Consider the following 144,179-nt stretch of genomic DNA (forward strand, 5'->3'; position numbering starts at 1 on the left):
TCTGTCTGAGGTTGATCCAGCCTCTGCCTAAAAGCAAGATGCTGTGCTCTCAGGATCCCTGAGAGGGGCACCATAGTTCAGACTTTTGGTCACACTGTTTAAACCTTGGCTCGTTTTTGCCAGGTGGGTTCCACAGGGTTTGTCTGGCAGGGTGTGGGCAACATCACAGAGAAAAATGGGAAGCTGGGTGACTCTGTGCTCTGATTTGGAGGCAGATGGCCAGGTGTCCCATTGTCCCACATTTTTGTGTCAGCCAAGTCAGCAACAATTGGATAAATGGCTTCTACATAGACTCAGTCTGCTTTTTCTTCTAAGGATACCCCACAGGTGATGGGGAGTGCCCAGGTGGCTCTGAAGATGAGGTTCCCATGCATCAGTAGGGAAGGTATACTTTATAGTTATGTTCTTGACTATTGTTTCAGCTGGCTGTCATTGGGTTAGATGCCAGGAAGGGTTTAGGTGCATGTATTATGATATTCTATCCATTCTTTTCTTATTCTTTCCCATCCCATCCCATCCCATCCTATTCTATTCTATTCTATTCTATTCTATTCTATTCTATTCTATTCTATTCTATTCTATTCTATTCTTTCTTATACTTGTTTTAATTCTATCTCCTTCTTATCTTTTGGTTTTTTAATGTCTAAAAAAATCTTCAACCAAGGGCAGCTCCTGGTTGTCCCTGCACAAATCCCTGAATGTGAAGGGCTACGGAAACAGCAGCACAGTTTTGGGGACACCTCACTTTTCTGTGCTTTTGGACACTTGCTTAGATTCACAGGTGATGCAGTGTGTCTCTCCAGCAGTGTCCTACAGTTAAGGGTCATTTGATAGTTTTTCCAGTTCAAGATGTTGAGAACTTTTGAGTGTACAACACCCACAAGTCCCTGATATTTCACAACCACTTTTCTGGTACCTTTTTCTTCAGAATAGTTTCTATACCTAGTGTGTAAGAGAGAGGCAAGGTGCTTAATAAAAATGACAACATCAATAAACAACAAATTATCTTAACTACTGGTATGATTGTTTCACTTAATAAAAGAAATAGACCTTTTGGGACACATTTGACCACTGGACAAGTTTTGGATAAAGTTGGACACAAGCAAAGAGAAAGTACAGACCATTAGAGTTAAAATGAAAAGTGTGGCTCACCCAGGAACTTTCCCATGCATTTTGTAGTCCCATTCATCAATTTTACAAGCGATTTCAAGAAAGAGAGAATGGTGTGTTTCTTATTCTAATGTTCAGACTGAGAAGTGGAAAAAAGTTGTTCATATTGTGATTGAAATTATGCCCTTAAGTATTTTTAAATGAATGCTAAGATCAAACTCAAATATTAAAAGGATGACAGAACATGCCAAGTTTTGAATGAATGTCCTATGAAATAGAACATCTAGGATAAGTGTCTATGCTCAACAATTGTCCAGCAGTGTTTAAAATCTATGTTTCCTCCAAAGATTGTAATCCCTTTGCAGCCAGGGCTCCTCTGGCTTTTGTTCCCCTGGTACCTGGAGAAAAATACCTTCTGAATGTTTATTAAATGAGTGGCTGAAAAAAATGAAGGGAAAAATGAAGAGAGAGCCCCTACCACATCTCTCTAAAAAAGGTGGGTTCATGGTGACCTGGCTTTAGAGTTTCATGTGATATGTTTTTGCAGGTTTTTATTACAGATCATTTAACATTTCTCACCAGTCAAAACCTGTTCACATTTTTCTAGTGGTTATGAGCAGATTGGTTAAAGCTAAATATATTTTAAAAGATCTGCAAACCTATGCATTTTTGCACCTTTGAATTAACTCTCTAGAGAGAGAAAGACAAAAAATGTCCCATATATCCCATTTCTTATCAGAAACTAGTAACATCCTGCCAACTCCAATACTAAACTCAGGCTTGTTTCATTCACAAAAGCCACTGAAAACCTCCTCAGGAAATAATACCCACAGAAGCCTCCTTGAACAGTGAGAGAGGGAAACAGCTCTGGGTTCTTATAAACAGAGAGTCCTCCAGTGTTTCTGGAGACATGAATGAAGATGGGCTCAGGATCAAACCAGCAGAGGAAAAGAAGCTGTAGCGTCATTGCTTACCTGAAGCCCATCTGGACAGCCTTCCTTTAGAAACTAGCAAATTTGACAAACTGCCTGATAGAACCAGGTCACCTAGGCTGTCTGTGTCTACACTGCGGACTCCAGCAGTGATGCCCAGCGGGGTTGTGAATGTCACGCCCTTGCAGAGAATAATAGAACCTCACCTCTTACAGGGCTTTAGAAGCACCTATGGGCTTGAATCAAGATTGTGTTTCTAATCAGCCCTCAGCCTCTCTTTCTGAGCTCTTGGTTCACTTGAGGACCCTGTGTAAAGGCAGGGTGGGGCCTCTTGAATTTCAATTCCCTGTTTGATTTCGTCAGGCTCAGTAGAGTCGCAGTGATGGAGGGATGCAGCCTGGCTGGGTTGCCAAGATATATGCTTGGATGAAGCCACTAGGTTTGCTCTGAACCTGTCAGATTCACACCCTGTCGGCAATGACCTAGACAGTGCGTCATTCTCAGTTTAAGCATCAGAGTGATCTAAGGTTGCCTGCAGGCTAGAAGCACCAGGGACAGGAGCAGCACCCACCTATCAGCAGACTCAGTGTGTGCAGGGTGTGTGCAGGGGTGGCCACACGTTCTGGCATTCATGTGTCCAGAGCAAGCAGCATCTGATGCTTTTGTGGATGATTCTCATGAGAGAGAATGCTCTGGAGTAACTTCTATGAAGCTGCCACCCTGGGATTCAACACGGGAAAGGACAACGACGAACCTGGGATTTTCACAGTTGATGGTGTTTAAAGTGATGGCGTGCATGAGCAAGCCCTGCGTGTCGCTTTCAGAAATCACCACAACCTCCCTCACTGTTAACACACAGCCACCTCAGACAAATTGGATGTGATCAAATGCCCACTGTAATCCTGATAAAACATCAGGGAGAGAACTCCAGGCAAGATCTGGATAGATTTGTATTTTTAATTTTTTTCAGAAAGCCAAATTATTCAAAATTATGGCAATCAGACACTGGCGAAGAAGAAAAATGGTGATACGCTTAAGAGAAACCACTTAAATGCCACACATCTCGATAATGTAGTATCTTCACAACTGTTTCTGTTTAAAGCTAATAAAAGTAAACATAAGACATCCCCGTTCTTTTCTATCAAATTTATTACTTTGAACGACAAAATGACAAAATGATTAGCAGTTAATAAGGCCTTGGCTTAAAAGATTGACTGACATTGCATTACTCATTTAATTTCCGCTTCTCTGAGCTTTTTTCCCTCTTCCTTCCAGCATGGAGGGAATTAATATTATCACATCAAAGGCTTTCCTTAAATGGGGAGAAAAATCATTTAAAAGGACACAGGCTGTGATTATTCAAACTAGGTTATTTGCACCTTGTATATATAACAATATCATGATACAACTTCATTTCACTCAAAGTGCCGTCAGTCACTAATAGAAGAAATTTGCTTCCCTTTTATCAGCAGCATTGTGTGGTGTCCATGGGGGAGGGGTATGCAATGCAAGATCTGATAAGAAGCATATGAACAGAAAGCAAGGGCTGGGCCACGTGATGGAAGACCAATTTCCAGACTAATGCTCAGTATGTAAATTCTACTTCTCCCACCTCTTCCTTTTTCTTCTTTCTATTCTTTGTTTCTCTTCCATTCCCCAGTTTTTCTTAAAGAACTGTATACCCAGAGAGATAAGTGCAACCTCCATGGAATCCAGGAGGAATTATATGACACAGCTTAAGTATTTTACTTCCTTTCATTCTGAGCTTTGGCAGACAAATTCTACCAGGGCTGATTTAGTTCCTAAAGATGTGTGCCCTACTCCAAGAGGACAGTGGTGTCTGTGGCTTGGCCTAAGTAGCAGCCAATGACTTATTAACATTTGGGCCTTGACAGATAGAATTACTGTCCTTTCTGACTGCAGTTGTGTTACACCTTGAACAACAAAGGATTCCCTTGTCAAATGTTTGTTCTATCTTCCAAAAGTGAGGGGCGGGGGTGTGTACTGACCATTGGGTGAAGGGGCGTGATACTGACACTCATATGAAAGATGAAACATCCATTTCAAAGGTCAGGTGGCAGAACCTGGTCACCGAAGCTGCAGGTGGATTAGATCCTGGCATCCTGGGGAGGTGTAGAAGCCAACCATCAAGTAAGAATGGAACAGAGGGCCTCCATGTCGGAAGGTTGGAAGACAAGCCCTGCTAATTTGGGAAACTGCAGAGTGAAATTAGTCCAGGTCCTGGTGGAGAGCAATGCTGCGCATTGTGCCAGTGAGATAAATTTCCCCTGGCTGGCTCCCACACACCAGCCACTGACAGGACACTGCTGTGCCTGGTTCATTAAAATGTCCAACTCATAGGAAATTTTAAAAATTTATAATGCTTCCTATGGATGGTGGGGTCAAGTTCAATGGGCAGGAAAAACCAGTAAAGTAGCTAGGGAATTATTCACATATTACTCTTTCAACAAGTTAGCATTTTTCACAAAATTAAGACTGTGTTAGTGTCTTCGGAAATATAATTCTCAATCTCAGACACAGACCAAAATCATCCTCTTTCTGTGCTTGATATACAGTCCATTGAGAAGATGATGTGTATTGTGCCAACAGTATTTTTAAAGTTATACTTTATTGAAATACTACCTGAGAATATATTGTAATGTCTGTTCATTACTAAGACAGCAGAATGAGTCTCAAACTAAAAGTAGAGACAATTGTGGTTTGATTATATTTTTATGTTCTGACAGAATTTTCCTAGTTTCTTCTGATTTACTGACACTGCCCTTGAGTTGAAAAATTCTGACTTCTCCTGGAACACGCACTTTCCTCAGTAGCTTTGCCTTCTTTAGATGTGTAGATACTTTTCCTTAGATGTGTAAACTCAAAGCAGGTATGCTTGTTTAAGTAGCACAACATTTTGTCTAAATATTCAACTAGCATGCCCATGACTTGATTTAATGTCTTCTAGTCATTGTTGAACAGAGGTAATTAACAAACCTTTATGAGCCAATCCAGTTTGAGACCATGACACAGCCATCAGGACTCCAGGAGTCATACTAGAAAGGGACGTCTCACCTTATGAACACCCTGTGCTTAAAGACTTGCCTTGGGTTAATATCCAAGATAAAAAGCATGGGGCAAACATAGGTTTACAGTTGTGAGTATGCAAATCTCAGTTTACTCTTATTATTATTTATTAATTACTGTATTATTTTCCATAAGAAGAACTACAAACCTACATTTGTCCCACCTTGTATAAGAAATACCTATGACTAAAAAAGTAAGTCAATTAAAAACTTGGAAGAAGACTTGAATAGACATTTCTCTAAATACATACAATCCAAATGGCCAAAGGTATATAGAAAAATGCTCAACATTAGTAATAATTCAGGAAATACATGTCAAAACTCAATGAGATATCATTTTATTCCCATTGGAATGGTTATTATTGCAAAAACAAAAAAAGAAAACAAGTTGGCATGGATGTGGAGAAAAGGGATCTGTTGTGCACAGTTGGTGGGGATGTAAAATAGTGCAGTCACTTTGGAAAACAGTATTGAGGTTACAAAATTAACAGTAGAATTACTATATGATCCAGCATATCGGTGGGATATAAACACCATGCCCCACTTTCGGATATTTACCCAAAATAATTAAATCAGGTTCTTAAAGAGATTATTGCACTTCAATGTTCATTGAAGCACTATTCGCAATGCTCCATAGCATCAAAGCAACGAAAATGTCCATCAGTGAATAAATTGATGATGAAAATGTGCTATGTATACACAATGAAATATCATTCAACCTTAGATAAGAAGGAAGGCCTGTAACAACACGGATGAGCCTAGAGGACATTACGCTAAGTGAGATAAACCAATCACAGGAGAAAAATTTCTGCATAATTCCATGTACATGAGGTATCCAAAACAGTCAAACTCAGAAGCCCTTATTCATTGCTAAGGGCTGGGTGTGAGGGAAATGGGAGATGCTCTTCACTGGGTACAAAGTTTCAGTTACATAGAAGTGATAAGTTCCACTAGAAATCTACTCCAAGCATAATATCAACAGGTAACACTATTATATACTTAAAATTTGTTCAGATGACTAATCTCATGTTAAGTCTGTTGTTATCCAAATTTTTTGAATTAGTTCTGTGTTATTCAATCAGAAGCCAAGACTAAATGAAAACTTGTACCCGATCATGATGATGCCTTTGAAACTGAACCTCTGTGAGCCCTCAGAAAGAAAAGAGGTGTCTGTTATAGTCAGTACACTGCCATCTAAATTTAGCTTTATCTACAAATTTTTGTAAAATACAAGACAATTAAACATCAAGTTTCTTTGAATAAAAAATAAAATAAAATAGCATTAACCTTTTGAATAAAGGGTTGTGATACCTCCCCAAACAGTAGTGTCCCAAAGGCACAAGGAAAGACTAACCACTTATCAGTCCAGCCACCTGTCTGGGCGTGTGCATCCTTCCTCCCTCCCCTACTGCGGTGCACTGAACGAATGGGGCCATAGAGAGATTCCTGTTTGGGTTCCGTCAGGATCAGAACTGCCACACAAGTGCCACAAATAGCTCTCTAGAGAGAGTGGCAAGAGGGTGATTTTATGAAGATGCCCTGGAATCAGGTTGTAAAGGAAGAAAGTGAAGTGAGGCAGGCCATGAAGGAGGAGGGGGTAGGTCCAGAAGAATAGAGATCTTTCAGCAGTCAGCTTGACCTTGGGCACCCTTACTGGTCTGCTGGGAGGGCAAAACATTGTGGTCCATGGAGGGAGAATCTGACGGGGCAGTTTATCATTAAGTAATAGACTACCAAGAGTGATTAATAACATACTAATAATCTATTTAGTGTTCAAAATATTGATAAGATAAATTATATTTGTAGTTGTCATGTCAAATCTTTTTCAAGAAATAGGTGGCAGCAAATTTGATGAACAAAAACAAATGCATGGACAAAGGTAGATAATGAGAGAGGAAATTCATATATGGAATAATGGTCATCTCATGTTTTCTATAAACTCCGTGTCCTAGAAACTCATACCTACTGACCTTAAAAGCTACCATGACCTTACTAGCTTTAGTCATGATAAAGGCTCTAGACACTAGGCAACAGTTGCTGAACCAGTGAAAAATACCTAAAGAAATGCTTTGTGGCCAATTAAACACACCCCGTATTTTAAGTATCACCAGAAATGGGGGTGAACACTGTGGAAGGTTCTGGTGGCCTAGATATGTTCCCTGGGAGTTTCACAAAAGTGTTGATCCAGGATCTTTTTTGCTTTAGTCAATTCCACAAGATTTGCTTTCCCCTGTTTCATTAGCTAATTTGTTCTTGCCTGCCTTCCCAGGAATGCAAATCACCTTCCCCGAGCCAGGAAGGGCAGGCTGATTTCTCCTGCAGACTCGTTTTCCCACTGGACAGCCAGGCATTTCTCAGTCTTTTAAGCTGTCATGTGCAGTCCCTGGGTATCCAATCTGTTAAATGAATTAGCCCTCTATTGTTTTACTTAGAGCTGCATGACCAGCCGGCCTGGCTTGGCATTTTCTACGCTGGGTCCCCTTCCTTTACCGGGTGCACAGCCCCAGCCCTTGTGCTGTAAATCACCCAGGGACGTGGGTTGCCCTTTCTCCCTTCCATGGAGCTGGGCGCCCTGCTCACTGTGCATTTGCTGTATTCATGTCAATTCAGCCACAGAGAGCCTTGTTTGACGGTCCATGTGGTGTTTTGCTCTAACTGAATTAAGCATCCATTTCCTTTTCTCTGAGTCCACCACAGACCTAGAGGCAGCTGCAAGTTCCAAATATTGGATATTTCAAATAAAAGTGCAAACCCATAAATGCCCAATTATGACATTTCAGATCAGTCAGAATACATTTATTCTCATTACATGTGAGCAATGTGGACCAAAGATAGATATGAAAAGCAGGAAAAAAAGGGAAAAAGCATTGATATTAAGATGCCCCTTGCAATGTGCCACACTTGGCCTTCCTCTTGATCCCTCCTACAGTCTCTACAGTTGATTTCATCCAGGATATTGTCATTTTCACTTCTACTTGTGCCTTTCCATGGCTGTGCTTCTCATGGCCTCCCATAGGCAGAGGTTGAAAGGTCTCATAAGTATAAGCTCCTTTGTGAGTGCTCATCTGGGCCAGTCTCTGCTTCAAGAATCTGATAGACTCTCTTAAGCTGACAGCTCGTAGCTCCCTATGAGGCAGGTCCTAGGGTAGTGTAGATTTTACAGACGGTGACACTGAGGCTGGGAGAGAACGGGCACTAAGGGTTGGTGAAGCTCCTTTGGCAGAGACTCCAGAAGCTCTGCTCTGAACCACAGATCACATAGATTCACTTCCAGAAGAGAAGCCAGAGGAGGCACACCTTGAGACATCAGCAACTCTGGTCCTTCTGGACATCAACACAGCAAGTCAGTTGATGCATTGGTATTACTTATCTCTTCATCGCTTGTAACTTAATTCATGCCCCAACATTGTGATTTTAATCAGAGCAGTTCACATCAAAATGCCTTTTCATTTGGTATTGATTCATCCAATTACCATGTCTTAATTGACAATGGTGTATCAATTGAGAATACAGAATGGAAAAAAAAAACTATGTCATTACAATTGTATACTACCCAACCAATCTGTGGCATGATATGGTATGAAGTAATGCAATGTGCATTGTTGCCGGACGGTCTGTAGGGAAGGTGTGTCCCCTGCATGGCTTAAGAAAGCTCACTCAGAGTATCAGGTGAAAGCACATCTCTAGAGCAGTGAGCGGTTCAAGAACAGGAGAAAGAACAGGGCGGAGTTGTAAATAAAGCAATTGACTGAGGCTGGGTTCTGGATGCAGACTTTGTGACACACAATGCTCATAGAATCTTTAAAACAAACATGTATTTTGACCTAAAAAGCCTATGGGAGGGGCTATGAAGCTTACATGTTTTTACCTTCCAGCTCCACTGGCTTTGAGCTGCCGTGTGTGTTAGCAGTGGTGACGGCTGCTGATAAAGGGTGAGGAGGGCTGAAAGGTGATGTTTGCCAGGACAGTGAGTGTGGACTCAGGCTGGTTGTGACAGGGGACCCCTGAAGATGTTCAAATTGTACTTACCATGTTTGCTTTCTAGAAAGACTTCTCTGTGAGCTCTGTAGAGGAGCACAGTTAGATTAGAGCTAGGGGTCTCACACACATAGCACACACGCACACACTTGTGTGCACACATAGCTTCACATGTGTGTATACACATACACACCGGCACGTGCATGCATGCACAGCTACACACAGTGATTCACTTGTGTGCACACACTATTCGTGTGCACATAGTACATGCATGTGCGCACACATGCACGTGTGGGCTGGTCATAGTAATGCAGAAAGAAAATTATCACAGTCAACCCAAAATGATCAGAGTTGCTGTGTTTTTCAAGTAGAGGAGGTTTCAGAATGCATTTCCTGGAAGATGTGCAAAGAAAGTATTTTAAGGAATAGAGGAAAGGAGAAGGGCAGTGCACACTGTCCTAACTGGGCTGCTCCTGGGCGCTCCTTAGTGCTTGTTTTGCTTCATTCTGGGAGCAGAAGCTTATTTTTGTGGATGATTCACCAACCTGAGAAACATCAAGTCTCTGCTTCAAAACAACTGCAATTGATTTCTTTTTTTGTCATTTTTGTCCACATGAAATTATCATCCAGCTTAAAGTATTCAGAACATATAAGGTCTAAAGTAATTTTTTTTGCCAAAGTAATAAATTCACGAGAATCAAAAGAAGGGATGCCATCTCAAGCTCTCTTCTAGAATTGCTTCTGTAATGCTGTGGGTCCATAATTGTACCTTGTTTTAAATTCATATGTATTCATTTCATAAAAATAGTCTATACTTTATACTGATAAATTTATCAATAGAAAAAAGATACCACACAAAGATATAAAAAATTACCTGCCAAAATAATGATTTATGCTGGTTTTGAAGCTTCCTCTCTATTATTCATGTGCATAAAAGTTTTTTCATTTTGACATTTACTTCACATTATAAAAATGTGTTCCTCCATGTAATGTCTTCATTTGAATAGCAGGTGTGGAGGAACGGACCAGACGCGGTCTTGTCAGATTCCATGCTCACCAATATGAATAGATCAGAGAGGTCAGGCAGGTCTGCTGCCGCCCAATGAGGCTACAGGTCAAAGCTCAGCCTGTGAGAAAGATCAGTATGTGAATGCCTTCCTTTCCCAATGAGTGATGGTAAACATAGTTGGGTTTCATTGACTTGTGTCATACTTATTTGAAAGATCAAAGGCAACATGTTGTCATTAATATTAAATTGGAAGAATCAATGATTTTGGCATTGACACATGAGTTAGGAGGAGGGTAGCAGGCAAAACAGACCTGGAGGAGACAGTATCTGTTCCTCACTTCTGTTTTCCTAGATGATGCTCCAATGGCAGCTCTAAATTAAGGAGGTAGGAAGTACATAGAGTGCTGGGAATGCTGAGCTGGGGCGGCAGTGTGGTGATAAAGTCAGCAGGTCCTTCTGGGGGCAGGAGAGGCATAGGAAGGAAAGGGTGGAGGTAGGGGAGTCACTGGTGATAAGAAGTCTGGGTCTTTAACCCAGATGAGTGCCTGTGTGTTCCAGGTCCAGAGTGAGGCTCAGGTTGGAAGAGCTGATGAAGCTTTGCTGGGGATCATATAGCCCCTCCATCCCTCCATCTGTTCAAAGTCATAACATCTGTCTTTCTTACCAAAACTCCATCACCTGCCTTCTTCTTACCCCCGGTCACAGATGAAATCTCCCACACTATCTTGCATGCCTTTGTATGCAGAGTGAGGATAAATCTCAATTCATGGACTCAGGCATGAAGGAAACAGAACTTTTGCCACAAATCACCCTAATCTCTGTCTTGAATATTTTTTCCTGGTGTGGTAGAAACAGAAATGGCATCACCCCAGCTTTGTGTATTTTTAGGATGTAGGGTTACATATACCAAGGGATCAGAGTTAATCTTGTTCTTAGTCATCTGTCTTCCTAGGATGGTGTTTAGGAGAAACACCTGGGTCTGTAAAGGTTGTTATCATGTGCCCCCTCCTGCCAGTCTCCTCTCCAGGAGACTTTCCGTGGCTGGGTCCTGGTGGGGACACTCCATGCAACCCAGGTCTTTAAGAACCTCCCATCTCTTGGTCACGAAGCACCACCAGGAAAGTGCCTGTCTCCACTCAGAGCACTATGATGTCTCCCGCTCTTCAACATACATGCCATGGACTCCCAGGTAATGTCTGGGTGGCTGTCCTGCTCTGTTCCTCAGTTTCCTCATCCTAAAAGGGGGGAGTTATAGTGCTTACCTCAAAGGGATGGATGAGGATTTAAAAGGTGGTATCTGGCACTGCCTGGCACTGGAAACTCCCTGCAGAAGAGTGGGCACTGCAAACGTCAGGCAAGGAGAGGTGCATCCATTTCATTAACATGCATGCTCCCTCCTCCAGCTCTATTTCCTTTGTCCACACTCACTTGCCAACAGCATCCAAACTCTGGCCACAGACAACAGGATGATTACTTAATGGTCATTGAATCTTAAAATAGCCCTTTCATTTTCAACTAATTGATATTTACAGGACTTAGGTATCAGAGTGGACTAACATCTTGGTAAGTGTTCATTGTTTACCCCACAGCAGTGACTGAATTCCCTATTCTTGACTGGAAAACATTTCCTGATTTCAGCTTTCCCATCTCCAATCCCAGACTGCATCTCGGTCTTGAAGAGAAGTGTCTGTTTGTTTTCATCACTTAGTGAAGTGCAATGTATAGTTTGATGTAAGTCAATTAATGAATATACAAATAATTAGTTCGGTCTGTAAATGACAAATGAATGAACATATAAACAGGAAGATAGAGAAATAGATGCATAGATCAGAGGAAGATAGATAATAGATTCATAACAAGTCAACTACAGACCCAAAATCAATCTCCAGTACTTGCTGAATTTTGTGTCACTATGGAGATCTCCACTCTAATATGCATTTAGAATCATTTTTACTCTGTTTTAAATTACAAGATATACTTCTTTGAAAAAGTAATTTGATAGGGTGATGCACATTTAAGTTGATTACAAAATCATCATGGCCTTCAGTGTTAGAGATGTCTGAAGCCAGGACCAGCCCTCCCACCTACTTCCACCCCCAGCTCCAAGCTGTCAAGGAAGAATCAGCTTTACACTGTACATTTTTTAAACCTTTGAACAAAGACACACAAATGCATAATGCTATAATATTCAAATACTTTTTCAGCACAAGCTTGCAAATCTATTTTCAGTGTGATCTGATATTTGACTTCTTGAAAGAAATATATAAATAACAAATTGACTAGGCATAGATATTTATCATTTGTCTTGACATATGCAAAGCAATATTTTTTAAAGTAATAAAAGGCCAGACTGAAAGTTAAACTATAAAGATGTGACATTTGAGAAAAGTTGCCAAAATAGTGGGTGACTATAAAAAAAAAATAAACTGTGTTTTCCAAACACTAGGAGGGCTTACTTTGAGAGACCACCAGGCATTTTTTTTTTGTGAAATGCTGCCCAAGGTCCAGTGGTTTATGTTCATTTAGCAATCATGTCCATCCAACTTGTATAAAAGATGAAAAGTCTAAACTGGGGCTCGAACGCTCTCAAATTGCCAATCTGTCCTATCAAGCAGGGGTGTTTCTCTGCGTGCACAAAGCTGTATTCCACCTCAGTGTCTCCCAGGGGAGATGGAGTCCTTCTGTTTTAGCCACAGGAAAAAAAGAAGGAAGCACTCTTGCCAAGATAACTGAGAAACAGGCTATACAGATAAAATTTGAGCCCCACACCTGAGAGAGTGAGTGGTCCTTCATTCACTGAGGTGCTGACAGCATTCCCACAGGCTGGGATTTGAACCCCACAGGACCAGGCTATGGGGACACCCCCAGAGTAGACACCCTAAACAATTAAGTGGCTTCCCCTGCCAGAGGCCAATGGACCTCTCATTCAATGGGGAAGCCAAGGGAACATGTCTGTGTGCAGCCCTACCCAGATGTCACCAGGTTGAAATTCTTTAATTGTACCACCCTTTGGTCCATGGATGACTTTCCCTCAGCCTGCATGGCAATTGAAGAGAGACTGGGACCTGGCAGGACTCTGTGTGGTCATCCTACACCCTCTCCATTCCCTCATTGGCAGAGGCTGGAGGTCATGCCAGTGCAGGGCGGGGGGGAGAGAGACAGACAGACAGACAGAGACAGAGAGACAGAAACAGAGAGAGACAGAGAGAGAGAGAAAGAACCCCCAGGTGTATAGAACTGGTTGAGGCTTGGGTGCCAGCAGGGTTCAGTGGGGTGTGTTCTGGCAAAAATAATTCTTTTTTTATTCTATTAAGACTTTAGTCATCAAAGTCCTTTATATCCCTTACTGTTAACTTGCTTGAGTGCAGCATCTCCTGAGTTTTATCATCTGAATTTCAAAGCCCAGGGACACTAGACAGGCAAAGCAAGGAATGGTCATCCAACAGGACTCCACAAGGGTTGCTCAGCCAGCTGCCACCATCTGTATGCTGATTCCCAGCAGCATCTTCACACCAGATATGGCTTCTCATGCCAAATTCATCTCTGCATTGACAGCCTTGAGGAGGCTATGCTGATTTTAAATATCTTGGTAAAGACAAGATATCAAAGCAATTATTTTTAGTGTTTTCCGTGGTTCTGCCAATGAACTGCTTCTCATGGTCTTTTTATTTATTTATTTTTTGAACTTATACAGCAATTCTAATTTAGCGATTAGATCACAGGCAGAAGTATCTGTAAAAACTTTGCAAAAATTTTAAGATCAAATGTCATCCCTAATGTCTTATTGGAAAATATTAATTACTGGTACAATGGTCCCTCTTATATTGAGTTGGCCAAAATGTTCATTTGGTTTTTCTTGTAAGATGGTTCTAGTATCACTTAGTTGTCTTTAACTTCATTTGAAACAATTTTGTTGGATTGTATTGTGACAGCTATCATATCATCACGCATTTAAAAACACCAAAATTGGTGAATTTTTGTGTAGCCATTTAATATTGAAGATGAAAGAAAATATGCAACATTTATGGAATATTATGCTTTATTATATCAAGAAAGGTAAGAATATAATGGAAACACAAAGAAAGATTTGTGCAGTGTATGGAGAAGATGCTGTGACAGATCCAATGTATCAAAAGTGGTTTGGGAAGTTTTGTGCTAGAGATTGGGTAGACCAGTTGAAATTGATAGTGATGAAATTGAGACATTGAGAATAATCAACATTATATCACGTGGGAGATAGCTGACATACTCAAAATATCCAAATCAATAAAGTTATTGATGAAAATAAAAATGTGTCTTTTATTTTCCAAAAAATATTGAATGGATTTATTGGCCAATCCAATACATTTTGGTGCTTTTACTTCCCTGTATAGTTTGATTTACTGCTGTAACTGCATGAACAAGTGTCCTTTTGAGTACTTGCACACTGCTTTACATTCCCTAATAACTGGATGTTTGGCTCACAAAGGAAGGAATTAGGACCCTGAGCTCTGTCTCCTGGGTGCGTTCTATTGTTGCTGAAAGCCCAGTGATTCTGTCGGGGTGGTTTGTTCCTCCATTCAGAACTGTCGAAGGCTGCAGTTTGGTGTGATCTCTAGTCACAGGCTCTGGCTAATACCCAGGCTGAGAGCTAGGACATAAGGACCTTCATTCATAGCCTGTTTGGTGTAACCGTGACTGCTGGAGACATCAGTCACCTAGAGGAAAGAACAGACACATCCACACAGGGTCTGGGTGAGAACCACAGGGCTACATAAGCATGCCCAGTACAGCAAGGAGGAGCAAGACTGCAGGAGGCTGGGGGCAGAAAGGTGGACTCTATAGAGTCCAGGTGGAAATACACTTACCTGTAGGAGGTTCTGAGCTGGGCCCTGCACACATTTTGGCTCCATTTTGTATACTTCTAGATGGTGGCATTAAGGAGATTTTCAGCTATTAACAAATAAAAAACAGCAAAGGATACTTGGGCAGGAGAAAAGATCCCTAGGAAATTCAACGCAATCCCATCTGGGTTTTACCCTATCATGGAGTTACACAGGCAATTTTCAGATGATAAATCAAAGCTATCAGGCAAGCTTAAATTAAATTTCAAATCCAAGCAGCACATATATTTTTTAAACAAACATTGTTGTTTGTGTACTAGATGCTTAGCCATGGACGACCCAGAATGACCCACCCACTCTGTTCTCCAGAATTGATTGTCGGGAGGGAAGCACATGAAATATTTTAGGCAGATTTCTATCCAAATGCCTAGCAGTTAAAAAAAAAAAGTTACATAATGAAGATAAACTTCTATTGAAACTAAATGATCTATTTCCAAATTATGACACACTGAGGGGATGTTTCTGCGAAACTCTTACAAATATCTCCACTCTCACATTTTCCTGGGAACTGCTTCTTGCTTTTATTCAGAATGCCTTTCCTTTATTCTTAAAATTTAGAAGGGAGAGGAGAGTACTTTCTAATGAATCAAAACATGATTTCACTATTGATTCATACCTAAAGTTGAGTGCTGCCTACTTAAACAGAGGAGCAAAAATAAAGAAAGAAAAGCAAGAAGGCACTTTATGACAGTCACACATTTTTCAGTGGCTTTTTTTGGTGAGAGGACACAGGCGAGGAACCCAGTATCCTTTCCTCCTCTTCCTCTCTCCCACCTGAAGGTCATTGCTGTGTGACACAGACAAAAAGAGTAACCCCCCTCCTGCAAAGTCCCCTGTCCCCTCAGCCCTGCAGCAGCACCACTCCTAAGGTCCCCACAGGTCATCCTATCACTTCCCACTACCAAAGGGGCCACCTCAATGCCTGGCTGCATCCTCAGCCCTACTGTTCAGGATGAAGAAGAAATTCATAGCTGTTGAATGATGATAGGGTCAGTGAATTAAAAAATAATAATAATAAGTGCCAGAGACAACAACAAAATAAAAAGGAGGGGACTGGTGGGGGAGAAAATGGTTCCTGAAAAATGTGAGAAAGATAAATAGGGCTCCTACTTTGTTTCATTGTCAGGATCACTCTGGGGTTATTTGAAGCTCTTATTTATGCTCTGTAAGCAGAACAATACGGGAGAAGAAATGATTAAATACCAGCTCTGTGAGCAGCAGACATCTCATTGTGGCGTTGGGCTCACCACTGGGTGGTTTTGATAAAGGCAATATGAGTTGATAACTGATACAGTTTGCCAGGGAGTCATCTGGGGCTGCTGACAGCTCCAGTGCTTTAATAAAATCATTAGAATGTAAATGTTTTTATTGCGGAATAAAGAGCCTCCAGCGAAGTTGACACTGCTCTCTCTCTGCTGAATGGGGGTGCCGATTAGCATTCAAATGATATCATGATAGGCTGGTTATCTTTATTAAAATTTTTCAAATCGAGTCTTCATTTTGCATGATTGAGTTTTAAACAAATGCAATATCCAGTCGACTGGCGAGCTGGCCTGAACACTCCTGAAATAATTAAAGTGTTCCTTTTATTTTTTTTAAACATGTGTTTCATAAGAAATGAATTGGATTTGCTATTTTAATATGACAATATCTAGTTAGCTTTGCATAAAAACAGGGATGTTATAGCATAATTATTGAAAGTGTACAGCTTTTAAACATATGTTTCATAAAACTGAATTCAATTTTCTGAAATATGACAATACCAGTCACTTGGTGAAATGTAAAATCAAGAGATGGCTTGATAATTGATTGAGATCAATCCTGCAAGTCTTCATAATTGATGGTTGCTCATGGTACTCATTCCTGTTATTTCCAAAGGGGAGAAGTCTCTTTTCCCTGAGTATTTCACACTCTTTGCGACTCTCCTGATGGAAAGGGCTCAGTACATGCTTTCCTTGCGGGCACTTGTCCACAGAGGCATTGGTTACCCAAGGCAAACTAAACTAAATCATCTTAAAAGCCAAGAGTCTTGGGTGGATTTGAACAAATCCGCACTGTCTTCTGGGGGAATCAGTTAATAAATGGCAGACTGGTGGTAGGGTGCATTTCATCTCACATCTCTAGCCATTCCTTTCTCTGGGTCTGAGCATCCTTTCTCCACACTGACCATTCTTAAAAATCACATTGTGTTATAGACTCAACAATTTTTTGCAAGACTACCGTGGGTGGTTCTTGGTTTTAAGGAGTTGAGAAAGTCCATAGAATAAAGGTTGCTTTAAAAATGTGCCCCTGGAATAATGTGCATATTGATTCCAAAAGGCAGACAGCTGCAGCGCTGATTTGCTTTAAGGGATGAAATTGGAGACTTGGCAAAGCCTGGCCCATTGCCTTTGTAGAGAGGGGAAGGGGTTGGACTCTTCTCCTTGGATCTGAGTTTCTTTTGCCTTTTTTTTTTTTGCTGAGATAAAGAAAATTTTGATAAAATTGACAATGTATTTTGTTAACTTGCATTAGCAGACCCTGATTTTGTAATGATATACTTCTATGGATGAGAAGGGTATAAATTAGACTCAGATGGGTTTAATTGATAGACAAACTCATATTGCTTAGTATGATTAACAGAGCCAAGGTCCATGTGAATATGATATGTTTAGAGTTTAGAAAATTTGACAGTAGATTGTGAACTGGCATAGATAACACACCTTAATGTTTCTAAGTCATAATTGTAGAGTAAAGTACATTAAGGTAGAATGTTGAGCTTTCAGGGCAAATTGAATCAAGCATTTTTCTCAAGTCACTGTAACAGAGATGTAATGGTGGTCAACAGGAAAATAATAAGTTAGCATTTTGAAACTGTAGTGATTATAGAACAATTATACTCAAAAATGATAAGTTATCATTTTGAAACTGTAGTGATTATAGAACAATTCTCACTGTCATTGTAGAGGACAGAACCATGAAAGGACAGAACCATGTACTCAAAGGAACAATTCATAATCCTGCCTGAAGAGCAGCCAGCGTGGTCAGTTTCATGTGTCGCCCTTAAACAGGAAACAAGGGCTGGGGAGTGATGGAGTCACAGGAGAGTCTGGATTTAGGAAGGCTTTTGTGGCAGCCCTTCGGAGAGGGTACTCCAGCATATGAGCAACTCAAATTTAGGCTGAGAAACAAAACTCTAATGTGAAAAAGTGAAAAATGACCTTACTCCCAAAAGTTTGTCATGAAGGAACTGGAAACTGAAACAGAAACCACAACTTTCCCAAATAGGCTGAGTGTGAGTTTTAAAGCAGATAATCTCTAGCAAAACAATATAACACCCATCACAGATCATTTGAGCTGAAGTTCCTAACACCAGTGTGTTAACCCCTGTGTTCTAGGATGAGATTGAAATTTGGTCTACAGCTCACTCTGTGTGCACGTATGTTTTCTATAGTAAGACCAGTGATTTTGCCAGCAACACCTGGGTGTCATGCCGACATACCCTATGAGTGACTCCACTTCTTTAAACCTTATAAGGTTTTTATGTAGCTTTTCCTTAAATACTCCATACAATACACTCCAAGTGTCCTATGGTATACAGTGTCCTCTGCTGCAGCAAGTAACATACCTAACTAACTTAATTCAGTACAGGTGACCTTTGACTGATGGCCACTGGTACAAATCCTATTTTGGTAATCTTAATCCTTCCCACTTCTTAGCTTTTCAGGGGAAAGAAGATACACAAATGAACTGAAATTTGAAAGGTATCCTCTGACACATAGGAAAGAGAATTGCCCTGTGGCATGCCGGGACATTGTGATCAAATTGTCCCCTGATTACGAGTGGCACCAAACACTGTTACACTCCAAGTAGGTGGATAACTGGTAAGCTGTCGCCATTATCTGTTGGTGGGAGTTATTTCTCCACAAGTGTTCTTCACCCCTGACAGAACACTGTGGGTTCTTGGTGGAGCCCCTTCAGAGAGCTGAGTACTGAGCTATGTGTTGTAGAAGATGCCCAATATGTGAACAAGTCCCCACCTTCAAGGCCAATAAGGAAATAATTAGAGGCCAGTTCTTGGTATACATACTTCCTGTAGGCGCAGTATGGATGAGAAGACCAGGTAGCCTAGAGGCATCAAATCAACTCAAAGCCCCAATAAATGAATACAGAGGGAGAAAGGAAAGATACCTCATGTTGTGCAATGGATTGACTTAACTATTGGTAATTTTTTTTTACTAGACTGTGTACCCAGGTATAACATTTCATAGGTGTCTACCTGATTTGTGTTGTGCTGACCCCATCACCTGCTTTAGCCAATCAGACTCTAATATATTTAGCTATAGTTCTTAGTTATTCTAGTAGCCGTGTCTTTTCTTAAAAAAAAAAAAAAAAAACACAGTTGAATTTTATCCGGCCAATTTTTGAGAGCTGAGTTTTGTGACCCTTTTTATTAATGTTGACCACCTACTGAGATAAAATAGTTCATATATAAATTAGGAGGTTTTATCACAAATGTTTTGGGGTGATTTACTTTAAGAACAATGGCTATTTTATACTTTTGCAATCTTTATATCAGATTTTAAGTAAAACAAAGTAGTGAATGAAAACATCAGAAAACATTCCCTGTGTCTCTTATCTGAATCAGTTTTGTGTTTTCTATGTTTGAAATTTCCCAGTGTGGAATTTTATGGTAACTGTGTGGTCTTTACCAAGTCAATTATTTTTTTTCCAGTTTTCTTAAATTGTGCTACCTTAAAGTGTTCACTTTTAGAATAAAACTAAACCTTGGATTAAAGCATTTTATTGCTGAATAATAAACTAAACTAAACTAAAATAGGCATCATGTGGTCTGCTGCAGATCATACCCTTAACCCAAAAAGCATAAGGAACTTCTTCACTCTTGTACCTCTGGGGTAAAGAGAAAGGGAAAATGAGAGACAGAGACAGAGAAAAAGGAAGACTCCCTGTGTCAAGAAACCTGACTATTCCTTTCAGACTATTTTATTCACACAAAGGCCAAGTTATCTCAAAAAAATTCACTATATTTAACTTGACAACAAAGATTTGAACTCTCAGCATCATCCACTGATATGAGCTGATGTAATATCTTTCTCATATAAGCACATGGCTATGGGGTACGCTAATAGGATAACAAGGCCATGCCAGAGCTCCCTCATCCAGAGGAGCCAGAGGAATTGGTCCATAGGTGGGTGAGTTGGGCTAGAAAGACCACTAATGTTCTGTCAACTCTTAGAATCCATAATGATATTGAATTCATAGTGATATTAAATATGGACTCCCAATGTTGCTCATCTCATGGTTTAGCTAATGTTGGAGATCTGGTACTGCTCTTTTAGCCTGAGGTTAGAAGAGGTTAGAAGCCACACAGCTGTACACCTGGCCTTGGAAGGTGAATATTGAAGGCAAAGGAACTTTATGTGCTTCCCTATCTTCAGGAAAGAACATCCATAACACATTGCGATGTTTATTTTATTTATTCATTTTTCTGTTAACACACATGATCACCATGCATTTGAACTTAAAGTCAGAAAGTATAGCCATGTGCACATTGTACATGTCCTGTCCCATTTCCAGGTCTTGCAAGAAAGACTCTAACAATCTAAACCCAGGCCTTTTACCTGAGCCCTGTGCCCACTACAAACAAGTATCAGATTTTTCCATATTGATATTATCCAACATCGTCAGTCTCAGCAGTGACAGCACTATACAAATTGTCAAGGGAAGGAGGAAGTTTTTCTTTTTCCCTCTCTAGCAGCTGGACTTAGAAAAGAAGACAGGCATGAAATTTGCGGGTAGATCTGTTTCAACAATAGCAAGAACTACCGATTGTGTAATCCGATTTCAACAGGGGATTTCTCTTTATCTTAATAACTAGTGAAATGGGTGGACCTCAAATTTCATTTCAGTTTGGAAACATGCCCAACATTTTGGAGATGTTTATTCCAAACTCAGCCAACTATATAAACCTCTCCAGGCTCTAAAATCTTTCTGGGAATTGCACTAAAGGGGATTTTTTTTTTTGGTAAGATTCCTAATACTTCCGGCTTCTGGAACAGCCTCCATCTAAATCCTTCAGTAATTGAGCATCTAATCCAGACCACAAGAATGAGCATAGGCAATTCTGGAAAAGAAAAATAATGAACCTGTAGGAACGTATGTCTAAATTCCTGATAAATGTTTCAAGAAAGGTCTAACTGTATTCAAATTAGGCATCCCTTTTTAACAAATTTAGTGAGGCTCTTTTCCTGGGGTTTGTGTACTTTAATCTCAAAGCATTAAAAAAGAATACGTCCCTACACGGCCAGGTTCTTCACAATAAAGAAGGTCATGAATAGATAGAAATTTTAACATTCAGATTGTTGTTTTTGCAAAGTGTTTCTTCATCTTCTGCAGTCTTTTCCAATTCCAGAGATAAGCAATTCTATCGAGCTTTCCCCACTCCCCTGGGAAGCTCACTTTGTCATGTGGGAAGGAATATTAAAGAAGTACCCTGCATGTCAGTCACTTCTCATGACAGCCAAGTTCGTGCTTATTTGCCATTGCTGTGCTTAATTTTGAAGTGTTTTCAAGTCTTTGTTGACTTAATTGTGTCCAAAGACGTAAGAATGTCGAAATTGTGAAGTTGTACAAGAACCAATGAAGATAGAATTTGCCTCATTGGAAGTAGCAAGAAAACAAACAAATTGCACAAGGCAGCAATAAATCACTGGAACACACACTGAAAAGACTAGGCTTGGTCCTGCAGCATGTGAAGAATGTGGGGCTGTGCAATCCATGGGAATAAGCAAGAGAGGAAAACTCTGTATGAACTAAGCGTGTGGGAGAGAGGCAGGCGACACTGAGGGCCACCCGTCAGTTGCAAGGGAGACTGGCCTCCTGGGGATCTCAGAGCTGAGGGACTGAAGAGGATTTGTCGAACACTGGTGCTTCTACAAGCTCAAGGACTGATGGGGTTTGCCCAGCAGCAGAGTGGGTGGAGAGTAGGGATTCACAAGCTCATCCTGGGAGTTGTCTATGACCCTGGGGAAATCAACAGGATGCCTCAATGTAGATGAAGCAGGAGCACTTTAGGAAGAGACACCCAAGGAATGCACATGTACAAGGAAAAGAGAAGGCTTTGCCTCAGTATTCCCTGAACCAACTAACACTGTGATGATAATGCATCCAGGAAGTAGTTTAATATCTTCCTAGACATTTTGGACTTGAAAAAAAATACAATGAACACACAAAAACGTGGACTCAGAAAAGCCTCTGACTCGTTTGTCTGTGTTTAAGAAGGGGTGTCTATAAATTTGGGGAGTGTGAAATTTTAGTTTAGGTAACACAAATAAAATTGTTTATTTATATATTTCTTCAGTGAGTCAGAAACATTCATGAAAGCTTCTTCCACCTTCAGGTCACCAGGCTAGGGCAATAACAGGAAATTGAGGATAATAATTAACACCTTTGTTCCTGGAGAACAAAGAGGAAAGAGACAAGTAAAAGCAAGACAGAGTCACAGGGATCGCCAAAGTCCTGTGAAGATCTCTAGGGTGTGTGGCCCAGATGAGACAAGGGAGGAAGAGAATATGGTTGAAGATTATCCACTAGCCTATTCTATAAGGATACATGATTTTCCCTGTCTTCTAATCACTTGTGAATTCTGTTTATTCTCCCAAACATGCTACGAGGTAGAGAAGATAATATGGCATTTATGGCCATCCAGATACCACAGATGGTAATAGCTTTCCTTATTTGCTTTATATTTCCCTTTGTATTGCAGTCAAATATATACAGCATAAAACTTACCATTTTAATAATTTTTAGTGCAAAATTAGATGGTATTAAGTACTGTTACATTGTTGTGCAAGAATTACCATCATTCCGCCTTCAGAAGTCTTTTCATCTTGCAAAATGAAACTCTGTCTCCATGAAACATAACTCCCAGTGCTCCCTCTCCTTAACCCTGGGCAACCACAATTCTACCTTCTATCTCCATGAGTGTGACTACTCTGGGGATCTCACATGGGTAAGATCATATAGTAGCTGTCCTTTTCTGTCTGGCTTCTTTCAGTTAGTATAATGTGTTCAAGGTGTATTCATGTTGGTGTGTGTTTAAGATTTTAACCCCCTTTTTCAAGGCTAAATAGTATTCTACTGCACAGATATTGCACATTTTTGGACCAATTCATCTGTCAGTGAATGCTTGGGTTGCTTCCACATGTTGGCTATTGTGAATAATGCTGCTGTGACCATAAAGATTTATACCAAAAATAGAGGCAGTACCTGCTTCCTTGTACAGGGTTGCTATTCACCTCTCAAGTGGACACCACCATGCTGAGGTTACTTTTTATAATTGTCAAATAAGTCATTGAAATCATCAACTAATGCATGTATCCATAACTATAGATAATATTTTATATTTTAAAATTAATAAACAATCTACTTGTCTAGATTTGCAAAGATTTAATAAGCACATTTCTATTTTTTTAATGATAGGAAAGAAAACCAAGATTTTAGCAAAACCTAGTGTAGAATTGAGTTACAATTTATGCTAATTATACCAATAATTACTTTAGTTTTTGTTTTATTTCCACTCCAGTACCTTCCTTAGTAGCAGAGATACAATGAACTTAAAATTGATTGTTAATAGAAGTTTTCAAAATATCTTTTCTTTTGTAAGGATCAGGAGCTCCACACTGGGGAAAGGCCCTTTTAAAAGGACAGGTGTAGAGCAGCAGGGTGCACAGACATCCTTTTTAAATTAATGTAATTTTAGCTGCAATCACGGATCTGAGGCTTAATTCTGTAGGGCTTTACTTCTCCCATCTGGTGGCTGGGTGTCAGTAGGGCTCTTGTCCACCTAATCACTGGGGTCAGGCTGGTAGCATTTGCTATTTCCACCATGTGGCTTCCCAAATGACCTTGGCTGTGGGCACCCAGGAGGCACAGGGGAGAGAAAGCTGGAACAATTGTATAGGAGAACTGGGGCTGGCTCTAGAAGGAGCTTGTGCTGTCTTCTGCCACTTGTGGATGGTTAATACCCAGACCCAGGTAACAGACAACCTCTGGGGGTCTGGGTGAATATGGAGGTAGAAAGTGGGTGTCCTGCAGTCTATCTGGTGCCTGGAGGAAACGAAGTAGCGTTTGGGGAGCAGCAAGGTGGGTGCGTGCACATTGACTCCACCTGTCATCATTCTACCCCTCACCCCACTGCCTAGTGCTCTAGGGAAACGACTGGGACATTAATTCCCACCACCACCACAGGAAGAAAACAAACTTTAAAATGGAACTGAGGATGAAAAGTACACAATTAGGAAGCCTTTGTTCCTCAAAATATATTTCTGTTTTGCACAATAACCAAGAAGGTATACTGAATAGCCTTCTCTTTGTAGAGCCTAAAGTTTTCACTCACTTCTTCCTTCCTATTGGATGCCTTGATTTCCATCTTCCTTAATTTTTTTCTTTTTGCTTCCTTTTTCCCATTTTAACTCTCCAGGTTCAGTGTAAGGTCCACAGATAATATATGGACAAAGTAAGCCCCCTGTGGCCTTTTTCTTTGCCTGTTTTAGGTCAAATTCCACAGGAAATGTCACACAAACATAGCTATTACCTCCCTAGATCTCACCCACTGGAGGACACTGAGTGTCTGAGAACCACATGAGCTCTTGGTCCAAAGTTCACAGCAAAGACCAAGCCTACACAGTCACAGTTGTATAAATATGACTGACACCTGGGACCTGTGGTCAGCTATAGACTGAGATTGCTCTGCGGGGTCCCCATGTGAAGAGGCCCTTTTACAACCAAAAAAATTTGATTCCCAGGAGTCTGCTCTGCCACTCAACTCGTCTGGCTGCCAGCATCGACCACAGCAACATATGAGCGAGAAAAGAAAAGTTTTCTGTTTCATGTTAAAAAGTACAAATATTATATTATTGATTCAGAAAGGAAATGTGCTGAGCGGGAACTCAAAGTGCACTGAAGTGAACCCCGGGGATGGCTTATGGGGTGGGATTTAAGAACAGTTTTAGAATGAAAACAGATGTTGTTCTGCACTAAGGAAAAAGGAAAGTTTGCATTTCTAGTTAAAACAGCAGCAGGCTAACACCTGGACAAAGGATTTCAAAATGAAAATGTACAATTGTGTCTATTCTTGAGAACAGTGCAGAGAGAGGGAAAAGGTAGCTCCCATTGTGCAAAGTAACAGAATCCACGTGGAGCCTTGCCCAGCTCCAGGAGAAGGAAAGTGCACATGCAGCTCTCATTTCGTCTGATGATTGGAAGACAAATGGAAATGAGGGAGCCATCGGAGAAGCAGCTGGGACATCCATTTCATTTCTAGGCATGCGGTTCCTGTAGGCTAAAACACACATCCTGCCTCTCCTTTCTTGCATATTTAAACTCTCCCATGCTTATGTCAAGTCAACCAGGCAATTTTTTCCCTAAGTTTGAAAGATTCTTTGCCTTCACTCATCTGTCACTGCTGTCATCAGTACTTAGAGTATTTCACCTGCGACTTGCAATGTGCTTACTCAGGTCTTTTATCCTCTCCGTGTCAAAATAGTTTGATACCAAGTGTAATTTTGCAAAAAGAAGGATCCCAGGGGAGAGCTTTAGGAGATGGCTCTGTGTTTAACCCCGCTTCCAGAAAGAGTTAGATGCAAACACTTCCACTTAGCTCATTTGCTTCTGAAGTGAAAGGATCACTTCTGCTATCTGAACATGATACAATGGAACACTTAGGAGATGAATTTGAGAATCACCACTTGGCTACCAGACGCTGAGGCTGTATCGACCAGATGGTGAGCAGATTTAAGCAATCTTAGAGTCTCCTGGTCAATGACAAAATTTCCTGTGCATATTTGCTTCCCATTAGCATATAGAATTCATACTGGAGCCGTGGCTCGACACATAGGAGCCAAGTTGGCAGATTTTCAGAGTCCCTATTTGGTCTCTGTAAGGGATGTCCATCATTTGCCTGGAGAGCCAGGCTTGGGGTTGGGGTGGCTCCTTTTGTTTTGCTGGAGTGGGCATACCAGCTCTCTACAAAATAAACAAGGTCAACAAAAAAGAAAGAAATCAGGCATTTGTCCTAGTCTTTCCGTTCATATTGAAGAGGGAGTGGCTGATAGGGCCCTCAGGTGTGAGAAGACTGTTCTTTATAATTTCTCTCCTGCAGTGTTTGTCAATGCCTGCCCTAAGGTCACCCACTGTCACTCTAAAGAGGAAAGACCTACTAATCTCCTATATCATAGTAACCCACAATTCCCACAGCACTAGTTTGGTTCTATACCCCATGTCCAACCTACAGCTAGGCTGGCATCTGAGACCTGGGAAATGATTTCAAGGGAGCCATGGTCATCCTGGGAGCTCCTGGAGGGTCACCTGCTAAACATTCTACATTATAATGTAAAAAATGACCTCAAAAGTAATCACATTAAATATCTGTGATTACTTAAAATAACATTTTATATTTACCAAATCAAGTCTAGTCTTGCAAATTCTGGAATTAAAAGAGGCATCTTATATGTTGGTGCTTAGATATATAATCTAAGATATGTAAACAATCCTAGCAATTCAAATAACCTGAAGGATGTGAAGAGCTAGTCTTCAGTGAGGTAAAAGGGATCCCAGAATCAATAAATGACTCCATGGGAATGCATGGATAACTACCTGTATTTATTATGTGCTATAGGCCAGTACAGCACCCCATTGAATTGTCCATGGTTAGAAGGCACTACAGATGTTTCTGTGGATGAGGAAAGTGAAGCTTAGCATCAGAGATTCAAACCCAGACCTGTCTGGGTCCAGAATGAGGCCTACACTGGAATGTACCACATAAGTCAGCCTTACAAATGAAAGGCTAATAAAATTTCAGCATTAGTTTAGTCCTATTTGTTGTTGTGACCAATTCCATTCTCCTTTAAAAATCACCTCTCCAAAATGCATATGGGACGTGCGCAATGAGGTTAAGAGTGAATGGAAGGTCCCCTGAGAGGCTGCACTTCTGTGGCAGAAAGTCTGTTAAGAGAAGCCCCCTCTGTCCCCTCTCCTCTGGCCTCCTGGGACTCCTGGAACTCAGGGACTCCTGCTGCCTTTGCCAGATTCAGCCCTCAGTTCCCTTGTGTCCACATCCAGGGGTTGGGAACCCAGGTATCTCCCAAAACCACAGAAATCAAGCCTTGATTTTTGTATTTTGTAACACACAAATAAAATGGTTTAAGATAACAGGACTCAAAGTTTTCATTTTTTCAGCTCCTGCAAATCCCAAGTTGTAATATATGCATGGATTTAAAATGGAACTCTGCTTGACTTAATAACCTTCTGTTTGGATGGCTTTGTTGACACAATACCCTGTTAATTATCATTCCCAGATCCTCTCCATCTATCTCCCAAGTGAGGATGCCTGAATAGTGCCAGGCTGATGTGGTGGGGTTCTTTTTGCTTCAGCCAGAGTAAGAAGTAAGACAATGAGCATTCAAGGAGGCTCGGGGGCTGCTCTGGAAGCTCACTAAAGATTAACGAGCCTCTCTCACTCACCACTCCCAGTGGAAATAATGGGGCCCCTGGCTTTCAATGGGAGTTTTGCGGGTATGGCTCACAAAGGTGCAGGCATAGAAAAGATCCAACCCCTGGTGGGTCCTAGTGTAGGTGGGCATGGCCACATTCGGCAGCAAGTGACCTTTGGGGAAGTGCTCATTTAACCCAACTTCAGAGGTGACCACAATAACCTAACACAAAGAGGAACGTAAATTGGCAGAAAAACACAGTGTAATAGACCCTCTCACACTGTGCTCAAGGGGACTCCAGGGACCAGCCAATCCATGCGAGAAGAATAGTACAAGCTAGACGGGCGCCACAAGATTAATCACCACCGCGATGCAGATTTAGCGCGTTAGGTGAAAAGATAAATGTGTAAAAAGCTGTGTCAAAACCCATGGTGTGGCCCACATGGCATTTCAGGGTCAGTAATTGAACTTCACTCTAATTATCCTGGGGAGATAATATTAACTTAGAGTCGAGTGCAAGCCAGCAAGTCCATAACTCATCACTCGATGGGCTGCTCATCGCATTGTGTTATTGAAATATGATGGCTCCATTTTTATCCTGTCATAATGACAACTGATGTGCTTATTTTCTTTCTCTGCGCCTCTAGGGGATGATGAAATAGTAAGCAAACATTCTTTCTGGTGAAAGAGCAGCACTTTATCACGCCGGCTTCAGCTCTGAAAAAGCACTGCGAACTCAGAAATTATTTCCTGGAGCAGAAGCTGCCCCGTTGCAGTGCTGGCCAGGGCGGTGGAGGGCTGGCCGGCAGCGGGGACTGGCCCTGGAAATCCTTGCTCTTCTCAATGACTCAAGACCCCTCTTGGCTCAAAAGCATGGTTCTGTTACTCATTTCTTGGGATTCTGAAGTGTCCAGGACACTTTGATTTACTCTCATTGCAGGGTGGAGTGTTTGGGAAGGAGTAAAGATTTATTGAAAACTTAACTCTTGTTTTATTGTTATGCTTACAGATCAGGCTCCAAAACTCACCATGTCCCACTTCCTGCCAAGGGCTGGCACTGCAGCTGTGCCTTTAGAATAGAGATCCGAAGCAGCTAAGGTTCATTTTCCGCCTTTTTTACTTTATTTCCTTGGTGATACCTTTATTTTCTTCACAGATTTGTATTTGCATCCTTAGAGGCATTCTTAATAAATTATAGACAGACTCATGGACGAAGTCTTCTGCTTCATAACTGTAAGGTAGAGTGTCACACAGTTTAAAATAAGTAGTTTTACTGGTCATTTGAAATAAGGCTAATGAGTATATTTTCATGAGCTGGAAAGAGTTCATTCTGAAATACGGAAGAAGGGGTGAGGAGAGACACAGAAGAAGCCAGACACTGTCTTCAAGGAAGCAGGAGCGTTCCAGGCTAGCTGTGGGTACCCTGAGCATTGACACCCCCCTAAGAGAAGTGTGAAGACAAATTCAACTGCAATTAAGAAACACAAGTGGGTGGGGCACAAGTGCCTTTGATGAAGAGGCTGCTGAGAGGATGAGAACTGAGACGGAAGAATGAAGGCAGCCCCGCCCCGCCCCAAAGCCTCTCCTGACTAGAAAATTAATGGAGATTTTCCTTCTCAGGGACGTGGTGGTAAATAAAGGCATTCAGAAGCCCTCTGCCCTCCCTCTGGGGAAGTTTATACACAATTTGACAGTTTGCTATTTTAATTGAGAACAGAAAGCCAGTGCAGAATCCAAGATCTCAGGAAAAAAGGAAGTTTGTCTAAAGTCATCTTCATTTGGTCCTTAACCTCACGATGCCCAAGCGTGGCCCCCAGGGCAGAAGTGTCTGCTCTATTGTTGGTTAGGCAGAAGTGAGGCGGCCTCCTGGAGGGACGCCTCTCTCAGTTACACATTAGCTTTTATTGTTTGCTCTTCAAAAGAGTCTCCAAGAAAGCCTTCCATGTGAGAGGAAAATCGTTTCATGCTGATTGCAGTGCCCAAGAATAAGGCTCCAAATCACCTGGTTCCTGCTTTCCTGGTCCTTGCCAGGGCATTCAACGAATTACAGAGCATAGGTCACATTTTTAGGACAATTTATGGGACTGACTGAGCCTGACTGACACTGTCTATGAATTTGGAGTTACCGGGAAGACAGAGAGTACAGGCTGACTTATTACCATCTGCTTGGATCTTTGATGGCATCAATCAAATGTCAGGGTCACCGTAGTAAGAGTCTCTCTCTTCTTAGTTATCCTGATTTCTGAGCTAGATAATCAGAAGGACATCACTCATTCATAATCACCAAGTGCAGGTTTTCTAATGGGGGGATCACAGAATTTCCATCCATGTTTCCTTTTGGGGTTTTCTGGTCAGTCATTACCTTAACATAGGAATAAACACACAGAGCAAAGCACCTCGGGATTGGAGATAATAACCCCTCAGAGAGCGCAGCTTCCTTATGGAAAACAAACAAAAATTTTGGTAGTAACATAGATAACCAATTCAAATCAGCTAAGTGCACATGGACACCAAGAAACTGGTCTTTCTGGGAAGGAAGCAAGGAGTGATAGGAGGTTTATTATGTGGATACAGGTCCTCTCCGCAAGCTGCGGGACTTTGCAGTGTTATCTTGGACATCTGAGCATCAACAGGGAGGGATTTATAGGATGAATGTGAACAAACCTACCACACAAGCTGCCGATCCCAAGTAGAACAGCCCAAAATCATTCTTAGAAGTCTATTGACTCAAATTCATTTTCACAGTTTTCTAAATGTAATTTTAAAGCATCCTCTTTCTTTAGAGATATCCCAGTCAGCTGGGAAGACAAAACAACATTTTAAAAAGACATTAGATTCATATTTACATGAAAGATCATGACGGCCTGGTAAAGCATTACTCTTTATAAAGTATTATACATTTTAAGGGTCCTCGTAATTTATGTTTTAAAATTTTCTTCCCACACATTTGCAGTATATAATGGAAGTTTCTTATGACATTTATAAAAGAACAGCTATGATCTGCTAGTTAAATGGTATGCAATGTTCTATAAATTATAGTCTGAAACTTCCTCTAATGTTCAGTATTTCTGTGACAGATTTTTCTCCAAGAAAAATCAGAAGGAAATGTGCAAAGGAATAATCTGTTATAACTGTGTTAAAGGTGTGACTGGAACATTACTCTCAAAGTCCTTGGGGTGGGAAATGGGAAGATATTTATTTGGTGGTTTATTCTACTACACCTAGAATCTTTTTATTTATATAGACAGGTATTGGTGTCTTAATAGATAATATCACACAATATTCTTCAATTTTTGTTTAAGATAACTTTGTTTTGTTAACTTAAGTCAATCCATGCCTCCTATCATTGCTTTTTCTAAGCAGCCCTAGTTTTAGTTGGGGTCAGGTCACCTGGATAAGGGAAGGTCTCAGTTCACTAGCAGTTGAATAGGACCACGTGACTAAGCTTTGGTGAGTCATGCAAGTGTTGTGGCAGCTTTGGCGAGAGAGTCTGATACAAGAGGTGGCATATGCTCTTGGCACATTATTATCTCTTGCTTCCAGCTTCCCTCTTGAAATGTGATTTGATGACTACCATACCTCCTGGAACACGTGGTGCTCCCAATCCCAGGACATTGGAAGTGTAGAATGGCTAAGTCCCTGATGACTGCTCTGGAATGCTGCCATTCGAACTGTGATGCAAGACAGAGGTGGGCAAACTCTATCTGTAAAGAGCCAGAGAGATGATACTTTGGCTTTGTGTACTATGAAATCTCTGTCACAACCATTCAATTATACTCTTACAGTATAAAAGCAGCCATAGTCAGTCAATTAAGTAGTGGGTATAGCTGTGTTCCAATAATACTGTACTTTATTTACAAAAATAGTCAGGAGCCTAGATTTTCCCTATAGACCATAGTTTGCTCACTGTGTATGTAAGAAATAAAAATCTCTAAAGACTAGTCTCTGTCAAAAAACAAATCTCTTCACTTAGTTACAATGTTCCCCAGTTCATTCACATTCTCAAAATGTCAGGATCTCCTTCTTTTTTAAGGCTGAAAAATATTCCATTTTATATAGATATAAATATGGGTATGGATGTGGATATAGAAAAAGAGATAGATAGAGATAGAGAGAGAGATATATAGAGAGGTCTCATCATTTCTTTATGTATACACAGAGACACTTATGTTGGTTGTTGGGAATAATGCTGCAATAAACATGGGAGCGCAAGCATCTGTCTCTTCAAGATATTTATTTCATTTTCTTCTGGACATGGACCCAGACATGGAATAAGGTAGACACAGAATAAAAAAAAAATACTGCATGGCCTCACTTATATGTGGAATCTATAAAACTGGAATTAATAGAACCAGGGAGCAGAATAATGGTTACCAGGGGCTGAGGGAAGGTGGGGACAGGGAAGACATTGGTCAAAAGGTATAAAGTTACAACTATGTAAGATAAGTTCTAGAGGCCTAATGTACAGTGTGATGACTGGCTAGTAATACTGTACTGTGCACTTGCAACTTTCTGTGAGATTAGTTCTCAGGCGTCCTCATCTCACACACACATGTGCATAACACAGTGACTCTGTGAGAACTTTAGCTTGACTATAGTAATCATTTCACAATGTATACACATACCAAAATATGTTGTATACCATATATATATAAATTTTTATTTAAAAATATCTGTTGTTCCAGCTTTATATTATGGGTCTCTGTTATGTATAGTCAAACCTAATCCTTACTGAGTCAAGGCCTCATGACATGGTTTTTTACCGTGCAGAATTTTTCCTTCCTTTTTCCCCTAACTCTTGAGTCTTTCTTCTCTCTCTTGCTTCTACAAATTCTTTCTTTCTGTGGTTCTCTCCTCTCCATTCTCTTTCATTGTCCTCAACATATTCCTTTCTTTTTTCATAATCGATCTATTAAATGACAGTAGCCCTGTGTGTCCCTTAGTTGATGGAATCTAAAAAATTTGTAGAATGAAATATGTATCACAGCAGTTCTCCCTGAACTTACAGTTGTTACACACACAAAACCTTCAGCACTATGTTTCCAAAATGCTGCATTGCTCTTCAGATGTTAGGAATTCAAAGGAAGAGCAAAACACCCCACCTAAAAAAATTAACACAAGATCTCTAAGCATGATATGTCACCCTTGGCCTGGACGAGGCTTCATGAGTGGATTATAGTGCCATGTGTAGCTGCTGCCTACACTGATTAGAACATTTTAAATGTCTGAAATAAGGCACCCAGCATTCTTGTCCATCTCTACTAAGAATGTTATTCTCCTTTTTAAAGATACTTTTGTCCATCTATATAGTGCAACTTAAAATGGATTATTTTTCTCTTGTTTCTACCAACAAATGGGTAGATCGACGGGGGGCTGCCAACAGTTAATTAAGGATCAGTGCTCTGCTTCTGATTTATGGCCAAATGTTCTTGGAACAAGAAATAAAGGAATGTGCACACCTGGACATTTATGTTTATTGATAATTATTAAAAAATTCTTATGTTTGTTTTGAATTCTTCCACTATCAAAATTTTACCAAAGCCTCTTGTGTATAAAAGTCCAAGAGAAAAACGGTAGGTTTATGGACAGTTTCAAAACTGGAGGGTCCAAGTGGAGCTTCATGAAGACAGAGGCTGGGTCTCCTCTGTTCTGTCTATAGCAGCAAGCCCCATGGGGAACACAGAGTAGGCTTCTAAGATATATCTGTTCAATAAATAAGTGCAAGAATTGATAGGCCCTGGTTGGATTGCTCAGTTGGTTAGAGTGTTGTCCTGATATGCCAAGTTTGCAGGTTTGACCCCCTGTGAGAGCACATATAAGAATCAACCAAAGAATGCATAAATAAGTGGAGCAACAAATTGATCTCTCTCTCCCTTCCTCTCTCTCTAAATTAAATAAATATATACAATTTAAAAAAAAATAATTGATGAAATAATTCAACACATTTGCTGATCTTATCATCCATTAGAAAATAGTGAAAAAGAAAATACCCCAATGAATTGATTGGGCTTCAACTGGAGTGGACTTAGTGATACCTAAGTGACTAAATAATAAGCTGTTTTTGAAACACACAAAATGGGAAACAAGATTAGATGTTTACTCATCCTCATTCAACTTGACTAAATTGTCACTAGATTTGAGAAAATCTAGCATGTGGAGATAGAAACTACTTTGCTATAAATTTATAAAATATAAGGTCTTCTACCACTATACTGACAATTATCTCCCATCAATAGATTCTTATGTATTATCATTCCTTATTACCTTTTTTATTTCCAATATTAAGAGAAAATAAGTATTTAAAAAATGTGATTATATAATAATTGTATCAAAATCACAATAAAATTAATATATCACATGAAAGTTCAGTGGAGAAAATATAGCTGGAAATTTTACATTTACCAATGACAAATAATTGTACATTAAAGTTAATGTACATAAAGTTCCATCAATACATAAGAATGCATTGCATGTTAACTGTATGCTCCATTATATTTTTCTCAAAGGTAAAAATCTCAGATCCTATGACATCTCAGGAGATAAAGCTGTGGTCCTTTATTTTAGGTAGTTTTCTATTGAGTAGAGAAGAAGTGTAAATACAAATTTAAGTAAGAAAGTTACAGATGAAGTGTTAAGATGATTTTTGATAAGCCTAAATTGAGCTTATTAAGACTCTTAATTCTAGGGCATCGAGGTAAACCTTAATGGATGTGAATGATTTAGACACAGACACAAGGGCCTGAGGAATAGAATTAACAAAGACAATCATTGTCAACTATCTTCTTAGGTTGGCTCCCCCAGAGGCAGAATCAGAGAGGCAAGAGTTTGGGAGGTGGTCCCAAAGAGTTTGGGATGAACAAATTTGGAAGTGTTCAAAGAAAAAAGGAAGGGATGCTAATAAACAGGGTACCATTGCAGCAACTGTGACTCTATTCCAGGGGATCGGAGAGTACACATTCCAGGTGGTCCCCCAGGGAAGAGAAGCTGGGCTGTACCCTCTAAATCCATCCCATCTCTGGATAAGAGCTATTCCTGGTGCCTGGTTTGCTAATTCCACAGCATGCTCAACTCCCCGGCAGCCTTCAGGCAGAGGAAGCCCTCAGCAGACAGTGCCTAATGTGGGAACAAACTTCATTAGGAGGCTAGTTTGTGCAGAGGGTTAATAGACCATCCAAAGTGTCTGTTTTAGTTATAAACAGAAAAGAAACCAAATTCTTTTTGAAAGATTTACTTTTTGAAGTAACATAGGGAAATGACTCTCAAAAAGTAAGTGGGCCATTTTGTTTTTGTCTTTAAATGAAGACATACATAATTCCAATTACGCTCACTATTCCAGTATCTATGGATTGCCTAAAACTCATATTCCATGGGATCAAGATTACTTGCCAGAAATGTAATTGTATGAAGAAATTCAACCAACTCTAGAGAAAGTTTACTGAATCCAAACTCTTTACATTGTAGAAAACATACAATATAAAAATTACTAGGCATGGAAGACCTTAGTAAAATATGATCTCTTATCAGAAGGGAAAAACATTCAATGGAATAGTCAGAGAAGACAAAAATATTGGAATTAGTCAATGTAGCTGCTGGAGAAACTATTATTCTTATGTTCAGGCATTCGCAGGAAAATAGTGGACAGAATGGGTAAGCAGAGGGAGAATCTTAGCTAAGAAATGTAAACTATGCTGGCAAGGAATAAAATACTTTATGAGGACCTAAAAATCAATGCTCAGTAACCTAGAATTTAATCATTAATTCATCCAACAGACACCCAGAGTCTGTTTTGTACAGAACATTCTTCTGGATTGTGGGGAACAGGGTGATCAGAGAAATCACTTTCTAGGGGGAAGACATTTAACATATAATTATATAAATATAAAGTATAACATCAGGCAAAAATTGCATGTGTTATATGAAAACTAAACAGGGTCTAGGGATAGAGGTTTGTAAGGGATGATATTTCAGATGGCAATTTCCTGAAGGCAGAAAAAGCCTCTGTACCCCAGGCTGGTGTGACGTCTGGTGTCTAAACAAGGGAGATAAAGCCAGAGCCAGGGTCCGGGACAGCTACACAGGGCAGACCCAGAGTGACTGTGTAGAGGTGTTTGAGTGGAGGTTTTAGGTGATGGGACAGGAACGTTACTCTCTCTCACTTCACAGTGTGTATTTTCTTTCTCCCTTTGTTTAGCCCTGTCTCTGAGGAATAATACTTTCTCATTGCTGAGGAGCCATCAAGGTAGCCTACAACTGATACCCTGACTTCTAAACTTCTCTGGGACATACAATACATACAATATATAAATACATACAATATATAAATTGTATGTAACAAATGAGAACCTGGAATAACAGAGATACAGGAAGGGGTGGGCAGGATGGGTGGGTCTCCTCTCATCTGGATTCAAGTAGAAAAACTTCAGGCTTGGCAAGCAGCGTTGGGTTTCAGTACTCTCCAATGTCAGTTACAATGACAAAGGACAGAAAGAAATGTGTGGAAATGTCTTATTATGACCCAGCATGAGGATAGTCAAATTCTCTTATCAAATACAAGTTTACTAGTTTACAAAGGACAGGTCAATGTCATTAACATTTATGTTAGTTTCATAAAGTTTTTCATGAAAAACAGATGTAGAGTTTTGGAAAGAAATTCATTCATACAGTAAAAAAAGATGTATTTAATTTCAAAGATTTTGAGTAAATTGGTCTAAGAATCAAGGAGTCTCCTCCATTCTCAGGAGACTTGATTGTTTCCTCCCTTTTCTCCTTCCCTGCCACCTCTCCACTGTGGGCCCCTTCTCCAACACAGATGAATGATAATTCATCCCTGTGGTCACTGATGTCCGATGGACACATGGAGCTGGAATTGTGCAAGAAGAAAGACCAGATCATGAAGGTGAAGATTAAATACTTCTGTGTAGAATCAGTGTGTATTGGGGGTCTTTGAAAATATGAGGGGAAAAGTAAAAGAATACAGAGAAAAAAGGAGAGAAGAAAATGTACACATGGAGGGGTGGGGGTGGAGGCATCTCTTTCAAGGCACACACACACACTGTCTCTCTTTTATATCGTATACACACACTAACATCCTCACACATTCTGAGCGATGAAGGCCAAAGAATTAAAAACAATGAAACCCATGAATCAGTGATACCACCTTCAGTGAACTCCTCTTTCCTCATCCACTTCATTTACCAACTATATTCATGCTGCAAAAAATTATCTGAATTTGACAACAAATAATAGCTGAAGTTTTCCTCAGAGTCAAGAATGATCTCTCCAGGAAGAGGAATGTGGGACTTTATTTGCAACAGGTGAGAGGTGGCACCCTTCTTTGTTCCAACATCAGCACCATCTTGCCAGTTATGATGAGAAAACACTAAAATGGACTCCCAAACTTTTTCTTTCAGAGAGAAAAGCAGAAAGCACACCAGTGAGAATAAAACATTAAAAATTTGTACGCACAATTTGATGAAATGGTATTACAGAAATACGCACTCAGGTATCTCAAAAATCTACATGTTAACTCAGGTGTCATCTTATTTAAGCACATTTATAATTTGTTCATTTTATTTTTGTGCCTGCTCCATGCCAGGGCCTGTGTCACATTATAGGGAGCTCTGCAAGTGGTATCAAAAGACCCCAACAAACTGTCCACTTTTCCAGGAAGGAAGTACTGCAAAGAAGGGAAACAACCAGTTATGTAGAAAAAGATCAATCTCATGACAAAAACCCACTATCTAGACAAGGTTGGTATTCTTGGCTTTGACGAGGCCAACTTGTTCAAAGAAGTATTTCAGGTGCACTGGTGGACCAGATCATTTTGGATTCATTCTTGGAAAAATTAATTCCCAAAGCCAATCAACGGGGGTTCCCTCCATGCAAAACTTCCATGTGTCCAAAATTGTCAACTGTTGTTTGGCACTTCATTAGACTTCCAGATGCCCTCTTCTAGGGACAGGCTGCTATGCCTGAGTATAGAATATATGTGAAGGATCGACGAGCTTATCTAGTCACGAAGATAAATGAAATAGAAATTCCACCAGAGTAGGTATTGGAAAGCTGAATTAGCTTCTTCTTGTCACTCCTGGGCTGTACACCAGGACAATCCCTTTAACCTCTCTGAATCTCAGTGTTCTCAGTTATAAGATTTGGACTTAGAGCTCCACATGTCCAATGTTCTTGCTAACACTAAATGACTTTCTGTCTTCTCAAACCTCAATCAATTTGCCATAACTCTCAGCTGGCCATTACAGCTTCGCAACACAAGGGAAGCTGTAATTGGCTTTCCTGACATTAGGTTTCCTCCAGTCATCACTGAAGATTCCTTGAAGCAGGCAAGTTTTTAACTCTGGACTCCCAAGGAGATAGTTCTTGTACCAGACAAGAAGACATATTTTCTATCCTTTTCCGGATATTTGGATATATACATTTTCCTCTTAGTCCTTCAGTTGTAAAATATAATTGAGGATTAGTCTTTCACAGTTTGTCTCAGTCTTGTATTGATTAAAACCACAACCATGGTGTTTATTGGGGCCTGGGGAAATACAGAATGGCATCTCATCCATGATCCAGAAAATGTGTTTGACTACTTATGAGAATAAAGTTATAATTTAACAATTTAAATATGTTTCTTTCTATAATTATAAAATTTTACTAATTTCCATTCTATGTAGATATAGTACAACTTCTGAAGATTGTTTGTTCTACATCAAATATTCATTTGGTGCAGAAATTCTAGTTTTTTAGGAACTGCATCAACCCCCATTTATGTATTGCTTGATTCCTCCAGAGTTTATGGTTAAACATTCCAAAATGCAAATAGATCGTTCCAAGTTTTTTAAATGACAAGTTAGTATTAGACACATGTTTTATTTCACACATCCAAATGAATATGAGGATTAACCAGCATAGATTAAGGAAAAAGTAGAAACCCTGGTACACAACACCTGGCTAACAGAAGTGTGGCAAGCTTATGGACAGAGGGGACGCTATGTGCAGCAGAGTACAAGCATGGAAATTGATCACATCTTTGTCATCTAATTTCTATAGCATATTCATAACAGGAAATATTCCAATAACAATTTAAATTAAAATGATATACTATGTGAACTTTTGGACCGATGACTGACATAGTCAGTATGTCAGTAATTACTGGGTACATAGTCCCTTGCAAGGATAAATTGCTAGTGCATTACCTACCCCTTTGTTGTTTCTGACTTTTCAAGTCATTGTACATGCATAACAGAATTTGACTATGTTCAGTGAATTGAGCCACTTTTCACTTCAGCATTCACATTAGCCAAATCCATTTTATCTCTGTAGGGGAAAGAGGCTCCATTTATATTTACTGACTGGTATGTATAAAAGCCTAATGTCAAGAAATCCATTTGTTATTTAATAAAAGTTATCATAACGTCTTAAACGCCTGATTTATGGAGAGCTTACAGTCACCTTGACGGCCTGCCACTTTCCTGTTGCAATTAGAAACCCAAGACAGGTCATGCCATTTACACTAGGCCAGAATAATAATGTCCTTCAGATCATGCTCCTTGACAACACCCCATTTGTCTCATTTAAATAATGAACATGATTGGTGGAAATTGCAGGCTGCAACCCTAACACACAAAGGAAATGACAAACACACTGCAATGAATAATAAGGCAAAAATTGACAGTTAACATGACCTGCTTACTGCAAATGGCTGGTCTTATATTTACTTATTTAACCTTCACAAAGCAGATTTGATAAAAATCCAGATGGTTAAGAGACAGAAAAATAAAAATGTTTTGCTAAATGTGTCTTGATAAGGGAACCTGCTTCTTAATGGTAGCAGTGCCCTTCTGATCAGGGATTGTTCTCCACCACCCACCAAATGTCAGCACTACTCCCCATGCAGAGGGACTATATATTACCCCAAGATCACCTTCACTTTACAACTTGCAAAACTCCAAAGGCAGCCAAACCACACTGCTATATGTGGACGGCATTCCATCACCCCCAACCAGAGGCTCCTGCTAACCGCTGACAGGAGTTAAGTCTCCTGATGACTGACATTGAGCAGGGTCAGCTCACTCCAGGCAGCAGTTGGGCAGGGGGCTGGGAATGTGTTTGGGGCTGGGAGGCCGTGTGAGGGGAGGAGGGGGGAGAGTTGGAGAGATGCATACAGGAGGAGTGCAAAACCTGGGCTCCATTTTGGGGTGAAGGGATTGAGATACAAAATAATGAAACTTACCTACAGTGAGCAAAGAACCAAAATAATGGCTCTCTCTCATCTTTTTTTTGTTTTATGTGAAGGGTCAGGCCATCAATATCATACTCTTAAGGAAGACCTGGGACATTAGAAGCTAGGAACAGTACCCTGTAAATTGAATTAACTAAATTCATTGATATATATATTTTTAATTCACAATGGGCTCCTCAGGTATCTGAGCCAAGCTGCTTCCTCCCACCTCCAAACCCAGGTCTCCAGTGGTGTTCCAGTGAAGAAGGAGACTTTAGGTAAATAAGGAGAAGACTTCCGGGAATGAAGGAGGGGAACTTCCAGCAAGAAAGACTGCAACTTCCAGTGAAGAAGAAGGGTACTTTTAGTTACCAAAGAAAAGGGATTTCTAGTAATGAAGGCAGAGACTTCCAATAAAGAAGGAGAAAACCTCCAGTAAAGAAGTCAGATACTTTTAGTACTTACAGAGGGGCTGCTTCAGGTAACAAAGGCACAGACTTGGGTAAAGAAGTATGAAAAGACTTCTATTAGTGAAGGAGACTTCCTGTAAAGAAGGGAGAGACTTCTGCTGAAGAAGGAGGGTACTTCCACTAAAGAAGGAAGGAGAGACTTCTGGTAAAGAAGGAGGCCTAGAGTCCATATGCAGAGCATGAATCCCATCCAACCCAGACTTGGCTGGCTGTGGCTTCTCTCCTCTGAGCCTCACCTGCTCCATGAGGAGTGTGGCTGCTGAGGCTGGCTGGGCAGGAGTAGCAAGACAGTGAGTCATGTCTGTGAGAGATTCCAACCACAGTCAGTGTACAGTTTTGGTTCCATCTCTTCTCTTCCATCACATCCCCTTACTCTGCCCCAGAAATCCCTTCAGAGAGTCGCTTGTGCAACCAGTACAGGTTGATGTCACTGACATAAACCAACTTCCGTTCTTTTGAAAACATGACGTTCGCTGGTGGTTTGAACGTGCACAGACATGGACCTCCCTGGTCTTCCTTCACTAGCAGTGCATGACCAACTTTATCTTCTTTTCTGGTCTCAGTTAATAACTCTGGAAGCTCAACTGCAACTTGGAGCTCTTGTCCATGGTCAGTCCATTCATTTCCTCATTTTCATGAATGTTTTCCTTGGAAATCCCACTTACTCTTAAGACTCAACATGTCTAAAGTGTGGTATGTTATCTATAATTCTCTACTTTAAAAAAGCTCCTGTCTCTGGTGTATCCACTTTTTCTGAAAGGATCAGCGTCCCCCCAGCTATCTGGTTGGTGCCCGGTGCAGATTTCCTTTAGCCCACTCCTGCTTTCCTGAGTCAGCTGGGCACTGTGCCCACTTTGCTAATAGCCAGGATGAGTGGGCTCTGGGCCTCATACCAGGTGCTCAGCCCACAGCCAAAAGGCCATTGTGGTCCACTTTGTATGTCTTCTGCTTAGTCTTGCACACTGCAATCACAGCTAATGTTTTTAAATCCATTGAATTTGAGCACTTTTGTGGCCCAAGCTATCTCACAGATAGCTCCTCTCCCCACGGTCTATCAAGTTCAGATCTTATCTGCCTTCAGTGTTTTCTGGAATTGAACATCAACCTCCACCCAGCCTTGTCTGTCCCGCCAGGGTGGAATGCTGTGACCCTAAAACATTTGTCACACCCAGTTTCCTGCAGAAGTCTCTTCATGTGGGTGTGGAGCCCCATCCTGGAGTCCTGAGCACTGCCTAGAATCCTGCCCTGTACATGACAGGAGTCCAGCAAGCACTGATAGATGGAAGGAAGGCTAGAGCAACAGACCAATCCAGAGAAATTTCTTGTGCAGGAGGTTCTTCAAGCATGTTCAGGTCCTACAAAGGGTTGAGGTCTGAACGGAACTCATGGTACGCCTACCACAGCTGCATTAGCATTATCCAGGGATTTCTCAATGCTCTTCTACTCACCTGACACACATTTAGGGTACTCTTTTGTCTCAGCAGGTAAACCTTAGGAATCAGCATTCATTGACCCTGCTCTGTGCCTCATTTGCTTCACCTGTGTTACACTGAAAGACCAATATTGATTAATATCACCTATGACACACTGAAGGCTCAGTATTGGTAAGTATTATCTGTGTCTCATGCAGGGTCAGATTTTGTTATCATCACCCGCCTCACACTCTAGGGTCAATATTGATCAGTATCACCTCCCTTATACTGCAGGGTCAGTACTATTTTGCATCCACAGCTGCCTATGGTCCAATGAGGAGAACTTGTTTTATTCCTGAGGCCATCCTTTGCCTGCCTGGTTGCAGCCCTGAGGATTTAATTTATATAATTGCAAAAATTGAGGAGAACTATACTTAAAATCCAGAAGTGTACGGTGGTTAATGGAATTCCTTCACCCATTAAGAACTGGAATGAATTTGAAGTTCACTTGGACCTGCCAGTAGAAGGTGAGCTGAAATGACTGATGAGAAATAAAAGATTAAAACAGAAAAAGAGGCATTGAGACCTTAGATAAAAGTGTTATCTTGTCTGCCTGGGGTGAACAAAGAATTATCGCTAGTAGAATTCTTAACCAGGAGATTCCAAAGTGCCCATAGGAACCCCTGGCCTGCAGCAGCCAGCACTGATATCAGCTCACTTTGTAGAAAAGCTCTATCGTGAGGCCAGCCATTGGGTATGATTTTCCCCTGTGTATAGCAAGCTCTTTGGCTGCCATTGATATATTGTTTTATTTCTAACAGTTAGCCTTAATAGGAATGGAACCTACCAGCCTAGTGAGTTCTGATTGCATTAGTGCTAAATCACTCTGGTGTTATTGATAATTATAATATCTATGGGACTGAGGGCATTTCATCATATTTTCCACCAACTCTGTTTTATTAATACTATAGAATTTATCAAAGGATTTTGCTCTTCCATAAACTGTGAGATCATAAAACAAAGAAGGGTGTTATAAAATATGGCTAACTACTATGCAGTTCTCCAAATACGTTTAATCACATGTCTTCATCATATGCTAGTCCCCTTGCAAAATAACTACAAGCTGACCCATTTGCTGTAGCATGATAATGTAAGAGAAGGCAGCATAAATTTAATCATGGGCCACAGGGGTGTTGCCTGGATCGGGTGAGCAACTTATCTTGCCCAAATCTGAATAGAGTCGTCTAGACAACACGATGCTTCAAGGGTTAACTGTAAGGTATATAATACAACACACAGAAAGCCTTCAGACTCCACCTAAGATAACAGGAAAAAGCCCTCAGTAAATGGTGGCTGTTATTGTGAGATACTGTGCTACCCTTATACCTGACACATGATCAAGAGCCATGGTGAAGTTCAGTGGTGTTAAATAACACAATGCAGCAGCATGTCTGATGTAATGTGCTGACGTCTATTAAAATTGTGTCTTGCAACCCAGGACCACCCACACGATTCTTGAGGTTTTTATCCATCCTACACAGTCAGTGCTTGCTAACGGTTGGATAATAGATGAACAAATAAATGCCATTTTTCTATAGGTTTGCATATGTCTCCTGGAGATATCCCCTTACATTATATTATAACTGAAAATTTCTCTGTCACTGTAACACCTTTTAAGTTGCATTTTTTTTTCTGGTATTAGAAAATTATTGCTATTGTTTTAGTTAATATTTTCGGTTTCTTGGAATGTTTGGTCCTGTGATAGGAGTGAAGGACTGAAGATAGGGATGTTATATCAGGTTGGTTTCAAGGCACACTAGACCCCTTTTAACTAGAAAAGCAATTCAGAAGAGAAAAAAGGGAAAAAAAGTTCATATTAATCTAAGCATTGTTACCAATACATTCTAATTTTTGAAAAGTTTCTGGTAGTATCCTTGAAAACTTTACATACATCCTGAACACTTGTCTGGCAAACACTAGTAACCCAACATGATTGAGAATGGCCAGGATATTAAACGTCAAATATCAGGGTTAATTATAGGAAATCTGACAAAGCCTTAAACTGTGTGTGGAGAGGGGAGGAAAGACTGTCTTTTTTGACATTCTAATGGCTGAGAAGCCTTTACTCTGTCAATCAAGAATCTCTGAATGGCCTGGAATTCATTTGCCATTAGTAACTGTTGTGGAAAGCAGCAAGAGGACATCCTGTTTTCAAATGTAAATATCACTGGCATTTGAAAAACACTTGGAGACTTTGTTTTTAATCCGAATGTATCAAAAACCACCAATATCTGCTGTTACAATAGGGTCTATCAACTGATTTTGTTAAAGGCTATGATCATGGTAAAATAATGAAGGGTTTGTAAGGATGTGGATTGCGTTTGTGACCTATATACTCAGGAAATTAGCATATGCCAAATATGTCATGGCCTTGCTTGCTGTCAGGGTGCCTGGCCTTAAGTCTTCCTTAATACCAGGAGATGATACATATTGACTGAGTCACTCTGCCACTATTTTTATTTCTAAAAATAGCTCAACATTGCACAGCCTGGCAATGAGACTTCTCAGGATAGCTTTGCAAAATAAATGGCTATTTTTTTGTGTAAAACTGCCAATCAGTGGGACAGCCACTGACCCAATCTTACTAACCAATGCGTTCTAGAAATGAGACTGCCTTGGAGTTTTTTCAGTAAACACACACACTTACACACAAAACGGGAACTTATGTATATTTCTTAAAGCTGTTTCAAACTTACCAGTGAGATGTCATATCCCTCCTGCAACATACGTCCTTATATCCAACATTTATCCTTATGACAATTAATTTACTTACTTTCAGGAGAGGATTCTTGCTCTGTTAATAAAATACCTTCAATAATAAGCTTCACGATGGCCACTTTGGGGGGTTCAAGGGAAAGGTGCAGTAGACATTTCCTGGGCATCTTAGGGGGCATCTGTGATTGCTATAGCAAAGGGATGAGTCCAAAAAAATAATCCAAGTGGGCTTTCAAAAGCGCTGCATGTAAATGTAATTAGAACGTGTGCATGTTTTAAAGTGAGAGGACATGCGTAATGAAAATCATCTTGCATTCCTATTAGTTTGATTGTTCCACATCTTAGCAACTCATGAGTTTCTGGGTAAAGTTGGTGACATAGAATTCACTCTTCACATGTCTAAAGGGATGATGGAGCTAAAACTAGAAAAAAGGTGACACTGTGTCTCACAGCAGCTGACGTGATGTCAGGACAGTGGCAGGAATAGTCCCATGGCCAGGCTTCCAGCAGGGCGGTGGGGCTCTGTGGAGAAGTAACACCATGAGTTGCTCTGCTTTCTCCTTGTGTCCCCATGGGGGTGGGCGAGCTCTGCCTGCTCTGCCTCAGAATTAGGCTGCCACCCTTTCTGTCCCTTCACTTCCTGCTCTTCAGTTTCCTTGCACCTTCTCATTGTGACCTGATCTATGGCAGACGAAGGAAATAAACATTAAAAGTGACTAAATGTTCACCACTACTGTTTAACTTATTCTCGTATTACACAACACATCATCGATTCTGACTGGCCCACTCCCACAAGGAGGGAGGGATACATATGGCTTAGGAGATAAGGAAAATGGCTTCAGACACCCACTGGAATACTGTGAGCTCAGCTTTATTGAAGCAACTTCTCCTGGGGCGTGTCCCAGACACTCATCATTAATGTCCCAATCAATCATCGGAACAACAATCACAGAAAACTCTGGAACCTGTTTGAGAGCAGGGTTTCATTAGGAGCAAATGAGACATTATTGGACCCCTTAATATTTGAGTGTTTGCAACATTTGCACATGTGATCTTCCCTTCTTCTGTAGTAATTCTTCTGGGACCCACACAGCATATTTCTTCTCTTGCAGGATGAGGTGAGTCTTTGAGAAATGGTGTCTGACCATGGCAGTAAGTGCCCGTGCCTGCCCGGGTCCTGGAGTCCTTGCCATTTGTGTCACTTACATTTATGTTGCCTTAGTCCCGGTCTCTGGTGATAGGGAGGTCTAAACTGTCCCCTCCAAACAAATGCCATAATATGAAATAAAAACAGTTACTTCATTTTGTATAAAGCTTTTACACTTGTGGGCTGGGGAATGTGTTTTATTAGCTTATTACCCACCTGTCACTCCAGACTGCAACACCCTATGCTGGAGAGAGCAATGAAACTGGAAATCCTCAGAGGATCACTTTAAGAAATGAATGTTCAAATGCAGGGAAGGGAAGGGGATGTAAATAAATGTTATGTGTATATGGCTGTGTGCATATTTCTGTTTTTTTAATGCATAGATGTGCAGATTTATTACACAGTCGCATTTTAAAATGAAGAGACTTCAAGCTCATTTTGACATCAATATGCACCTTTCATTCTGTTAACTACTAAGGCAAATGTGATAACGCAGTTCTGTGGTTTGTACCGTGGGGATGATTTATCTGTCTCTTTATAAGGACCATGCTAATCATGTGTTTTATTCCAGCGTGCCATGTAATGTTAGTGACTTTCTGATCACAGCAGTGAGCCAGCTCTGCCTCAGGAAGTGTTGCTTGTTAACCCGTAAAAGCAAACTCAGCCAGCGGTTAGAAGAGGGAGGGGTGCCACCTACGAGGCACCGATAGATTCAAAATCTCTCACAGGCTAGAAAATACTTGAGATGGCTAGGATTTCTCTGCAATCCCGTGACACTGTTTCCCCCCCTATCCGAAAGTATGGCATTCCTGTGAAAGCTTTCATAAGCAAAAATGGTGTAAAGCGAAGAAGTAATTACCATGAATTTATATGGAAACATTTTTAGCATTCCCAGACCCCCCAGATAACCTACCAAATCGTACCAAATAACGTATAAAATCTGAAATTACACTAACCTATAGTAAAAGCAGTGCCACTCTCCTGGCTCAGTTCGCTGCCGCTGTAAACGCTCACTGCGGAAAAAATGCTAAACACTATTTTTGCCTTTCACTTTTGTTCTTAAAAGTGAAAATCCTATTCAGATTTCTTTGGGTTCGCGAGAACAGGTACTAGGGTACGTCTATCTTCAAAGCCAAGTGGTACGATGTGAACTTTTGAAAAGCAGAAGGTTACCTGTACTTGAAACTAGAATGTTCAGAGAAGAGAAAAGAGAACTGATTTACTATGTGCCATAATTAGGCCCAGCTTTCAACCCACTACTTCTTCTGAGTAATGACTAGCCTGTATTCTTCCCAGTGAGATTAAGGATGGAACCCAGATCTCCTGAAACATTAGCTCCTCCCTCTACCTGAACTGAAGTTCACCTCTCTCCTCCAGGCTATTATTACAGAAAGAAGCTTTGATCATACAGTTTTAATACCAAATTGACCCACTCGATCCCAGAGACATTTCTAATAATACCTGCACAGCTATGAGGAACACCCTGCTCTCCTGAGTTAGATGTGTTCGATGTTGTTGTTTACACAGAAGGTGTGATTACTATGGAACAATGCCAAAAACGAAAGCAATTTTGAGTCTTTTAATGCAATTTTCTTTCTTGGACTACCTCAATAAATCAGAAGCTACCTTTCAAAATCCTACTTGTTAATGTTGGAATTTTATTTATTTTTCACAGCTAAAATTTATTGTATTTATTTATGTACTTAGAGGCACTTTATTTTGTAGGAACAAAAATATTCAAAACAATTTATCCCCAACTGTTTCTGAATGCTATTTTATTAATAAATCTTCTATAGTATTTATTAATTTTTCTATACCTACAAATAATTTTTGGAGAATTTCTTTTGTAGTAGCTATTATTAGCAATGAAAATAAGTTGAAAACTAGGTGAGGCACCATTTCTGAGAATTCCTATATAAAATGTGGACATACCTCTATGACTTAATTTAGGTGAAACTCTGATAACATAGGATGTTTTTGTGGCTTCTTTAATTTTCATACTGTTTTTATTTAATGAGTAGATTTTTATCTATTGCTTTTGATGAGAGAGAATGAGAGAGAATAAGGAGGAGGAGGGGAAGCAGGAAGAGAATAAGGAGGAGGAGGAGAAGGATGAGGTGGGAGAGAAGGAGGAAGAAGAAAGGGAGAGTGATTTATGGGTGGGAAGCAATTGATGAGTTGTCAGTTGCACAGCTTTGTTTTTTGGTCCTTCAGAAAGAATTAAAAATAAATCACAACCATATTTTACATCAGAATCACTCAAACTGCTCAGAAAATCCAAGATGCATACAGTGAAAGCAACATTGCACACTAGTGAATACAGAGGTCCACATGTTGCAGGTGGTAAATGGTTGGGTTGCAGTTACCCAAACTATCAATCATCTCATTTAAAACATTTGAAGAAAGAGTTAGGTAGTGTTCAGAAATGTTTCACAGGAGCAATGTTTTTAGGCCTGCAAATGGATTAGAGTGTAGTTCCACAGAGAGCACATATGAATCCAAATAAAATGACCCGTGGGTACTCAGCCCCTCCCAGGATATCAAGGGTCAGCACATGTTAATAGAAGAAGCACTGCATTTGCCTTTACTCAGTTAAGTCATGGCCTCTCTGCAAACACGGTGTCCCCTTAGGATGGAAAATGCCTTATGCAAAACATTCAGATGCTTGCTCTGTAGGCACCAATCTATCATCATGTGCAGTCATCAAAAATGCAAAAGCAGCAGCAGCAACAATTGGGTCTGGCCACACACTGAAACGGGGGCTGTTGAATCCCTAGAAAAGGAGGCTCTGGGGAAGTTTTACCCATTTGCAACCCAACTCTCACACAGTAATTGGAACTTTACAAAGATGTATCCAAACCTATACTAGAGAAGGAAGTCACCATTATAATTCTCTTTGGCAAGGAGTGGGCAAAAACTCAAGACAGCTTTGCTTTTCTACTGTAATAATTACCTCATTGAAGCAATAATAGTAGTTTCTCTAGGTAGCCCCATACAGGATTTGTCCTGAGGGCTTGTCGGTGTTCATTACTTAAATTAATATTGCCACGGTCATCCAAGTGTCTGATCTATGAGAATAGTCTTTCAGTTGCCATAGTTTTGCAGTTATCGATTTCTTAGCTAGATTGTGGAGAGAAATGCAATGTGTAAAATATGTTTATCTGGCTTCATAAACGTGTTATTGTTTTATATTTGGCAATGGCTTAGAAATTCAGTTCAGATACATACAGAAAATGCACTTGTAAAGGGACAGAGAATTCAAGAAGTTGTGGCCAAACCCTGTGACGATGCATAGTGTGGTGTCAGCCCTGAGCATGGTGGAGGGACCATGTCTTGGAGTTCTCAAATGCTGATGTAGGCACATTGTCTATGTGAACCCTGAGATGAAAAAAGACACCTACTAAGAAGGGCTACTGGTGGCTAACAGGGCTCATATTTTTTTAAATAATATATTTTATTGATTATGCTATTAGTTGTCCCATTTTCCCCCCTCTATTCCCCTCCGCCCTGCACACCCCCTCCCACCCACATTCCCCCCCACCTTTAGTTCATGTCCATGGGTCATACAGATAAGTTCTTTGGCTTCTACATTTCCTATACTATTCTTAACCTCCCCATGTCTATTAGTCCTTATTATATGAAATGTTGAAGGGATTTATCTAAGAAAAAAGAAGATAAAAAATATGAACAGTAAAAATGACAGCAAACTCACAGTTATTAACAACCACACCTAAAACAAAAACAAAAGCAACCTAAGCAAACAACTAGAACAGGAAAGAATCACAGAAATGGAGATCACATGGAGGGTTATCAGCAGGGGAGTGGGAGGGGGAGAGAGGGGGGAAAGGTACAGAGAATAAGAGCTTATATTTTAAACAACAGAGCTTAGCAGGGGCCTCTCAACCAAACTGCCCTTCATGGAGAATCTTCTGTACTAAATTGCCTGCCTCTGTGCTGAACTGCCTGACTGCACTCTTGTTTTTTGTCATCTGAGCCAGCCCATATAAAAGACTTCTTAGAATCATATTTCAACCAATAAGACTGGGGCTTCCCCCATCCAATCAGAGCTGCACAGCTCTGACCAATCAGGCAGCTCTATTCTGATCAATCAGGGGCTTGGGGTGGAGGTTTCTGCCTATATAAGGCAGCTCCCCTCCATGTGAAGCAAGACAGAGTAGAGCTGCCTAGATGAAGAGGGGCCTATCCCCAGGCGAGCCCAGGGGCAGTCTCATGGCCCTGATATTTTCACAGTCACTTGTAGCACTGTATAGCTGTTCCATGGCCATGCTGTTTCCACAACTATGCTGCATTATCACTGAGCTGTTTGCACTAAATACAGTTTCCTTCTTCACTGTACTTCAAATTGGGGATTCCTGTTGTTGAGTTGGCACCAATAACAAATCAGTTGACACCTAAGGCTCAACAGAGGTAACTATTATCACTTCGGACCGTTTCGGACCAGATTCAGCTAGCAGAATTTGCACTGAACATCCAACGTGCGGTCCCTGTTATTTAATTCATCCCTGTTATTTAATTCATCCACATCCATTGCAGTGGCTCTGAAGCTGGAGCTCCCATACATGTCACACCCCTTGAAGTGTTCAGGTTTTGGAGTTTGTTTCATGCAGTCTTTAGAACACATACACAAAGAGTAACAGTAACAAGACACACTGTTTATCCCTATCGTAATATTTTTATTTACTCTTACATATAACTATTGTCCAGTTGTTCAGATGAAGAACCTAAAGTAATTGATGATGGATGCAGATCTAGAATGTTCTCCCCACCATGTGTCAGAGCATAGAAGGTGGTGAAGATAGAGTGCTCGCATTTACTTTGTGCTCCTGGAGAAAACTCAGCAAGTGGCAACATTGAACCCAAAACAGTGGAGTGGGGAGACAGGAGTATTGTTACATTTCTGTATCTGGTTCTTTCATAGTATGAACTTGAATTTTCCCTATTGTGGGCTTGGCTGCCTTACTGGAAAATGGAAGAGTTTAGAGAGAATAGATTAATTTCATCAAGTGAGAGGAAGTCTCTAACCCAGATTGGAGGGAAGACTGGAGTCCTTGTGTATCAGTGTGGTCCATTGTGATAGACCTATGTTGGAAGGAACCAAATAAATTTAAAAGAACATTCTGGATAACTTCCTGATTTCTTTTATAATTTCAATACTCTGAATTTTAAAAAAATGGTGATGGACTACAGCTTTCATTTAACATTAAAAAAATAGCATGTGTGAGAGAGATGATTCTCATCTCGGGTAAGAAGAATGTTGGTAGAGAACCGCAAAGCAAGTGTATGGAAACACACATAATCCAAAATAAAACCATGGAAATAGTCATGGGAGCTAACAGTTAGAGACTATGAAAAGGCGTCAAGATCTATGTGAAATCAGTTCACTTCTCTAGTGGGCTAACACTGTCCTTGAAGAAATAAACCAAATTGGACTGTGGGTACGAAAAGGAGAGGGATGCTGAAAGTACCAGAAAGGCCAGCCCTATGCCCTGAGCTCTGAACATGAGAGAGACCTGCTGTCAAAAGAACACTAAGCAATGAGCTGAAGAATGTATTCTTGGTGGGCCTGGACAGGTTCTTTCGATGTCTGCTTATTTACTTGTAGACAGCACGGCTCTCCTGGTGGAGATTTAAAATCATTTGGGGGTGCAGCGGAATGTTTCTGTTCAAGATGTGAGTGAGTGCAGTGAGGACAACCCTTTGCAAGAGTCATTACTGCACTGGGGCCCACGCCCAGCATTTGATGCGCCAGCACAGTTTCTGACAAGAAAAGTTGTTTTGACAAGTTCAAGATCCTTCACATCCAGTCTCCTCTCCTTGTCTGAGGCATTTGCTATCAGAAGTGGGATAGGGACCCTGACATGGCCAAGATAACATAAAGCAGTTCCTTTCTTGGGACATAAATCTCAATGAGAAGTTGGGAGAGTGAACCCGTTCACTGGATTTCATCATAGGGCTGCTGCCTTTTTTTTCCTTTTTCTAAATCCCCTGTTACTGAATGATTAAGGTACTTTTGCCTGACCTGGGGACCTGTCAGGAATCAGTATGCTTCCTTAAAATGATTTCAGCTTCAAAACATTTGACCTATGAATATGCTCATCATTTAACCTATTATACAAAGACTTTTCCAATTTAATGACACATTACTCTTGGACTGCCTTCTAGGAAATACCCTATGGGAAGAGAAGTGACAGTCAGATGACACTAGATGTAATCTTTGTGAAATATATGTTATTGACCTATATTTCATAATAAAGAGAAATATGTGATTGATTACAGAATAAGGAGGGTGAAAATATTCAACATTCACAAATAAATAAGAACTGAACACACTGAAATATCTGTTCTGTCTACGTATATCACTCTGCTTTCCACCAGATATTGTTAAAAACAGTGGTATGTAGTGGACACTGAACAACACTATGGTGACTTTGAATAATTTATTGTGCATAATGCTGAATTCCTTTTGGATCACCTGTTTAGCAATATATATATATATATATATACATATATATATATATATATGTATATATATATATATTTAATTTTAGTATTATGCCGCTGGAAACATAATGAAGTTTTATCAACTATTAGATTTACCATACAAAACAAATTTTATTAATTTACTGATGGAACCGTATACTCAATTATTTCCAAAATAAGGGAAAAGACAATTATACTGTCAAAAATTTATAAACCTTAACTAACAGATTTTCTGAATTTGTTCCTTGTTTTCTTGAGAAGAATGTATTCACATGTAAATTGGCTTGTTAAATTAATGCATTTCCTCAGCAGACCACTGGATCCTTCTTAGGACCACAACCCTGGAGCAAAGTCAAGTGTGTGGGTGAGAAGATTTGTTGTCATTCTCTAGGACTCTGGGAGAAAAATGGACAAGTAGGCTTTTTGGAGTGTAAATGCTAAGGAAACCTATGACCTCTGTGGGCAAATAAGATTTTGAGAGGTCGACCCCCACTGAGGGGGTGATTTAAAAAACAAGACAGCCTGCAATGGTAACAAGCAAATCACAAGGAATAAAATAATTTTGAAAGGGTATTGGAATATAAAACAAGGAAGGAATTTATTATTTTTGAAATAGTTCAAATTTTTTAAAAAATGATCAATTTCAGAATATTGCCTAATACCAGTTGAAGCTACCATGTCTTCCTAAGTCACGCTGCGTAATAACTGTGAATATTGATGTTCTATATTTCTATTTTCTGACCTCCACCATTTGCTTTCTTATGATCTTTTTTGATTATCTGAGCTAGCAAAAATGAAAATGTGCAGGGACAGCTTTAAGTTATATTTTCCTTGAATATCACACAAGATTGCTCTGATAATATGTGAAGCCAAGATTGAAAACTGATTGAAAAAATATTATGAAAAATACCACATGTGCACAAAACCCTTTAAGATGCAAAGCATTTCCCCAAGACTCTATAATTGAAAAATAAAGTAAAAAAGTCACTCATCGTGGTGTTTTTAAAAACAAAACATTTGCAACCCCATTTTTACCAGTGTTTGTGGCTGTGTTTCTTCCATCAGCAGCCAGGGGAGGCAGCATACTTATTTATGTTGAAGGAATTCAGCATTTTTAAAACCATTTTCTCCTGGTTCAATAGATTCGCCACCCACCCTTACACTTTCAGTGTTTGAGCGTAGGGCAGCTATGGTCAGGAGAATCCTTGAAGAAACCCCCCAGGAGAGAACACCCAGTTGAGTCCAGCCTGTAATGAAAAAGCAGAACTTATAACAGATGAACACAAGAATTTCTTTAAAATCCATTTCAGCCAGAAATGAAGCACAAACTGATTATTAGGTAAAGGTTCACTACAGAGAGAAAGCTGGGAGATAGTGTCAGGTTCTCAACTGCCCTGAGCCATTCCTTCCACCCTGAGCTACCCCAGGGTGATCATCACATGATAGTTAAGTCCCTGGTTCCTTGCCTTTCAGGTATGTATTAGAAAGAAAACTATCCCACTGGAGTGTCACAGTGTCCTTCAGTCAAACTCTCCTGGTCTCTCATGTTCCCATTCCTTCTTTAAATCTTCAGGTTGTTCTCTCAAAGGCATTTCTGACCACTGATGTGGCTGGAACCATGGCCCGCAGTTAGGGTTGAATTGTTTCTCCCAAAGGTATGTTGACTTCCTAACTCCCAGTACCTGTGAATATAACCTTAATTGGAAATAGTCTTTACAGATAATCAAGTTAAAATGAGGTCATTATGGTGGGCTCCTAATCCAATGTCTGGTGTCCTTACAAAAACTGGGAAATTTAGACAAGGAGAATGCAATGTGAAGACTGGAGTTATACTGTTACAAGCCAGGAGATACCAAAGATTGTCAGCAAATGAAAAGAAGATGGGAGAGAGGCTGCAGCAGACCTTCCCCTGGAGAATTCCTAGTGTTGGCCTAAGTAGTTAGCTAGTTATTAATAAGAAAGGTGAACAAAGGGAATCTGATATTAAGAAGCCTGCTTGTTTCACCAGGAAGCCACAACTTCACACTCTCCAGGGGATTGTAGCATTTTCTTACCAAAAGGGAGTAACACCCCTTCCTCTTCTGCATAGGGAGGAAGGACTGGCTTTTCAATCTCCTCAGTCCACTTGCCCAGACTATAGGGGGAGGTAAATATATGCACAATAGATGCCAAAATGGTGACCATAGAGGCCTATCAGTTTAACCTGGAAAGAAATAGATTTGTTGGGCAGTGGACTCTGCCAGGCCCATAAAAACTTGGAAAGTTAATTGGTTATTTCAAAAAAGTGCCTTGTCCTTCCCCAGCCAGTGATAACATAATCTCAGCTAATAAAGCCCTTCTCTCTCTTTCTTGTTAACACACACTCGTCCCATTTGTTCATATATTCTCTTTGTAGCAACCATGTGGGTCTAGCAGCCTCCTGGTGCCCATGGCAGATGCAGTAGGCTTGGAAGGACGAGGCTTTAATGTGGCACAGAGCCTCTGGACACTGGTCCTATTTCTGGGCCTGACGAAGGCAAGATTGGGCTTTTTCCATGATGGGATGGAAACCCAGGGGGACTCCTTTGGTTTTGCATCTGGCATCACAAGAAAATCTTATCACCAGACCTCTTCCTCACTTGTGGGTCTCCTGGCATTCTTTCCTTGCAGCACTGCAAGAATCCCACTTCCACTGGGAACATCTGGTGCTGAACCAGGAAAGTGAGAAGAAGTGGTTTGTGGTGAGAACTCACCCAGTCTGTGGTAATTTGTTACGGCAGCTCTAGCAAACTAATACACGCTTTATGAGGAAATTCACTTTTCAACATTGAAGACTCATTCCTGTGAGAAGTGTTTGTGGGATACGTAGACTGGTTGGGTTCCTGACTGCAGCATGGACAGAGGGAGGGTGAGACATGAGAATACAATTACTGGCTCAGAACTTGATCTCAAGGAATGCTGTGAAAATCACTAATTTCCCCAGATAACCTATGTTGGACATAAACTTTCACCACATTTCTTCTGGAAAATAATCCTAAAGCCCTTGCTTTCTCCCACAGTGAGGGGTGGCATATATAAGGTACCCAGTAAGGATGAATGAAATACCTGCACTTGCCTCATGAGAAACTCCCTTCCTGCTGTTAAATTCTTTAAAAAAATGATCACTTAAACTTGCCGAAATGTAAATTCTAGTTTATTAAAGTTCATTGTGTCTCAGTCATCATCAATGTGTGGTTGAGCTTTAAAACACACACTATAGTATATGTCTATAACTGGGACTTTTGGCCAGTTTAACAACTTACATTGCATTGTGCTTGGTATGCTGTTGTTTTTTTTTTAAGAGGCAGGCTACACACATTCCTCTGGTCTCCAGAATTTGTCACAGAGGCAGATGACAGGCACACTGGAAATCTCACCTCATTTATAACTGAGGATTACCTGATTGTAAAGTCATGTTTCAAAGTGTGTATTTTCAGACTTATACATAGGAGACTGGGTATCCAGATATAAAGCCCTTAGTATGCACTGTCCTGATCCAGGACCATGCATGTAATATTGTAAGTTGGACACAAGGGTGTTCAATTACAGAGATGTCAGGGATGCCTCAGTGACCTAGTACTGGCAACCAGGGTCCTAATTCTGATAAGGTTGTAGGTGTAGACATGGGGGGCAGGCAGAGCTAAGATAAATATGTCACAGTGTTTTCTGTACAAGAACAGTTAATATTTTATTAAAAAATCATCTATGAAAGCAGATTATGTGTCTCTAACAGTTTGCAAGTACTATACTTGTCATGCCAGTGTGGAAGCAGCTAAAGAGACCCACTAGCAGGGCAGTTCAGATGAAAAATTGGCCTCATTGATTGCTTTAGCAGTTACCTAATCAAAATAGCTAAATTCAATTTTCTTAAAATGCACCGTGTGGGGTTGATCACCTCTCATATTTTGAAAATGTTCATGAACTCAAACACTACATTAAAGCAAATTTAATCTGACATGACCTAAGGATGCCTGAAAAGCTACACTGAAAACATTTCTCCTTCCCCAGCTGTTAGGTGAAACCTTGATAACAAATGATAATGGTTGTGGGATAATGGATCACCTCCAGGGGCCCTGGGTCTTGCCAGCTCACCGCCAAACTCACTCTGCTAGCTGCAGGTTCTCTCTCCTCCCCTATCTGTTATTTGTCCCATACAATATATCTTCCTAGATTATCTCCATGATGTGGGAACACCTGGTCAATTCCGAGGATGCTAGGTAGAGGAGAGAAGGCAACCCGATGAAGTTCAGCTGGTTGTTTTGGCATTGTCTAGTTTCCATTCTAAAATGTGCTGGGTGATGTGTTTGTCATTCCTGTAGACTTCTTCCATCACACTGCCATTATGTAGCTTGTACACTACTTCCTAGCCACACCTTGCATCAATCTGGAGCTCTGGTGGTTTATTGTTAGAGAAACAAAAAATAAACATGGACAAACAAAAATCTCACCTCCTAAAGGATGCAAAGACTTCCCAGGAAGAGTGCTGGCCGCAGCACCTTTGCTGATGAAGGTAGTGCACATGGGTTCCATGGAAGACAGTGTATGTGTTAATACACAAGTATGCAAGCATTTAAGAGTCAGGTTGACATGCTTTCCCATTTCCAGAACACTTAAGTAATAGTGCTTGATGTTTTCTTTTTTAATGACTAAAAGTATATAATGTTAATTAGTATTTATAAACAGCTGTTGCTTGGTTATCTCTTACTGGAGCCCAGTTATGGTTTTAAACTGGTAAATTCCTTGCCAATTTTGTTTTAAAATTGCATGCATGTTAAAAATTGGTAACATGGTTACAATTTTTTGAGAAAATGTGGGGGGTTTTTAATTTATCTCATTTGCCCTCTCCCCTCCCTCCATGTATGTCAGTCTGTCTTCCCTGCATCAAACTAATGTACCTGTATTCGTTTACTACCCACCATCCATCATCTATCAATTTATCTATCTACCCACCTACCCATCCATCATCTATCTATCCACCATCTACCTGCCATCTATCTTTCTATCTGTGTGTCATCTATTTATCTATCACCAATGTATCTATGTATTTATCTATGCATCTAGCTATCATCTTTTTATGAAACACTACTGTTAGACATGGGGCAACACACAGTAGAGAATAGTGATTCCTCAGAAAATGGAAACAAGCAGGTGGGCTTTTCTTTTAGATGACCTATTTCAGGTACTGATGTAAAATGAGAACACCAATGGTACACAGCCATTTCAGTGAGATGAAGTGAGAGAAACTGGAGGCTAGTGAGTCTGGGTGGTTGGGATTTGAGAGCAGAACATAGATAAAAAGTAGAAGCATAGAGACAGAGCCCCAGAAGTTGACATGGGATCCTCTTGACTGTTTGGATTAATGCCAACCTACACTTTGTGTTAGGGAAGATGCAGTGCTAGGCTGGCAAACAACAGCTCACAGAAAGCTTCAAGTTGAAGCATTGTGGGACCATGATCAAGATTCAGACACTGGAGCCTCAAACTATCATCGTGGAGAGACTGAGACACAGCAGTCTGTGTCAAATGTTCATGGAATGTGGCTACATGATGCCCAATACTCTCTTATGGGAGCCATATTGTTGGTCTTTCACCAGCAATAAATGAAAGTGCCTGTTTCATCAGCGGAGTTTGTTTCAAACTTCTGGATATTTGCCAATCCGATATAGAAGGTGAGAAAAGATTTCCACCATAGTTTTCACTTATGTTTATCTAATTATGAGGGAAGTTAATGTCTTTTTATATGGTTAAGCACTACCTGAATGTTTTACTATAATCTGTCTAGTTGTATGTGTAGTCCATTTTCCATAAGATTTTTCTATACCTTTAGATATTTACATATTAGAGATATGAAGTTTTTGTCATGGTCACAAATGTATTTTATTGTTTTTTATTTATCTTTTTAGCTTTCTTACAATTTAAAAAATATTTTTGCAAGAGTTTTTTAATGTCATCAAATATATCAATCACCCACTTTCAAGGTTTACAAGAATTCATTCATGTTTTCTTTTACAACTCATATGGTTTCATTTTTCATCATAAACCTCTGACAAGTTTAGAATTTATCCTGGTGTATGATGAGATAAAGTTGATCCAGCCTGACCTTTTCTGACTGATGAGCTGTTCCATTACTCTAACACCGCTTATTAAAAAGTTGGACTTTTTCCTACTTATTTAGATGTCACCTTTATGATGTAATAGGTTTTCAGAGGCAATTGTATCCATTGTGAGTATTCTATTCAGTTTTACTGATGTGAGCAGCCACCACTGCACTTTCATAAGTAGAGGTTCTACGGTAAATGACACTGTATTTGAACAGTATCTCCCATCTTTATTGTTGTTCTCTTGGATGTTCTTCTTTGTTTTTTCTTCCACATGAACTTTAAAATCAACTTGCTTAGTTGTAAAAAAGAAAATGATGATATTATAATTGAAATGACATTAAATTTACAAATTAACTAGGGGCAAACCAACATTTATGATGTTGAGGCTTCTCATTGAAGAATGTGGTGTAACTTTAGGTAGGTCTAGATCTCTCTCTCTCCAGTCCTCTAATACATATTTTCAATGTAGAAAATGGAATGATTATTTTAAATATAACTCATATTATATCATTTCCCAGCTTGCTCCAAATCTCCCAATAATAAATGCTTCATCTGACTCAGAGCAATTGCCAAACTCTCCCGAGAGCTCCATGGCCTAGTATTGCATCTGGTCCCTCTGTGAGTTCTCGATCTCATTTTCTTCACCTTCTCCACTTTCCTGGTCCCTTGCTGGCTTCCATGTTCCCATATCCAAGGCTTGGGTTTACTGTCCCATCTGCTTGGAATATTTCTCCACAGATATGTATTTACCTCTTATAAGCCTTGCTAACATTCTATATTGTCAGTGAGGTTTCCCTGACAATATACTTAAAAGAAAAGACCTCCTTTGCTTCTGAGCTTGCCACCCACCTTCTGTGGGGGAGCTTTGCCCGCAGAGCCCCTCATTCACCACTGATGAGAATAAGTCTACCGAGACAGGATCTGCTTCAGGAGGAAAGGTGGCTGATCTCTCAAAGGAGAAGGACTAGGAGCTTTTTCCTCAATGGGCTTTTATTGGGTTTAATTTGCACAGGAATACAGGTAAAGCTCATCAATCATTGTCAGGCAGTAAGGATCAAACAATAGATAACATTCAAAGAACTATGAGGGCTTATTCTGAGTCAGGGTCAGTTAGCTAAAGGGCTATAAAACTTTGGGAAACAAACTCATTGCATGCTTGGACCTTTATCACAAAACTGAGGGCATTCTTAGCAAAGCAGTTTTCACAGGATTTTATATATTCTTTCTTAGGCCTGATTGCCCCGGGGAACGCACCCTTTCCAGCACAGGGTTGCACCACCCTCTGTCATTGTTTCAGGCTTAAGTCAGGCAGGGGAAGTAAGCCAGCCAAGAGATTAGGAGACTGTTTGCAGACAGAATGAGGACTCAGGCTATGTCAAAGTCTAGGGGCGAGGGTCCATCACCCTCTTTTTCTATAGACCCCAAGTTCTTCCCTGAGGGCTCCCTCATGATCATGCTTGTCTTACGTCATTCCTCCCTTGAGGAATCTTACCCGTCATTGGTTAACTGGTAGGCTTGGGGCCAAGCAGGGTGAAATGAAAGGGGCAGATGTGGCACCCCTGCCAGGGAGATAAGCTTTGTCTCCTTAGTGGCTTAGGGTCCCAAGGTCTCTCATTCAGCCTTAACCATGGCAGGTTATAGTCTCTGAAACCAGGCAGGGTGGTTCCCAACAACCTTCCATGCTTTATTATTTTCCATAACTCTTTTAATGTGACAAATACATACTTTTCCAATTTAATGATGTGCTAATAATTTATGTTGAATTGAATTTGTTCTCACTGATGACACCCCACACCTCAGAGCAGTGCCTGACAAAAACTAGATGCTCAGCAAATACTAGCCAAACAATTGAATGAATGATAAGCAGTGTAAACAGCAACTCTCTATTCAATTAATCTGTTTCTGAAAATCTACTGGAAACACAAAATAGGCTGATGACACTCTCTGATGGAAATGGCATGATTCGATGATTGGAAGGGGACAGTGGCCTTATGTGTTACTTCTGCTTTCTTCATTCCCTTGCTTCTCCCTGTCCTGGGTACAGATATTTATTGCAGGTTTAGAGATTAGCATTTCTAAGTCATTACTTGGAGAAATCCCTGCCCTTCTGTCCTAGGTCATTTTGCCACTGAAAAGTGTCACAGTCTAACCTGATAAATGGCAACACATTCTGTAAATAAATCCAGACCCAGCCATAATAACCAGATCTTCAAGGTGAATTAAAACTATTTTATTGCTAAGAAAGTCTACTTCACTCTCACTCAAGTTTAATTTTCTTTTATGCCATGAAAAAGCCATTCTATATCTCCCATCCACTCACACACATGCACACACACCATGTGTATATGTAAACCACACACATGCACACACTGTACACTACACACATTCACACACACTATACATGCATACATACACATTTGCATGAACACACCTGCACACAACAACTCTCCCTATGCCAATGAAAGCATTCTGTAGGTAAGACCCTTTCTATTTGCTCATCTCACCTCATATTCCTCTTTGCTCCTGAAAATAATAGTTATCTTATTTAAAGAAATAATCTTGATTGAACCACTTATTTAGAATTTAAAATACCTGAGCATTATTTGAGTTTGTGATGTGAAAATTTCATTTCTAGAATACAAGTAATCTGTCATCTTTATGGGAACCATTGGCTAAAGAGAAAGATAAAGAGAACAAGTATAAAACAATAGAAAAAGTACAGACTTATAAAGTCACTAATTTTCTAAAATAGTATCAGAGATGTTGAGAGTTAAAATTTGAAATTGAAGACGTTAAAAAGAAAGAGGTTGAAAAGGTAAAAATTAAAGAGGTTAGTGTGTTAAGATTTAATTTTTGTTCATGGCAGCTGAGAATGGATGAGCGATATGTGCATTGGTTCAAATTACTTGACACAAGATTAGTTGGTTGAAAAGATCACATTGATTCACTTCAAAGCCCCAGACCCTGTCTTCATAACAAAAACCAGAGGCAGAAATTCACATAGGAAACAATATACTTTTCTTACCATAAATTTTTATTATGGGATATAAAAAGACTACAAAGTACAATATGTTTGACCTCTTAATAATCTATGTCTCAGTGACACCTGAAGTTTCTCATGAATTATCCTGGAAGATGGTCCCTAGATCACAGATGTCTCTTCTCTGTCCTTTTCCAACAGTGCATCTGAGTCCTTCAGTGTGGGAAGAAACATGGAAGCAGCAGGCTGAAGGGGAGATGCCCTTTGTTTTGGGTTTTCTGTCTATTCTCATCTCTCCCCTTGAGAACTTCTGAAACAGTGTTGATAAAATGCATTGTGTAATCTATGTGCTATTTTGTGCATCGTTATCTGTGCATTTAATGGCTGCAGAAATCCTTTTCTTAACTAGTACAACCAAGTTGGTCACATTTTAGAACCACAATGGTATTTCCAGGGCCTCCACGCTTTATGATACAATATATATTCTTATCTTCTGCTGCACTCTTCTATCAAAGACAAAAAACAACTCCAATCCACTCTCTGATAGCCTTGTACTGGCAGAGTAACTGGCACATAATATCTGGAATAAACAATTCATCCTCAAGAGAAAGTATTTCCATAGGATAACCATGGTGAAGGTAGTTAGTCAGTATAGTTGGTCAGCATTCAGTTACAATCACAAGGTAGAAAATGATAGAAACTCCATCTTTAAGACAATTGTCTTTTCTTTTATGGAAATAGAAATATTAGTGACCTCAGAACTACCTCATGGCTACAGAACTAAAATTTCCAGATGAGGCACAGTTGACTACACACGCATGCACAACACAAAGCTGAGTGCCTAGCTCAAGAACATGTACTATTCTTATTACTTATGAATTAAAAAAAAGAATAAATTTGCTATTTGCAAAGTGAGCTTCTTTGTTTGAGGAAGAGCTGTTTTATGACTCCTCTTAATTCCAAGCCAACAGCCCTGCTGCAGGTCAGAGGTTACAGAGCTTCTGTGGAGGCACCGTCAGGCTCCCTGGAAGGCAGAGCTCCAATGCTGCTTGCACCGAGGAAGACAATGTTGTAGGAGAGCAAGGAGCTTCATGGGAAGACAGGGACTGAAGCCTTACATCCTTGCTGCTGTGGTTCTGTATTTCAGAGCCTACTGGTAGGCTGTGAAGATACCGACTGGGGTGGAGTTGCAGAAAGGGCCTCCAGCCCTTAGGGGAATGCCATGTGCATCTGAGTTTTTAACAGAGACTCGCTACTGAACTGGACTGTGGAGAGGTGGTTGGAGTTTTCGAACAAGCTAGGGTCCAAGGTGGATGGTGCTCCATTATCTCTGGTCATGTTCTCCCCACAGTACACATGATGAGCACTAAGTGGTTTTGATCTGGAGACTGAGTGTGGGGCCCCTTGAGTCCCTTTCAAGGATCTCGAAAACCTGCATGGTGTGAGTCAGACTCCAGCAGAAGCCCATGAAGTGGGGTCAGCAGGGAAGTAGGGGAGAAAATGCTCTGCAGGCAAACATTCACTCTCCAGACACATTCTCTCTTCCCCACATATGTTGAGAACGCTGTCCCTTTAGGCTGAGTAAATCCCCAGACCTTCATTCATTCTGGAACAAGACGTGGCTCCTAGGTAGAGAGAGCCCTCCACGCATCTGAACATGACCTTGTCCTTGTCCCATGGAGTGGCACAAGAGCATCCAGTTCCAGCCCATTTGTCTGAATGGTGAGATTCTCAGGCCACCTCCTTGTGCTGCATAGTCAACCTGGCCTGGTCGTTTTTGAGTTCATAATGGGAATCATGTTTCATATAACACTCCTTCGATTGTTCCTTCTTGCTTTTGAATAAAGTGATCTAAGTAAGCACCATATGTCTCCCATTTTCCAGTTTGCACTTTCTGACGGATGTCCTTTTTGATGTGCTCTGAGCCCTGTATGCAAAACACACAGGTGACCAAGGTAACTCACATGCCTGTCCAGCGGATGTGAGCTTTCTGATCCCTGGGAAGTGGGCAGAGTTTCTCATGAGTGGGCAATTTTATAGAGTACTTTTAATTGATTCTTTTGCCCAATCACATGCCTGTATTTATTTAACAAATTAGTCTTATGAATTTAACACTGTTTTAAGATATATATTTTTTATCACTCCTAATAGGAAATGAAAACCCAGCAATTCCATTTTACACAAGCCTGGCACATCCATGCTTTGATTTTGACATGTTTCTTACAAACACATGGCTTTCATGAATGAACGACTATAATACAGATCAGGTCGCTGGTATGGGTAGCTGGTCTGCTCTTCCTGCTTCAGAGCACGTGTCTCCTGCTCTGAGGTCAGACCACTTTGGATGAAGGACACCCTATGTTTTAGTACAGACACATTCATCTTTTAAAGGGCTATCATGAATGAGGCTATTTGGCTATTTTTTTGAATCACAAAATGGAACCCTTTCCAGAGTTAAGATAGAGAGGACTTTATCATTTCCTTATGAGGATCAGTCAATGCCATCAACTCACTGTGCTTCTCTTGGAAAAAAAAGATCAAAAGATTCTGGAACCTGTGGTTTTTAACACTCTCCTGTCTCCATGGGCAGTAAGTCTTGAACTTCTTCATATTTTATTGTAGAGCATAATTGCTGAGTGTCTAGGGGTCATGATTCAGGAGGAGGTCAGTGTAACTTTATCACATGTTAAAGTAGCACAAATAAAGTTTGGAGTCTTCCTTAGTGGAATTTGACTTACTTTAGTGTATTAATACAATGACACCATTTTCTTCTAAAGGGCATATAAAAATAACAATGTTTTCTGTTTGCTTTTGTTTTGTTTTCTTTATTTTTGCTTACAATGAGTAAATGATTATTTTCAATACACCTTGGTTGAGTATTAAGGCTCCTAGAGACCATCAACCACACAGGAAAAGGGGACCGAAAAAGATGAAATGATTTGCTAAACCTAAGACTGAAGCCCATGATCCTGTTCTTTCTTGATTTTGATTGGAAAATTATCAATATTCTAAGCTTCTAAGCATTATTTTTTATATTTTTAATTTGTGAATATTTTCTAATGTTATTAAAAATTACATATATAATCTTTATATATTTATATATATTTATGTATATATAAATCACCCCTAGTATGTGTGTGTGTATATGTATATGTATATATATATATCTCACCCCTGACAATCAGGATTCTGAAAAACAGGTGCTGAAAAATCATAGGCTACAATTGAGTCAAAACAGATGTTGGCAATACCTGGTTCATTTATGCACTTTGGCCACAATTATGGGCACCCCAATATCTTGTTTCTTTCATGACACAGTGACTATCTTGTAGGGGAGACCTGATGCCCGTTTACAGAGGGAGTCAAGAGATCCCATGAAATTATGCCCCTCCTACAATCCATACCTATTCCCTGTTTGACAGTTTGCCTTTTTTCCTTTTTTATTCTGACTGTGCCTCCTATTTAATCAGTTTACTTTCTTCCCCCATGTTCTGTATCACTGCTCCCCGCTTCCCCCGCCGCCACTCTCCATTTTCCCTCTGCTGGGACTCTAACCAAAACAGGATATATTGGTTTCCTTGAATAATGTTTAGACTTTCTGTTGAAGCCAAGGCCAAATGTATTAGCTTAATTCAAATACAAATAGAAACATTTGGGCAGAGAGTGAGATATATTAATAAATATATAATTTAAAAAACTGTATTGCCCATGTGTAAGTCACAAAATAAATTTAATCTTCCCTCCTAGGATTAATGTTTTCTCAGAAATTGTAGTTTACAGAAAGCAAAGGAGAAGAAAAAAGAAAGACTCTTTGTTTTTATTTTGTATATATGTATATATTTATTTATATTTGTATATGTATATTTGTATGTATATATTGGTATCTGTATATATATATATATATATATATATATATGTACATATATACATTTATAATCATTATACATACATACATCTATGCATTTCTCAACCAACGAATAACATTGAGATAGTACTCCTTATTAATTGTGTGGCCTGGAGGAGTGTACTTATGATGGACAACACTTTTCCAATCAAAAAACACAATTAACATGGACTTGTTCTTGCTGTGACTTTGCTGTACATTCTTCGGGCATGGAGAACCAGGCTACTTCCATTGGGAAGACCGGGCCTTCATTTCTGGATCATAGCCGTAGACCCACGATTCACCTCCAGTTATGACCTTTTTGAGGAAATCTGGTTCATTGGTAGCAGTTTGAATCAAGTCATTAGCAAGTGCAGCATGAGGTTTTCCCTGCTTTGGTAGCAGAAGCTGTGGAACGAATTTTGCCATGACATGTTTCATGCCAAGATCCTGTGTCAAAATCTTGGACAAAGTAGTTTTGGAATCCCCAGATCAGCTTCTAGTTTTTGGATTGTGAGTCACTGATTTTTGTTGATTGCAGCCCATACACGTTCAACATTCTCAGGTGTTCTGCTTTTCACAGGTCTTCCAGAACAGGGATCACTTTCAACAGATCCTTGACCATCTCTGAACTGTTTGTGCCACATTTTTATTTGTGCTGCACTCATTGTATTGTCTCTGAAAGCCTTCTAAGTCAGGGGTGTCAAATTCATTTTCACCAGGGGCCACATTAGCCTTGCAGTTACCTTCAACAGGCCAAATGTAATTTCAACTCCTTAACAGTTAAGGAGTAGTTACATCTATACAGTCCTACAATTATTTCGGTCCTTTGAAGGTAACCACGAGGCTGATGTGGCCCCCGGTGAAAATCAGTTTGACACCCCTGTAATCTAAATCATTTGAATAGTTTCTGAGGAGGAATGTTCAAGCTCAATGCAAAATTTGATGCAGATTCTTGCTCTACTCACACAGTACACATGCTCATTTAACGGTATTCACTGCCCCCACTGACTAGTACAGTGGAGTTGTCATTGTTCACAAATGCACATTCCAGTCCACTTCCTTTGGCTGCCAGGTTACACTGATTTCACACAAACTGTTCTCCTTACACTAATACTGGCTGGACTTTTTCTGTACAGACCTCATATATATACTGCATATATAGTATGCATGCATTTCAACCTCCAAGGACTGATCAGCCTAGAGAAACAAAGACCATAGCATGGGCCAGCCACTAACACCACATCTGGCAACCAGGAGAAGAGTATCTTCTAGGCCAGCCCCTTACCCCAAGTTAAATCCAAAGTAAGGCCACGTGTGTGTGTGCTTTTGCAACTGTGTATTTGTTCACTACCTCACTATCTTTACTTACGTATACATTTGTCGAACTCCTAAAATCTCCCAAACACTGTGCTAACTAAACTCGGGAGACACACAGTTAAAATGAGTGGAAACTGGACTTCAAGCAGCAAATGAAATAAGAACCAGACCAAGAACTGAGAGCAAAGAACCCATAGCCAGGCACATTTCTCTCAAACCAAGGTCAGTAACTATAAATTTGTTCACTGTGCTTATTATTGCCATTTAAATACATGTAAAGTATCACCACATTCTTGGACTTTTATATTGTCTCTGTTGTTGAATTTTTAATGAATGGGAAAACCTGGTCTTACTCTGAGTATTTTCATTTATTTATATTACATAACACCTGTTTCTGTTATTGGGAATGTTTTCAAAAACTAACTTCATGCTACCTGGAACACTGTTATTAAAATAACTTAATATCCTCAGATAAGTTTGAATCAACAAATTCTAGCACTGTTGGTTGTAAACATGCAATGGAATCCTCTTTGTGTCTTGTAGCAGGCAGAAGGCACAGTAGGGATGGTGCTTGGTTTGAATTCTGTTTCCAGTGTTCACTGTATCCTGTGATATTAGTCAAGTCATTACATTGCTTAGTTTCTCTGCCTTATCAATCCTTAAATTTGTATTAATAATGATATATCACCAGTTTATTATAAAAAACTTCAAGTAAAATAATAGACTTATCATTCATTTGCACAATAAATAGTAGCTGCCATTTTGATCACCATCATAATTTCTACATTATATATGTTTTTTTTTCTTTTTTCCTGTTCTTTTTTTTTGTACCTAGAGTAAAATCTTGACGGAAGATGGGAGCAAACCCTTTTCCCATTTGATTTGGAGCTGAGAATGTCACTCTATCTTCATTTCACCTCCACTCAAGACAGCACATATGTGGAACACGAGACAACACGTGTATGTCTCATGTGTTCTGTCCAGTACTGATCACAACCATGCAATGCTTGTGGAATATAACGTGAAGTCCTAACCCCATCACGTGGCCTTCGGGAGTGGGGTCGAGGTGCTGCATTTGAGCTACTGCTCTAGGCTCAGTGAGTAGAGACAGGAAATGCCTGTGAGAAGTGTGCCATTTTCACATTTGACAGTATCTGTGATTACAGAAATTGGGAAAGAAAATTTTCCATAGTATTGAAAAGATGAGCACTTGAGAAAAAATAAATCAACAAATTCACAGTAAATTGAATAATTGTTAAGGTTTCTCAGGATATCAATACCTGTACAATGGCAAAAAATGGGGAACATCCCCACATTTACCCCAACTCCATTTTGCTGGTTTGATCCTTAGTCTTTTCCACCAGGTCAATGAAAAACTGATAAGAGGCTCAGGTCTTGATTTCTTCTGAATCAAAGAGACAGACAAATCCCCTGTAAAGACCTCGTGGGGAACTTAACTTGTGGAGTGCCTGCAAGATGATATAAACTCTAATTGTGCTTTAATCCTCACAAAATATGTAATGTTATGTGGCCATTTTTAGGTGACAGAACTACAAGCAGTAAAGGCCTTGGTGTCATTTTTCTGGAAAACACATATAAGATAAGCTGACAAGTTATCTGTGGAGTTAAGAAGTCCTTGACCTCTATCTGCTGAGTGGGTGGCATCTTCTTCCTTATTTTCGATGTGCACTTGTCATTAGGAAGACAGACAGAGACATAGACAGAAAAACCTGAAGCATCATATCTTGCTGTAAATCAAGAGTTTTATCTTTAAATTTAGTGGCCAGCTTGTGACAACCTGGACATTTACAGACCTCACATCTGTGTAAACACGGGGCAGGATCAGGATGGTTCATCATAAATTCTTATTTAATGGCTGGTGCATTTTAAAGCCTGCATCTTTGTGAAGCACCTTGTTTCTGCTGCCTTCTGCTCTGGGGGTGTGTGTGTGTGTTTTCTGTAAAGAAAGCTTTCTGGTTCCAGTGTGAGAAGTCAGTAAAATATGACGTAGGGGAAGCTAGAAGAGTCCTGGGTCACTCCTAATGAATGCTCTATTTTTTCTTTTATGAATGATTGTGCTTTAATTGCTCATGTGATAAATGTCTTTAAAATTTTCTGCTCTTAAAACTTCCTCTATGAAAAACATGTTTATCCTTTCATGTTGCATTAGCATTTCTTTCTTACTGCATTGGCCTGCAGACCCCAGGTGTCCCAGGGTTTCTCCAGGCAGTCTGTGAGCAGCAGCTTGGCATGTCAGCTCGTCCTGCACAGGGGGTGTGAAGGAGAGCACCAGAGAATAAGTGAAGCTCTTATCAGTAGTTGTGAGTTCTACATTATCTTTGGGTTTCACTTTATTCTTCCTGAAGTACCAGTTTCCTGTTAGTATTGAAATAGAATCACTATTTTCCTATTTTCAATAAACTCAGAAAATACAAATGTTCTCTAACAACAGTTGCTGGGGAAATAGATGTGCTGGTGTTTCAAAGGATTTTCATACAAGCCTAACGAGTTCTTGTGTTAAATCTTTATCTCATAGGCTCTGGATTCAGAATCCTGACTTCAAATCTCAACTCTGAAAATGAGGATGAAAACAATATAATAATATCAATAACAATAACTTGATAGGGTTACTTTTAGGCTAATGAAATGATCTATGAAAACTGCTTAGTGCAATGCCTGACTCAGAGAAAGCTCTCTAAGAATAAGGGGGGAAAGTGGAAATATTATAAGGCATAATTTATTACTTTTCTCGGGGTTAAGCTACATTCCCCAGAGTGACCTTGGATCCAGCTGGAGTCCCTCCTAAGAGCATCGTAAACTTTCTTAGTTAGGGTAACATGAGGCTCCTGAGGTTCATAAAGTTCTCTAGAAAGAGGTCCATCTCCCAGTCTGGTTCTCTTCCTCATAGGCACACCATGGCTCTGATGGCCTCTGGGTCTGATAAGAAGGTGTGACACTGCACCCCAGGATTACAGCAAGGCTCTCTTAGATGAGGAACTGTTGAAGGCTCTTGTGGTTGGCACATGGCCAGACACATAAAGGCTGATCCATGGTCAATGTTGAATCTGTGACAGAACACAAACCATGTTTAGTGGATTGAGTTTCTAGATGGACAGGATGAGAAACTTATGAATGTATTTGCTTAATTAGAAAGATCAGCCCAAGCTGGCATAGCTCAGTGGATTGAGGTGGGCCTAAGAACCAAAGGGTGGCCGGTTCAATTCCCAGACTAGGGCACATGCCTGGGTTGCGGGCCAGGTCTCTAGTAGGGAGCACATGAGAGGCAACCACACATTGATGTTTCTCTCCCTCTCTTTCTCCCTCCCTTCCCCTCTCTCCAAAAATAAATAAATAAAATCTTTTTTAAAAAAGAAAGATCAGAAAATGAAGGGCCCAGCTCAATGCTCCTCCCCACTCTTAGAATCAAATCTAAGATCCACTTCTGACTCCAGGTCAGGGTGACACTCTTTCTCTGCATGCCACTTTCCTATTTGATAAACTTCTTCTCTATGAGTTCATCTAAACTAAACTATCCATTGAAATGTTGGGTAAAAATACAAGCAGAGGCCTTTGGTAAGTACTCAGACCATGGCTGTCAAGGAAACAAATGTGGGGCCAGGGACAGGATAGCTATTTGACAATGAATGAAAAGGAAGCTTTATGGGGTCCGAGGTTTCTGTTTAGCAAGGAAGACATTCCCCACCAGTCTTGGATCTGGAAGCATTTTACTTCCCTCCTAACAACTAGGGGAATTTTAAAACCTCACTTTGAAGGAAAAGCTCAGCAAAATCCAGAAGTGCAAAAAAGCAATTCAATGTAAAGAAAGGAAGGCTTTTCTGGCCTAAAGTAACAGGTAGACCCCATCTGATCTTTTGTGGAAAAGGGAAGACACTCCTCTCTCCCCTGGGAGTTGTTGGGTGACTATGCCACAGATACCTGCATGAGAAAAATGACATGTAGCTGCATCCAGAGCAACACCTGAAGACTATTTTGTTCTTAAAGAAGGAACCTGGGGTAATTTGGGATCCTGAGAGATGAATGAATCTTAACAATTGGACTATTACCTTTAGCATGAGCAAGAACACTGTGTGGATGAAGGATGGCATGTGAAACAATTGATGGTCAATGAACACAGAACACAGTAGTGAAAAAGGAGAGTGCAGGTGGAGATGCAGCAGAAGCTGTTTTTGTTTCACCTGGATAATGCTTGGCAAAGGTTTTTGCCAGCTTCTTGTAATGTGTATTACCACTTCACTGAGGCACCGGGGCCCTGCATATCAGCATGGGTACTGCTGCAAGCAAACACCACTCTTCTGCAATTGGCTTGAGTCAACTCTTTAGTAAGTTGTGTTCTCATTCATTCTGTAGATGACTGCCCATTCTACTCTTTTATTGTTAACATACAGTTCTGTGTTTAAAAATCTACCCGAGTCTCCCACTCAAACACCTGTATGAAGTGGGCAACAGGTGTGATTCTGGTGCCAGACTAGGTAGAGCAGATGCCCTCCCCCTCGTGCTCTGGAAAGCCAGGATCTGTAGCTTCCTGCCATGCATCTTTCTCAGGGATGATGGAAGTTCACTGATCAGTGTGCTCCAAACTCAATTATTTTACTATCTCTGTCTTGTCTATAATTCAATTAAAAAATGTCTTCAAATGTTGCCATTAAAAAATAAATAAACAGCTCACTAGGCAGGTTGTCATGTTTTGACTAAAATATAAATAAATGTATTTAAAATATGTGTAAGTAAGAAATACCAGAAGTGAAAGACAGGGTACCAAAAGGATGAATATATCTATTGGATAAAATGTTGATTCAAATAGGTGCCAGATATGCATCATTAATTGTGCAAATAACTGATGGATTAGATTTATTTAAAGAAACAAAGTGCAGCCAGTGAGGAATGTAAGAACTTTGGGCAGGACAAGCAGGGCGACCAGTGGGCCACGGCAGGACAAACATGTAGAGAAGGTCTTTTCAGACATCATCCCATCTGCTTAGCAGTCCAGTGGACATTTGTGTTCATTCTGATGACATACAGGCATCTTGGACTCAGTGTGATCAAGATTAACACACAATCCTTACTCTCCTACTTCTTTCATAGGCCCTTAATTAAATCATCACCAAGACTCTTGAACCAGCTGCCAAAAGCTGTTCATGTGCATCTCCTTTGCTCCACCAGCCTCTTTCAATGCCCAAGTTCAGGTTCTTACTATACTTTCAAGTCATTCATGATACTGACCTCTCTGGTCTCCCTGACTCCAGCCTTGCACCTCTGCCCTACCCCACTGAATCAATGGTGATATTTCTTAATAGTATTCATATTCCTGCCTTGCTAATAACCTCCTCTGGACCTTTTTGACCTTCAAGATAAGATGCAAAATATCTCAGCTGGGCTATCAGACTCTTCATTATGTAAATTGAATTTGCTCTTCCCACCTCAATTCTGAGCTCTCTCTCCCACTGGACCTCTTTCCACAGGACCCTCTCTCCTCTGCTATGCATGCAGCTGGCCATCTCCTCGTCATCTCAGGGATTTAGTTACCATCTCCTCTGGTTGATTCCCTCTCCTATGAGCTTAATGCACTCACATACATCCTAGTTCCTAACATCTCATCATGCTATAACTCTACTTATTCTGATCCCACCATAAAACAAGTCCTTGAGTACAGGGGCTGTATGTTGCTTATGACTTGATTTCTGGGCCTTTCAGAGAGGAACTGAATGTCCCGGGGACATTTGTTGAGTAAACAAATACAAGAATGCTAGTAGCTGTAAGGGTGAGAATGAGAAGTGTGAGGGTGAAAACTAGAAGAAATGCAAACACAGGTTTTATACTGTCCAGAAATGCAACTTGGTGGAAAGCTCTTTATTAAGGAAGGTGGGAGTCTGAAAAGAAGTTCAAGGGTCCTTGAGGAAGTCAGACATGGATGGTCTCCACATCCAAAAATGAGAAAACAAAAGCAACCCACAGGAACAACTGCACCATAAACACCTCCCATATGTTCTGACCCTAAAGTACTTCCCACTTAAGTACAATTTGGAGCTTATTTGAAGAAGTACCTGAATCAAGTAGACCTCAAATTTCTGTCTGGTTTGAAACTCCTACAGTTAGGTATGTGAAGAGAATTTCTCCTCCTAATGCATCACGCCCATGTATGAATATACATATACTCTCACCCACAAATAAACACACAGACACTCTCTCACACTCACACATACACATGTTCACACACAATCACACTCACACAACATTTTTACAAATAATTAAATAATGTAATAACTGAAAACAAAGGCTGAAGCAGTAGGCTTTTTGCATTCTGAAGGAATACCTCCCCAGCCCTTCACAACTCCTCAAACTGGAGACCTAGATGGCATGGCTACTTAGTGGCTAAAGGCCTTTGTGCATGTGCTCTGCTTCCTATGTGATCTCATTTAATATCATGGCAATCTTTCATCTTGGTTATTATCATCTGCTTTTCAAATTACAGGTCATGGTTTTAGGAAATATATGATACCCTAAACTACAGATGTTTCCACTACAAATGCCAATGACCTCTTAAAATACATATTCTAGAGGACCTAGATGTGAGAGTCATTTAACCACGTGGCATTGTTGTGATATAACAAACGCTGGTACCGCTCGCATGGAAAGGCAGGTAGAATCATGTAAGCACAACAGCCTCCCTTTGTGATGGGACTCAGGCCTTTCCTAACACCCCGCGCTCAGCTTTATGCACCAGAACATAAGCAATGATTAATGAGTTGGCAAGAACTCTAGAAGGTTAGAGGAACTATACATATTTAGTTTAATGATGAGATGGTTGACAGCTGACCTGAGAATGACGTTTAGGAATGGGAGTTAACGTTCCTCCAAGGATGGTGACCAGCTGCTCTCTGTCTTCAGTGGGCAAAGGGAGACATGAGCGGAAATGAGCTTAAACTGCATCATAAGGTAATAATTTGAGTTATAAAGAACTTCCTGAGGCTGGAATGGGTTACCATGGAAAGGGATGGAATCTCCCTTCCTCAAGGTCTTTAAAAACAAGTTCTGTCCAACTCTGTTAAGGTTTGGGTATTCCTCTCAAGGCACAGTTGAGGATCTAGTCCAGAAGTTTACCTACCCATGGACATATATCTAAATTCTAAATTGTTTTTTTCTCCATCCTCTCTCTCTCTCTCATGTGCTTCCTTTGTTTCTCACTTTTTATTTACAAGACTAAAATATATTTTTTGGTGTATAACACTATGGAGTTTGACACATGCACACAGTCATGTAACCACCGCCACAGTTAAATAAGGAACAGTTCTTTTCCGATTTTACATTCTTTTCCTCTAACATTATTATTTTCTTTTTCCTCTGGACACATGTGTTAATATTTAAAATCTGTAAGAGATCAGCACCAAATTGCCCTCTCAACCCTATTCATTTAGTAGGCAATATAATGGGTTAAATATATATGGAGAGAGAGAGAGAGAAGAGAAGAGAGAGAGGGAGGCTATTATACTCTCCTTTTCTGCAGACTTGGAGTAGTAAGGAGTTGATCTAGAATGATGTTGGTGAGTCTGCTTATCTTGTGCTCAATAAACTGACGTCAGTGTCTGGGAAAGAATGGGGATGGAAAATAAAAAAGAAAATGGGAAGAACTACCTTTCAAATAGAATAAATTTTAAGTGGAATTCTTAAGACAGTAGGGCTGAGAGACACATGGGCAATAGGGTAGTGTGTGCACTGAGAGATCATAGGTGTTTCCTTGTTCACACATTTTCTAAGCCATCTCACCTCCACCCAGGGAGTTGGAGACAGCCTTTACCTGACAAGTATCATGGATACAACCTGGAATAAAGATGTCAACTGACTTTTGGGGTGGATGGGGAGTCAAGTGTACTAGAAAGTGAGGCTTTGGGTTTCTGGCATCAGGAGCTCATTGAATTCCAGTGGCCTGGAGGTTACACAATGAGATGTGTAGGGTGGGAAGAAGTACAGCATGACTCTCCAAAGAGGAGAAACACCCTCTCTAATCAAAGATCAGGGTTCTTTGATCAGTTCTATTGGGATGAGAGTGAGAAGTAGCACTAGGTTGTTGTCTCTGGCCTTGACATACTGAATCCAGGAGGACTGCAGCAGGTACCCGATGAAAACAAGCAGACAAATGAAAACAACAACAAACAAAACAACACAGAAACATGAGCAGATCCAAAAGAAAGCAGGCCCTTATGCCTTGATTGTAGGAATGCAGCCACTCAGAACATGGACCCTCTCAGAATGTCCATCACAAGCATGGAGCCAGAGAGCTGGTGCTGAGGAGACTGAGAGAGCAAGGGCATACATCCTCAGTTCCCTGCCCACCTTGGCCTTGTTGGCAGGCTGGCCTGATACTGACAGTTTTCAAGTCTCTTGGAGGGTCATGAGAAGGCCGAAGAATACTGGGACTAGAGAAGTATATCCACCCATGGTGGGAGATCTTGGTTGCCAGAGCAAATGCCATAGGGACAGAGGCTGCTCTGAAACCTGAAAGGAGGGGTGTTATACCACAGCTAAGACCATAGGCCATAGAGGGGCCAGTGAGCTAGAGAGCCCTCACCCAGACTGAGGAAATATGCCTTCCCACAGCAAGAGGTAAGTTACAGAGAAGGAAATCCATTGTTATGTGGGCAGTGACATGTGCTAGAGCTTAGCTTAGTCCTGCTCTGTAAGGTTGCACACCCAACATGTAGAACAACAGAGTTGACACCCACTAGCCAAGGCTGATTTAGACGGGGTTAATTACATACATACTACATATGTGTAATCCCCTTCTGAGAGCTGGCCCTTGACTTTACTCTTATGATACACTCTCAGAAACCCATGGCTCTGATCACAGCTTCTGTCATTTAACTGATTTTTCTTTCTCTCTTATTTTTTAAAATTTACTTATTTATTTTAGAAGATAAGTGCTGAATTTATTAGAAGGGTGTCTGTGATATCTCCTCTTCTCTTTCCTGTCTGGATTATTTCTTATTCATTCTATTATTCTCACGTTATATTGGTCCAGCTCTCTTATACCACATGTCCATCCAATCATGGCCTATTTTGCCAAATTCAAAAAGAAAAAAAAAATCCACACATACATATGTATATAATACACACGGATATGCAGAGTACATGGTACATGTATTATTTAATAAACTTAGTTTTTAGTAGCAGAGAAATAAATGAGTTGGACTTAAGTCTTTCTTTGGAAAACCCTCTTTTTGTGTGCTGTTGTTCACAATCACAAATTAGCATCATACAGTCCAGGCCTCTGCTCTTACAAACCCTCCATTTTTGGAGAGGTTTGGGGCAGTGTGTAACTGGCACACCTCCACTCCCATGAATGTCCCCAGCAGGCCTGAGTGATAGTCCCAGCAGTACACCGTCCTCAAGGTGAAGACCGTGAGTTCCTCAGACCCCAGCCACTTGCCTGGCCTGCACTCCGCACTCACATTGGGATTTCCCTAGTTAGACGCCTTGGTTTACTTTGGCTTCGCCTCCCCGTTCTTGAATTATGCTTCCTTGAATTGCTTAGGGTGGATTTCTGCACAGAAGATGCTAAGAAACCCTCCCCCCACCAATGGAATTTTGTCTCTTTGCAGCTGCTGGAAAAAAGACTCTGGTTTCAGAAGGTGGGCTGTGGAGGTGGGAGTTCCCAGATCAAGTTTTAGATTCCTTCAGGGCTTGGCTGTGGAGTGAAAAGGATCCTCCTGTTTGGGGCGAGGCTCTGTTTCCTAGGACACTCAACTGGCCCAGATGAATAGGGAATATGAGAAGGGAGAGAGAAGGGGGATTAGTCTGTGTGGAGTAAATGTTGATCTTTCCTCACCTGCTTTTAACAAGTCTTCGCCTCGCTGAAATATGTTTTTATTAAATTTTAATCAAAAGCACAAAAACAGATTGTTTATCATAGGAAAGACTGACCTTATTGTAAGCTTTCCTTGCCCAGCCAGGTTTAGAGATGTTCGCAACTTGACACCAGATAAGCGGCCTTCATTCGGGAGTGCAGAACTGCAGGCGGACTGAGGGGCATGGAGACAATGGATTGAAGAGGACAAATTAATACTGTTATTATTTGAACCATGTATTCCCTTCCGCACAGGGTTTTTCTAAGGAAAGCCTGTGTGTTTGCTGACTGTTGTATCGATGCAGCCTTTGACATAGAGGGAATGAACATGTGGATGATTGAATTGTTAAAGTTTTCACTCATATGGGTGGTTTCTGAAAGGTCTTACCTGTCAGCCTGAATTTCTCAGGATGGATAAAATTAAACAATGTGCATGATGTGCTTCTGGCCTCTGGTCATCTCATGACATAGATTCTCGGTTTGTTTTTAGGGAAAGCCAAACATAACATACAATGTGTGTTGATCAAATTTACCTTCTAATTGGGTATTTGAAGGAACATCCTAAGCCTGTGTGCTGGGCCTGTTCTGCCAGCTTCACAGTTTCTTCTCCGAGCTCACACTTTCTATGCAAATAGCTGAGTGATTCAAGTCCTTGAGCATCCTAACTTAAGAGTGGTTAGAAAGTAAGATGAGACAGTATCTTCTGAGAGACAATGCTATCTTATCATATTTTATGTAACACTTTATTTTACATTATATCTATTATATAAAAATTTTGTAATAAAATAATTACCGTGTATTTTTATTTAATTTACTTAGCAGAGGGAAAAACATGATCAACTCTAATCCGATTTCATTGGCCTTGAAAACCTCCCTCTACCCTGAACTCTTACAGGCAGATTTCAAAAGCCAGCTTTCTGTGGGGCTCTCACTGGGCTCAAGTGTGCTTCCTTTCTACAAGTGTAGGACAAATACAATAAAAAGGAAAGGCTCCATGGGCAAGGAGCAGGGAAAGGTGAGAAAGAAAACAATAAACACTTCTAAATGTAGTTAATACTTGCCACTCCCACGCTGATTTTCACAGCTGGTTTTCAGCAGAATGATCCCAGGAGGGGCCACTGGCCTTCCAGGCTCTTCCATGCTACCTCCCATTTAGTTTTTTGAGGATATTTCTTCCCGACTTTTAATTATTTTGTGCCTTTTATAGGGTAAGAGATTACCAAGATTTATCAGATTGTCCTTTAAAATTTCAAGTGTTTATTTTCTTATTAGGAACAAAATACCATCAATGTTCAAATTCAGAACCATGTCTACAAAGATAAGAGGAAAAAGAGGAGGGCTTTCTCTGAATATTTTCTGTGAGAACAAGATCAACCCTTTGCCAGTCACATGGACCTCTGACTTGACACTAATTCTCCTCACTGACGTGGTACTTTAAAACTGTGGTTCTGAAACTGTAGTGTTCAGACCATAGCATCAGCTTCTCCTGGAACACATCAGAAATGCATTTCTGTCCCACCAAAACCTGTTGAACCCAACATGAGTAACAGGTGAGGTCCAGCAAGCTTTCTCAGCAACTCAGATGAATCCACATTACAATGTGAGAGCCAGTGTTACAGAGAAGTAAGTGGTGAGAGGTGAATTGTGTCCCACAAATTCATAGGATACACTCCTAACCCCAATACTTCAGGATATGCTTGTAATAGGACCTTTAAAGAGGTGATTACATTAAAATGGGATTGTTAGGGTGGCCAGAATCCAGTATGACAGGTGTCCATATAAGCAGAGGAGATTAGGGCACAGATACACAGCAGAAAGAACATCTGAGAATACAGGGAGAAGGTGGCCATCCGTCAGCCAATGATGGAACCCTCAGGAAGAACCAAACCTGCTAGTACCTGGATCTTGGACTTCCAGCATCCAGAACTGTGAGAAAATAAATGTCTGTTAATTAAGCCCCCAGTCTGTGGTACTTTGTTACCACAGCTCTAGGAAACTAAATAGTAATGAAGGTAATGAAGGAGGTAATGCCAAAAATCGGGTGAATCTAGGCCAGTTAACTTTGAGAAAGTTCAAGGAAAAGGGCCTCAGGTATCAGAAAGATTCTTTTCTTCCTTGTTGCTATGCTAAGTCACCAGAACACACTTCACAGACTGACACATGTACTTTCTTACATACTAATTTGGTCTCTAATAAATTGAGTTCATGAGTTTGGTGAGTTTTAATGATTGTCTAGAACATCACTGAATTTTAGCAGTGAATCAGCAGTGAATCACTCAAGATTCAGCGGTCACTGTGGAATTCGTGTCCCCATGCCCTCAACTTTGGTCTGAGTTTTGGTTCAATGTAGACCAAGGAGGGGTTGTGGTTCCATCAGAACCTATGCTCAGGCTGGCTGGAGACTAAATGTAGTCCATCCTATACTCCGCAGCAGTCTCCCCTTCACCCTCCACTCCCACTCCCACCACACAAGCCTTCCAACACTGACACACACACATGCACACTCACACACTCACATATTACTCACACATACACATATTCACTCCTCCTCATGTGCTCTCACAGCCGTACTCAGACACACTCACTTCTACCACACACTCCCAACACTGGCATGTTTATACTTGCTATCACACTCTCCCTACATACTCTGACACTTACACATACTCATGCACACCTACTCCTACCACACAAACACACACATACACACATGTACATGTTCAGAGGAGTGATGGAGCTCAGTCAGAACTTTGTCCACCCAAGTCCCAGGCTACATGCACTGTATGGCTCAGTTTTCCTAAAGCTTTTAATAGAAGTGCAAACAAATATTTCTAATAAATACTTCTAATAAATATTTCAAAAATATTATTTTAAAACTTCCCTAGGCTCCCCCACACATTTGGCCTTGAAATCTCCTGAGAAGCAGCTGGATTCGAGACATGCTTATTTTGCTGACTTCTGGAACACTGATAGGAATCCAAGACCATGGGCAAATAAAAATAAGCAAACAACAAACACATCAGATATATTTGGGATTATCTTTGTTCGTGTGTAGATGCAGTCAAGTGCACCCTGAAAGTGACCAGGCCGAGCGTTTGCATAGTAGTTGTTAAAATATTTGTTAAACACCAACCGTGTGTTAAAAATCTGTACATAATTGTCTGTAAACCTGACAATATTACAAGACAGAAATTGATATCTATATTGTACCAAGAAATTCTGTCTCAGGGAGGTTAAGGGGCTTCCCGAGACCACACAGCTGGAAGACATTAATTCTGGACCTCAGCTTGCATCTGTCTGACTCTCCCAACAACCTGTGCTTCCCGTACCCCAGGGCAGCCTCTGCTCTCTCTGACCTCAGGCCTAACACTCGGCATGCCTAACACAGCTTTGGAAGGTCACCCACAGAATCACACAACTTGGCAAATTTTGATTCAGAATGTTTCAATAACTGATTCCCTATTTAGCAAACAAAGATATATAATGACCCACAGTTTTATCTTCTAGAGAGTTTATTTTGGTAACATGGAGGGCTAGATATAATACTGCTAACTTAAGTTTCTTTTTTTATTCCTCAAATTGTGCCTATAAAAATAGTCAAATTCCATAATAATGTGCTTAGAAACACTCTAATCTGGAAAGAAAAAAATATATAATGCTCTTATTTAAGGTCTTAATCATTTTCTGCTTTGTACAAAAGATTTTATTGTTAAACTTATCCAAAAGTAATTTGGATAGTAAGACTTGAGATCCATTGTTCACATGTTTGTAACTTTAATGGCCTAAAATAGTTGGTAAATTGCACCAAAAGGCAACTGTGTTGTAAGCTGAATGGCAGCAGGATAAAGTCAGACCATTTCTATTCATGTTATCTTTTTTCCTTCCGGGCTCACTTCAAGATGTGTGAATTGGGTAAATGCCAAGATACTTTTAAATTCAGAGATCTTTAAATAAAAGTAGCCCATATTTGGATTGGATTTAGAGTGAAATTCTCCATCTAATCCTATGCCTGCTTTTATATGTTAGAACGTTCACTTTAGTTTTCTGATTCATGGCCATCAGCATATATTTCTCCATATTTCTAAGACATTATTTTGCTTCCTCTTTAAGGCCTTGCAAAGTCAAGCAAATAAAAATAAATAAACAAACAGAATGCACCAAATGTATTTGAGATTATCTTTGTTCACTGAAAATCACCTCCAGAAGTGGCTGCCCTGTGCAATCACGGCAATTCAGGTCTGGGAAACCCAGAACTCTCAGGTGTAAGGGGATCTCCCAGCCTCAGCCTGGGTCCATCAGCACCTTTTCAGGTGCTCAGGGTGGATGGTGAGACACGCTGACAACAGCTACTTGCTGCACGACATGCACCGCGAAAGGGCTGGTTGACTGGGGTTTCAGGTTTGGACCAAGGCAAATAACTCATTCTTCCCTGCCCGTGATGAGGACCCCAACAGGGGCCCAGAAGAGGAGAAGCATGCCCTCGGAGGCCACACCAGTAGCCCACTGTCACCAAATTAAAATCAGTTCAAATGAAATAGTCTGAAGAAAATGTCTAAACATGTTGCAAATGATTGAAACTAGCTTGTTATTATTTCTGTTTCTTAATTTTGTTAGAAAAAAATGAAGCACATCTTAAAGGAGAAGAAACAAAAGTAAAAGTCTTACTTTAGTCAAATTAAAAGACACAGTTCCAGAAAGTCACATTAACTATATCCTGCCAAAGTCACCCCCTTGTAATAAAAACGGTTGTAATTCTAAATTAGAAAGACACAGGGTTATATTTGATTCCTATGTGGATTTTTGTAATCTAATTCCTTTGAGAGTTGAGCTTCCCTTTCTGCAGCCACCAAAATGCATTCCCACACACATGCTATCATATCTGATCCTGTCTTTGAGTTTGTCATAGCAAGTGCTGCCCCCTGGCACTATCCAGAGGAGGAGCCGGGTGGAAACAACAAGGACACTCAGTCCTTGAGAGGGAAGTGGCTGCCACTGAAATGAAGTATGCAGGGAAGCACAGAGGCGATGGGCCGTCCAGAAAGTCCTTTGACCATCGAGTCTCATTTCAGAAGAGGGAGTGATCTGGTGACCCACTCAATTCCACCTGTCACTGTAAAATTGACTTATATGGGAAAAGGGGGAGTGAGACGCGGAATTTTACTTTAAAATCAACCAGGTCATAATGCAAGCATTGTGTCAAGGGATATGTATATATTAAAATGTTCAAAGAATATTATCTTCCCTGGTAACCTATCCTAATGAGTCATAACTCAATGTCAGAGAGTCATTCCCCATATCTAACCTGAATTCTTCATGCTGTCATCTAAGCCCCTGTCCTTTCGTTCTGCCTTTAGTAAAAAGTAAGAACACTAGCTGGCCACCATCGCATGCAGGAACTTTCATATGTTTTAAATATAGATGCTGAATCGCTCCAGTCATTTCTTCTTCATGTCAAATGTTAACCTCTTTCATTCTTCCTCACCCACTGCATTTTTGTCTTCCAAAATGACCTGTGGTGGGCCAGAAAGGTGCTCTAGGTGTTCCCTATGTCAAGATGACAACCTAGGAGACTTCCAACCAGTGATCACCAAATATTTCTTGATCATTTATGCAGTTCAAGCCATTGGATTATAACTTCAGAAAAAGTAAAAACGAAAAGAAACATACCCTAACCCAAGTTTCTAACAATTTCTGCGAAGAGGGTATGTTCCCAACAGGTGGATGGGCTACCTGCCCTGAGAAAACACTTGATATTCAGTGCCTCGCAGAGAGTCAACAGGCCCCACTCCAGCCCCTCCCTTTCTGTCCCCTGTCCTGGCTACTTCCAGGACATAGTAACATAGTAGCTACTTCCCTGGGCTTCCCATGGCACTGTAGTAGGAGGAAAAGGTGAGGGAGCTCACAGGCTCCTACAGCACTGACAAAGCAGGTGTGCATCACCTCCACTTCCATGCTGTTAGCAAAGGACCCACAGGGTGAGCCTTCTGCCCCAGAGCTTGCAGATGGGATAGAGCCCCTCATGGAAGAGCTCCCCTAGTGTTGATAGGAATGAAGTTTACCATTCGCACAGCCACTGCAACATGGAGGGCAGGGATAGCACACATCCCTGAGAGCAAATGGAAGGTGGCAGTTTAATTTCTAACAAACATTTGGATATATATATATATATATGTTTGTTAAAACGTTTCCTCTTACAGCTTTTTTAAATTTTGTTACAGTAGGTGGTTAACTAGTTATTAATAAAAAGGAGAGCAAAGAGAATTAGACATTGAGCTTAATAAACTGGGAATCATGAGACTGTTTGCTTCACCAGAGAGCCACAGCTTCACACCCCAGGGGATTACAACATTGCTTCACCAAGGGGATTCCCACGCCTCCTTCCCTTCTCCTGTGCCAGACTGTTGGGTGTGGGGGAGGTGCTTGACCATAGAGGCCTGACCATAGAGGCATGTCAGTGGACCTATCAAATCTTGCAAAGGCTTAGGAAGTTGATTGGCTATTTTGAAAAAAACACCTGGTTTGTCCTTAACCCAAGCTGATATAATCCCATGGGAACAAACAATCTCTTTCTTTCTCTCTCTTTCTCTCACCCACTCTCGTTTGTGCATTCACATGTTCTCTCTTACCTGGGCTCACGTGGCCATGCAAGTTTAGCAGCTACTGGGGCCTGTGGTGGACTGCGTGGGCTCCAAAGGACTAAGCAGGAACTCTAGACACTGGCTTTTGTTTTGACCTTGCTGAAGACACCCTAGAAGTTTTTTCATGGTAGGATGGACAGAGGTGCAAATTGCAAAGCCAGGGGGCAGCTTCTATTTCCACCTGAATAAGCCTTACCACATCACAATTTCCCACGTATGGGTCTTTGGAATGCTTTCCTTTTGACCCCACCATGGAAGAGCCTGATTTCCACTGACACCGATTCTACTACTGTTTCCTACCTAATAGTCATTTTTAGTTCTCACTCACTCATGACTTTGTGCATTTAATAAATAAGTATTTACTGTATAATATGTACTTCAAGACAACAGAAAAAACAGAGAAAAGTTCCTGAAAGTTGGGTGTACAATGGGGTGAGGGTACTTCAAAACCCAAGACTAGAGAAAGAGAAGCTGAGCCAGAGGGACAGCACCAGGACACTACTAAGACCAGGACTGCAGCGTGGCCACAGGGAGGCTCAGAAAGAGCTCTCAGCCCCTCATGGTCCACCTCAACAGGATGCTGACAGGACAGACCAAGGCCACAAGGGCATCAAGGGTTATGGCCAGTATCAGCAAGGTTAAAAACACTGTGAGTGTAAGTATCATCAGGGGGGCATTTCACTTTAGAGAGGACACACTGAAACCCAAAACCAGTCCATTCACATTTCAGGCAATGACTGCATGAGACATGAGTTAGGGACTCATTTTATTGCTCTTGATGGTGCCCACCATGTCTGGATACTGTACTTACAAATTGGGAAAACAGTGAGATCTGTGAATGTTTCTACACTTATCAACGGATGAGTAAAGTTAATAGACTCAAAGACGGGACTATTTAGAGTTGTTCTGAGGATTTTGGCAGATAAAATTCCTCCCATGGCGTGCACACCCTTTCCGGATTTTGGGAGGCACAGGCTGAACCAGACATAACCCTGCATTTGTCAGCAGCAGACAGCAGTGGGATCCCCACTCATGGCAGGCTCAAGGCATTGGAGCAACTCCAAGACATACTGAAAAGGTAAGATTCCAAGGTTGGGAGCTGACAGCTCCCAACTCGCTCACATTATCTCTGTCTGATTTTAAGTTATCTGTGCCCTTACAACCGGAAGATAAAAAGATTTTAAATAATCTACTTACCACTGCTTCCATAAAACTTTCCAATTACCCATTAAAATATGTATAAAGACATATAAACTTATCAATATTAAAAATGATTATTGACCATCTACTTGTCCTAGGTTGACTCTATGCCCCCCTCCCCACATACACACACAGACATCTGAGACAAAGATTTATATGCAAGTGACTTTTACACAAGTGCCTCCAGGAGAAACTGAAACCTGTGGGATCTATAGAGTACTCTCTACCCCCCAAATCTAACCCTGATCTTTTATCCATAAGATCACATAACGTCTGCCCTGATAAATGGAAAATATGGACCTGTACAGCAAAATACGGACATAAAAGCAGTGATTGGTACATATCAGTGAGTCTCGTTAGGTGTGCTGAGAGTGTCTGCATGCTCCTCCAAGCAGGGATGTCGGACACCCAAACAGGGCTTCTCAACCTGCAGAGGTACCTGTCCCCACACTTCGCTTTTCCTTGCAGGTAGCTTAAAGAGAGGGTCACCTGTGAGAGTCTTTCAATGACAGTAGGACACCATGGTGTGGCCACCCTTGTGAGCTGATGCATGCATCTGGCAAATCAGATACTGAAAGGAGACTCGTGCTATTTGTCCAAATGGGGCAATGGTAATGGTAAATGAACTTTTAAGAGGGCAGTAACAAAGCACTGCAGACTGGGCAGGTTAAACAACAGGTATTCATTGTCTCACAGTCCTGGAAGCTAAAAGTCCAAGATCAAGGTGTCAACACAGTTGGTTCCTTCTGACACTGTGAGGAAGAATATGTTCTGTGCTTCTTTCCAGCTCCAGATGGTTCTCTGGCCATCTTCGGCATGCTTTATCTTGTAGAAATGTCACCCCGGTCTCTGCCTTCACATTGCCATGGCATCTCCACATATGAATGACTGTGTCCAGTTTTCCTGCTTTTATGAAGATATCAGTGTAATGGATTAGGGCCCACCTTACTACCATAGGACTTCACCCTTATTGGCTACTTCTGCAATCATGGGTACCAGGTCACTCTCTGAGATACTAGGGGTCAGGACTCCCACAGAAAAAATTTGGATGGACACAATTCAGCCCATACCAGAAGCTTCCTCTGAGGTTTGTTGTGACAAAGAAATGAGCTAATTTCTAGGGCACTTAGCACAGCATCCAACACTGAGTGACCGTTACGTGACATGTGCTCATCATTCTGAGCTGCTGTGGCTCAAGGGAAACCCATTCTCAGCCTCTCCTGTAGATTTTAACCTACTTCCATCAGACTCAGACAGGGGTTAGTCAGTAAATGACACTAGGTTATTTATTAATTAATGAGTTACTCAAACAAAAAGTTGAATTATAGAATTGTATAATTTCAGAAATTATAATTACTGAAAAATGTCTTTCTTTTAATGTATCCATGAAACAGCTATAAAAACCCACCCATAGATGAGTTCTTAAAACCTCACTAAATTCAAAGGAGCTTGACTCACACCCTTGATTTTGGGAAACTGGGATTCTTTTTTAAAAAAAATTGCAACTAAAAGGAGAATTAAAAACTATGCTTCCAAATATCTCCTAGGTCAGTAGGAAATGTTTCAAGGCCTTACAGCATGTGAATAAGCAGGAGGAAGTGTTTAGAAAAATGAAGAGATTCTCTATAGAAAGGAGGGGTGAGCGGTTGGGCGTTGGTGGGTAGAGTAAAGCAGCGCGCCCTGGTGTGTGTGATCTCCAGTGCGGGCCTTCCTGCTGCACCCAGAGACTGAGTCACCTGGGAACTGAGAAAATCATCAAACATTCCTGGCCTCAGTTTTGTTGCAAAATAGAGAGATGCAGTTTTATTTATCTGAGATTCTTTTGCAGCTCTGAATCTCTCCAGCCTTGTCTCAGAACCTGCCTGGGTCAGTGAGATCAAACCTATGGGAGGTAAGCCTTCTATCTTTTCTATAAAATTGTCCTTACAATTAAATAGGGAGCACCTATTAGCTATTTAATTTTCCCATTGCCTTAGGTGTATTCATCTTCAAGGAAAGATTCAGCCCCATAGAGAGAACATCACAGTCAGATGTAGTCTCATGTCTGGCCATAACAGCACTAATGAAAGCTGAGTGGTTTAGGGCACTGGGAGAGAGACTCCTGAAGGCGTTTGCTTTTAAACTTGAATCAGGGGCTTTTGCTTTATGAGGCCGAGTTCGTACATCTCAAGCACATATAAACTTGGAATGTCGATTGCATTACAGAATGAAAATAGTGAAAATGATACCTGTGTCAGATAAATTAAGCATTTCTATCAAAATATTGACCAGAGTTTAAAACATCATGCTGTAAGTTCCATGTTGACATATTCAAAGAAAAAACAATATCCACTTCCCCTATTTTTATTAAATTTTTATGTTATTAAACTGTGGACACGTATCATTTTACACCTTATCAAAGGCCCTGTGAAACAGCCGATGAAACTCCCTGTGTTGTTCTGTCGGAGACTGAGGTTGAAATGGCAAGAACAAGTGGAAAAATAATTACTTGTGCATAAGATTCAGTGTCCAAAACAACTGTGGCAATGTTTGTTGCTTTAGGAAGATGTCCTATTTACTTGCAAACTCCTTGAGAAATCGCACATGGAAGTACCCTTTCTGACACAAAGGGGAAAAACAGCCCTGGGTTTCTTTCTGTCTCTTTAGAATTGGACTTGGAGGAATGGGCAAGGGGGAGAAATGACAAAGAAAAAAAAGATAAGTGGCATTTTGTACTTGAAATATAGCATTGACCTAGTTTGTATTTACAATGTGTTAAGTATTAACACATGAGAAAAATATTAAAGCAAGGTATTTATTAGAAGAAATATAAATACAACAGCAACAAATTGTACACTCAAAATTAACTACAAGCAATTTAGCTTCACTGCTCTGTACAAAAAAATAACATGAAAGAAATACAATCACTGTGTTAAACAAATGTCGATAGTATAAAGGAAGGCTAAAAGTTCACAGAGAGAGAATAAATATCTCTCTGATGTTGATGAAAAAATGCGTGGATGGTCCTGCCCAGAGCTGCGATATGATCTGCACAATATGTTCACCATACACTTTCCACATGAGGAGGGAATGGTGCATGTTTCCAGAGTTAGCTTTACAGGAAATAAAGCAGAAACGTGGAACTGGAAGCACACTGTCAGTCTGACCTTCGGGTGACAGAACCGACGATGACCTCAGCCAGAAGGGCTTGGGAGTGCTTTTCATTGCCCGACTGATTGCTCTTAGTTTTGTATCACTTTCACAGTTTATCATTAATTAGGAAGTAAACATGAAGGATTTGTCATGGAGGGACGAAATATGTATTGAGATAAAATGATTTTAAATGTTTAATTTTTAAAAGAGTTTATTTTTAAAATGCGTAGTGTGGGTTAAGTAAGGAAACTGTGAACTACACTGTGTGCTGCCTTTTCAAAACTGCCCTGTGTGTGCCGATCGGCGTGGGCTGTCATAGGAAAGTCCCACGGCCTGGGCAGCGTAAGCCCTAGAAATTCATGTTTGTCTAGCCAGACTTTTACATTATTGTTACTCATGCTTTAATTTTAAAACAGAGTAAATTATAGCAGAAATGCAGTTTATTTTATCACTTGTAACAATTAGTACTGGAGCTGAACTGGCAGAATACGGTTCTGTGGTCAAATCCAAGAACGTGTTAAGGATGAGTTTTTAGCCTGCAGGCCCAGCCACAAGGTCAGGAAAGTTTACAGGCCCCTAAGCAAGGGCGTCCGCCTGAGTGTGTGAGGGCGCCACGGCACAGGCCTGTGTTATACACTCAGGAGCCTACATGCAGGCCCCACCATATACTTAGACACACACATGCTCCTACACACCCACATAAACGGACACACTCACACACTCACACACAATGCAACATGTACGCACACACTCACACATAGCCAGGGACACATTCACACAGAGTGAAGCACTCATTCACACTGAGACACACATGCACTCACACACATATTGATACACAGACACACGTGACACATGTATGCACACTGAGAAACACACTGTTGCTCATAACACATGCACACCGACATACACACACTCACATGCATGCAAATACATGACAACACATAGCCCCTCACAAATTCACACAGACAGGACAATCACATGGAGTAAATAGTCACACACACAAACTCTCACACACACGCTAGCATGCAGACACACACAAGTGAACTCACATGCACAGTGACACACACTGTAACACACGGTGAAATAGTCATGTTAATGACTGTTAACATAGTCATGGGGAGAGGCAGAGCACAGTCTGCAGGGGGGATGGTTAAGTTTGGGCCTGAAAGCAATCTGAGCGACTTCACTTTTGATTACCTTACAAATGTGGCCAACACAGGCTGTGTGCCTGGGCAGCTCCTTTAAGGCCTCCTGAACAGAGTGAAAATGTCAACAGAATCAGCCTGAGGTTGAACCTGCTCTGAAGTGTCCAAAGGGCACCTGGTTCCTGAGAACACGGACCGCACAGAGAAAACGGATTTTTCATTTATTATCAGCACTGACTTTGCCCACAGAATTAGTTAACATACTTGAGCTTCTAAAATAAATTATGAACTCTCAAATAATGTCTGGGTTTTATCTTCCTAAAATCCTAATGCAGTATGTTATTTTGATATTTTTTGGAGGAAAGTTAGCCCTGAGGACGGGAAGATGATAATGCATGTGAAAAAACAAAACAACTCTTGACCTTTATAAAACTGGCACATCGAAATGATTGCTGTTTAGATGTAAACTCCTCAAAGACAGTCATTCATCTTTGTGGCTAGCACGGTGTCACTGCCGCATAGTAGGTACTGTACGAACCTGTTGCCTCTGTGGCAATTACGTCACCCAGGGTACTGATTGAACTTGAGTTTCAGTAACACGCAAATAAAATGCCATGCCATTTGTCCCCCGGAAGCCAAGAATGCAACTTTGGTGTTATTTCTAGCGATCTCCTTCTACATCTAGCATTCAAATGAACTTAGAAAACATTTCGTGTAACTACTACAATGCATGTCTATTAGCAAGTAAAACATGCCTTACACCTGGCCTGAACAACTTTTGTACATCATCCAAAAATTGTACCTCAGAAATGGACTTGAAAATTTCCTGATGTAAAGAAAAAATAGTGAAAGGCAGGTATTTCTAAATGCTGACATTGTGCTTTTATTAGAGTTGGCCGGAGTGCCAGAGGTGTACTTGAACCCTAGATGGTGACTCACAACAGAAGTTCAGATTGCTGCACCCAAGGCACAGGGATGCTTAGGGACAGCAGGACCACACAGGGTCACTCCATCCCATCTGCTGGGCATGCTTGCCCTCTGGTCGGCCCTGCAGGACCACAGATCTCTGTGGGCGGCTTTCTCCCGGGGGCCCGGGTGGCACCCCAGTCACGACTGTAGAACTCTGGAAAACGGAAAGGATGGACAGCACTCACTGAGGGAAAAGGTGTGCTGGTCACCATGAGAAAGCATTGGAAAAAATGTGGCTCGGATCACCAAATAAAATGACTGACAGGTCAACAAAGTAGAAAAATGGTTAATAAATAAAAGAGGCCAAAGGCAGAAGACATATAAATTGGTAATAATCCTTCAAAAAGATGTAAAACCTCACAAGTAACCCCAAATATGCAACTTAAAATAGCAATAAGATAAATGCTATTGCCCTTCATCTTGACGGAAGTCAAAATAGTCATCATACCTGGAGGATATGATCACCGTTGTACACGTACCACTGAAAACCTGATAGGAATACGCAGAATTTAGCAGTAGCGTTGAAATTTAATGCGAGCCTGCCCTTTGGCCCAGAGGTCCCCCTCCCTGGAATCTCTCATATGTAAATCCTGACACATGAACACAGATGTAACGATGAGAAAGGCTGTGGTTGCCTCATTTATAACAGCCAAAACCAACACCCAAAAGGCAAAAACACATAACTGTTGATCAAAAGAAGAATTAAATCCATTAGAATTCTATTTCACCCTAGATCCCTGCTATATGACAATTCGAAGAAATCAGCCTGCATACTGGCAAGGAAGGATATCTAATAATACTTTTACATCTTTAAAAAATCAAACTGAAGGAGAACAGTGTGGTATGTTTGAGGTTTATGTGCGATCTGTTTTTCACACTGGTGCTGGCTTAGTGACGGCGCACTCCTTTCCGGCCGTGGAAATTACACCTCTGGCCTGCAAAGGAAACCAACAACAGCACAAGAGGCCTGTCTGTTTGAGGACTCTGCCCTTTAGCAATTCTGAAAATGCCTTCCTGACATTTTCCCTGTAACTATCAAATGCTTAAAAATAAGTGTATATAAGAACCTTTTGGGACAAGAACACACATTCCAACTTATTATAACATCGTTGTTATTTTTACCCGCAGCCCCTGGTATCACATTCCAAGAGCAATTTTATTAACCCTTTCTGTCTCCAAATGATCGCATGTTGCACTTTGTGTTTTGTGATGGTAATTATCGATGGTAATGAACATTGTGATTATGCATGAAATTCAATTTTTGGAACCTTGTGCCTCAAGTTAATTATTAATCTCCTAGAATGCCTTTGAGACCCTGTCCATGTTTTATTTAAATATCCTCACAGACCCTCGTCTGTGTGGTAACTCTCCAATGTGTCTTGGTGGGGAACGGTGCTTTTAACCAAAGGCTTTCTACAGGACTACAGACCACATAACACCCTTCATTCAAACAGCTTCTTCCCAAGAAAAGAAAAAACACTTACACAGGACTTGGAGCATCTTAGCACTTTGCTCCTGCCATTCTCAGTAATAAACATTGAGCTTTTGACAATCGTGAAAGTAAAACAAGTTTAAATGAGCTTCTATTTTAATTAAGGAGAATTTTAGTTGTTGTCACAAGAAACACACAACTTCACCAAAAAGAAAATGGGTTTCCGGGACCAGCCACTTAACTTTAGGAATAATCCTTCATTTCTGACTTCTTTCCAATTACAATATATGTTTAATGATTCTTCTTTCCAGGTGAGCTGATGGAAGATAAGCGATCCCTGGGCAATGTGTCTCATCTTGGAGAGGAGCTTGGGGAAGTGGGGAGGCAGGCCAACATTGGGGTTTGCAGTCCAGAATGACAGCTTTGCAGCTGTGTGAAATCCAATTGTAATTTAATATCTACACCCTGTTTTTCATATGTAAACATGTTGTAATCCTTGCATTGCAGACTGTGAGGAGTGGAATAATGTTTAAAAACTGTCTGGTGGAGCTGGGCACATAGTAGGCACTCAAATATTAATATCATTGTGGTCTCCCATTTCAGAGAGATTGTTACTTTTATCTTAAAGCCCAGCTTGAAACAATCATTCTTCTCATTCTGCTGTCTGCTGTCCTGGTCAATTGTTCTTTACACAATGGAGAGCAGAGCAGGGAGAGGCTGAGTTTTGGCGAAAGGCAGATAAAACTAGTTTGAAGCGTGTCTTGTTGGATAAAGGCACGGACAAGAGAGGACATCCTCCAAGACTCTCCTCTCATCTGAAAGGGAGGACCTGGTTCTTCCTGGGGGTTCTCTCAAGAGCAACAGTCAGCACTGCAATGGAACCAGCACCTAAAATATGCCGGGCTTCTCCCAGGGTATTTTATGTCTGCTCTCCTCAGTGTAAAAGTGCACCCTGCACCACTATTGTATGTATGAGGGGCAGAGAATAGAGTCATGGGTGTATGATAACCTGGACCCCCAGATCTAAGGGGGACACAGTAAGAGGTCCTGGAGAAGAATTCTGCTCGAGCACTGCACACGCTGGTGCCCTTGTGCCCTCAGATGGGGGAAACGGGTGGATGAAGTCAGGGAACAAGGCAGGCTCACAGGCCTGCCTTCACGAGTTCCAGGGTGAAGCAGGGCTCTCTCTGGCTCCTGAGTTTTGCATCCTTTAACTTCATCTTTTAGAGGAAGACAGACTGGGGTCTCTCCTCCAAGTTCCAGTTTCTCAGAGGGTGGCATCAGCAGCAGAGGTTGGGTCCGACACACGTCTGTGAAAAAAACCTCTGGGGGCAGATGCCTACCTCAAGTGGTGGACAGGACCCAGTCTCACGAAGGTGTCATTTTCCATGTCCGACCTCCCTGGGCGCCAGCCTGTTGTCTGAACTGGAAGCTGGAGCCAGCTAAGCTCAGCCTTCCTTTTTGGTCAACATCTACAAGAAGGTGTTTGACTCTGGCACTCCCAAAGACTACATAAAAACAGTCTTTGAAACAATTGAATTTATATGTAGAATAAAGCTACACATCATTTACCAATCAAATAAAGTGGGATGAAACCTAGCAAATTAGTGTTTGTGTTAACTTTCTAAATAGTCTATCAAGGAATATTGGTTCCCCCTCAGCCTGGTGTAGTCAAGGATGCATTTGCATACAGCTGCGGACCCTCCTCCAGTCATCCCGGGCTGCACACCTTTGGCCCTTCTGCAGGGTGTTGTCTCAGTAAAGAATATTTTGGGTTTTCTGCAGTAGTTACAAAGAGAAAATAAATTTTAAAAGTATATATATCAAGTCTTAATATTCTTTCTTATATTACATACTCTTTTTTTCTGTAAAATGTTTGCTAAAATTACCTTTACCAGGAAAAAGATTCCTATAAATATTATCTGCTTTTTTCTCTTTCTACAAAGAGTGCTGTTTTCATCAGCAGCTAAGAAGAGCATTTGTGTAGTAAGTCGTGGCAATTATGGTAAAGTGTACAAAGTGTAACTTTGTGTTTCTATTATCATGTATTTGGGGTCTTCTTTGTTACAGACTCCTAGAGATAAAGCACATTGGGATAAGAAAGGCAACATGACCCATGTGACATTGTAAATTCTAGAGAAACCCTTGTGGGCAGAGCAATTGACAAGCAAATCTACGAGAGAATGTGGTTACTGAAAGATGTCAGTTCCACTAACTCTGCAATTGCCTGATTTTGAAGTCAGTCTACTGGATAACAATTCCCACTTCTATGACTAGTAACTCTCAAGACTATAGGATGGGCTCAAGGATTCTTAATGGTTCATTAGAAGAGGATTCTCTGCAATGCTCTCTGATCTCTCAAACAACCGCACAAATTTCTACACAGATGGCAACATCCACCTGATTGACACAGAGACAGGAGCTGAGAGAGGTGGAGTTACTGTGAGTCACGAGCAGTGGAGACAGAACCCAGTGGAAGAGGCAGGGAATGGGTGTGCAGATGTCTTGTCTTCCCTGGAAGAATGAAGTGCTCTCCCACCGACCTCACAGGTGCAGGTGTCCATCTCTTTAATTACCACCGGGATGAAGGAATCTATATTTGCCCATTCCTTTAGAAATGGAAATTGAGGAAATAATGTCTTCAAACCCTTATCACACAAGGAAATACAGAAACAAGTATCTTCAATCATTGTACTATAAAGAGAAAGGGACCAACAACTCAAGTTTGTGTAAGTGCCAGGAGCAATTAAACTTCCACAGGCGTCACGTTCTGTTTAGTACTTTCATGAAATCATGGTTTCTAAAATACAGCGGAGCCAGTATTAGAAACCAGAAAAATTGGATTATGAAAAACGGAAGACTGAAAGCCAGCAGTTTCAGTTTGATATGGAATTAGTCAAAGTCACTTTTTGTTTACTTAGTCTGACTCCTCATTTGTGTTAATACTTTTAAGATACGTTAGGATATCTTTGGAGGGAAGATGTAGCCCTTCCTTAAAAATTACAACCCTGATGCAATTGGTTAATCCCATGGGTCTAATTTGTACAGCTGAACATCCAATAAATAAAACATTCCAAAATATTTGGTAGAAAATGTGCCCTTCACTGTATTGATTTCTATCAAAGCTATCTAAAATTTTGCAGGCTTGACCTTTTCTTCTTTAAAGACAAAATATTCTCCCTAAGTGACAACATTAAAATGTTACCATGTAGAAAACCCTTTCGGTAAGGTACATGTCATCAGGACATAATGGATGGCGGCATCCACCTCAGAAAGCAGAACGCGGCCTGCTGGCCTAGGCAATGAGCAATGAGCAGGTGGCTGGGAAACAGGTATTCCGTGTCTGCAGAGGCCCCATTCCCACTGTGCCCAGGCAGCCCCCCTTCCCCATCCCTAGAAACCACGAGTTCCCTGCTGCAGGATTTGTCTCCAGGTTTCCCCCCTCCTTTTTTTTTCAGGGCTTTTCTTTCTCAGCAAGACCTTTCGTTTTCAGACTTAATCACCACTATGACAACTTTAAAAATGTTAAACGGAAAGGCAGAGTAAATTTGAAAACATTGGAATTACTACGGTTTGTAATTAAGTCATTTAAAGAGAGAGAAATAGGTTATTACAACTTTTATTTTGACTGTAGAATATTTAAGCATTCAAGGCACGCAGAATATTTACAGAGTCAAGACTGAAAAGAAGCAAGACAGGAACGAAATTGCAGCACCACACTTAGGGGTGAGAAAAAGTTCAGTAATCAAGATAAATACAAACGCACGGACACAGACAACGGTGTGGTGGTTGCTGAGTGGAGGGGCGTCAAGAGGGTGGAAGGAGGTGGACGAGGGTAAAGGGGGGATAAATGGGGTTGGAAGGAGACTTGACTTGGGGTGGTAAACATAATACAGTGTACAGATGATGTGTTGCGGAATTGTGCGTCTGAAACCTGTATAATGTGTTAACCAACGTTACTCCAATAAATTCAATAAAAAGGAAAAGATAAATATTTTAATGAAAAATTTTTAAAATTCAAAATTATTGCAAGATAGCCATGTATTCAGCTTCACAGCTTTCAGAAAGCCCCTTGTTGTGTGCATCCGAACCACAGCCCTGTACATCAGGACAACGGCAGTCTCAGTGTCTGACGCTGGCAGGCAGCGTAGAGTTTGACAGGCACACACACCCACCCTGCCTGTATGCAGACCCACAGGCCACTTGATGCCGATGTCCTCAAGTTCAGGTGATTTCCTAAGCAGAAATACTTGGAAATGTGATTTAAAAAAAACACAACAAAAACAGAGGTAGATCTGTGAATCATACCATATACATGGGATGCTCCTCCAGAGAGGCAAACTTGAACTTTCTGAATGAGAAGCACTATCTGGTTCTCCACAGAACAAGAAAGGAAGTGATGGACCTCAGAGCTGCTCATCCTGAGAAACCAGCATTCTTGGGTCATGTCACAGAAGCACTCAGAATGTGAGTCACGTGGAAAGGCAACCCGAGGTCTTAACATGTGGAGGGAGCTCTGATTTACGAACTATCACTGGGACCCAGATGAGCTGTTTGTAAGAAAACTCTAATGCACTTGTTGAGTAAAAAGAACAGATCTCTCAGAAATGGGCACAATGAGCTCTGCATGTGAAAAAAAAAGTGTATAATTGCATGAAAATTCCCTAAAACTCATGGTGAAGACACACTCTAAAGGGCTCTTCTAAAGATAAAAGGAGAGGGAGAGAAACCACATTGTGGTTGAGAAATAGAACAGACCACACTTGCACAACAGAGCAAACGAGCTGTGCACATTTGTGGCACAGATCACAAGAATGACATAGTGATACGACACAGCTCTGATGGGAGGTTTTGGTTTTGATGCATCTGCGGGAAGTCTCATTCACCTAAAATACTGTATCTGATAAGTATCAAACTTGCTGTGCTGACACTTTTATCTCCCAGAAAGCAGAGAGAGAATCAAAGACAACTGTTACTCCAGAATTAGTGGTGAGCAACAGGAACTGACTGTTGGCTAAATTGAAAGAGACAGTGATCTTTGGGAAAATGCTGCTCTGTCGTCATGGAGTTCGCCATGCCCGGGGAGGAGACACCCCTGGCAGAATGAGAGGCAGTCAGGCCAAGTATAATTCTGAAATTCTCAGAGGAATGTGAACATGTTTAAAGGTTTCAAAGGTGTGGTTCTGATACATGATGTGGCTACTTTTAATAGAGAGAGAGGACAGTAACCCTCCATACAAAATGGGCTCTGATACAATTATATTTCATAAGGACATGTGCGAGAGATTAAAAGAGGGTTTTGTGGTATAAATAACAATAAAAATTAAGATCACACACTAAAATTTTTGACAGAAAAGCTAATAGTTAGAATGATCTGCAACTTCTAAAATTAATAAAGACAAAAATCAGCTTCTGAGACAATGTTTTAAATCATAAAAAGAAGAACAAGGAAGATCTAGACACACTGCTAGGAAAAGATGCCCTGAAAACAGAATTCCCCCAAACCTCTTTCATGAGAGTGAACTGCGGGGAATATTACCCTTCAAAAATATATTTGAGAGACTTAACTTCCTGCAACTCAATAATAAAAAAAATCCAGTAAAACTGGGCAAAACATGGTAAAGGACACTTTATAGAAGAAGATATAAAAACAGTCTTCACACATGTGGAAAAGTGCTCAACCTCACTAGTCATCAGGGAAACGCAAATTAACATCACTACCCACCAGGTGGCTATATTTTAAAAATATTATTATACCCATTTTTTAAAAGATTTTATCTATTCACTTCCAGAGAGAGGGGAAGGGAGGGAGAAAGAAAGAGAAGCACCAATGCTCAGCTGTTTCTTGTGCGCCCCCAACTGATGACCCGGACTGCAACCCAGGCATGCATCCCAACCAGGAATTGAACCAGTGACCCTTTAGTTTGAAGGCTGACATTCAATCCACCGAGCCACACCAGCCAGGGCCAGAAGGCTAAAATTAAAAAGATGATAACACCAATCGTTGATAAGAATGTGGAGCCACTGGAACTCTTGTATATTTTTTGTGTGAAATTGGGAAAAATGTAAAACCACTTTGTAAAATGTTTGCCAATTTCTTATAATTAAACATGCACTTTGTCATATGGGTTGGCAATTCTAATCTCAGGCATTTACGCGTGAGAAAGAACATGGTCACACCATATATATAATTGAATGTTCATGGAAGCTTTAATCATAATACCAAACACTGGAACCAGGCAAGGTTTTTATCAACAGGAAAATGGGTCAACATTGAGATATTTAACCTATGAAATATTGCTGAGCAAGGAAAAGAAATGAGCTTCAGATTCATACGATGGAAATATCAAAAATATTAGGATGAGTGACAGAAACTTCACACAAAAGAGTATATAGTGTGTAATTCCCTTTATATAAAATTATAAAATTCCAAATCCGGTAAATCTAAATCTGATTAATAATAATCAAACAAAAGAACAAGAACACTACAAGAACAGAAACTGTTCTGGAGGTGATGGGGATGGTGCTTTAGGTAGTAAGGACCCGAGGGAGATTTCCAATATTGTGAAATGTTGCGCATCTTCACAGGCGCTTGGCAACACAGGTGCACGTGTTTGCCAAAACTCAGTAAGTAAATACTTAGGATTTGTGCATATCATTGCATGGGAATTTATGGCTAACAAAAACCTATAAACACATGTTACAATCTACATACTAAATTCTGCAATTTACTGGGAAATGCATCAGGGAAAAAGGATGATTGATGAACGGTGGGGGGATAGATGTGTGAAACAAATATAGCGAAGTGTTATTGGCAGAATACAGACATCGATCATATTGGCATTGAGAGTTTTCAATTTTGCACTATATTGGAAATCATAATAAAATGTTTGGGAATATTAAAATAAAGGAATGAAGCTCAGTGCAGGATAGCAGTTTATAAAAGCAGCATGAGGTGCTCCTTGCTCATACAAAGCTTTTGTGTTTAGGTACATAATAATAAAATAAACCAAAAACTTGCAGATGACATCACTCTCCAAGGTGAAGGAACAGTGGAGTTTCAGATATAGTTTCAGTGATCAGATAGAGTATGCAAGGTTGTACAGTGTTTAACTTGGCATTTATCTTGTAAAGATATCTTGTGACTCAGTATTGCCTTAGTAAGTATCTATTGTTAATTCTTCACAGTCTACAATTTTCAATTATAATATTTTTGCCACAAATGTTATTTTTTATTTTCTTTCTACAATAGAATTAGATTTTATTCATTCCAATATTTGTTGATTCAGTAACTATTTACTAAGTGTCTACTATGTATCAATCAGTGTGAAAAGCACTAGTAACTGAGTAGAGAATAGGAAATACACGGCCTTGCCGGAGGCTGCAATTCCCGTGCACTTATTCTGCTAAAGGCACTGGCAGCCTCTCGTGGTCTGTTGCTGTGGACACAGTAACATAGATTGTGGCATGCATGGCTGGCTTGATCCCATGGGGGAACAATCTCATCCCCCAAGTGATGTTTCAGACTGAATTTAGTTGCAAAAAGGCTCATGTAGGCATTGACTGATACAAGGACACAGACCACAGGCCCATCACTTTCGAACTTGAAGAAAAAACAGTCAGAGACAGGATGCCAGCAACAGAATGACAATCCCAAAGGATCTTCACAAGCAGGAAGAAAGAGTCAAGCATTGAGAAGTAAGAAGCATTTTTGGATAAGGCTGTGTACTGAATTGATGCTTGGACCCAGAGTAGTTTCTAAGGTCATACCAGGCCTCAGCAACAGCACCACAGGCTTAAATCGAAACTCTGGTTGACTGACAACCCAACTCTGACAATTTGAAAACACTCAGGGAAGTGCCAGATTTGTTCTATGTGTTGCCCAAGATCCAAAACAAGTGTCAGTCATTAACAGTCTCATGAGAGCCTTTCTGCCATTACGTTTTTCACATGTGACTGTCCCACCCACACCAACAGACCCCCTTCCTTGGGAGTTAGTAAGCATAAAAAATTTCAGAGCATAAGGTTCAACAAGTTTGCCATTTTTAATATTTAATTGTATGTATTTCTACAACATTTCTGTAAAGGTTATACCTGCTAGAACATTACAAGTAGCAATGAACACCTTGATTAGAAAATCCAAAAACAACATTTTTATAAATTTGTGGCACCTTCCTCAGTCAGCCTCTGGAAAGGAAGCAGCAATGTACAGAGGTGGAGTAGAGGCCTGACACTGTATTGTCCTGGATTTTAACTCAGGTAACCGTCCTAAGTCTCTGTTATTGGTTCTTAGAAATGGAGATGGTGGAGGTTGAGAACTCTGAGGTTGAGTGCAGATTAAGAGGTCATGTAAGTGAATGCTTAAACATGTACATGTAGCATAGCAAATTAACATTGTTGGTCCTTACTATGGCTGAGAGTTTGAGTTTGTTTAAAACTCAGAGGAAAGCATGCTGTCAAGGGCAAAGAGCAGTCACTGTCAGGCCAGCCAGCAGCAATAACCTGGATCGCAGGCGTGTCCACACCTCCCACCACACTCCTTTGCGGGAGGGCCCCTGCCTTCTGCCAGTTACATGGAAGATACCAAACAGGGAGCAGAGGAAGTTGTATCTGCAGACTTCAACTTTAAAGTACCCTGAAAATAAAACAGCAACGATGTCAACTTGGTATTTTGAAATTAAAATTCACAGAAATGGAAATGTCTAGTAAAATAGCTACTGACGACAGACGGTTTAATGGCAATGGCTAGGAAAGAATGGATGATTAAGATGAAACACAGGGATTTATCTCAATGAGTGCGATCCATCTTACATGAGGGCAAGTTTCAGTCTGAACAGGAACCTTTGAGGTAGGGAGAGTGGCTGCTTCCCTCTCAGCTCTCTCCCCCAGCACCTCCCCAGCATGCGCTGACCCAGGTCTGTCCACTGGTGGGAACTGAGAAGGGAAGTCTGCACACAGGTCTTCTGGATGAACTCACTGTGAGTGAGGTAATTACTGTTTGGACAGTAGTGGATTCAAAATAGTTTGTCTTTTCTATGTGTTTTAAATATCTGAGTACTCTGTCACATCTTCTTTAAAAAAGAATATTTCCATATGTTTTCTGCTTAACAAAAATAATTTTAAAATTATACACACAAGAAAAATGAGTTATTTTTATCATGCAAATGATGGAGGTACTGCATTTGTGGCCAAGGTCACCTGGATATAAATATCCTTAGCAAATGAAGCAAATGTTTTAACTGTCATGTCATTAAATAGGGTCTTTAATGGGTTTTGCCTCAGGCTTAAATGTGGGGTACTGCAGCTTGTGGCCCCACTGTTTTGTTTTGAGAATGTTCTCAGGATGGTACAGTAAGGCCCTGGCGGTTGCCCTTGTTCCAGCAAGAAGAGTTTTCAAAAGTGGTTCCTAATGGGATGCTTCTCCTTACCCCCCAACTCTGATATCAGGGCCCACGTGAGAATATCGGGAGTCATTTTGGTTGTCCCGGCTGGGGAGGGAGAACTCCGAGATGCTGCGAAATGCGAAACGACAGTGCGCAACCAAGGCTGTGCAACCCTCCCTGTGCACAGCGCCAGGGTCATGACACCGTGGTGCGAAGGAGGCCAGTTCAGGCGATGGCGGGTGATTCCAGACCGAACTCCGTGTTTGTAGATTAACTTCCCTGGTACCGCCAGAGGGTCACAAGAGCGAGAGGAAGGGGGAAATCTCTGTTGTCTTTGTGTCTTCCCAGCTCACAGTACATATTTGAAAACAAGCACTCACAAATTTAGTGGAAATTCCCATTTCTTTTGCTTTATAATAGAAAAGTGTCAACTCATATTTAGCAACTAAAATAACTTTGTAACTGTAACAATGAAGCAAATTCAGTATCCCCGTAGCCTGTGTAGAGTGTCTGGTTTTGAAGATCACATAATACCCTCGCGCACGGACAGCTGTGCGCACGCGCTTTCATCGTCCTGAACTTTGGTGGTGACTCCACCTCCTTCTTTGTCACTCCTCTGAGCTGGTCTTCCTTTTGAAGCAAATCAAAAAATTATATTTCACTCTTGGGTTTTGGTGAAAATCTTGCTTGCTAAAATTCTCTTCCCCCACATTTATTTGTATTGTGATTATTTTGTGTTCATTTGTGATCATTTTTTCAGAACCAAGTTTATTATTAATATTGCCTTTTGTGTCAAATGGGGAAGTAGGTCCTTTTGAAGAGTAGCTGCACTAGTATGGAAAACTGCAGAGATAAGTTATATGTGTATATATTTATATATGCATACATTATACATATGTGTGTACACAAACTTACACATGCAGGCACACTCTTAAGACCCTAACTTATACAGTTAAATGCATACCTCCCTCCTACTTTAAAGATGCAACACTAGAAGAAATAACTCACTGTTCTAGCTGGAGTTCAAAGTATTTTAGGAAATGCTTTCAGGGATCTCAAATCAGTAGCAAGAATTTCTGATGAAACACTCCAGAGCCTCTGGGGTCAGCTACCAGGAGAAAGATGAACAAATAATCTCTGTCAGGGTGAGAAACATAATTTATGTTTTATCAGGAAAGCCAAGAGGAAAGTGATGGAGACTGTCTTCCATGTGTACTTTGAGCCCCTTTGCTGCCTACACACAGATGCTGTGTGAGAATTTACTCAGATGCGCTCCCCTCACCCAGGGGCAAATGTCTGGTCCCTACAACAGAATCTGTGCCTGGGAGAGGCACAGTCTGGTTGCTCCCCCTTCAGCTCAGCTCTGTTCTTGAAACGTTTCTGTAGAAGCATCAATTTGAAGAGCTGAAAGAGTTCACAGATTCCAGTCCCCTGGGTTCACAGATGAGAAATTTAACATACAGAGAAAAAAGTGACTATCTTAAGGACCCACCTTTAGGTAGTGACAGAAATAAGTTTTAAACCTAGAATGGCTAGATTTTAATCCAATGTTATTTTCACTGGAATTACAGGGAAAGAAAAGATATTTTTCACCAGTAATTTAAGATTTCAGTTGTAATTGCCTCTCCTTTCACTTTCCAATTGTCAAAAACCAGCATAAGCCTCATCCCACACAAAAAGAATTTTCTCACTAATCTGGTCAATGTGGGGGTGTCTCTTCTAAGTTCCTGTGACAGTGCTTAATTAGTTGATCATATACATTGATTTTATATATTATCTTCCCTAAATATCATTGAGAAAGCAGACCATTATTTAAGCTTTTAAAAAACTTTTATAATTTCTAGATACATCAAAAATAAAAATATTAGGAAATATGCTCAACAACAGGAGTATATAAATGCATGAATATATAAACCTTTTACTTAAAATCTCAATTAGTAATGTCCTGAATTTTTTGGTTATTCACTGACTTCAAGCTGGAATTTACCATCACAATTTAGTTGTTCTACTGAAAAATTCTGGTGATGGTTAGTAAATCTGTATAGCTCTCTTTAGTTCATGTGCCACGATTTTGATTCCTACAGACTCTTCTCCGGAATAGTCCTATCTCTCTTAATAGCTCCCTTTTCATAGTAAATTCTGTTTTTTGTTGATATTTTGTTTTATCCTGTACATATGATAATCTTTCTTATGTAAAAGGAAGATAACATTATAGAGATTTAATACCTCCAAGACAACTAGCAAGACTTTTTCTATATTCAATATGTATGTTGAATACATATTGAATATGTATATTGAATATTGAATAAGATTTTATAAGGTTGCTTTGTATATTTTGAGAAAATACCTCCTAGATTTAAACTTATTTTAATAAATTTACAACCAAATGACTTCTTGCACTGACTGGTGCCTAATGGAACACTGTGCAGAGCTAAATCTCATCAGTGCTCTGGCACAGTTTTAAGGATTTTACATAGAATTGAGGACTGATGGCAAAAGGTGAAATGAACTTTAGTACAATGAGTATTTTATAATGAAACACAGACTACTATCATGGCATTATATACTCATAAATAAAGTGAGCAATACTGTTATAGACAAATTAGAAAATCAGTCAGCAATATAGTAAAATAACTAAGCATACCTGTTAGCAAAGACAAAGAGTCTATAAAAAGGGAAGGAGCCTCTAGAAAAAGTTTTACAAGATTTAAGATGCATTATTAATAAAACATTGATAATAAAATCAGTATTGCTACCATACTGCCTTGACTGTAAAACATCACGAAGTCATCCCATTAGTTGCATACCAGTGTCTCAGGATGAATAACGATTACAACCATAATAAATGTATACATTGATAAGGCACAGCTTGAACTCAGAACCCTTAAAGTGTAAAAACAAACCAACAAACAGAAGATTGCAAATGCCATGTACTAAGGGCATGGGAAGTCATGCCCAAGCGTGCTCTGTCAAACAGTATCTCCACACCTGTATATGGGGATATGTACTCAGGCACATAGACTATGTAGAGTAAACATGCATGAGCAGGAGAAAGGCACACTAGGGAGAGAGATAAAACTACCACTAATGTCATGAGAACAAGACACTGCTTTAAAACCCTGCTTTATAAAAAGTATATCACTTAATTATCCCCAAACCCTTTGAGGAAACAGACACAGAAGTGCCCAAGACTACAGGATTAATGAAAGGTGAATGGGGCAGGCTCCTGGCTCCTTATTCCAGACAGCCACTCAGTAACTTCATACCTACAAAGGAGCTGCCAACTGAGGAACTATGATGTTATTTTTGTTGTTGTTGATTAATCCAAAGACATAATCAATTTGGTAAATACAAAATATGACAATATTTGTCATTGAACCTTTTTAAGTGTTACCACTGGGATTTATTTTTCCATTGTTGCTTTTATTCAATGTGTAAGCCTTTCATTTCCATGCATGTGACATGCCACAAGTATTCCTTTAGTTATTGGGATGGGAGTTACTGAGCTGGAAACCATGTCCATATGGACCGCATGGATTCATTTCTAGGAGGTCATTTCTGGGAGGCCCTCCACAGAGCAGCTTGCATGCCATGATTCATGGCTCATCTGCTCCAGATGTTCAGCTGCAGGCCCCAACCATCTCAAGGTGTGGAGACAGGCATGTCATTACCACGTTACCATCATCTGAGGGCTGGCTGCCTCACTGTTTAGAAGTTCAGCCATAAACAAGCATCCAGGAGAGACATTAGATGATATAGATGTAGGTATAGATGATATAGATATATAATCAGCATCTGCAAATTCATTGTTGGATAATTAAGGGCAGAAGACATTACAAATCTTTAAAGTCTGAATGATCTTCTTAGAAAATTTATCTTGGTTAAACAATTCAGATAATGTAAAAATTCCTACTATATTTTATATTTTTATGTACAACCTAATTTCTTGAGATGCAGAAAAGTCTACTTATTGTGACAATTATTTTGTGAGTGAAAAAGTATATTCCATGATAAGCGATGTTTGTAATAGCTTAGTCAATAGTCTGTTGAAAGTTAAAGATTAATGGTATTTAAAAAAAAAGATTTGGCTTGAACTTAGAAATACAACTCTGTCAAATAACCAGTTAATATGATTATTTGACAAAGTTTGAAAGAAATCGCATGCAGTTTTATATGGTATTGTCCTCCCACACAAGAGGGGGAAACGTGTATTCTAATGAGAAAAGAAGAGCTTTGGCATGAAAACCAATTTAAAAGAAAGGAAAGCTTTCAAGACCAAAAATGTTTAGTCTAGATACTAATGTTTAGGCTCTGCAGTGCCCAAGAAAATGTGACTCCTCCAAGTCAATAAATCTTGATAATGGCCCTCCCACCAGTCAACAGATCACATAACGTGCGGATTTTTTTAATTTATGGGAACAATTGTCCTTTCAAATCTGCACAGGATGGTGTGGCCAGGATGGCAGCCAATGTGTGGTGGAGGAGATAGCCCACGGTGGTATGGGCGTGTGGGGGTTCAGCCCCCCTTGCCTGTGGATCACAGGGAGCAGGTTCCCTGTGGACAACCAACTACAAGGGCAGCGCAGCCAACTTCTCCTGGAAGCAACTGAGTGCACAGTCACATCTCCTTCCTTCTGCTTCCTTCTCCCCATGACCCTGAGTATGGTGAGTTTCATTGGGACAGAGGGAAGAGAAATCAATTCTTAGAGGCTGATGAAATGTCAGAGGTCATGAGCTACTTCCTCGACTGTCATTTGTATGTTCTACAATAAACACTTCTTGGAAAGACTTTATAAATGGCCTTGAGTAGTAAACTGACCCCAAACACTTCCTTTTCTGAAGCAGATTTTTGATACATGGCTTCACACCGAAATTAGGGTTTTCTTTTCAACAAAGTAAATAGGAATTTGCTCCCATCTTTAAGCAGTCTTGTTGTATCGACTACACTGATATAGTGTTTAAATGTGATTCACACCAAAAGGTAGATGTATCAATGATTCAATAGATATTTATACAGTGCCAACTATGAGCCAGATATTGGGCTGTTGCCCATAATCAGTTCCTTTCAGATGGCATCTATTGGCAACTATGACACAACGGATGCATCAGTGATACAGACACACCTTGGAGAAACCTAACCAGGTAAACTGGGCACATGAACTCTGGAGACAAACAGCCTGATGTCAAGTCCAGGCTCTGCCACCTGCTGGCCGTGTGCCTCTGGCCAAGAAACTTACTTTCATTTCCTCTCTTTCCCCATCTATATTTTGGGCATCATAATAGAGCATTTGTGGAACTGCACTGGGAGAAAAGCACATGTGTGGGGGGCTTCCCTGACCAGTACCCACATCGTGAAACTCATACACATTTATCAACACCCATATACTGGAGAAGGGAAGGTACTGTTTCCTAAAGAGCCTGAAGTCTGAGCTGTGTTCTCAAAGGTGAGCAGGATTGAGCCTGTGCAGGGCGGGTGAGGAAGTGCAGGAGGAGGGCGTAAAGCCATGCTCTCACCACGCATGGGGTGAGATGTGTGGAGCTCCACCACTGCCTGCACAGCCTGAGGGCTGCGCCTGGCAGGTGAGGCTGAGGGGTGGGTGGGAGCCACGTGGAGACCTACCTGCCCCAGTCACACAGACTGTCCCACCATGGCCAGGAGGCCCAAATGCTGACAGAAAAGACAGACCCTCTTAAAACATCAATAGCTTTGGGGTGTTTAAGGTGAGGGTTTTACTTCTCAGGTCTGTTAAATGAAGATAAATGGTAACAGTAAATGACCACCATGAGCCCAATAATAGTTAAAAATTGGTAGTTAACTAGCTACTAAAGTATTGCTATGCAGTATTTATGCCGCCTGTTTTGTAAAGGGTGGAATGATTGTGCACATGCACACAGAGGCTGTGCGTCTCCTGCACTGGCAGGAGTGTCCCACAGGAGCTTGCTTGGGAGATAGAAATGTGAGGAAGGATTGTAAGCAGAGGTGTGTGACATGGCAGGATTCGTGTTTTAGATGGATTACTCCGGCTGCTGTGTGGGCACATTTGAAGGGACAGAGCTCCAGTTAGGAGGTCACCTGGGAGGCCTGTGCAGCAATCCAGTGAGGGGCAGGAGGCCTGCAGAGCATCACGGTGGCAGTCTGGGAGGAGTGGAAATATGTGGGAAATGTTTAGAAGTGATATGTGATATTGTCAACCTCCCCTGTCACCCTCCTACCTAAAATCCTGAATGTCCCCTTGTTGTCTAGAGAACAGAAGTGACACTCCTGGGAATGGCAGGCATCTACTCAAATGCCATCTCCTGGACGAAGATTTTTCCAGGGCTCTCAACTAAGACTCACTCCAGCCATCCTCCCCCACCCCCCAACCCCTGCTAGAGTGCCCTTCTGGTCCCTTTTCTGTACCTGGGATACTATACTGTTGACTTATTTACTTTGTTATTTTTTGTTTTACCAACTTTAGTGCCCTGGAAGGAGTTATTTTTTGTCTGTCTTATTCACTGCTGTTATGGGTTAAATTGTGCCCCTCGATTCAAATGTTGAAGCCCTAACCCTCAATAGTTCAGAATGTGACTGTGTTTGGAGGTAGAGTCTTTACAGTGGTAATCGAGGTAAAATGTAATTCGGGTGGGCCTAGTCCAACAGAACTGTGAGCCTGTAAGAAGAGGAGATTAGAACACTGATGGGCACAGAATAAAGTGCATGGGAGGACACAGGAAGAAGACAGCTGTCTGACGCCAAGGAGAGAGGCCTCAGGAGAAGCCAACCCTGCTGACATCTTGACCTCATGCTTCTGGTCTCCAGAATTATGAGAAAATAATCTTCTGTTGTTCAAGCTGCCCAGTCTATGGTGCTTTGTTATAGCAGTCTGAGCAAACACATACAGCTACCTGTTGCCAACACTTAGAATGGTGTCTAGTACATAGTAGATGCTGAGTAAGTACTTACTGAAAGAATGAGTGAAATGGAAAGACCACCATGTCCTGTGTTAACAAGGCTCCTAGCCTCACCTTCTGTCTTTCCTTACTTCTCCTCAAACTCTTCATGTTCTTGAATGTCCCTTTTCTTCCATCTGCCTTCTTTTAACCATCTAAGCCATCTATCAACACTTGTCTCTGTCCTGGCCAGGCTTAGACCCCAGCCTACAGGAAGGCAGTGAGGGAGCAGGGCGAGCAGCAGCATGGAAATGAAGAAGTAAGCCTAGTGTGACTCAGGTGGAGTCCTGACCCAGTGGGCCTTGTGGAGAGCTCAGGAGAGAACTGCCCCTTAGGACTAGTAATCTGGTTCTCGATAACAGCCAGTCACCAAGCACAAATAGCTCAGTGGAGATAGGTTAGGGCTTATAAAAATGCCCAGTGCTGGTTACTGCTGGTTTTCAGGGTTGACAAGTGGCTCCAGGGCCCAAGGGGTCCCCTCTGAAGAATTTGGCAGGTGCTATCTATCAGCAGAAAAACAAGCAGAGGGCAGGGTGGGGGGTGAGCTGCACGGAGCTGGTAAAGGGTCCCTGAGGGGTCTGGGCAGGCCATGGATCATGTCCACTGAAGCCTGGAGTCCTGTTCCCAAAGAGCCTGCACCTGAATCTCCAGAAGCCTGGGCAGCCTGCTGTCTCCTCCTGGGTATGACAGTGCATGCCTTGGCTTTCAGCAAGTTCTACTGAGGCAAGATGTGTGGTCCTTCACTGGAGGATAATTCCTCCAGGTGGGGCCCACACCCGGTCCAGTCTGCTGCTCCTCCCGTACAGTGCCTGGAGCACTGCCATCAAACAGCAAATATTTAGCTGAACTGAAAACATGCTAATTGTTGATTGACTGAAATTTTCATCCTGTAGATTGCAATCCCGGGATTTCTCAGCCCATGCATCACTTTGTTTCCTGTAACTTCTTGGTAGCTATACTGCTAGAGCGTCCCATGACAAATGCCATCACTAATGTTCCAGAAAGATAAATAATACTTCACTTATATTTATAAGGAAATGAGAGACACTGGAAAAGCTGATAGAAGACAAACAATAGTTGAATACTTTTCATATAAATATAATTATTTGGAAAGATTGCTTTCAGAATCTAATTGTAATTATTGTAACTTATTACTATGCAGTCAACTTTTCAGCTTAACAAAGATGTGAAATTGATGACTTTGTAGAACAGTTTGAAATAGATCAAAAGTAGTTCAGAGTGTGATTCAACTGAGATATGTAAAGTAGTTAAGTCCCCAAATTTTAATGACAAGATGTGGTACTTCTATAAAAAGTGACACAATTGCCAAACGTCTGCATACACACCCACAAAAACAAAAACATATACATTTATATGTTACTTTTCTCCCTTTACACTAATAAATTATAGTTCATTTCATTTCTAGATAACTCAAGTTTATATCTTTTTTTCTACCATATGGACTGAATTTCTTTTCCTCCACAGAGACAAAAATATCTTATAAAATCATTTCCAATGTGATATATGAAGTATGTATAATATTAAATGTATTTCTGTATGTCAAGAGAAGAGCAAGGCATGGTGTCTTAGGCATATTAGTTATTCAAAAACTTGGAACTATTGTTAATTTTGTTTTATTATTAAAGGACACAAGAAATTCATATAAGATAAAGTATAGAAGGTAAACAGACAGAAAATTCATATCATTACTAAACCAAAGAAATGAACCAGATTTTAATAACATCAAAGTAGTCAAACATAGGGAATTTTTTAAAGAAATTAAATTTCATTAATTACTTACTAAAATAAGAATATGTACATAGAGTCACATGTAAAATATTGGTAATTTTTACAGATTTACTGGTATAAATTGTGACACCTTGGTTGATACCTTATTCCTCTTCACCCCTTCCTTGTAGTGCCCAATCGTTTTGGAGAAATTGTCTCACTCCAGTTTTGGTTACTGTTGGTGGGTGACTGAAGTGCGAACTTATCTCTCGTTATTGTAGTGGGAGGAACTGAATTCTCTTTCATCTTTCTTTCTAAAAGCATGCGGCCAAAGTCTTGTCTCTTTCCTATTTTCTGACACACTGTCAGGTGAGTCAGGTGCAGAGGAAGTGATTAGATATTGTGTTGACAAAGCAGAGACAGACAGGGCAGGCTCCTTCTATGGTGGGACTTCTGCTTCTCTGTCATGTGGAACATCCCAGGTGTCTTCCCACTCCCAGGTCAGGTTCTCTAGATCTCGGGAGATTCTCTGAGGTACCAGTATTCACCCAATAAATGGCTTTTACTTAGGTTACCACCCAGGCCCCGTTTCTGTTGTTTCTAATGAAGAAATCTAACTAATAGATATAGATAAAGACCTACCAAAATGCTGTCACTTTAAAATAACATACTCCTGGAAATTTTCTGTAAACCAGGCATTTCTTTGCCTTAGAACCTGTCTGCCCACCCTTCCCCCCACTTTTTCTCTCTCCTTCTGCCCACCCTATCTCTCTCCTCTGCTCCCCCTCCTCTTCCCTAGCTCACCAAATCCTGGGAACTAAATAGTAGATGGTCTCTTTACCTCATTAGTGATCTTCTGATGGACATTTAAATCTGATTAGAATTAATAATTACACTCTGAGTCTTTACTTCGCAGAATCAGAGGGTGGGTCTGTGAGAGCAGGTGTCCGTCAGAGACTTCGATCCATCCATCATTCTCTTCCTCCCCAATTATTATGTATGATTATCATTGGAGTGCAGTCGTTTCCACCCTTAGTCCAGGACATTTTCAGATCACTTTACTCACCCGATATTCTCCATCCTTAAGCATCAATCCTCTTTGGGTACAAGGTACAGAAACAACCTAAAATTAACTGAAGGAAAATCAATGGTATTATGGATGGATTCATACTCTCAAAGAATTAAGAAATGCATTGTTACAATGGACATGGTGGTGACAAGATGTTGGAGTCCCAGCAATACCACCTGGCGCTGGCCCTTTTCCATAGCTCTTCTCTGTGTGCAAAGGCCTAACTCTCAAGCAGCATCTCCACAAATGTCTTTGCGAAGGACTCAGGCCTGGCCAACTCCAGGTGGGCTGCACTGTTGCCCATCTCCAAAGGACACCATGATCAGAGGGAGAGGGAACTATAATAATGAAGACAATGAGCTCAGAAGTCCTAAAACAATACATTTAGTAAAAATTGGGGAACAGAATCTTTCCAGGTCTATGACTACAAATGGATGAAATACAATGAAGTGGGCAGTTAACACCTTGTGCAATGGACTACGCAAAATTTATTTTCTTCTCATTTTTAAAATTTATGTATGCATTATAAAACAATTTCACATTAAAAATTTCAATGCATGTTTCACTGTTTATATAAGTGACTTATGGGCATAATTCCTGCTCTTTATTACTTATTAATGTTTTTGATCCAATTGCATGAAAATATTCTAGACTAGAGTAATACCAGAGGAGAATTTTGTTTTTTGTTTTTGTTTGCTTTTGGTTTTATTTTGTCTGTGTGAAAATAAAGACCCCTGGGTTGCACTACAACCAAGTTTTTTTTTTCAATGCTTAGGATTTCAAGACATTTGAGAAAAAGTTACCTTTTTCATTAAGTAGCATACTTTCCCCTGCAGAAAGAAAAAATAAAGTGGTGTCCTAAAACAGTCTTGGTCTGTGTAGTTATTCTTTCTGCCCCTACGGGGACAAAGCATTTCTCAACAGGGAATCACTGTCTTGTGGTCTTTCAAGGCTCTCTGGCTTGTCCGTGATCTTCTAAATGATGCTGTACGTCTGCATGGATACTGGCATGAAATTGATGAGAATCCAAACTGAGGAGTGGGGTGGCCCAGCGGGAGGGAAGGTCGGCAATGCAACCAGCATGTCAGCTGTGATTCCGAGCACAACACAGGGCTACCACACTGACAAGCTCACAGCATAATTCTAAAAGGTGTGACCTGTCTGGCATCAGACTTTGAAAAATGCCAGAAGTCTGTGTCCAGGCAGTACACTTCTGCACTTGTCCCACTGTCACGGGTTCCAGCAGATTAGCAAGCTTCAGTGGCAGGGAGAGAAGCCTGGGGGCTGCACTCAGAGCACTCATTGGGCAAGGGGTCCTCTGGGAGCGCCAGTCCATCTGAGCCAGTCCTCTGCAGAGAGGACTGAGGTCAAGCTTTTAATTACCATCTGCCCCTTTGAAAGGGATTGCAGTTTTGTGGTGGGTGTTATTATTGAAATGAAAAAAAAAGCTAGAGATTACTTTTAAGGTGTTTACTTAATCGGAAGTACTATATTCTATGCACTTCCGGTGGTTTATTCTAAAGCATTTGTGTAGAGCACCGGAAAAAATGCCTCCCTTGTGGCAGAAGCTTCTCGGAAAACACTTATTCCTTAGTGGGCACATCTTTATTTGTTTTGTAAGGTAGAACCATGCCTGATCCAACAGGCATAACATAAATATTGTCACAGCTTTATAAGTTCTTAGTAAGCTATGAGAATGCAGTCTATGTAAGTAATGATGGTGGGAGGGGGTATGGGGCAGAGGGGAATAAAGGGGAGAAAAATGGGGTAACTGTAATAGCATAATCAATAACATATATTTAATAAAAAAAGTATTTTATCAGGAAAAGGGCCATTTTTCTACATAAATTAATAAGCTTAGCCACAATGAAACCCACATACCATTAGCAAAATCATGTCATTCATTCTACTGAGTGAGAGGCCACCTCCCCGGCTTGGACTGAAATGGAGACTCAGCATCCGAGGCCACCCTGGTGCACTCTCATCCACTATGGGAAGAAGCTACCAAAGATGTGTGGATTCTCCAGCCAGGGGCCCCTGATTCCTGAAATCTGCCTGTAGGGCTTCCCCTTACCTGGTGCATTTTTAAAATCCCTGTACTGAATGTTTCACTCTTGTTTTTACTGCAGAGATTCTTGAACAGCAAAGACCCTCATTCAATTAACCCATATTTCAGTCTTTGCCAATCAACATTCCTAAAGGGAAGTAGGAAAAATGGTGGGGCAATTCCTGTCATGTGCCTCTTAACAGCAGGAATACATTCTAAGAAACATCTCATCATGTGATTTGTGGTTGTGAGAACACAGATTGCATTCGCACAAACCCAGGTGCTCTAGCCCATCACACACTTAGGCTGTGTGATATGCCATTGTCTTGCATGCCACACTGCCTTTGACCCAAATGTCACTGTGCAGCTTGTGGCTGTATTTACTCTTCATACCCAGCTTTTGCTGTCCAGCTGATGTTCAATGTGCTCTGGGAATTTCTTCTTTGTCACTACAGGCAAAACAAAATGTTCACAGTTTTGTCTGTTGTGGCAAATTTTTGTATGTATCTTTATCGTAGTCCTCAATGTTCTGCTGTCTAACTGTCCGGTACCTATGCATGTCTCCCTAAGAAACTTGTCAGCTGCCAGAGGACAGGGACTGTGTTTTGTTTGACTGTGTTCATAAAATTTTGCCTCATAAAACTTCTTAAATATTATGGGGTGAGTATGTATTTGTGGGTTTTATGGCCATTAATTTTCTCATTGCACCAAATCAAGCTAATGCCTAGTAATCACAATATGTTTCAACATTATTTCTGAATAATTGCACATCATTTTATTCCTGTAAATTACACATTTACCAATTTTTCTGAATTTTTGAACACTTATTAACGTCAGAAGGTAGAGGGCATTGCTAGCTAATATTCTTTTAATATCTTTGATAGGACAAAAGAAAACACATTCCACACTAATTATGCCAATTGTGTGGATTATCGTTAAAGTGGGTAGTTCTGTATTTCCTTTTATGATGAAGCTCGGAGGATCTTTAGCTTTTTGTTTCTGCCCATAAGAGAGGCTCTTGCCCATTGTTGAGATCATGTGATTTTTGGAATAGAGAAAAGTTCCTCAAAAATTACAATTTCAGGGCATCATTGAAATAGGTACATGCAGTAACCTAACCTCCATCAATGCATAAGAAACAGATTGCCTTAATTTGAACAGGTTAGAGGCGAGTTCTGTGATCTGGTGGTCAGGCATTGACTTCCCATCTGTTAGGAGACGTGTCTTTTATCACCCTATCTAGCACTCTGTCCTGCCCCATACATGGTCATTTCCACAATAAAAAATTAATCTGAGTAACGACATGAATGCAGATAAATTGGAAATGTTTAGCTAATCTCAACACTTTTCTACATTTAGCTCCATTGAAAACATTTGTCAGTGTTCTGCATTTCTCACAATTAATTCTTCTGGCTCCATAATTTATAGTATTGGTATGGGCATGTGTGCTTGTGTGTTTGATATAAAGACTTAGATATCCTTAATTGAGTCCAAATTGTATAAAGTCTTAATTATACATCTTTTGTATGTAACTATTTTTTACTTGTTTTAAGCCTCTTAACCTAGTGAATCATATTTCCTAAACTTTGAATTTGAGACCTGGTGAAAGAAACCTATTTTATTTTAAGTGGTGCTTTTGAAAGATTTCTACTTAGATCTTTTTAACAGACTCAGATTTGGACAAACCCTCCTTTTCTACCTCTTCTTATGCCAAATGATTCTTGCTTTGTAGGTTGCTTTTAGTTTTTAAATCACCTTCATATGCATTATTTCATTTTCTTTCTTATTCAGAGAATATGTTCAAGTACAGAAGAAGTTCAAAGAATGATATAACAAACACAGTGTTTCTCCCACTAGGAGTTAATGACAGTGTGCTATATATTTTTGAAGTCCTGTAAAAAAATATAGAAACCTGCAAGCAACCATTCTTCACTTTTCATGGCAAAAATGTGAACAGTGAGGCGAATCAATTAAAAAAGGAAGAAAACAGATAATGGATGAGGATATATTTCTACAGTCCCTTTTCTCCTTTAGTCCTAATATGGACATTATCCTTTTTCTGTAGCTTTTAAACCAGGCAACTAGCCCCTGGGCACATTGTGAGTCATGTGGTGCAGTGGTGGCCTTGGGCAGAACTCAGCCTTCCTCTCCTGGCTATCCCTGATGCCAAAGACTATGGAATGCACTCATTAAGTAATTCTAAAGAGAATTAGCTGAAAAAAAGAGAAGGCAAGAGAAAAACTTAACTCATTTTTTCTTGCCTTCTCCTTTCTCTCCAACAGAGTTTTCATAGTAGCATTCTAAACCCCTTCAGACCAGCATCTGGGAAAGGACAGTTGAGTACATGATGAGAATTATGCCTGAAATCTTGAAGGCAGAGGAGGCACTTAATAACATAGATATCAGATAGGGAAGCAACCTGCACCTGAGAGCTGTGATGTGCTGCTCTTGCCATTGAGATACTCGTTTTCCCCAATGAAGCTTAACAAAGAAAGAGAAGAAACATGAATAACCTCCTGGAAAGACAGATCCTTCTGCTGAGAATGTGTTGCAGACATGGTCAGTTGGGGCTGACTTAGCTGAAGGGCAGGACATTTTTGAGAGCAAAACAAAGTAAAATATTTGTGAATTTGAGCCCATATTATATGCTCTTGTCACCTCAGTGGGCTGACTTTTGTTATCCTCACCTGAGAACATTTATTTCATTGTTATTAGAGAGAGAGAGGAATGGAGAGAGAGAGACATCAATACAAGAGAGAAGTGTCCATTGGTTGCCTCCCATAGTGCCTGGACCAGGGATCATACATGCCTAGATGTGGGAATCAAACCCACAACCTACGGAATGGGCTTTGACTTGGAATTGAACCCGCAACATTTTTGGTGACAGGATGACACTCCAACCAGCTGTGCCACACTGGCCAGGGGCTCAGTGGGCTGACATTGCAGCAGCCTTTTCTCTGAGGCCATGATGGCCCCAAGAAAGAAGGAAAGAAATAATGTGATGTCTCAAACTTCTCAAGCTCAGCTATAAATAGTGGGTACAACTTGTTAGCCTCCTCTCACCAAAAATAATCTGCAAACACCCATCTCCCACTTCTTAGAGTACCCACAACTATGCACAGTAAAATGAAAAACAATGGTGCCTGCTAAGAAAAAAATATAATGTCTAACTACTCATAAAGCTATGGTATGCTACGAGAGGAGCATGCAAAGGAGAAGCAAGTCTTCTGAAAGTATTCTCTGAAACATGCTCTCATTTGTATGCGGAGAGCTGACTTTTATCTTAGCTGATTACTGACTTTTGTGGTTCATCTACACACTAAAAATGTTAGGGCCCACGTTTTTCTCCATTTCCTTAAAATCCAATGAATAATTGAAATCGACCCTACTGTTTTTAAATTTCTGTAGGGAACAAGGCCCAGCAGCCCATCTGCTGTGGAAATTTTTGAAAGACACAGAAGGTATATTATTCTTAGCCAAAGGATTTCTCTTGGTATTTTAAATTGTTCTCAGTCTTTCATCCTTTCCTCCTCTGGCCTCCCCAGTCCCCATGTTGTGCCCATATGCCCAACACACACACAGGACATGTTTCCCCTTTGCTTTACGGTAGTGTCAATACAGTGCTTCAGCACTCAGAGAGCTCCTTTATGAGGAGATTCCATCACACTTTAAATAATAAAATAAAAATTATGTTAGTAGACTATTGGTTCAATTATTTAACTATCAATATATAGATTGAAATAGATGAAGGGATTACATAAGCATTGTCGTCATTAACATCTTTATTGTTTTAAGAGGAAACTTGGCCAACCCCAACCCAGTCTATAGTTGAGTGTTGGTATTTATGTCCACAGTTCTCCATGATGATTATTAGATTCACTCTGACTCTTTTACAGTTTGCCTAACAGTGTGCCTTTTCTTTCATTCATTACCTGCATTGCCTACCTTTCTTTTCCTTTTAAATTTGTTTCTAAATTTTAATAAGGCTATTTGTGTCTAATATATTTGCAAATTCTTATAATAAATTTCCTATCATCAAAGTATTTCAGAAAGTTACAGTGTATGTGAAATAATACAAAGTATGATTATTTATGATTATAATTTAAATGTTATGATAGACCAAAAATTTTATAGATAGTAGTAAACATAATTAAAAATCTTTCACTGACATTTTCAAGGCACTTTAGTGATGTTATTTATATTATTCTTATGATCATTGTAGAATGTTCTCTGTATAAATATAGCCCTCATTCTTTAACTAGATTGCCACTTGAACTGCATATCAAGTTTTCCCTGCTAGTGATGAGAATTTTAATGCCGAAATTTGATAAGCTCATATTGAATTCCGACCCACTGTCAGGTACAAAGTGCCAGTGAGTCAAAGACTAGGGGCAGGGTTCCTCCTCTTGGGCACATTCCCCATTGTGTGTTTTCTCCTTGCTTCCTCCCCTTTACCCCTTCCTTCCCATCAGTGGTATCTATTTCTGCATGCTTCTTGTTCCTCACATCCAATTTTCCCAGGACACAATGACATCACTTAAGCCCATCTGGATTGTTCAATTTAAGGAATATTTCATAGATCACTGGCTAAACAAGACAACAATGGCCCCAAACAGAAACCATTACCATTAATGGTTAAGACCAACTTGTAATGGAGTTGAAAACATGCCTTATTAGATGTCCTTAGTGTGAATTTTCCACACATAAGATACTTCGCATGCTGGTGTGTATGTGAGCAGTTGTTGTGGCCAAACATTTTGGAACAGTTGAGATAGTACTTCATAAGGATGAGGTTATTTCAATGTATAAATGCAATTATCTTTGCATCAGAGCAATCACTAATCACTTTCCCAACAGTTAGTAAATAACAGTATCTTTTCACTAAACCAATGCTGTTAGGGATTTGTTTTTATGTTTTTAATGCCAATTCTCCATACACAATTGACACTGTGGCTGTAAATTCTCAATCTCCAGCATTTCTCTTCCCTCCACTCTGCAGCTGGAGGCCCTGAATCCTCCCCAATCATGGTTTGGGGATGTAAAGTTGAAACACTCCTTCTAGCAGATGTCTTCACTGCTGCCAGCCTGAAGTCCTGCCCTAACCCTGCATCTACCCCACATTACAAGAATGCAGAGTAATTGGCCATTACCACAGAACCTGAGCAGTTCTGTATGTTACTAGAATAAATAAGAAGTATATCTAAAACCAAACCCACGTTTGCTCTTGAATGGCCTGTTTGACTTCCAAACTCCCAGCACTGACCACTTCCTTGTCATCATTTTGGTTTAGTCAGCCCAGAGGTCTGACTGTTCCCTGATTTTAGTTTCCTTCAGGATGTGACAACACCTGCACCAACAACGGTGATGACAAGAGCACACTGTGGGGAGCCAGGACTCCAGCAGCCTTCCCCCTGAAGCTCACATCACTCAGCAGACGGGAATCATCACAATCCTAGCTTCTGTGCCGTTGATGATGACTCGGTGTCTCCTTGTCTCTTTGGATATATATAGCCTTCATCAAAGCTTGAGAACAGTGCTCAAAAAGAAAAAAGAATTGTTATTTGCTACCACTTTGGCTAATACATTCTAAGTGGCTGATCCTCTATGCTCCTTCTAGGTTTGCTGGTGACAGTGTGACCTTCAGTGAGGATGGCCCATCCGTCATGCTTTGAACTTTTCACTCTGTTTTATGCTTATTTCATCTTTGCAAGGAAACCTTTGTCCAAAGCCTTGTTTACGACTTATGAGGAAGCCTTAATCTGTGTACCTCTGTAGCTCATGTAAGGCCCAGGTACTGGAGGAGAAAGCACCAGTTCAGCACCTCCAAAATCAAGTGCAGATGGTCATTTAAAAAACCTATCTATCAATTTTCATCATCTTGTTGGGTAATAAAAATGATCTATTATATTTTAATGTAAACCCATTACTATATTGGTAATAGTGATTTTCTAATAAGAATCAGAAATTTCCTTAGCATGGTAGATATTTTAGATCTGTCCACATTAGTAAAATAAAATTTGACCTGGAACTTTTATTTTGTATAATATAAAGCATGGCTTGTAAATATTGATCATCAGATCTTTTAAATTACTGGGCAAAGAAGATAATCCTTCAGGATTTTGCTGCTGGAATCTTTGAGTAAATTCTCACTGCTTTATTATGTCTTCTAGGAGCAAAAATTAAAAGCATCTAGTAAGAGATAAGTAAATAAACAAAGCTTTACCAAATGTCAGACTAAAGTAAAATTTCCAGTCATTTGTTATCCTTAAAAAAATGAATTTCTTGTTTGGAAATGCACTCTTCTGGAGGCTTAGCATTGGAATTGTGGTCCCAGCAGGGAAAGTGGCATTCGGTTGACAAGTCAATCTTATCTGTTGCATTTTATTAGTGAAATAATACTGCTCTGGACTGCACTCTTTATAATTCAACTATGTACCAGCAATGGGGATAGAAAAATATGCCTAGAGGGACATATACAATCTTGTTGAAGATAGTTATCACACGGGGGTGAGATGATGTATAATTTTTAATTTTTTGTTCAATATTTTATATGTAAATAGAATGAGAAGCAACAGATAATGATTGCAAATATGGCTGTATAATATTTACATTATATGTTGATTGACTGATTTTTAATGCCAATTTTGGGAAGATTAGATTTGGTTTTCCCCCAAAGTTTAGTATTGTATGATCTCATAAAATATCTTTAGATGAGTGATTTTCAATCAACTCATAAATATCCAGTTGTATGCATTTAGAAAGAAGCAAGGGATAGATTTTCACACAGAATCTAGAGATAACTGAAATGAACTAACAAGCAAAATAGAGACAGATTCATAGAGAGCAGGCTGAAAGGTGTCCGTGGGAGCAGTTGTGGGGCTGGGTGGGGGGGTTGGAGGGACTGAATGAAAAAGGAAAAAAGGAATAGAGAAAAATTCATGAACACAGACAACAATTGGTGAATGCTGGGGTGGGGAGGAGGTTATAGAGGATAAACTGTGATGGACGGAGACTTGAATTTTGGGGGGAGTGAACACACAATTCAGTGTACAGGTAATGTGTTGTAGAACTGTGCACCTGAAACCTGTATGATTTCGTTAACCTGTGCCACCCCAATACATTCAATAAAAAGTAAAAAAAAAAATGACATATTGAAGAAAATCAAGTACAATGCATTTGAGAAAGTTCTTCAGAGTATGGTATCTTCTCTGAATTTCAAGCAAATGGGAGCTTTGGCTATCTGTGAGTGAGACATGCCAGAGCACATCGGGCAGCTGACCTAGCATGGCCAACGCCTTGCAGAGGGTGAGAGCAGAGCACGCAGAGAGAGGAAACAGTGAGTGCAGGGCTTCTGATGTGAGGATGAACTTGGCATGAAAGAGGCATGGAAAGCCCAAGGTAGCCCAGAGTACTGAGGGTAGGAAGAGTGGAAGGAAATGAGGTCCAGGAGGTGAACAGGGTCACATCATCTGTGGCTTTGTTTCCACAATAAGAATATTCATTTTATCTAAAAGAGATGTGTGAGGGAAGAGACAGATTTGTCAATATACAAAATTACTAATATTTTATGTAAATGCTCCACTTTCCAGAGGCAGAGCATAAATCCCCACTCCCTAAGTGTGGTCTGAATTTAGTGACTAATTTCCAAAGAGTACAGAATAGAAACAGGGAAAGAAAGGCAGACTCTACAGAAACCCAACACATAGGACCTCAGCCAGGTGATCAACATCAACAGTGACAAGTCATACAGAGAGCATGGACCCCCAATATGATGTGATAAGAAGGGTACTTAACCCCTGTAGTCTGTTACTTATAACTCCAGCTTAATTGGTATAAAAACATCAGCCAAATCCCAACTGAGAAGCATTCTATAAAAAAACTGACCAGAACTCATCAAAAATACAGAAAGTCTGAGAAAGTGTCACAGCCACGAGAAAACTAAGGAGACATGACAATGAACCATAATGTAATGTCCTGGGTGGGAACCTGGGACAGAACATGGACATTAGGGAAAAACAGGAAATCTGAATACAGTACAGGTTTTATTTAAAAACAATGTATTTATATTGTTTTATTAGTTGTGAAAACTCCATCATATTAATGTAAAATGTTAACGATAGGAGCAATTAGGTACAGGGGATATGGAAACTGTACATTGTTTGCAATTTTTCTGTAAATCTAAAACTTACAAATTAAAAAAAATGTTTATAGTAAAAGTGATGGAAAACCAGTGGAAACTTTAAGGAATGGGAAATCCATAATTCAATCTTGCTGTCACATGAGAAAGAAAGTAGAAGCTAAGATTGTTTTAGAAGGCTTTTCCAGGTAAGAAGAGCCAGCGGCTTGGGCCCAGTAAATAGCAACACACACACACACACACACACACACACACACACACACACACACACACAGGTGATGTACTATGGAGACAGAGGACCTAGATAGGCCTTTGCAGTTTGGGTGAGGTAAGTGAGGGAAACTCACCTTTTGCCAAGCCCTTACATTTTCAGAGTCTGCAGGAAGAATTGAAAAGAAAGCTTGCAAATCATCTCTATAAATATTCAGTTAATAAATCAGCTAGCAGATTATTTAAAAATATATGTTACATCTTTTAATCTTGCCAGACATATGAAGGGGGGCTCAAAAAAACCCCTGGAATTTATGTATAAATATTTGTGTGTTTATTCTTACATATCTAAACTTCAGTCATCTTCAAAATACTTTCCATTTGATGAAATACATATATCAATACATTTTTTCCACTGCTCAAAACGGTTTTTGAACTCTTCAATTTTGATGCCTTTTAGTGCTTCTGCTGTTTTTTGTTTTACTTCTTCCACACCAGCAAAATGTTTCCCTTTGAGGAAGATTTTCATCTGGGGGAACAAAAAAAAGTCACTTGGGGAGAGATCAAGTGAATAAGGAGGATGGGTCCTGGGGATCATGCTGTTTTGGTCAAATACTGGTGAACACTCAGCAAGGTGTGGACAGGTGTGCTCATAAATCACCCATCATAAAATGGGCAAACTCACTGAAAGAGTCTTCAAAAAAAGTCACGGAAGCCAAACACAGCCTCTCACAACAACCCCAGCTGGTACAGTGATGCAGATGGGTTCCCAGACTACTCACCTAGTGGGGGAAGTCTGTACTGCAAGGGGCCCATCCTCCAGAAGATAATTCTAGTTTGGGAGGGTCTCTCCTCACAACATCATAAGAACCAGGAAAGCCAAGTTTCAATGCAGAATCACAGAATCGCAGACTCAGGGGAATAGGGGTAGGGAGGACTGGCCTGAATCAATTCACTTCTCTTCCTGTCATTATGGCAACTGACACAAAGAGGACCTCACGAACAATGTAGTTATCCCAGACCATATGCCTAAACTCCCGCTTCACCCCATCACCCCTTGGAAGCCCTTCCTACCTAGAGGACAGGCTTTGTGTGCAGAGGTGCAGCCAGGAAAAGATTTCATGCAGATGTCAGAAGCAGATTTTCTCATGTGTCAGAAAATTCTGGGGTCTTGGTTATGAGAGGAGCATCCTAACCTCACGAGCAGGGTCAGAGCTGGATGAGGCTAGAGTGGGGTTATCAGAAGGCAAAAGTGCAGGGAAGAGCCTCTTTTAACACCATGCTGAGTTAGATGTGAAGAGCAGAAGCATGGCAGCTCCATTTAGAGAGATGAGGACAACAGCGGAGGGGTGGGGCGGGGAGAAAATAGGGTTACCTCTGTTCTTGTAACATATGAAAAACCCAAAGTTTTCCTCGACGCCCTATGGTTTTGGACATAGCATTTTATTTTTTAAATGATTTTTGTAATGATTTTATTTTTTATTTTTAGAGAGAGGGGGAAAGAGGGAGAAAGAGAGAGAGAAATATCGATGTATGAGAGAGAAATATTGATTGATTGCCTCTTGCATGTGCCTTGACTGGGGATCAAACCCACAACTCAGGCATGTGCCCTGACCCCTGACTGGGAATAGAATTGGCGACCTTTGCCATTGTGGAAGGGTGCCCAACCAACTAAGCCACACCAGTCAGGGGTATTATTTTATTTTTATTGTTTTGTTTTCCCTGTCTATTCAATAAACAGAGTGACTTTTTTTCCCTTCACATGATTAAATTGTGAGGTTGAAGTAATCAACACCTGCAAGCACTTCGAGGAGAAAGCTGAGAACAGGAAGACATTTAAGTTACTTTCCTTCTGTTCAAAGGCACAACCTTCAAATTATAAAATAAATAATTATTGTACGACATGATGACTATAGTTATCCCTGCTGTGTGGTATATTTGAAAGTTGCTAAGGGAGTAAACCCTAGAAGTTCTCATCACAAGAAAAAAGCAGTTCTCTCTCTTGTTTATCTGTGTGAGACGGTGGATGTCAACTAGACTTACTCTTGTCATTTCACAACGCACACATATGTCACATCATCCTGCCATGCTCCTTAAACATACACGGTAATGTGGGGCAACTGTATCTCAGCAAAACGGAGAAAACAAGGACAAATGACCTCCTTCCCTCAAAACACATAGGACGGAGAAAAACAGGAACAAGAAGACCTCAAATGTTTCATATTTAATGCGTTGATTGTCATCATGCAACAACCAAAGGCCAGAAAACAAACCCCCCCAAAAAGCCCCCCCCACAATAAACAGAATATATGTTAAACTCTAGTGTACTTTTTCTTTTCTAAGACATAGTTACAACTTTTACCTTGTTATGCCATTGTGGGAAAGTATTTTATAGTTTTTACTCTTTAATTCAAGTGGAAAATGATAAAAAAGAACATGTGACTGGCCCCCACAAAGAGAACTATGAAGAGGCATTCAGGATTCCAGATGAGCAGCCTCAGAGTGGACCTCAGGGGTACCAGGTCTGATGCTCTGGGACCACGAGGTTCTCACCTGTGATGAAGGGAAGCTTCCTGTGTTTTTTTATAAGGTAGAGGGAGAGCAGGTATTATCCCTAATTCAGTCATCTTCCCCCATATTTTGAAGCACATTCTTCTTCCAGGGACTAAATAACTTTCTGGAATTAAGGTGAAATCCAGGAGAATTTTGAGGGACTTTGATGCTCAGTTGTAAAAGCAACTTTCTACAAGAAGGATTCTCTGGGCTTGAGAGATATTCTGTAACACCTGAAATATAAAATTCCGATACATTCAGATAATTCATAAATAATTTAAGCTTCTTGACAAGCAGTCGCATTGTCATCATTATGGCCATTTTAAGGCAGAGACAGAGAAGGTCATAAAATGGCTTCAAGATCACACAATTAATGAATTTCAGGATGGCATGAAAGCTTAGATTTGTCAGTGTCAAAATCCACAGTTTTAAAAGCTATGTTGCCCTGCCCCCTCTCGCTGAAAAAGGATGCCTGGTTCTAAGATTCAGCTGTGGTTTTGGGCTTCTGTCAATTTAAATTTGACTTTGTTCTGGCTTCTAAAGCACTCAGACAGACACTTGCCAGATGGGCAATATAGAAATAAAAGCAGAACTAGCTAAAAAACTGTGATAGGTCCCTTTGTGGAATAAGGACTATAATCTTTTATTTATTAAGATGTTATGTTAAATATTTAAAGAGATCAACATTTAATTTAAAAAAATCTGTTCAGTTTGAAATGAGCTCATAGATTAAGAATATCTAAGGAAATAACATCACAACATCCATCATATCTTTAGAATGAAAAAGGTCTTTATCTATTTGTTGTAAAACTTTGTTTCATAAAAACTAAGTGTAGTAAACTGAGTACCCCATTTTGAGCTCGTCCCATTGAATTCAGTCTGAACCATCTGACTTGGCAGCACAGGTAGCAAGAGTCCTTGCAGCTTCTGGCTCTTGTGATCAAGTCACCATGGAAAGAAAACCCAGGCTACTCTGGAGACACATGACCCACCACCAACCAGCACCAACCCCTGACAAGTGAGTGATGCCACCCTGGTTTATTTTAGTCTCAGGAAAGCCACTTGATGTGACACCAGGTGACACCAAAAGAAAAACTCTCCACCAAATTCTAACCCAATTTGCTAGTACAGAAACTTCTAAGAAAATAAAACAGTTGTTTGGTTGTTTTCAACTAAGGTTTTTTCCCATGGTGTGTTATACAGAAATGAATATTTGATATATTAAGTAACTTGATATTGTATAAGTTATGCATTTGTAAGTTATGATTTCTAGTTGACATGCGCAGTAGTAGAACAACATCAAAACTTGGAGTGATTTTACCTTTTAATAATGGGGTGATTTCGTACATCTTGCCTACTTTTATACCTTACCTTTTCATTAGTAAGTGGGAGTCATAGAAAATAGAATGACCTGCTGCAGTTAAATTTTTATTATGCCCCTTTGGGAAGGAACCCAGATTATTTTAATTCAGTCTTTGAATTTGTGCCATATCAGAGAACGTTTCAAGTCACCTGAGTCAAATATGGTGGTGGCTTCAGCAAAAAGGGTGAATGAGGGCTCCCTAGAGTTACTGAGAATACCGGGCAAGGTCTCATGTTTTGAAGAAGATGATATGATCAGAATTTGTTTTTTATCACATTTTATAGGAAACGTTTCCCACGGCATAAGTTGTAACTGCCGGGGGGAATTACAGAAAGGAGACCTTGAGTCTGGGTGAGCTAGATGGTAAATGTAAGAATCTTGCCTGACCCGGTGTCCCTGCAGTGGTTTGCTACTCCTGAAACCAGGGGAGCTTGTGACCTGAGGCCTGATATTAACACAGCCTCATCCCTTGTTACTACAAAGCCTGCCTCCTACAGCTCCTACTGCTTCTCTATGTTCCCAAGGTGTGTGGTATCCATCCTTGGACTGTGCATATATGTAACTAATAAATGGTCGCATCAGTCTTATCTACCCAGTGCTTAGTGTTGTGTGTGTATCCATTCCCATTACGCTGGGGTGGGAATTCTTCCCTTATCAACTATCAGTGGGGTCAAGGACAGATGATGAGAGCAGAGCAACAACTAAGGACTGATGCAAGGATCATTTCTACCTTGAGGTAGATAGACAGCTTGAGTAGCTACCTGGATCAGCAAGACTTCCTTGAGAAGTGGACCTACCTGTGGCATAAGCCCTTACAGTGCTGCCTGGTCACCTGAAGCACATGTGACAGGAACAGGCCAGTATCTGATGCTACCCTTGCTTGAACGTAGGTATATAAGAAAGACTTTCTTCTGGACTCTGTAAATCCTTTGGGACCTTGGAGAGTATTGGGTGAAGCCTGTGACTAAGTGATTGGACATGAAGTCTATGAATGTATCTGCACACTGGTTACAGTGCTACTTGGTCTACTCACCTCACAACCTCACGGGGAAATAATATTCAGACCATGAATATACTGAGAAACATTTTTAGAGACGTGGAGTTAAACTGCTCTGTACACCTTTGGTCAGGCTTTATGCCTGTCATCCAGGAGCTTCCAGTAACATGCCTGTCTGTCCCATTATCCCATATTATCTGCCTGTCCTCAATTTATCTTGAGCCTACAGTGAAGACCTATTGAAAAATGCTTGCAAGTGAGTGGGTCACTGCTTGTTTCTGGGAGTCCCTAGCTATTCCAAACTAACACAGTAGTCAGCATTGACCAAATACACTTTTTTAACAATTATATCTAATTTCTTCATATCCACTTAAAATGCAGCCAGCTCTTTCTCCCATGCTCTATTGAAGGACAGTAACTCGCCCATCTTACCTCTCTTTCAACGGTTTGTTTCTCTTTGAGACTCTGGTTCCTTGGTTGCCTTGATACATCAACTCTCTTGGGTCCTAAATTAAATTCATAACTTTGTAGATTAACTGGCATCTTCTCCTCATTAGGGTGGAGGCAAAACTCTGCACTTGCACATTGTAAGTAAATAGCTAAAGTCTAGTACTAATTTTAATTGATTGCTACGTCCCTAGAACTCAGCACAGTGTCTAGCACATACCAAGCATTCAATAGATAATTGTTTAATGATAAAGCAAGCAGTGGACAAAAGGACATACCATATATACATTGTCATTTAGTTCTCTTATTTGATTATTTAAGAATTTAATATTAAGTACACTCAGATATTTGTAAGAGTTAATTCCATTATGATACATGCATTGGACCTTTTATCTTGTATTTTACAAATAGACTCATTCTTAACCTTAGTTCTATACAAAATATAGAGAAGATGCCAAATGAAATGGGAAATCTTACTGAGTTGAAAGTGTTGTAAAGAAGGCTCTACAAAGCACCCTTATTACCATACAAGGAAGTGTATGCAATGACTTTCGTGGTTCTTTCCAATCAGGAAAGTGTGCAAGGCTTAAAGAAGTCTAGACATCCCAGCCAATGGTTCCCACAGAGAACAGAGTGGCAGGATCAGTTCAATTGCATGGTGGAAGAAGTAAAACTACTTGCAAGCTGGATAAAATTATCTAGTTTTTCAGAAGCAGATGAGGACATGCACTGTCAATACCACACAACTGGCATTCACTGAAATTCATTGTTCTGTTCACACTTTAAAATACTATCCCAAGATTTATTCATTTGTTTTGTACATATTGTAACAGCATGAATCAAAATGGAAGTTACTTGGTATTAATGAGGATGTCATGTGTGATGTAGGCTATCCTTTGTGATATTTGCTCTGTGATCAGTCTTAATTATGTTTTTGCTCCTGGTGTTCACTTTCTCTTCTCCTCTTTATTTTGCCTCATATACCAACTTCCAGAAATAATATATTTAATGTAAAAAGGGAGTTTCAAATATTTCAATTGTTTAAAATGCTTACCACTAAATGAATACAACAAACATACTTTCTAATTGTACTAAAATGAAAGCTTTAAGAGAAAAGAATACAAGAATAGTTATTTACCAATGAATTTTATAAAAATGTCTTTATTTCTTAGCTAATTACTGCCTTTGATGTCAGTCCCTGCTGTTTGCATGATTAAAGAACTGCAACATCTTAGATATCGTCTCTGTTATGTGGAAAATATTCACAACCTATGTTTTATATCAGAAGTGATACAAAATGTACACATGAAGATAAAATGTATAAATTTGGCATAAAATATCGATCTGGTATGTTGTCTTACCCTTTAGAGTACTTGTGGGCACACGATGAAGTGAGGCTGCAAAGTCTTCAGGCAAAGAAGCACTGGTCTTGGAAATAGCTCCCTCCTGGTCAAACCTGAGTGCTGCCACTTCTGCAGAACCACTTTCTGTGTCACTCATGGTCACTTCTCCCATCCCCTCGACTGTGAGAGCCGGGAGACACAATGTGTGTGAGTACAACTTGTGCATTGTTGTGCAACTTTAGATGAGGAATATTCAGATAAAAAATAAGTAGTGTATGATGGAGAGTGGATATTTCTTTTTAAAGAGGCCTTTATTATGTGGCAGTTATAAAATAAGTCTCTTTTCTTATTCATACCTTTGAACTCAAATTCATTTCAGTAGAGGTTTACAGCATGCTTCAGAGAAAAGGCGGAAATTGGTGAATATACTCCTGTAGCAAGACCTAGAGAGCATCCATGTCTGACTGCTTTGCTGATCTATGAACTCGATGATGCCTACTATAACTCTCTAAATTTTTTTATTTACAGGAAATAAATGGTTGCTTCTGATTTCCTTCATTCACCCCTATCTCTAACCTGTGACCCCATTTCAACATCATCTTTGAACCTGTTCATTCTGTGATGGGTGAGTGTGGTTGGCCTGTCTCTAGCTGAAAATACCCAATCTATCATGCCTACTCCATCTAATGCCATCTTGCTCACCCCCCCTCCCACCTGCAAGCCTCGCAGAATCTCTGACACATACCCCACTCTTAGTCGTAACGCTTTCTTTCTATATCCTGCCTCTAACACATCTTCCAGCTCCCTGGACCACAAGGGCTGCGGTTCTGCACCCTCCTGTGGAGAGCCTGTTTTTCCTTTTTGCACCTCAAGTATCTGAGAAAACAGAATAACAGCTTTCTCGATTTCTAAATCATTGATTTACCATTCTCCTTCTTTAGACTATGAGGTGCACTTGTTCCACAATCCATAAAAACTTGTCTACAAACTCAAAGTGAATTTTTAACATTCTACATTATTTAGTGTCCTGTTCATATTACATCTTCCCTTCTTTTCTGTGTTGGCATGTTATAAAACTTCTACAGGCATTCTAGAAACTCATAGATTATTACTCTGTTTCAACATCCTAGACATCAGAGATTTCTTCACCAATTCACACCAACCCCACAAGGATACAACTAGCCCTGAACATTATCTGCCCAAGATGTTGCCCAATAAGCAAGATCTCAGGTCTTTCATCTTATCATGATATTGAACAGAGTGCTTAGTGAATATTTATTCATCTCTACATATGTAGGACAATAAGAAGTTCATAGTTTCAAAGAACAGAACTTAGTTAACTAAAGAAGAAACTCACATTATTTGGAAAACTTCTCAACATCTCAGCCCCAAATCCCCACATGTAAGGAGCAGGGCATGCAGAATAATTGGATCATTTACTAGAGCAGAGCATATGAGTGCATTCTTTCATCTGATCAGTTGGTGCTCACCTGGAGAGGAGAGGGCAGTAGAGAGGAAGCTGGAAATAATGATGGGAGTAGAAACGGTGTGAAGGAAAGTGTGCATCTCTCCAGGATCCAAGGCCAGTATGGAACACATTTCAGCCATAGCTACCATTGTTGGAATGAAAATGTATTTTTCAAAATTTGCATGAGATTGTGGTATGAAATATCTGGTCTATGAAAAATATTTGGCAGAGTGTGGCAGTTTTAGCTGCCACCATGTCACATGAAACAGTATAAGCCACCTGAAACAGCCACAGAAGGCAAAGGGAACCTCCCCGACTCCTGTCCTTAGCATTCAGAGTTTTTTGTCTTCTGTGAGCTCCAAGCACCTGCAGATAAAGTTTTCATTCCTTCAAAGCTTTCAGCCTGTGGCAAAGCAAGACAGGAAATTCAAACTACAGACTTATTTCAACATACAACAGTATTACATAAAACTTGTCTATCACAAAATAGATACCGGTAAGTTGCAACTTATGTTAGAATAACACACAACAATTTAACACTGTGGGTAAGAGAATGTATGGCCCTTCAGTGTGGTCAGGGGGAACAGTTACACACATTTAAATTTAGAGATTCTCCTTGAAATACTTTGCAACAAATATCTTCTGCTTTGAAGAAGAAGAAGAAAAAAAACAAAAAACCCAAGGTAGCAAAGAAGCCAAAATCAATTTCCTTGATAATTTTCAAATGGTTGTAAGTATTTCTTTGTAAGTTGATTTATACTGTACTACTCCCTAAGGATGTGATTGACAAAAAGAAGGAAGAGGAGGAGCAAGAGCAGAAGTAGATGTCATTCAATGTATTTATTCAGGGTGGAGGAATTCAGGGCCTGGGCAGACAGAAAGCAAAGGCGATGGTCTTGATGCCACAATTGGCACAATTGTTCTATGCTACATTTTGGAAGAGCCTGTTTCTCTGACTTCATTCCTTTTGACACTCTGGCTGTGTCTGACTCTCTTCATTATTCCAAAGGGAGTCCACCACAAGGAAAATTAATCCCTAAAGGGAAACAGCATCTGACTCCAATAGACTATGTTAGCAGCAGAGACACAGGACAACATATGCAAGAAAATGAGGGAGGCCATTTTGGTGAATAAATATTGACTTTTAATCTCCTTTAAAACTGGAGGGGTATATGTGGAGGCAGTGAATTAGATATTTAAAAAATAATAAGTTTTTTGAAAAAAAAAAGTATTCTGTGTGAGAGAACTTGATGCTCCAAAGTCCTTTTTAAAATTCCACCCTCCAAAATGACAAACTGGCATCTATCAATATTCTACCTCTCACTCACATTCTCAGTTTAAGTTTCTCTGTGTGCTTTCTGAGTCAGTTTTAATCAGTGTATTAATCACAGCTGCAGTCATATTTTATGTCACATTTTGGCTCTGTTTCTATGGAATCACACAAATGCTGTGTTTTCAGTGGTCCTCCTGAGAAGAAGGCCTTACATTTGAACATCTGACTAAATCAAAGATGGAGAAAAACAAACCCAGAAAATTTTGTCTTAGTGCCATTTACTAGCCAGTTGAGCCACTGGAGCTCCTCACAAAGAAGTTCAAGGTGAATGTGCCAGTCCACCATCAGTCTCTGCTTTGGGACACTCATCTGCAATACTGATCTCCATGGGGAGCTGAGGTGTCACTGCTTTTTCAGCATGAATTTTAAGGATATAAAATGCATTCTTATGATGTATACATCTAAGGAAAAATCACAATCCATATAACGTCTTTTTTAACAAAGGAGTGCTTAATAATACCTGTCTATTTTAACAGTACAAACTTGCCATATATAATTATCGTAAGTACAGTAGATATTAGATTATTTCTAATTACCTATTGTAACCCTCTCTACATTGTAGCATGGACTCTAACATCTTCTTTTCCCTTGGGCTTTCTGTCATCTCTGAATTTCTAAGTGCTCTGGTGGATCCAGTTTATAGTGGCTTTTTTCTGGCTTACAGTGAACCCAAGAGCCTGGAGTAAAAATTGAATCCAGATACCGTTCACTACTGGATCTGAGAATATCGTCTCCTTTTCAACATGGAGATCCGTACCCAGGAGTTCTCAAGAAAATTTAATTTTTAAGCCTCAAAACACAAAATAAAGATTACACGCTCCCCAGACAATAGGCTTCTGGCCAATGCCTGAAAGGGAAATTGTCCTGGGAGACTCCACTAGACCAGAAGTTTGCCCTTCTGCAGGATGCTGATGCAGTGACTCCTAGGTGACTTAATCCCTCTAAATATTGTTTCCCAAGTGTTCCCCTCTCTATTTTAATGATTTCAAGGAGAACTTAGAGAACCATTCTTAGGAGAGAAGAAGCTTTGCACATACATCTAGAAGCACAGTGAGAGGAAAGAGTTGGACAGATTTAATATAAAGAGCTCAGTGTATTTGTTAATAACCTTGGGCATTGCTGAGCAAGTATTGGGTAGGAATGAGTAGTTGCATTATTAAGTTCAACAAAACATTCTACAAGATGGGAAAAACATTCCTAGACCTATCCTTCTCACTCAAAAGCATGAACAAGATACTGAAATAAGGAATCATCATTCTTTCTTTTTTCCTTTTTTTCAAGGAAAAACTGGATCTGGAACCAACCAATTTCAGAGTGTAATGTGCACATCACTTAGCACCTTCCCAACTCTTTTCTCAGTGTTGGCTCATTGGTCGCTCAATCTGACTATGAAGAGAGTATGTACATCAGAGAAATAAGCAAACACTAAAAATCAGGGTCCCCCCACCATCCAGAGAATAGATAATAATGCATTTCTAACCTACCACTGGTTGTTTCCTTCTCAACAAAGACTATTTAGAGATACACTGATTGCACAAATGAATATGAAAGGGGTAAAACCAGAGCGTTAAGAAATAAGTCTTTTCATCAGATGTAGGAACTGTAGCAGCATTGACTTTTTTATGATTAAGGGTAGAAGATCCTGTTTCAATATAATTAGATATAAAGAAAGTCCAGAGATCTTGAAGGCCTCCACAGTTAGTAAAGATATTATTTAAAACTACTATTGCCAGCCAAGTACTGGAAGCAACCTAAGTGCCCATCAGCACATGAGTGGATCCAAAAACTATGGTACATTTACACAATGGAATTCTACGCAGCAGAGAGAAAGAAGGAGCTTATACCCTTTGCAATGGCATGGATGGAACTAGAGAGCATTATGCTAAGTGAAATAAGCCAAGCGGTAAGGGACAAATACCATATGATCTCACCTTTAACTGGAACATAATCAACAAAAGAAAAAAGCAAACAAAATATAACCAGAGACATTGAAATTAAGAACATTGTAACAATAGCCAGAGGGGAGTGGGGAGGGGATAGTGGGGAGAGGGGTCTATAGGAGCTACTATAAAGGACACAAGGACAAAATCAAGGGGGAAGGTAGAGGTGGAGGAGGGAGGTGGGACTGGCTGGGGTGGGATGGAGGGAAGGGGAGAAAATGCAGACACTTGTAACTGAATAAAAGTAAAAAAATAAAATAAAATAAAAATAAAAATACTATTGCCAAAATAACATTTTTAAATGAACAATTTAAGGAATAGCAAGCACTCTTTCATTTATTTTTAAAGTAAAATTTCTTGGCTATCTGTGAACATATGGCTAGTACTCTCAATACAAATTTTAACTAAGAAATTGCCTTTGATAAGTTTATTAAAATATCTAAATAGTTGATAATGTTAATAAGAGTCAAGTTGCTCACCTATTAGTTACGATATATAAGTAATCATAACAAAACACCCAAGATCTCCAGAATAATAAATCTAAACAATATAAATGGCTAAAATAAATTCTGCAATAAAAGAAGTAGATGTTACACTGAAACAGCATATAACAGATATTAAATTTGCCCACTCACACTATCACACAGTCTTCACAAAACCCCTGGGAAGAATCGATTAAGGGTCTATAGGTGAAACTGAGTTCAATAGAGTTTAAATTTACTAAGGGCATCAGGCAGCATAATTTGGTATAAAATTTATGTCTTGAGAGCACCATTATAAAAGGAGAAAAGTAATAGTGGACTGTTTGTGAGGTAATTTGAGGTTCATCCAGATCTCTATTTTGTGCTTGTAGTGAATAAAATAATTTAATACTGCAATTAACAAGGCTCTCTTCATTATCCAGATACAAAAAAGAAATAGGCACTGTTACAATACAAATACCTCAGTGAGTTATTACCTCACTGAATATTTATTTTAGTTCAAATTCAGGGCTTTAATCAAAATGTCCCTTAGATTTAAATTCACAAACATTATATCAAAAATATTATAATATCCATGCATAAATTTGTAAAATCATATAGACAGGTTTTCATACACTGAACAATGATGTAATGAAAATCCAGTTATATATTCATTATGCTATGGAAATGTCTTGAAGATTAGCTTATAAATAAATTTAACAATTTACTGGCAGCAGTGAATTAATGTGGAGTGAGAGAGAGAAGATGGAAGGCTTATTTTGGGAAAGATACAAATTGTAGCTAACAAATATGAATATTTAATAGTGAATAGATTGTTAAAAACATGAATATCAACAAATTATAAATTGTAATAATAATTATAAGCTTCTAAAAATTGTAAATTGACAAAAAAGTGTGTTTTCAAAAAGTAATGTAACTATTAAATAAATTTGAATAGAAGTTAAATTTTTTTCTGACAGGAATCAAATCACTAATGGTATGGTACTTGAACTCAATGATAATTGAACTCAATAACAGCATGAATCAAGTGGATATAATTGACATCGATTAACTTTTTTTTTATCAAACATCAGTATAATACACATTCTTTTCAAGCTCTCATGGAGTGTTCACCAGGATAGACCATGTTATAGGCCATAAAAATACTTTAACAAAATTAAAGGAACTAAAATCATACCACATCTGCTCTCAGATTACAATGTATTAAGCTAAAATCAATAAAAAACAATAACTACAATATACTAAGATACATGAAGATTAAACAACACACTTTTAAATATTATGTAAGTTAAAGGAGAAACATCAAAAGAAATTTTAAAATATTTTAAGCTTAATTAAAATGAAAATACAACTTAATAAAATTTGTGGAATGCAGCAAAATCTGTCAGTAGAGGGAAAGTCATAGCGTTGAATGCATATATTAGAAAATAAGAATATATCTAAAATTGGTAATCTAAATTTCCCCATTAGGAAACTTGGGGGAAAATGCAATTAAATCCAGAGTAAGAAGAAAAAGGTAATGATAAAACTTAGAGTATAAATCAATAAAATTTGATACAGTTTAATAGAAAAAAATCAACTAAAGTAAAACTACTTCTTTGAAAAGACCAATAAAATCAATATACATCTAGCCAGGCTAAGAAAATAGAGAGAGGACAAAAATTACTAACATCAGAAATGAAACAGAGAACATCATTATAGCTCTTATGGACATTTAAAAGATAATAAAGCATATTATGAACAATTCCATGCCCACAAATTAAATAAGTCAGATTAAATGAATCAATTTCTTGAAAATCACGGTTTTCCAAAACTCATTCAATAAGAAATAGACAATCTGAATAGGCTCACATCTATTGAAGAAATTGAATTGATAATAAATTCTGATACAAAACAGAAAGCACCAGACCCATATGGGCTCTCTTGTGAATTCTCCAAAACATTTTAAGAAGAAATTACACTAGTTCTCTATAATCTCTTTTAGATGATAAAAGCAGAGGGAATACTTCCTTCCTCATTCTGTAAGACTAACATTACCCTTATAACCTGGACAAACATATTACAAGCAAGGGAAATTACAAAAAAAAAAAAACTCCCATGAAATTAGATGAAAAATTTTTCAACAAAATATTAAACAATGTATAAAAGTAATTATAGATCACAACCAAGTACAATTTATTCCAGGTATGCAAAATTGGTTGAACATTTAAAAATCAGTTAATGTAATTCATCATGATATCCAATTATGACAAAAAATAACTCTTAGTAAACTAGAATACAGGTAAACTTCTTCAACTTATAAAATATCTACGAAGAAACCTTTAGCCTATGTTTAGCCTTTAAACCTTTAACCTATAGTTAACATCAAAGTTAATAGTGAGTAACTTGATGATCATTTTACTGTGTCCACAGTTTTACCTTTTGCAAAATATCATGTTGTTGGAATCGTACAGTACATAGCTTTTTCATTGAACTTTTTCACTTAGTAACATATACTTAAGGTCCTCCCATGTTTTTTTCATGGCTTAATAGCTCATTCTTTTTAGCACTAGGTAATACATCATTGTCCAGATTGACCACCTTCAAAATTTTTTTTCATTGAAATTATCGGGGCAGTATTGATTAATAAAATTATGTAGCTTTTAAGTGTAAAATTCTATAATACATCATCTGTACATTGTATTGTGTGTTCATCACCCAAACTCAAATCTCCTTCAGTCACCATTTATTCCCCCTGCCATTACCCTATTCTCCCTGGCCTCGGTCCCTTTCCTTCTGCTAATTACCATATTGACTCATTCATCTTCTAAGGAACATATTGGTTGCTTCCCAATTTTGACTCTTGTAAATAAAACTGCTATAAACAATCATGTGGATGTTTTTGTTTGAACATAAGTTTTCAATTTCTTTGAGTAAGTAAGTGTGATAAGAGTGTGTTTACTTTTGTAAGAAATCAGCAAAATGTCTTCCAAAGTACCTGTACCACTTTTCATTCCAACAGCAAGAAATGAGTTTCTGTTTTTCCATATCCTCTTCATCATTTGATGTCAGCCTTCCCAATGTTGACACTGTAGTACTGGCATCTCAGATTTGTTTTAATTGGCATTTCCTGGATGACATAAGCTGTGGAGAAAACTTTCATATATTTATTTTTGATATGTATATCTTTTTTGAAGAAGTACAGACTACTAACTTATTTACCATCTATACATAACCCATCTTATGAGTTTTTCCTTTTGTTATATTGATTGTTTCTCATGGCAATAACAGAATTTAATATTTTCAATTAATGCAGCAACCACACAGATACAAATTCATCAAAACAATAGAATGAAGTGCCCAGAACAAAAAAAATGTATGAGACTTTAATTTATGATAGTGTTCGATAGATGGGGGAGAGAAAGGAGAATTCAATAAATGGAGATTAAAAATTAATTTTTATGGAAAAAATATGTATTTGGATTCCTATATCATATGACATATAAAATTAACTTCAGATAGATTAAGAAGTTGAATATTTAAAAAGACAGTTTTAAAGTTTTGGTAAAAATATAGATAAATATATTTTTTAAAAAGATCTTGGAAAAATATTTCTTTAACAATTCACAGAAAGGATTAACTATAAGAAATAAGTAAATTTGACTATGTTAAATTAAGAACTTTTGTATATCAAAATATGCCTTAATACAAGATGAAAAAGTTACAAACTTTAATAACATATTTGCAATGTATACAATGAATAAAATTTTGGAATTAAGACTATATAATGAAGGCATACAAACTAATAAGAAAATTATAAAAATTCAATTAAAAATGGACAAATATATGGACAAACATTTTACAAAAGAGAAAAGCAAGTGGAAAATAAGCTCATAAAAGAAAGTTTAACATAACTAATGGTAGGAAAAAATACAAGCAAGATTTAATGAAATAACTTGTAAATCCATTCTACTGCTTTAACTTCAGGAGTCTCCAGGAAGTCTATTGGGAGTCTCCAAGAAGGTGTATATCAGGAGAATATCTATGTACCCAATAATTATGGTAAGCACTTAGAAAAGGAGTTGGTCATTTCCTCAGGTTGACTGCTCACATGCTTTATGACTAGTCATCCCACTCCCAAGAGAACATCCAAAGGTGTGGGCAATAATGCTAATAACAACACTGCTCAGAAAATCAGAGACCTGGAGGCCACCCAGATGCTCATCACTGGAGAGACAACAAGTATGTTGGGGTGTATTTGCATAAAGGAATATTTGATAGGAGTTAAAACCATTTAACACAGTGTCACACAGCAAGGTGAGTAAATTTAAAGCCCACTATATTCATTGTTGGTTAATTTTATGTGCCAACTTAGCTAGACTATGGTGTCTAGGTATTTAGTTAAATGCTAGTCTAGGTGTTGCTGTGAAGACACTTTTTAGATGTGATGAAGATTTAAAGAAGTATACTTTGAGTCAAGAAGGTTAGCCTCCATCAAGTAGGTGGGCCCCAGTCAATCAGTTGGAAAACTTGAGAGCAAAGATGGGTTTCAGCTGAAGGCTGTAGCATAGCCTGAATTTCCAGCCTGTGGGCCTGCAGGATTCAGATTCAAGTCTGAATCATCAACTCCTAGTTGAATTGTAAGTCTGCCCACGTACCTTACAGAATTTAGACTTGCCAGCCCCACAATACCATGGGAATTTATTAAAATAAAACTTTCTCTGATCTCTTAATCCTCTCTCTGTCTATCTTTCTCTTTCCCTGTTTCTTTTTTTCTTTGTCTCCTTTCTGGTTCTCTCTTTCTGTTTCTTTTTCCCTCTCTTTCTGGCGAATGTCTAATCCAGTAATGCAGATTCATGAGTTTTTCATGAGTTAAAAGAATTTTGATAAATTAAAATAAAAATATAATAAGTTTAGAAATGCATACAACAAATAAACTTTAAGTAAAAGAAAGTCATAGGACAATAAACATGAATAAAATATGATGATAGGGATAGAGGAAGGCAGAAAAAAACGGATGGAATGAAGCTATGGTTACATGTAAGTTATTCTCAAGGTCACACTTGCTTTCTGAGGGTGGGTTCATCAAAACTAGTTATAGTATTAAAAAGAAGTAACTAAATATCTTAATAGAAACTAGCCAGCATGGATCAAAGAGAGTGTGTCATAAACACAAGTTATGCGCAATCCAATCTTATCTATCTGAGATCTGTTAAACTATAAATAAATAAGTAAATAAGCAAACAAATAAGTAAAATCAATGGATTCATGGTGCCTAAGGGTGGAGGCAGGGAGAGGAACCATGAAAGAGACTCATGCCGAGCAATATGCACTTTTCAGCTGTGAACCTCATTTCTCCAGCCTGCCAGGTAGACTGAAGCAAGATCAACTTTCAGACCCTTGGCTGCATCCCAGAATCACCTGGAAAGTGGAAAACCCTGATGCCTCACTCCCACAGTCTTATTTAATTGGTCTCGGATGTAGCCTAGGTGTTAAAATATTTCAAACATTTTCACATGATTCTAAGGCACAGATGAGGTTGAGCTTCGTAAGGAAAGAGGTCACACTTTATTTTGAAGGTGTTTGGGTAATTGCTTAATGTTGAAGAGGGTATAAGGGGGATAAATGGTAATGGGAAAAATTACAATAAAAATGTTTAAAGACATAAAGTTACTTTTAAGTAGATGAGGAACTTGAGCAGAGTTGCCTTACAGATAGGGGACCCCAGACACAAAATAGAAAAGGATAGTTAGGAGTAAAACTTGGGGTCAAGAAAGAGGTGGGGGTGGCTCTTCTCTATAGGAATGGAAGAGAGTGGACGTAACTGACATGAAGTGACACGACTATTTGGTTGACGAATAATTGTGGAGGCTGGGAAAGAGGAAGGTGTGCTGGTTCCCTTATGAGTCTAGGAGAAAGAATTCTGACTTGGTGATGATGAGGTATGTTGGCTGGGGGTAGGTGTGGGGAGAGGAATCCTTGGCTTGTTGATATGCTGCCTTTGTAGGGCCTGGGAATTGTTCTAAGAAGAACCTTGTTATCTACGGAAACAGTTTTGTGAGTCATCAGAGTGGCTGGAGCTTTGGTTCCAGGGAGATGAGGAAAGGGAAAAGTGATGGATGATATTAGCATTTCCTAACAGGCTTGCATGCATTGTTCAGGAACATCTGCTTCTTATTCTGAGTTCTTAGTACTAGGTGTGTTGGCCTGCCATCCCTCCAAGAGCAGAGTCTCAGTGGCTACTGGCCTGGGACCCATCAAACCTCTCCCAGGTCCATTCTTTGGAGCTTGTTGGGGTTGCTCCCTTGCCTTTCAAGTGTCCAAATGTTTAGTGTAGTATCACAAGCTACATCTTCCCTATTGTTTTGTTTGCATGTTTTTTTTTAATTTTAAATAAAAGTTGATGCTCCATTAATTACAGGTAAAATGATTAGTAAGTAATATTGATTTTTCTAGTTCCATAGGACCATAGCAAGCCATTTAAAAGTTACTAATGGTCAGATTAATATTGATATTACTAATCAAATTAATGATTAAAGATCAAATAAAAATCCTAAATTTCATTAATTCATGACTGAGTTATTGAAAACCTAGCCCAAGCTATTTCTATAATATGAATTTTTTGTAGTTTATCACTTTTTATCTTGAAATAAATTAAAGGAAAGCATCTAGATCTACAGCACAAATTTAAATCATTATCCCACCTCTTTTTCTAGAAACACAGGGTATGTGAAAGACTGTCTCATTCTCCTTTGATTCTTTGTTAATTTAAGGAGAAAAGTTCATAATGAATGCCTCACCTGACTTTGCTAGTTCCCCCATCCTTAGAGCTAAGATTTGATCACATAGCAGGCATCACTGGGTGTTAGGAATGAGAAGGGTAGGTAAGTACAGCCTCTCCTAATGATCTGTAGTCCTGATCCTAAAGCCAACAACAGGACAGAAGTGATTGTCAAATTACACTGGGAAATCTGTCAGTATTTTTGAAAGAAATTTGGAGCAGAGGGAAAGTTTGTCCAGTTTGTGGAAATACAGAGTGAAAAGGATGGTTTCGAGCCTTCAGCTTTACCTTGCTTCTGTCAGGCCTTCTCACTCTTGGAGAAAGTAGAGACCTAAAAGCAGAACAGGTCAGAGCTCATTCAGAAGGGGTGACCTGCGCCTCATCTCCTGCTGTAACTTGGCTGCCTAATCCTGCACCTTCGACTGCCTGAGTAGCACTAGCTCCAACTGCTCAGCCTGTAGGATGAGATGGGGTGAAGAGCAGGATGGGAAGAAGGGAGAGGTGTCAGGAGTAGGGTTGGGATGGAAACATCAGTCCCAAGTTCTTCACCATCATGAGTGCTGCCAAGGCTGGACCAGGCAATGGGGCCTCTTAGATGCATCAGACAATGGCAAGAATCATCTCCCATGACTTTTCCTAAAGGCAGGAACTACACAAGATGTACTTGGGACCATGATATTTACAAAAAGCCACACTCTAAGCTAATTGCTAAGAAACCTCTCATGTCTCATTCTTGGTTGTGTTGTATGGAGTCAACACTGTTTCCAGGAGGAAACGATAATTCAGATTGAATCTGATGGTCCAAAGCTGGAAAAGGGATGGAATGCTTGTGGTCTTTGTCTATTGCACAAATATGGTTTGAAGGTTGTTAAATATCTCACCCTAAGGCTGGGAAAATGTGCATGACTTAGAACTTGGCTCTCTTTGATTCTGAACGTGAACATGAAATATTTGGTTGATGGAATGACTGTAACAGTGCATGTCTGGAACGCAGAGGGGCATTTATGATAATTAGAAATAATCAAATCCAGACCACGGAAATTGGTGCAAGAGAATATTAAGTAATTTGTAGCCAAATGACTTTAGGACCTTAAGGTAAAATTTCCAGGTGGTGCTTATAGGACCCATAAACACTTGATTTAAAGGGGCAATATTAACATGGAGGTTTATGATCAGAGCATTGAAATTAAATTGATTGTGTCTGCTATGGCTCTAAAAATAAAAATTGAATAATAATTGAGCTACCTAAGTTAAAAGACTTACAGCTATGATTTGTATAGCAGAGCAGTATCTGACATTAGCGTGGCTCGGGGACCAGGGAAAGGAGTAACAGAAAAAACTTCTGACTGAGATTGAAAGGACCCAGTCTCTCATCCGGATTTTCTGTTTTGTTCTTGTGCACCTTCTGGGGACAGTTGTGTGAGAGGTTGATGAAAACAGTGTCCCAGGTGACAACGTGCTGAGGAACCTTGAATGTCACTGTCCCAAAAGCAGACTGCTGAGGGGGCTGGGTGAAGTGTGCAAAACAATATGTGAACAAGACAGAAGGGTGGTCCAGGATGAAGAATGAAGAGAAATTTGAGGCATCCTTGGGGAAACAGAGTGTCTTATAAGTCTCCTTGGACACTTCCAACTGGAGGGAGAAAATCAGTGAGAGTAGCAAGCTGATTCAGATACTGGACAGAAAGTGGAGGTAACACAAATTTTTGTCCTGTCTACCTTATAGACTTGTTGGAAAAATCACATACGGAAATGTGTTGACATCATTCTGCAGACTACAAAGGGTAATACAAATGCAACCCATATCTAATATATATAATATGAAGAGGTGATAATTATTTGCTAAATTAAACAGTCGTTATATGAGTGGCGATGTAGGAAAGAGGAATATCATTAATTAAAAATTGGAAAACACGGATCTTTCTCCATCCTAAGGCTTTACTGGCCATTCAGGATTGACTGACAGAAGTTAAGAATACTGATCATGAAACTTGGACTTGACTCGGAATTCAGCTTGCTTCTCCGCTGTGCCTTGGTTTTCTTATCTGCAAAGCAAGGTGGTAATAGCGTTGCTTACCTCAAGAGTGGCCTTCAGGATTAAAGAACTTGGTCCACCTGAATGCTGCACAAAGAGAAAGGCTCAGAGAACAAGTGGGCTGGAATTAGGAACTAGGAGCTACTGGTATAGAGAGGGTATTGAAAGGCATGAGACTTGACAGTACCACAGGGGAAATCTGAAGAGACAAGGGATTCAAGGACTGATCTAAAGACACACTGACTTTAAGAAGTTGGGAAATATTTTAAAAGTATCAAATAAGTTTCTTCTTCCCTTAGAAGGAGCAGCCCCTGGAATGGAAGGAACCTGGGAGAGGGCAGTTTCCCAAGATGGTGGGAATTAAAAACTTCTAAGTAAGAGGAGCATATCAACCACAGTAAATGCTGCTTTTGGGCCAGAAAGGATGAGGGCCGAGAACTTACCATGCAGTCTCACAATGTGAAAGTCATTGCTGACCCAAACAAGACCCCTTGCAATGGTTGGGTAGGGACAAAAGATTCACAGAAGATGGTTCAAGATAGAATTGTAAGAGAAAATTCACTGATGCAAAAACAGACTCTCCTTTCAAGACCTGTGTTTCATGAGCAGTAGCTAGAGGAATGGGCGGGTTGGGGTGGTTTCAGAATGAAATAATAGCATTGTATGATGTGTCTGAGGCCCTGCAAGCCCTGAATCCTCAACGGTGATTCACTTGGGGTCCTTTTCTGCTTCTGAGAATGCTTGCCTGTGCTCATTCATACTCTGGTGCTCCCTGCAGGTTCTCCAGGTCATCTACTCCAGAAAATAGGACCAGCAAGATTCCAGCAGTTCAAACACAAATAAAGAGATGAGTACCACACATGTCTTGAGAGTGAGCTGAGGACTTTATAAATTCAGAAATAATACAGTGTGATAGGAAAAAGAAGTGTAAAAAGAGAGGAGTAGCCTTAGCCTTGCAGGGCAAAATCAGAAAGTTGAATGTGGTACAGAAGTTTCTGGTGGGCACAACAGTGTGTCTGCTACTCTGATACCTGTGTTATGTATTTCTGGTGTCTGGATTTGTCTCCATCCTTTAAGAGAAAGGATTTTACTCTAAAGATGGTCATTATTACATGTGATGCCCAAAGCACTTTACAGTTAAACAGGTGTTGAATGACAGGTCTGCAAGTCACAATCCCTTAGAACACAGTTTGTTTCATATGCATCATGTTATGCAGTATCCAAAACAACCTGGAGAGGTGGGTGTTATCATTCTTTTATCTACATCAAAGAGTCCAAAACTCAGATGATGCATCTGACAAGTGGCTGGGCCAACAGTGACTCCAAGGCTCATACTCTAGATGCAGGGATACTCCCAAATGCCAAATATTCTCCTCAAAATCTGCACCACATGGCAGGCAGAGTAAGAATAATGGTAAAATAAGGGGTCTGTTCCACACTGTCAGAAAAAGGAAGATGTCATCAAAGACTCATCTCTGTTTTTAAAATATGGTTGATGAAAGCTGAAGAGCTTCATGGTTCAATGTGGACTCACACTAGGTCCTGAGAAGTAAATAAAGGATGAGATTGCTTTTATGACATGAATGTCATTTCTGCTCACATGAACCCTCTATAAAAAGGAAAGTTTATGTTATTTTTTCCAGTTCCCCCCAAAATGAGTCCATAGTTGACACTCAGTAAATTCTGCTGAATGAGAGAAAGGATGCCTGGGCCACTGGAAATAGGATATATGAAGTGATGGAAGGTAAGAGATGTTTTAAACAACAAGCTTATATATTTAGTTTGGCTTTTGAAAAAAATGTTTTAAAAACTGGATCTGTGAGATATAGTACCATTTCTGTAGCTAAAAATTAGTAACTAAATAACTCATGTAGCTGTTGGCAGACCTCTACAGAAATAGAGGTTTACCATATCATTATGTTTTCTGATAGACTTAATTTTTTCTTTAGGCAACTTTTTCTTCACTTAAACTGTGGCAGCACCCATTTAATGTGTCCTTCACATGTCTTTAACTTCTTACTGCATAGAGTTTGCCTTTCTTCGATAATTCAGGGTCAAACTTGTGATTTACTAAGTTAACAAGAGAGTTTGGGTGGTGGGTTGAGAAAGAACATACGTTTATTTAATATATATTTAACTTTCAAACAGCCCTTTGTTATCCCAACCTCATGCATGAGGACATTAAGGTGATACAGGTGGAGGGCACCTTCTGTATTAGTTTTTTGTTGTTATATAACAAATTACCACACAATCAGTGGGCTAAAACCACACACTTTTATTACCTCAGTTTCAGGGGGTGAGGGGTCTGAACTTTGGGCTCAGGGTCACACGAATTGCAGTCAAGGTGTTGGCTGGGATGAGGTAAAGCTCATTTCCTTGATCTGTACTACTGAGCCACTCAGTTTCCAGAGGCTGCCTGCCATCCCTGCCATTCAGCCCTCTCTCTTTCTTAAGGCCAAAGGACAACACATTTGCTGTCTAGTTTCTTGCCTCTGCACCTTCTTTTAAAGGGCTTACCTGGAGAGGCCAGGTACACTATGGTGATCTGCCTTTTGAATACATAAAGTTCAACAAATTGGGCACTTTAATTATACCTGCAGAATCCCTTCACCTTTGCCATTTAACAAAATCTAATCATGGGTGTGTTGGGTTGGACAGTGTTTCTCAAGAAAGATATGTTCAAGTACCTGTGAATGTTTCCTTAAGGAGATAGGCTCTTTGCACATGCATTCGAGTGAAGATAAGGTCACGAGGGTTGGCCCCAATCCAATATGACTGATGTCCTTATAAAAAGGTAGAAATTTGGAAAAACAGACACGCACTTAGGGATAATGCCATGTGAACATGAAGGTAGAGATAAAGTGATGTTTGTAGTAGCTAAGGAACACCGACAATGGCCAAGAAACCAATAGAAGCCAGGATGGAGAGCTGAAACAGATTCTCCTGCAGCCTCAGAAGGAACCAGCCCTGACGACACTTTGTCTTAGATTTCCTTCTTCCATATCCATGGAGACAATAAGTTACTGTTGCTGAAACCATTCAGTTTATGATGCTTTGTTATAATATGACATCCCAACATAGTCACAGTTCTGCCCACCCTCAAAAGGAGGGAATTATTCAAAGCATGTTCATCATGGGGACATAATCTTAGGACCACTGTGGAATTCTGTCCAGCACATTCTCCCAAGTCCACAGCCAGGTTCTCTTCTTCCTTCTGCAATAAGTAGATGTGCAGAGTTGCCCTTGAAGCCTTGGAAATGTCA

The sequence above is a fragment of the Desmodus rotundus genome, chromosome 1 (genome assembly GCF_022682495.2).
Source record: "Desmodus rotundus isolate HL8 chromosome 1, HLdesRot8A.1, whole genome shotgun sequence".
Lineage (NCBI taxonomy): Eukaryota > Metazoa > Chordata > Mammalia > Chiroptera > Phyllostomidae > Desmodus > Desmodus rotundus.